Below are 144,179 nucleotides of genomic sequence, written 5' to 3'. Positions count from 1 at the left end.
GGGGAAATCCTGGAACTAACATGTGCAATTTGAGCCATCCTCCATACAGAAATGAGGGAATTGCTGTCACCACTACTTAAAAGCAGAGGCTTGTAGACTTACATCAGTCACTATCAACCTCTACCAATGTTCTTTATATTATAATTTAACAGTATTTTACTTTCTCACAAACATTTATTAAACAAACGTGGGATGGATAAGAAAGAAAGAATTTGTGGTCATTTCTAGCAATTATGTAAACGCTTGGGCCACATTGGATAAAAGAAAATTGAGGTCTTTATTTGAAGTAGTTATTTTTAAAATATAATTAGTAAGAGGACAATCTTATTAGAGATTCAACCCTTTGTTTCCGGACCAGTATAGAGAAGTGATGAAAAGCAATTAGGGTGCTCACCTGTCTGAAGCATTGTATATTATATTAATCAAAGAAAATTATTTCATTACATTACACACTGGGAGAATATTTCTGGTGCTCGTTGCCACTCTAGGAACACCACCAACAACAAAATAAGTCAGAGAAGCAAATGTATTTAGGGGGTGGTCATATAGAACAGATTGTTTTTTTAGGTAGTCACCTTTCCGTAAAACAGAGAAAATTTGGAAAAAATATATTTCTAATATTTACCCAGTTATTTGCAGTGCTATTAGAACTCCAGACCCCTTATATCCAGACCTCCTACCCCAGTGAAGGTAATAAATGTTAGATTGAAGAAATAAACCAAGGAAGTGCATGTTGGGAAGATCAGAACCAAGAGGAAAACCTCTAAGTTAGAAGATAAGGAAAGGAAGAAAAAGGAGAAAAGAAAAAAATCTATTGAGCACATATTTTGTTACATGATACTTGTATATATTATCTCTATAATTCACATAGCATCTCTGAATAACAGACACAACTGTGGTGTTTATCTTTCTAGAAATCTCTCTCATTTGGCAGTCCACCTTTTAATGTTGATGACAGCTTTTCCTGTATGAAGAGAAGGTCAAGGGATTTTGACTGATTCTATGACAGCAAGAAAATTTGTTTATTTTGAAAGAGATCTACATTTTGAGCTTATTGGCTTAGAAGGACAGTAATTTATATTTTTATTGGTCTGTCATTTAACATGACAGTCTGGGTTCAAAGAGTTAAGAATTTTGTTTTATTTATTTTTGCTGTTGTTAATATTGTTAATATTGCTGCTAACAATAAACTGAACCCTTATGTAAAGGGATACCACTCCATACCTATTGTTTACTAGTTCGCTTAAACTTCCCAACTGAAGAAACTGAGCCACAGAGAAATTAACTTATTTGCCCAAGTAACACGGCTAATAAGTATCAGAAGCAGGATGTGAAACTGGAAAATTTGGCTCCAGAGCCCTTTTAGTCACTTCTCTATACTATCGTCATGAAATGAATAACTATTGGTCTGTTTAGGGCCAGATGCCCACCTTGGACTGGTAATTTGCTTGAAAAGTAGAATCTGTTGAATAAAGAAGAGAAAGAAGAGTTGCTAGGAAACCAAACACAAGAAATTACACAGAGGTTTCATGTCTAATTGGTGCCATGATTGGATCACAAACTTCCACATTCTTAGTCTATGACTAAACTATAGACTAATGCCTCCTGCATTCCTTGCAGCACATTTTTCTCCTATAATTTAGTGTCTTTAATTTCCTCTTCAATTTATCAGTGCATTAACTTCTAACACAAATTTTTATAATCTTATCCATGTGTGTCTGATATCACTAAACTGTTTTAGATTAAAAGTAGCTGTATTCTACTCTACTATTTTCTTTAAAGTTTTTTAGCTCAATTTTCAAAACTGAAGAGGAGTAGAGAGAACATTTAAACATTTGGAAGACCACTTTGAGTTTCACCAGTGATGACATCTTTCTATTACAGCTACTTGTTTATGGAACCAGCTGTCAGTATTCCAGTATTGTGTCTTAGTTATTACACAGTGTTATTTGTAACAAATGCTAAACGTTTAATTCCTTTTGCAGATAACTGGCTTTACTTGTCTTCATAGTTTATTTTCCGAACTTAATTATATAGATTTATTTTTGATGCAAATTCTTTATTACTTTTTCTTAATAATTATGCTTAAATTAACTTTAACATTTCCTTAAAGATCCAACATCACTCACATATGCCCTTCATTGAGTACCTACTTTGTTAAGTACTGTGTTGTGTTTTAGGATAAAGGGAAAGAAGGCATATGTCCTTCATGAAAGCTAACACTACTTTGATTATTTATTTCTTTTGGCCCAGCTGCTAGAGTCTCAGCTCTAGTCCTCATAGCTACACCATCAGCAGGAGAGGTTGATATGGTGAGAGAGCCAGGATGTATGAATATTGCAGACCCAGAACTCACATAACATAGTCCTTTCATCTTGCTTGCATCCGGTTCTGAATGTGTTAAGTAATCCCACCTCGCTCCCTTGCTTTTCATTATGCTTAACTTGATTTTGATAATCTCTATGATTTGAACATTTTAATTTGGTTTGTGAACCTTTCTGTTCCATGTCTTCTGGGATAGACTGGCATGCTTATAGGACATGTGGAAGCTACTATTGTGTCAAGGTTATTTCCCACAAGACAACATATAACAAACCAGAGATAGGTCCCGGAGCCATTCTAAGAAGCCAAGGAGATTGGGAAAGTAAAGATCTAGCAAAGGAAACCCATTTGCTAAGACTGGCTTACATTTTGCCAAGGCTTTTCCCTGGCAACTAATCACAAATGTCATGTGACCAAAATATTACAGAAAAAATTGGGGTTCTATTAGCGAGAAATTAGAGTGTGAAATGACTGTTGGTAGTCAGTTTTAATATCTGATATAAAATTCTCCTCTCCATTTATAAATTTGTGCTTTATTTTCTAGTTTACATTTTTGTCCATATGGAGTGACAGGAAAATTGAGTAATAATCTCATGCTTTGGTAGATGAGGAAATATGAGCATGGAGATATATAAATAACTGAAGTCACACAACAGTTATTTCCAAATTAAAACAAAAACAACTTTATTTTGAGTTAGCTTTGCTAACTTTACATTTTATTTTATCTATTTTTTCATAGAAAGTAATTTCCTGAAATATAAACATTTGTGATTAAGAAAATTTTCTGAAATTTAATACTCCTTTTATCCTTGAACGGGGTAGAAATGGTGCAGAGCAAGTAGAATAGACATAGACATGTTCCATGACTCCATGAGTTTATTGTTTACATAAGTTGCGACTTTTGAAAGAAAACCTGTAAAAGTATATTCATGTAGGAGTTGCCTGATTTGTGTATAAGGTCTGAAGCTTAAAAGAGGGATAAAACTAGCTTATAGCCTAGTGCAACACCTGACTCTAGTTTGGGACAAAATGAATGGGTAGTTATTATTATTATTAAAACTACTGTTGACATTAATGACATGAGAAACATGCAATTTAGAAAGACATACCGGTTTACTATAGAAGCAGAAATCTTAAAACTTACTAAATGTCATTTAAGGTACATTTATTAGCCACTTACAAAAATTCACTTTAGCATTCCTTTCAAGTAAGCTACCCTGGTGCGTTTAACATACTATTAATTTGCAAAGCCGATGAGCAAGAGCAAGCGATTTGGGTTGTAAAACTGTAAAAGAAGTGTGTGGACATTTAGTAATTGTGCTGAGGGAATAAGGCAATTACAGAAAAAACTCAGGCTAAAAGTGCCATTGAAGAGGATTTTTTAAACATTTATTATTCAGATGACTCGTCTAAAATGGATAACTGCTCTGACTGATTATTGCTCAAGACTTTAATTTCTTTAAATGACTTAATCACTGAAAACTTCATGTAAAAGTTTAGATTTCAGGTAATTATTGAAGGAGAAAGAAAAGTTGCTTGGCAGTAGATCTCAGTTTGAAATTAGGAATAAAATGAGAACAATAAAACATGCACCATGAAATTTCTCTCAAGGTTAATGATAACTCAGTTTTAAGAACTAAATATTCAGACATGGCTGGCTCTTTGCAAGACTAAAGTAAGGGAAGTTTATCTTTGGTGCATCCAGTCTTTACTTATTACCCTTTGTTTTACTTTGTAGGAAACCTCATACCTTGTCTCTTGTCCCCCTCTGTTTTATATCACAGTGACAGCCTTCCACTATAACCTGGTCTCAGGATGTGTACACTAATCAGTGTGTCCTCTAAGAGTATTTGCATTCTAAGTCTAAACTCCAATAGTGGAATAAAAGTCTGTTTTCATCAAGTGTATTTTAAGGGGACGAAAGAAGATTTTGTTTTGTTTTGGTTTGTTTTTCAGGAGGAGGAAGAAGTGAGAGGGAGTTGAGAGAACTTCAAGAGCTTTGAAATTAAAAGCTTCTAGGTGGGGTGACCCTATGTCCTAGTTTTCCCAGAAGAGTCCTAGTTTACATCTGCTGTTCTGGTGTAATTATTAATTGAGTCCCATTTCACATTCAAAAATGTCATGGTTTGGAGGATAAATTATATGGCCAACTAATTATAGAAACATATCTATTTATTTTTATGACTAAAATTAATGAATCATTCAGACAAAAATTTTTAAACACATTGTATTTAAATATTTAAAATATCATCTAAGTAAGTAGTAGATATGTTTGTAAAGATAATGTCCCAATTAATGTATCATACTTACTCCTTCTGGGCTTATTAGTAGAAGAACTTCATTCCCCTTGACATCTTGTTTCCATACAGCAATATTTCTATAAGAAAACCTCTCCTTACTCTAATTTTTTACTCTGCAAAGAAAAGTGAATCACCCAGTTTATAGATGTTTTCCATTGGTTTAGATATTTTTGTATGTATAAGCATAATTTTGTTTATATTATGTATGTGATATATAGATATATCAGAAAAAAGTTACAACTACAGTAACAAAAATTAAATCACCAAATTTCAAGCATTTAACTTAACAGAGGTTTGTGTTCCATTCGAGGAAGTTCTGAAGCAGTTTGGGAAATACTCTAGGATAGCTGCTTGCAAGTGGCAGTTCTAGAATCTTTGTCTCTATCTGCTGCCTCGACAATCTCAATGTGAGTGGTCCACATTTGCTTCAGGAGAGGAAGAGAGAACATGAAATGTTGTGAAACATCTTTTCATTGCTTTAGCCCAGAATTGACACTTATCATTTCCACCCATGATCCACTGGCCAGAACTAGTCACAATTCAGTTCATAAAAAATCCCTTTTCTACCTTATTACTATCAAAGAAAACACTCATCTCCTTTCCATGAGAGATAGCTCCAAGTTCTATCCTATCATTGCATCCAGCTCAAAAGTCCAGAATCTCTGGTGATACACAGCAGTCTCTACACCAAGTCAGATGTGTCTCCATTAAGTTATCTGCTTCTGTACATTAAGTATTCAGTGGTGAAAAAGGATGGGATAATTGCAGCGGACACTTCCCTTCAGAAAGGTGAAGAATGGAAACCCTTCCACAGTTATTTATCTGTAGTAAATTTTACATCCTACTGGAGAGGTATTATATTATACATTATATCTCTGATCAGGAGATGTGATAGGTACTTTGATTAATCCCCAATTCTGATCTCTAGGAGGTACCCTCTTGCCCACTGTTCTCTGTGACCCCTGGCCCCAGGCTCTGGGAGATTCTTTCTCGTCTATTATCTCTCTTGATAATTACTGAAATGAGCTTTTGGAAATACTAAGCCTTTCTTGGGGCTATACAGCTTTCTAGGCCTGCTTTGTATTGGTCTAAATGTCTTGATTTAAAGGAATTAACCTATTAAAGATAGTTAGCAGATAGGGTAGATTAATGGAAAAGAGTGTTTTCTGTAGAATTTGTTTGTGTTATCAAGCCATTTGAGCAACAGTTCTAAAGCCACACTTCCAAATCTACTTGTCAGTTGAAAGCTGACATTTTGATCTCTGTTTGTGGGTCTCTTATATGTCTTATTTTTCACTTAGTTCTAAAATGAGAATGAAAGAAATATTAATTATTCATTTCCTAAAAGTTCACCAACATTAATTATTTATATTGTATTCTAAAGATATTAAATTTTACTTATGTATCTAATAAAGATGGTTTTGGATACCATGTCTCCTCAAGGCTAGATAAACTACTCTAAAGCACGTCTATTTCACTGGAAATCCTTTGAAAGGTAGGAATTTTTTTTTATTAGATTTTTAATTTTTTTTTCCTTTTTCTCCCCAAAGTCCCCTGGTAAATAGTTCTATATTCTTCGTTGTGGGTCCTTCCAGTTGTGGCATGTGGGACACTGCCTCAGCATGGTTTGATGAGCACTGCCATGTCTGTGCCCAGGATTTGAACCAACGAAACACTGGGTCGCCTGCAGTGGAGCATGCAAACTTAACCACTTGGCCATGGGGCCAGCCCCGAAAGGTAGGAAGTTTTGAATGTTACAGTAGATTAGCCTGGTTACTTTCATCATTCACTGGGGTATTAAAAAAGTAAACATATTTTGTACATGTTAAAGCAATTATTTTGTAGATTTCTGTTAAATTACTGTTATTAAATATAATTCGGACTAAAAATTTATATGTATGTAGATATTAAATAAATTTGGAAGGAAATAACACTTCAAACAAAATTTAAAGAAATTAACATATAGGCGCCAAATAGTATCTTTTTTGTTAAGAGCTTTACTTTATTGATGACGCAAACTAGCTTTTGGCGATAGCTTTCTTCCAGTTTCATGACTCTTAATAATTATGATCCTTTGTCATCACTCTCTCCCTTTCTAGTTTATATCATGAATGAGAATTATCGTGTTTTTTTTTTTTTTAATATTTTTCTCCCAGAAAGGAAAGGCCTAATCTCAGAGTCTTAAATTTGTATAGTTACCTGTCTCATTCAATTAATTCTGCTTTTAAACATACTTTTCCATAAATGTTTCAATAGCACACAAAATACTGTCTACATAAAGGAATCATACAAAAATATATTTATGAATTCTTTCTCAGTCCAAATTTATAATCTATTTTAATCTTTACTAAGGATGTTTTGTGACATACTTCTCTGGGTTTTTCCTTTTAAATATTTAAGAACCTTTCAGATAAGAAGAAAAGTAACAGCTATATAATGATGTCTTCACAGTTGATACTCAGAGATTTTTGATACTACAATAACAGTAATGACTTGCATTCATTCACTGCTTTTTCTAGAGTGATTATTTGGGTAAGGGGTGAAACCATAAAATAGATTATTTTAATCATCATAAGCGCTCAAGGAATTAAACAGTATACCTCTACCTTATATTAAAGAATCCCTAACTCTTAAGGAGATCATGTAATTTGACAAAGGCAATGCAGACAAAAGGCAAAGACAAGATTCTGTTGTAATTCTTTCTAACTTCAAAGCCATTCCTCTTAAATCCACTTATAAAAATATACAATTGTGTAGACCCATTGGACCAAGCACAGTGCTCAGGTTATGCTGAATGTTGAATAAATGGAGTTTGGTTTACCAGAACTGAGCAAGTCATATATACCAATAAATACGATTTTCAACTTAGAGCTTAGTTGTCTTCTAAATTCTATTAAAAATCAAGGACAAGTTTGCAAAAGTCTTCAGAATGAAAAGAACTGTATAAATGGGAACTAATATTCTGTGTTCTCTAATGTCCTTCCTGTAACAGTCAAGGGAATAATTACTTTTACAGAGTTCCTGTTCTAAGGCTTTCCTCTGTGTGTAGACAGGCATCAACAGATGATTGTCTGCAGGTATTTGCCTGGGGGAAGCTATTGAATGTCAGTGCAAATCAGGGCAGTTTCTTCAGCCGTAGAAAGTTACTGGCAGGAAGCTTGCAGGCATAGGTATATTTTAAGACAGTAGAACTGCACATAGTGTCAATAAGTTTACATCACCAAATAACTAATTTTTGACCTTGGTATCAGTTGTTTTATAATTTCTTTATAATACATTGTATTTTAAAGCATATTACTAAGAAACTAAAAATGTCAATGACTGTGGATATGGTTTAAATTCTACTTACATGATTTTTAAAAACATAACTTTCAAGTAGCTTGTATTATACTTTTTGACTAATGGGAACATAGAAAATTTGACATAATACTCATAATAATAATTACAGATTAACATTGTGCTAAGTGTTTGAATGCTAAATTTAGGCAATCTTTTTTTAAGATTACATTTTACAAGTGCATTTTAATAAAAAGAAAATCCCAGAAACAGAATCTTGAACTGGCATTATCATTTACATATTTTATCAGTTACTTTTTGTTCTTCAAAAGAAATGATATAAATTCCTAATGACTTGGGACCCAGCCACCTGCCATTCTAAAGAGCTTCTCTCTTCACAAGTAACATGATGTGCTAATTAACTGTTAAAATTTGGGGTAGGGGGTTGAGAAATCAAAATGATAATGTGTTGTGGTGAAAAAACAAACAACATTTTTCTATTTAGATGCATTCATTTTACTATTCCTAGTGGGACAAAAATTGATAAAATTGTTATGCCAAGAAGAAACAATGTTACCTTTTAAATTACTATCTGGATGAGTATCTATGAAACACAGGCACTTGCACTAAAATAGACTTTACTATTCTTGAAGAAAACCAATGTTGGTGCCAAAGGAGCAACATCAGAAATAGTAAGATATATGTATATATGGTATATATTTATACCATATATATAAAAATATATATCAGCTATGATAGAGATATTTAGATTTAAGTCTAGAATTTTAATTTAAGATAGTGTCTTACTAGCTCTTAGACTTAGTCTCTTCATGTTAACTAGTTATCAAGGCATAGAAAGAATAAAACTTGCAACGTTGGAAACCAAGAATGGCTGAGAACTTATTGCTGGAACATGAAAAACATTTTGGCTAACAGCATTGCACATGTTTGAAAGCAATCATGAGACATAGACAAAGGGAAAGAGTAGACACAGATCATTCTATTTCCCTGGAGTCATAGAAGGATGCACACAATATGGTCAACGTCTCAGGCACTGAGACATTGCAAAGAAAGAGTAGATTGTCCAGGATGACTGGGCATGATGCAGTGAACCCCAGTATATATAAATTTCACAAGAAAGGATGCTTTGATAAAAGAGGAGGTTTGTAGAGGAAAAATTCACTTTCTAGAAAGGTCGGGGTTTTTTTTCCTTATCATTTTTCAAATTATCATAGAACCAGCCTAGTATTAGAACAGAGAAAACTCACACTAGTTTAATACTGCTAAATACCAGGAGTCACGGCAAAAGGTATGTGCACCAATCAGCTTTCTAGATATGGATACGTGAGAGGATTCAACCAGCAGCTCTATGGGCAGTAAGTACCATAAGGGCAGCCTCCATGCCCTATTGGTTAGCAAAGATCATGCCTGGATATATATCTCTTCATTCAAGAATGATTAACTGTAAAAAACAATATGTGGCATATAAAAAAATTCTTCAAAGTAAGGAAAAAACAATGTCATAATAAAAACTCAGAGGAATAATATACCTCTGAAACAGTTTAATAAATAGAGGTAAATTTTAAAGCAATTATTTAGAATCCTTTAAAAAAACTTCCTCCCTATGAACAGGAACAGAATGTTACCAGAAAGTAAAGCATTGACAACAAATGTAAGTTTATTGAGAGATATATTGCAAGGAATCTAAAAACATAAATTAATAGTTAAAATTTCCAATGGAGGCAGCAAAAAATATAATTGATCTATTGGATCACTGTGTTATTGTAACAGACAAATTTGAGAAAGAAGTGTATAATGCAGAAAAGGAAAAAAAGGGCATTAAAATTATGAGAGTGAAGTTGATGATTATGGGATACAGGGACTACAGATTCAGTTTAAGAGTTCTAGAAACTTAAAGAAATCAAAACCCAATAGATTTAAGTAAAGAAAATTTTCTGGAATAGAAACAGTACCCTATGTCCACTATTTGAATGGTTTTACTGTGAATCAGGAATAATCAATCAATGAAGTCTCATTTTGGCCCAACCATGTAAAATTTTTAATTATAAGCATAAAGAAAGAGTTCTACAGCCAACCAAAAACAAAACAAAATAATATATTTATAAAAGATTAAATTTCATTTTGGCTTCAGATCTTCTTTGGAACACCATACGCTATAAAACAAAAATACAGGGGCTGGTCCCATGGCTGAGTGGCTAAGTTCATGTGCTCTGCTTCAGCGGCCCAGGGTTTTGCAGTTTCAGATCCTGGGCACAGACATGGCAACCACTCACCAAGCCATGCTGAGGCAGCATCCCACATAACACAACCAGAAGGACCTACAGCTAGAATATACAACTATGTACTGGGAAGCTTTGGGAAGAAGGGAAAACAAAAAAGAAGATTGGCAGCAGATGTTAGCTCAGGTACCAATCTTTAAAAAAAATAAAAACAAAACAAAAATACATATATATGTGTATTTATATATATATATATATATTTTATATATATATTAACTTTGAGGTGAATTTTTTCTGTGTGTGAGGAAGATTCTACCTAAGGTAACACCTTTGCCAGTCTTCCTCTATTTTGTATGTGGGATGCCTCCACAGCATGGCTGATGGGTGGAATAGGTCCACACCCAGGATGTGAACCCACAAACCCCAGGCCACCAAAGCAGAGTGCATGGAACTTTAACCACTCAGCCACAGGGCCGACCCTGAGGTAAAAAATTTTTGACTGGAGAGTTTTATACTCAAGCACGTTTTAATTAGTACTTAAAGGCTACATATTAATATTCTCAGAAATACAAAGTGTCAGAACTATATCACATGATTAGCATCCTGAAAAAAATATACTTGAATACATATTTCAGTTCCCTGTTGCACAAATTAATACTAAAAACTCCAAAATTGGGAAACTGCTTTACAAAAGACAAGCATGGAGTTTTGATACTAGTGGGCTGTTGTAAAGCATAAAAAAATAAAATTGTAAGTATGGTTATAAAAGTGAAATCTTCATATAATTGCTGAAATATGGCATAACTCAAAAATAAAGTAATATTATAAAATTAAAAATACGTAGGAACAGGGGCTGGCCCCATGGCCGAGTGGTTAAGTTCGCGCGCTCCGCTGCAGGCGGCCCAGTATTTCGTTGGTTCGAATCCTGGGCGCGGACATGACACTGCTCGTCAAGCCACGCTGAGGCGGCGTCCCGCATGCCACAACTAGAAGGACCCACAACAAAGAATATACAACTATGTACGGGGGGCTTTGGGGAGAAAAAGGAAAAAATAAAATCTTTAAAAAAAAAAAATACGTAGGAACATTTGTACTCTTACCATGCTCTACATATTTCCTCCACATTCTAGCCCCTGGCTACTCTCTGTTTCTATGAATTTGACTTTTTTTAGATTCCACATGTAAGTGATACTATGCAGTATCTGTGTTTGTCTTATTTCATTAAGCATACTGTGCTCAAGTGTATACATATATTATATATGTAATTATATATATAATTTTTAAACACAAAGCACATTTCTATGCATGCACAACAATGAGGATTTGGATGCTAGATGAAAAGGAAAGTAGTCTTCCAGCAAATGGAGCAGACGAAGACTCTGAAGCAGCTACCTTTGGGACCTCCTGCAAAGGGAAGACTTGCTGTGTTGCCTTCAGAAGTTGTCTCTTCACCCGGCATTTCAGCAGGCTTTCAAACAGGCCTTCCCGCTAGGCCAGCTCTTTTTAATTCCTTCTGATAGCCAAGATGGCATTGCAGATAGTCTATGTCCTTTCTCTGTTTATTCAGCAACTCGCCCATGATGTCTAAGAGGTCGGTTCCACTGTTCTCAGAGGATAAAATCTTCAGGTCTTGCAAGACCTTGCTTAACATGTTCTCCACCTGCAGAGCAGACTTTAGAGCTTATATGGCAGTTTCCCAGTGACGAACTTTCAGCTGTAAGATGAAAAAGGTCTGGGGATATAATGTATAACACCCTGGCTAGAGTTGACAACACCATATTGTATTATTGAAATTTGCTGAGAGAGTGGAGCTTAAATGTTCTCATCAAAAAAAAAAAAAGATAAATGTGAAGTGATAGATGTGTTAATTAACTAGATGGGAGGAACCCTTTCACAATGTATATCAAATCATCACAATATGCAGTTTAAATATCTTACAATTTTGTTTGTCAATTGTACGTCAATAAAGCTGAAAAGAATAAATTAAACATGAATAAAAATATAAGAATGATTTTCATATGAACAAAAGAATAATAGTCCAGTCTTGGACAGTGCAGGGTCACAGAATCATGCTAAATTCCTTAGCATGTGTGTGGAGAATTTGATTATAATAACATTACAAAGAATCATATGTATTAATATATGTAAATAAGTTTTAAAATCTCAATGAAGCAGGTGGATCTTGGGGTGGTGGGGTGGGAAATACTGATTCAAAAGGCAAGACATTACTTAATTAGGCAAACAATAGTTGAATAATTGGAAAAAAATAGTCAAAGAATAACCTACTAAAATATTTCAGTGCTAGACAATTTTCAAATATTTCAGAAAAAAACTAATCAGCAAGCAAAACATTCTCTAGCATAAAAAAAGATGGAAAACCACCACATTCATTTCTGCAAAGCACAATCGTCATATCATGATAAAGATTGCAGCCACACAGAAAAGTATAGCTCAAACTGTCTCTGGTAGGCAAAGTCTAAAATGGTCTTCAATGATTGTCATTTCCTGGCATTTATGTCCTTTTGTCCCCTCCTCTTGAGGGTGGGCTGGATTAGTTGATCTGACTCAATTCTAATGGGAAGAACATTGTAGAAGTAACAGCATGTCACTTCTGAGATTGGGTTATGAAAATGCTAGGACTTCTTTCTTGGAGTCTCTCTCACCCCTCACTCTGGGGAACACATGCAAGCCTGTGGGGAGGCTCATGTCGTAAGGAAATGGCATCTTCAGCCAACAGCCAGCAAGGTCCTGAGTCCTGCCAAGAACCACATGAAAGAGCCTGGCAGTGAATTCTCCTCCAGGTGAGCTCGGAGATGTCTGCACCTGCTGCTGACACCTTGACAGCAACCTCCTGAGAACTACAGAGTCAGAGGCACCCAGATAAGCTGCTCCTGGATTCCCGACCCACAAAACTGGTGAGATTGTATATATTTAGGTACTAAATTTGGGGTAATTTGTTACACAGCAATAGATAACTATTATACATAGTTAGAAAGTACTTCACTAAATGGAACAGTAGGTTTTTCAAAAATCCGTGTTATATACAGAAGCCACAAGAGGAAAAGAAAGGTAAAAAAATAATCATAAGTAGATGAAAACTTCAAAAAATATAATTAGTATCCTTAGAGCATAAGAGTGATGCCATGCAAAACAAACAGAAGAATATCAAAAACAAGTATTCATTAAAGCAACTATATTAAACATTAACAAATAATATATATCACATATGCATAGTGTATGATATATACTGTACGTATACTGTATGTGTTTATATATACGTATATGTATAATATGTGTGTGTGTGTTTGTATAAGGAATGGAGGATTGGAAATTAAGGTTGAAGCACTATCCCAGAGACAACAAAAAGATAAAGAAATGGATAATAGGAGATAAATGATAAAATAGGATATAAAAGAAAAGGATAAGCCCAGAAGGCCCAATTTCTGAATAAAAGGAGTTGCAGTAAGGGAGAACTGAGGAAATGTAAGGAAGAAAATTCTCCAAGGAATATTTCAGAGAAGGGTCCCAGAATTGAAGAACATATATTGCCAGGTTGAAAAAAAAATCCAGTGAGATCTCAGTAAAATAAATTAAGAACATCCACAGCAAGACACACCATTTTGAAATTTCAGAGCTCTTGAGAAGGTATAATACCTTAAGAACTTGTATAGAGGAAAAATAACAAGGAGAGAGAGTTAAAATGTTATTAGACCTCTCAGTAGCAGCCCTGGATACTAGAAAAGAATGGGTAATACTTTCAAAATTTGAGGAAATGTGATTTCTAACCTAAAAATACATATTTAGTTAAACCATAAATTAGGTGTGAGGTTAGAATAAAGACATATTCAATTGCAAAATTTTCAGAATGATTCCATCTCTTGCCCTCCTCTTCGATGGTTGTTGTAGTCAACAAACTTTTTCTGTAAGATCCAGGTTGTAAATATTTTAGTCTTTGTGGACCATAAGGTCTGTGTTGCAACCACTCGGTTCTGCCCTTGTAATGTGAAAACAGCTACAGACAATACATAAGTGAATGAGTGTGACCGTATTCCAATTGAGTTTTATTTATGGACATTGAAATTTCATTTCATAAAAAGCCATATGTCACGAACTCTTCTTTTTATTCCAACCATTTTTACATCAGTCTTAGCTTCTGAATTGCACAAAAATAGATGGCAGGCCAGACTTGGCCTTCAGGCCCATAGTTTGCTGACCCCTGGACTATTGCAAGCTAAACTTCTGCCAGACAATAAACCAAGAGAAAGTTATGAAGTCAAGGATAAAGAGGATCCAATACAGGAAAGAGCAAAGGGAATCCCCAGGATGAAGGTGAAAGCCAGAGCATAGGGATTTCACGAAGGAAAACAAAATGAAGCGAGGCAAAATAAAGCAACAAAACTGATAGGGTTCCCAATGTGATCATTGTACTGAGAACTCGCCAGGTTTGTTGGAGCCTTGGAGAGAAGAAATCATGATGAATATAGGAAAAAAAAGAGAACAAACAAATAAATTCGGTAACTATTCACAGGTTAAAACAACAAAAAAGAAAAGTCAATCAGGAAAGAAAATTTAAGCATTATAACTAAGTTGTACAGATTTGAAAAATCGTTATAACTACAGAATATTGGCTTAATAAAAACTGTACTATAATTGTACTGGAGACATTATTAGAAGTATGTGTGAGGATGGTGATGGGAGAAGGTGGTTAAGTAGCTAAAACCGAAAATTCAATAAATTGTACTAAGAACATATTATTTAGAAATATGGATGCAACCACTAGCAGAAATAGATAACAGTAGTAAGTTCCTACTTCTGGGGTGCAGGAACAGAGGGTAAGGAGGGCTGGGCAAGACCACTGTTTTTACTTACAAGTCATGCAAATCTATTTGAAATACTATTTTAATACCAAAAAGATTAATAGTAGGAAAAAAAGCAGTAAATAGCAGTAACCTAGGTGATATAATAATGATATAATTATACAAGTATGTTATTTTTCTTAGCAATAAAAAATATAAAATGCATTAAATTAACTCAGCAAGAAAGGGCTGGAATCTACCTAAAGACAAAACATGAAGGAATCTTACATTAAAAAAACAAACATCTTTTGACCAGGCTGTTCCCTCTGCCTAGAATGCTCTTCCCCCAGGTCTCAGCCTGGCTTGTGCCTTTCCCAGGTTTGGTCCCCTGCTAGAATATCACTTTCTGACTGAGGTCGTCCCCGGTCACCCAGCATGCACACAGACTCCCTGTCCTCCCACCCTGCTTTGTTTTCTTCCGTGGGTTTTATAAATGTCTGACATAGTATTTAATTTTTGTTCTCAATGTCGCTTGTTTGTTTTTCTGTTGTCACTCTTTCCCTTTAGAATGTAAACTACATAATGGCAGGGATTTTATCTGTTTTGCCACTTCTTTGTTCCCGAAACGTAGAGCATCATCTGGCACATAGTAGGTACTCAATGGATATATGTTCGAACAAATGAAAATGGTGTTTTAATAAATTATACACAATAAGAAAAAGTGGATAGTGTAAGAATTTCAAAGTTTTTCAAATTAACTTATAGATGGAACAAAATATATATCACTTGTCCACAGAAATGATTATTGGAACTTGGTAAAATAATTCCTGACTTCAGTGTAATTGAGAAGCCTTGTAGTGGAGGTAGCAGGGAACCGTCAGGTCTGTGGTGGCTGTTATTAAGTCAGTGACAATAAAGATACTTTGAAAGATAATGAAATAAGATTTCCCTAGAAAATGCTAAAACATGTTACAAAATAGAATACTGTAAAAAAGTTAGTTTGCATAAAAATCAACAGGTAGGTAAAGAGAACATAATATTCAGTCTTGAAAATGACTGCAGTATGCGCAGTGCTGATGGTTGAGTCATAAAACGGTGTGGGAAATAGTGAATATTAGGGGAAAAAGTTTGTTAGATTATTTGCTTTCAATCTGTATCCAAATAAATTCCAGAAGTTTACAAGAAGTTAAATAACAGTTTTCATATAAAACAAAATAATGTAAACAGTATAAAAATATAGGTAAATGTCCCACACACATAGAACTAATTTGAATAATCTTTTACCTGGTCTTTAAAACTCATAAACAAAAGTCATGACAAATAAAACCAATTGACACATGATAAAGGAAAATACTTTTGAACTTGAATTTTGCTCCAAAGTTTGAAGAATTTTTAAAAATATAAAGTATAGTGACATTCAAAATTTTAAAAAGAGAGCAAAGGACTAAAACAGAAAAAGTTGTTCAGCTTCATTGATCATTTTTAAAATGAAAATTAAAATAACAATAAGACAGCATTTCTCCCTTTCTAATCAGCTAAGTCTAAAATTAGTAATTAATGCAATTAGCTATGTTCATATACTTGTGGTGAAAGTAGAAATTAGCTCAAGCTTTTTGGAGAGAAATTTGGCTCTCTGATCAATATTTTTACTTGCAAGAATAACTCCTAAGGAAATAATCAAGAATCAAACTATATTTATTTTCTAGAAAGTTCTTCAAAGCATAATTAAGATTAAAAGATAATAGAAACAACCTAACATTCAGCAATAGAGAAATAGCTTAATAAATTAAATAATTTAATACATGTCAAGTTAAGTGATGGTATACTGATATGATAATATTTTCTGCAGTCATTAAAAAATCTTGTGTTCAAAGCATGTCTAAAGACATGGAAAAGTCCTCATGATATAATGTTAATGAATATCAAGTCAATGATACCAGCATGGTTTTTAGAATGATTCTAATTGCTTCTTCCTCATTTATATTACATGTATAACGCATTCTATTTATCTATTGATTTATCTAAATGTAAAGTGTGAAATTAGTTTTCTCTCTGTCTCTCTTTCACACACACATACACAATCTTTTAAGGTGGTTGCATCTGGTTACTGGATTGCGGACGACTTTTAATTCTTCTTTCCACTCTTCTGCATTTCACATTTTCTACAGTGAAGATAAAACATTTTATTATCCAATAAAAGAGCCGAACAGAGTTACTCATAAACTTTTCCTGAAACCTATGGAAATAATATTACCAACTCTCACAATTTAAATCATGGCATTTTCATGACTGTCTCAAACAAGGGAGTCAGAAAATAGAATGTGGCACCTAAGGGTTGGATGTCACTGTTTCCCTTTGCTGAAAAGCTCTTCCTTCATAGCTCTTCACTGTTTATAAATGACAGCGCAATCGAGTAACTGGAAAGAGTTGCCTGATACAAAGAACAAGGTAAAAGTCCCTGGAAGGCTTCTGCCGGAGAGTTATTTTCGGAGATCCTCAGTGGGCAGAACAGCCCTTCTGCAAGGCCTGAGCTACCAAATGCATTTGTGTCTCTGTCAGTTTTCTCAGAAAGGCTGCAATATCCGCTCCCCACCAAACAGAGCAAAACACAGACAAGATATAGCATTTTATACTTTTGCTGTGCAGCAATTTTAGTTTTAAAATGCCACAATTTACCATTGTCCTTGAAAGCATGGAGAATTAGAAACAGTGTTTTAGTGAAAAATGCTTTTTATGACCCAAAAGTGCCAGGTTTAGGCAAAGACTATCTTGGGAATAGTGTCAAGCCTTTCTCTGTTCTTTTTGGTTGTTTTCTTTTTGGCATAAGCAGTCTACTCTCTTCTTCCTCTTTTGTTGCTTCCTGTGATATGATCTTTTATGGTGGATACTATTACAAGGTGTCCACAGATATAATTGACCACTACAGACTTGTAAAATAAACCTATGCTAGAGTAAAAAAAACTATTTATAGAGCACTTACTATATGCAGGCACTGTTTTTTACATCTTTAACAGGTTATTTTATCTTCACACCAGCCCTGTGCTATACTGTTCATATCCCTTTTGTTCTCAGATTAAGCTACCCAGGAACAGAGAAGGCAAGTATCATGCCCAGGGTGACACAGCTGATAGATGATGAGATGAGATATAGACCAGGGAGTCTGGCTCTTAACCACTATCGTAACATTTTTGCAATAACCTATTGAGCCCCTGTGTGAGAAACTACGTCTAATGTGCAGAGAGTCGAGTTTTTACTTTAAAATGAATATGAATTCCTATTGTCAATCAATCTTAGAGATGGTTTATCTTGAGGCAAGAATGTGGCTTCAGTCTGGAAGAGAGAGGTTCTTTCTTTCCTAAGACCTCATTCTGAAGGATGAGGAGTTTTAGCAGGAGTTTGACGGTGAGGGTGGCTTCGGGTCACACAGAGTCAGCAAGAGAACCATGGGCCACCAAATTCTGTTTTTTCTTTTTTGACCATGATGTTTTCAGTTGCAGTAATGGCAGCACTTTTAATCAGTTGTCTAGAAAAGCACTGATTCCTGGGAAGGTAGCATCCAGCTCTGCTTTAAAACCTGCATCTGAGTTCTAGACCCCCTGGCAAGTGAGATGAATTCTTTCTGACATTTTGGATGTAAGGAAATTATTATACCTTAACTGAGGTCTGAGAGGACAATCGATCCTGGGCATGCCGTCCAAATTTTCTCATTATTCTCGATTATTCCCCTTGCCCCTGTCACTGTTGCTCTGCCTTTGGGAAAATGGCTGTGTGTACATTCTGAGTTATTTCCTACAACTTGGTCTCTTTACAGTCCTGAACCTTTTGCTCTGGTTTTTCATAGACTGGGCTCAACACTGAAGGTTTATCCACTCTTTGGTGAGGAAGAAGCCACTCAGGCATGGGTCAGTCAGAAAGAAACCTGCATGGCTCTCTCTGAAAGCAGTGGACCAGGGGACTGCTGGAATTCTTGCCAGCAGCAGTTTCTTATTCAAGTCCAACGGCATAAGCTGGCCTCCGTGTTACTGATGGCACCATGGCTGCTGTGGATGCCGCCTAGACAGTGGGCTTTCCAGAGGCCAGCCTTTACAAAATTAGAAGCAAGTGGTCACATCAGAATTTCTGCTTTCTTGGCACAACAAGGCAAGCTGTTTAATGGGCCAATGTAAACATCCCCAGGAATTCTTCAGACTATGTAAGGAGAGAGATGTAGTAACAAACTGGATTTCTTATTCATCAGTCATCATGATTGGAATATCTTTATGATGTAAGAATGATCTTATTGTAAGATCACAGGCTGGGAACATCTCTGAGTGGACACTGACAGCTAATCTAGAATTACTTTGCACCACGATGTCCTTATTGTAAAGTCATCATATGTATTTTTATATAAAACTCCTAGTGCCCTCAGGGGTCTGACTCCCCATTTTTTCCTGCTATGATTACGATCTTTCTCTCTTTAAGAGCTACTGATTGATGAGTTTTACTTCATGCTTTCCACTGTTGAAATTACTTTCCTAATTTCCACTAGCGGGGACCTTTTGTAAGGATGGAGTTGATGACGGAAATGCCAAGAATACGCTTCTAACAGAGAGGGAACAATAGAGAAGAGTCTCCAGTGGTCTGGTTGTAGCCTTGACCCACTCAGACCTGCCCAAGTGTAAGACAGTCTTGAATAAAGTCAAGTCAGCTTGAGATCCACAGGTATTTTTCATTTTTAAGATCTATATAAAATTGCACACTCTGCCCATCTGTATTCTCCCTTGCTAATCTTTATACAATGGAATTCCACAAATAACACTTGATAGTAGGTGGCAAGTAAAGCTATAGCTTTAGCACTGTACTAATTTGCTTTTACTTAAAATCTGCTTTTTGGAATGATACTAACGCCCACAAGGGCTGCAGGCAAAAATATCCAAGAGAAAGGAATTATTCCTCCTCCTCCTTCCTTTCTTACTTTGTATTAAAGAAATGAGCTTTTCTGGAGTACTGCCTTGTTATTTGCAAAACAATAGGCAAGGTACTTTCACACATATATTATTACCCATGTACGAAAATTTTAAGGCAAGAATTACAATAAATATTTAAGTGGCAGCATCATCTTGTCTAAAATCACACAGCTGGTATCTCTATAAGAGATAGCTAAAACTTGAAATTCTGACCCTAAATTTAGAAAGTTTTGTTTGCTCTGCTTTGTTTGCATATAAAAATATTCTAAAATATGAATAATAGTTATAAATAACTCAAGTAATATTAAAGTATTTGAAGTTAAAAAAATATTTTTCTTCCTCCCAAACCCATGACTCATAACAGTGAGATATTTATACTTACAGTAATTTTTAGTGAATATATAAAATGTATGAGAAGACTCACATGCATAAGAGTATCCACATATAGTCTTTTTTCCCAAAATTTAGTATGTGCTAAATCTATTGGTTTATAATTTGCTTTTTTTACTTAGTGTCTTGAGACCCTGAAGTTGTAGGTATAATGCTATTTTTGATAGTTGCGTAGTTTTCATTAAAGTAATGCATAGATATGCACACACATACTTGTGTACTACTCATAATACACATACGTGTGTGCATACATATGTATGTTTCTAAGTCAAATAATTGCTTAGTATGAGATACCATAAAGTACAAGACTGTTAAATCAGACTCATAAATTGAAAATAAAATTTTGCTAATGATTTGTAAGGACACAAGTAATGGTGAGGCACAGAGAAACGGTGGAGAAGTTTGAGATGGCCAACACATTTCTCCAAGTCCTCCTTCATTATGTTAGAACACACTGTAGCCCCGATTCCACAAACATGCATGCTGGCAATGCATCACTTCAATTTCCCTTCTAAACACAAATTTATTCTTCAACTGTGTCCTTCCACTATTTATTCTAACAAATGTGTCCTTTGATTCAACCATTATATTTTTCAGCTTCGTAGTTTGCTTGTTTTTTTTCTGTTTTCTTTTTCTAGTTTCATATTGCTGATATCTTTCTTTCTTTCTTTCTTTTGTATGTTTATTTCACTTACTTTTGAATTCTTGGTCCCTCTGATTAAATACTTGTATTTCTGATGCAATCAAAACATAGTTTGTTGTCTCTCATTTGAAATACTTATGCTCTTCAAATGCCTAGTTCTTTTGACTTGTGAGATTTTCCCCCACTTGTTAAATGCTTATCTACTACTGAGTCAGACAATGCACAATTGGCAAGGCCAGAACCCAAGCTGTGCCAGTTCCAATGAGCACAAAGTGTAGCGTGATGGTTTGTATTCTGTCCATTTTGTTAAGTGAGACTTACGTTTCCCTCAATCTGCCGCTCTCTATGATTCTAGGTTAGACTTAGTCAAAAGAGGAATTTATGCAAAACTGGGAAGGTGGTCATGAAGCAGCAATCACCACTCGCTGGACATCCTTATGGATAGATAAGATGAGAGACAGACACAAGGTAACCAAGGTGTCCAGCTTGCCCTTGCTCTCCCCAACTCTATCCTTAGATCTTCTTTCAACGTGCTGGTTTTGTTGAGCAACGATATCTCTAGGCCCACTTGATTGAGACTGAGGACCCTCAGAGACAGCAGCTCCCTATTTATTTCTGTATGAACTTCCTCCTTTGTAGTCCCACTGCAGTGTGACAGTCAGTAACTCTGATTCTCCAGTGCCTCTTTTCAGATCTTAATTTCTCCAGCTCCTCCCACACCAGTTCTAGGTATCCTTCCTACAATGATTGCCTTATGCCATAACTAGCACTGTTCTTTCTTACTTGAACCCTGACTGATACAAGTTGAGGCTGAATAAGCTGAAGCATGGGGAGCACCAACACCAGAAAACCACAGTTACTCATTTCTTAACAACTCTTCCGATCAGGAGGCCATTCCTAGCTAAGCAGAGAGATGTGGAAAGGAAAGGAGGAACTGCTTACTCCTGTTCACCAGCCTTCCAGTTGTATAGGAGAGAGGTGGCCCCGTACTTGTCCAAGGCACCTTAGACCCCCCACACACACCTGCTTTCTCAGCTTTTCATCCATCCCTGTGTTTTGGGTTGTTGTGATTTTTACTCCAGAGAAAACCTGCACCAGAGATCTGAGTCACTGCTGGTGTGGATTCTGGCACTGTTGGTCCCACGCAGAGTGGGAGGAAGCAAGAGCAAAATTCCAACAACTTTCCTATTTTATTCTCTCACAATGGGGCAGGGCTGCTTTCTGTCCCAGTCAAATACCTCCTCCCTTCTACACACATCTGCTTAAAACAGGCTCCTCAAGGGGTCTCGCAGTTCTTTCACTGTCTGCGTGTTTTCCCTCCTTGTTCCTCTGGGGTATAGTTTTTGAGATGTAGCCAGCACTTGTGCTTCTGCAACCAGTTTTGATATTTCTTGTTTTTTTGTTCCTTGTGAATGTATCCATTTTGGAAGGGCATTGAGGTAAATACATGTGTTTAATCTGATATGTTTAACTTTAAATATCTTTGGCTTTGTTTATACTTTGTCTTAGTTACCTCTGGCTGCCATAACGAAATATCATAGACAAAGTGGCTTTAGCATCAGAAATTTCTTTTCACACAGCTCTGGAGGCTGGAAGTCCGAGATTTGGATGCCCGTATGTTTGGGTTTTTGTGAGAGCCCTCTTCCAGGATTGTAGATGGCTACCTGCTCACTGTGTCCTCACCTGCCAGAGACATAGAAAGTCTCTGGTGTCTCCTCTTATAAGGACATTAATCCTATCAGATCAGAGGCCTACCCTCAGGACCTCATCTAATCTTAATTACTTCTATAAAGGCACTATTTCCAAATATTGGGGATTAGGGCTTCATAGTAAGAGTTTTGGGTGGACACAATTCAGTCCATAGCACAATTATAATTTTCTTTTCCCCTTTTACTCTCCATCTTCAATACAGGAATTCATTGACTTCCTGCTGTATCAAGGCTACTCATGTCCTTCTCAGTCCCGCTTGCTTTGCTTTAAAATCCCCTCTCCCAAATTACAACCTTCTGGAAGTTGCCCTACTGTAGATCTCTCTCTTCTTTTAACTTTCATAAACAATTAACTACTTTCTTTCCCTGTACCCCGGGCTAGGGAGGGTATATTAGTCTCAAGTTTTACTCATTTAGGCAATAATGACTAAATCTAATTGAAATGCACATGCAGATTAAAAACATCTTAGGAGACTTTTACCAACAAATATGCGTTGGCTAAGTGCTATATGATAAGTGCCGTGCACGATCTGAGAGTGTATAAATAAGCAAACTAAGATTCCAGCTCACAATAAGTTTATGCTGATGAAGGGAATTGGAAACTCTTCAGTGGGAAGACCTGGGATGAGACACTCATCAAACACATCACAGAGTCTGAGACTCCTTAGTTTTTGGCAAGCGAGCCATGTAGTTTCCAATTACAATAAAGACTCTGAGCTCAGACTGTGTGTTGTTGAGTGTGGATTTGATCCCAATATCTGGGGCAGACAATAAAGAGATCAAATACTTTCACTCATAAGCAATCTGTCTAGTAAATATGCTAATAGCATTGGTAGTAGGCAAGCATAATTGAGTAACTAGGTTATATTCATTGGAGAAATGACCCAGAAAGGCAAAAATCATTTTTTCTGCACAATTGTTTCACATTTCCAGTGGATATTCATGGAAAAATGACCTGTTAGGTTTTGTAAAAAATATGATTTGGTTAGAACTATTTCTGACTGTTTATTCTTCATCTCTTTTTTTCTCCATTGAGTCCAGTATGCAAGCTGAGACAGAATAACTGACTTTTTAGTTCATTTTCATTTAATTCAAAGATATTAAATATCTTTTTTATTTTATAGCTTACATTTTCTCACTAAATTATTCTCTAATGTTACTGCTAGGAATAAGAATTATTTAAAAACAAGATAATGAAAGTTAATTTCAAGCAAAAAGAAAAAAAGGTAATTAATTTGTTTATAGTTCTTTTTCTACTAAGAGGAGGACCGGCGTCTACATGGTCCACCACCGTATCTCCTGCATTTCATTCCTCCGTTCCTCTACTAGGCACAGAGTTGCTAATTTACTAATAATTTGATTAATGAATAAATGTATTAGTGACAGGCATGGAACATAACCTTCCCCCTGAAAACTAATGATATTTATAAGATTTCTCTCAAAATATGACTTGTTATAAAAGTTATTTCTCTTTTACAAATTTTCCATTAATAATGTTTTCCAATTACATAAAAATATAAATTTATTATAGACAGCTATGTTTGTGAATATTTTTATGCAAATATAGAATTACACAGTGCATACTAATTGGTGACCTGCTCCTTTTATTATCAGTATATTTTATTTTTTATTTCTGGTCATTTAATATTCTTCCACAATCTTATTTTCTATTGGTTTTATACTCTTCCTCTATATGACTGTTAAACAATTTTCTTAACAGTTACCTCTAATGATGAACAATTCAATGCGAATGATTTTCATTTTAAATTACTAAAAAAGATCTTTTTTTTTTGAGGAAGATTAGCCCTGAGCTAATCTGTCACCCATCTTCCTCTATTTTATATGTGGGACGCCTGCCACAGCATGACTTGTTAAGCAATGTGTAGGTCTGAGCCTGGGATCCGAACCGGCGAACCCTGGGCCACCAAAGAGGAGAGTGCAAACTTAACTGCTACACCCCCAGGCTGTCCCCCAAAATATTTTTGCTTAGGTTGACTTAAGAGGTGAAGGTAACACAGTACTTTTAAACTTGGTGAAATTTTAAGAAAAGGATATACTATGAAAAAGATAAAACTTTGTCTTACTGTCTATAAAAGAATCACAAAATTTTTTATCTGAAACGCACATTTTTGAGAAAGCAAGATGACCAGATGATTTTCCTAGTAGAGTGTAAGGGACTGAGTGTTGGAACATTAGTTGGAGTCTGATTGTAGGAAGTCTTGGACTCTTAAGAGTTTACTTTGACTTATAAGAAAGTTTTCTCTGGTATAAAACCATCAAAAGTTTTTGAGCAAGGATTAACATAAGTAAAGGTTTTTGTTTATTTGTTTGTGTTTTAGAGTACTTTGCTGACAAGGTTAATTTAATCTTGATAATTTTGTATATATAAATACATATATGAAGTCAGATAAGAGTCTATTACAGGTGATCTAAATTAATAAGAAACTGAGAATTTCAGTAGGAGGAAAAAATCTCAAATAAAACAAGGACTCTGAAAAAGTTCAATAAAATATCATAGAGTGTTGGTTGTCAATTTAGAAGTTCTAGAAGACTAAATAATTTACAGAACTAGTTAAGACAGAAACTTAGGTAGCCCAATTTTTTTTTTAGTAGTTTGTATGATGTATTTTTTTAAAAAAGACATTTTACCTATAGAAAATATTAATATAGGAATTCTGATTATTTTTAAACAAGCCAAAAATGCCACTGCACAGTTTCAAAAGTTGCTGCTATCAAATGACCCACAAGAAAAGGTAGGTCATATTTATGTAAGTACATAGAAAATAGAGGGAGTTGCCTAAAGTGTCATGACAGCAAGAATTGACTTAATCACTCCACTTCTGTTCAGTTATTTTGCTTACAAGGTTAGAAGAAGGTAGCTCTCAATAAGTGTTACACTCTAATGTATTGGTAAAGTATGAGAAGTGTCAGTCTTTTGTATTCCAATACCATGTAAATTTATTTATTCAATTTTAAAGAATGTCCTGCATGGTATTAAAGAATAGTTCTGGGTATTTGTCTGCTGAAGTTCATAGGCACAATCTTAGTGTAGATAAATTTGATGCAAGGGGAAAGAGGAAGAGAGAAGGTTAAAAGAGAAGGGAGGAGGGAGATGGAAAGTGAGAGAGTCTTGGTTTTCTTAAAAAAGAGAAATTTCCTATCAAATGATGTACCATTGCAAACTCAAATTGCAAACTCTAAAGTACTATAAAAATAAAATGATGGTAATTAGTTTTTCGGTGGTGCCCATGATGTGGTCTATACAGAAATCAAAATATAATGATGTACATATGAAATTTATATAATGCTATAAATTAATGTCACCTCAATAAAAAATAATAAATAAAATAAAAAAGAAGATATTTCATTCTGGGAAAAAAAAGACTATAAACAACCAAAAATGCAAATAAATGCATTTCACTGCAATTTTTATTATGCAAGTTGATGACAATCTAGAAGACATTTCAATAGTTACCTTCAATGAATATGTCATATTTTTGCTGACTATTTATATTTTTATTATAAAATATATATGAAACAACAATAAAATATTATTTATATCATATTTATTTCAAATATGCATTTTGATATGTAAATAATAAAAGTTTTTAATATGTTACAAATAAAATTTACTATTGTACTATGTCAATGCTAGAAGGACATTTCTGTCACAAGAAACTGAATATATTGAATAAGATGAATGACAACTTGTGTCACTGACTGGTGGCTGTAGCTTTTGTTTAGAGATTGACAATGTCTCTACTGCTAACAAAGAATTTTAAAAGTATATTGATTGTATGAAAAAAATTGTGAGTACAGATAAAATATTTTTATTTTGCTAAATCTCATTTAGATTATTCAGGAATGTCATATACACAAAATAATAACAAAGGAGAGGTCATCCAGGGTCCTCTAAGTATATACCACTTTCAATAAATTTTACAGCTGCCAGTCAGTGACACCAAAAATATGACATACTCATTGAAGGTAACTACTGAAATGTCTTCTAGATTGTCATCAATTTGCATAAGAAAAATTGCAGTCGAATGCAGTTATTTGCATTTTTGGTTGTCATTTGTGTGACTGAGGGGGAGCTTGTAAGCTCCTAGTTAACTCAATATGAGCTTCTGAGATCGCTGTGGAAGGAGGAAAATAGCTCTGAACAATTCATACTTACAATTAAATATTGCATCCCAAAAGTGACACAAAGGTATTCCACTCACAATCTATCTCAGCTAGAGTTAGGGCAGAAAGGAAAGAAAAGCCAAATAATTGATGTCACACTAATGACTGCTACACTTAGCAAGCAAAGTCTACAAAATGCAAAGTTTTGTGGGATAGAGGAAGGGAATTTTCCTCACGAGGTATCAAATTTCACTACCAGGGCTGGTCCAGTGGAGTAGTTAAGTTCACATGTTTTGCTTTGTCCAGGGTTCATCGGTTCGTCTCCTGGGTGCAGACCTACACACCACTCATCAAGCCATGCTGAGGTGGCATCCCACACACAAAATAGAGCAAACAGATGTTATCTCAGGGACAATCTTCCTCATCAAAAAAGAATTCCCCCCAAAACAAAACTTACTACAGAGCTACAGTGAATAAGATAATTTGATATTGGCACAGTGACATATAAACTGACACATTGATCAAACTGCACAATGCAGGACTGGACATATGTGTGTATGGATGCTTGATGTATGATAGAATGGGATCACAGATCATTTGGGAAAGGATGAGGTTTTCAATACGTTATAATTGTCTATCCTTAGGGGAAAAATGAATAAGTATTTGCATGAATAAAAAAAATCAATTCCTGGCATATAAAGTACCAAAATGCTATAAGCAAAATTTAAAACTTTAGAAGACAGTACAGAATAATATATTAAGACAATAGTGTAGGAAGATTTTTTAAAAAACAAATACAGAGTACTGACAAAATAAAAGATTGATAAATTAGGCTACCTTAAACTTTAGAAGTTCTGTTCATCAAAAGATACCAAAAGAAAAGAGAAAAGGCAGGCCACGAACTGGGAGTTGATGTTAAAACACACATAACCAAATAATAAAGCACTTATATAAATTAATATGAAAAGATAAATAGTCTAATGAAACACAGTGAAAAGATAGAAACAGGCATTTCCTCAAAGAAAAAGCACATTTGAGGAATGCATGTCTGAAAAGATGCTCAGGTTTGTTATTCATTAAGGAAATGCAATGAAAAGTGTTTTACCTCCCCTGTAGATTGCCAAAAATTAAGGTGCTGGGGAATACCAAGTGTTAAGAGAAGATGTATATCTAGGAAATGCGTAAACATTATTGTTTGAAATGTGAATTGGTATGAGCACTTTAGAAAATAATTTGGTGTTACTTACTTTATAATTATATAAAGTTGACTTTATTGTATAAAGCTGACTTGTTGTGTACTCTACATTCCAGAAATTTTACTCCAAAATATTTACCTGAGACAAAATTTTGCACATGTTCACCAGGACACATACACAAGAATATTTATAGGATCATAGTTTGTAATAGCAAAAATACAAACAAAAAAATGGAACAACCAAACTGAAAAAGAATGGGTGAATGAATAAATCATACTATAGTCAATTTTACAAGAATGGATTGGGAAAGTGATGTCATCAATATGATGACATACGTCATTCCCGACTTCAGTCCGCCTCACAAGAAGACCAGCTAGTAACTATCCATAGATAAAACATCACTGAGGAAATCCCAGAACCTGAGGATGAGGATGAAGCACCCCACTACTCAAGAGAGACTGAGAAAGACTGGAAGGGTAAGAGGAGCAGCTATGCTTTGACAGCATTGCCCCTCCCCCGGCCTGCAAAGCACCCCACCAAAAGGCCCCTCTGGGCCTATGATTTCTCCAGTGGGAAAAAGAGAACCCAAAGTGGACATCAGCATTCCCCTCCACTCCCCCCAGAATTACTGCATGCTTTGGGAGGCCCACTTGGGTCTCACCTCATGGAGAATGCAGGGGGAATCTGTGGGCCTCAACCTGAGGATCAGATAGACAGGAGAGAAGGACAGGGCTTCCTCAACCAGCTCTCAGATTTTGGTGGACTGCATTCCTGCTTGCAATGGTGCCCCAGCAGATATCTCAGCCACTGGCTAAGCCCAGCTGCAACACTGAGCCAGTGACCTGTCTGGCCAGGGAGCTCAGTTGGCAGTTCTGCCTAATTTGGATCCCCAGTCAATGGGCTGGGCTGTACCATCCATGGACCCCATTCTATAGTCCAATTCACTGCTGAGCATAGCATCCAATCTCATCCTTACAAGAAGTGTGGCCATAGATGACCATCAGCCCCAAATTATATCCTATGGTCTGCTCAGACAGGCAGCCAAACCAGCAACCCTGCAAACTGTTGAGCATAGCCTCTGGCCCTACATAACCAGCAATCCTGAGTAGTGACCCTGAACAACTTCTGAGCCCAGCTTACAGCCCTACCATATTGTTAAACACAGCCTGTGGCCTCATCCAGGTAGGGAGCCCAGCTAGTCAACCCAATCATGGAGCATAGCCTTCAGCTCAACAGGAAGCCTGGACTGTGGCCCAACCTGACTGCACAGCACAGTCTCTAGCTCTACCCAATTGAGAAGTATAGTTGGAGGCCCCACTTGACCAGAGACCCTGACCAATGATCTCCCTCAAAAATGAAGCAGAGACAATAACCAACAGGGTCATGAAGCCCAGCCTGTAGCCCCACCAAAGTTTGGGGCACATCCGGAACCCCAGCCTGATCATAGAGGACAGTCTGAGGCCCCTTGCAATCATGATCCCTGGCCTTGGGCCCTGACTGAACATGGAGCCCAGGCTGTAGGATCATGTTCATCAGGGATATGATCAGGGAGCTCAGCCCCACCCAATCAGGAATGAGTAAAGAACACAGCCTGCAGCCCTGCCAAATAGCAGCATCCAACCAGTGGCATCACCTTACCAAGGAACATAGCATGTAACCCCACCTGACCAGAGGTGATTGCAGAGCCCAATTAGTGGCCCCACTGGATTGCAGAACACAGCCAGCAGCCCTGCCAGACCAGGGAGCTGTTGATCAAGGAAATATACCAATTGTAAATACACATACTCAACATAAGATAAGTTAAATAAATAAAGCAAATACTAGCAGAGCTAAAAGAAGAAATAAATAGCATTATAATAATAGTTGGGGACTTTAATATCCAATTCTAAAAATTGGATAGCTCATCCAGACAGAGAATCAATAAGGAAACATGGGATTTGAACATGGTATAAACCAAATGGACCTAACAGACATATACAAAGAATTACATCCAAGAGAATCAGAATATACACTCTTCTTGAGTGCATGGGGAACATTTTCCAAGATACATCATATGAAAAGCCACAAAACAAGTCTCAAAAAATTAAAGAAGATAGAAATTACATAAAATACCTTTTCTGACCACAACGATATGAAACAAGAAATCAATAACAGGAGAAAAGCTGGAAAATTCACAGATACATGGAAATTAAAACATGCTATTGAAAAAACGAATGGATCAAAGAAGAAATCAAGAAGGAAGTAAAAAAATATCTTGAGACAAACAAAAGTGGAAACACAACATACCAAGATTGATGGGATGCAGCAAAAACAGTTCTTGGAGAGACGTTTATACCAATAAAGGCTGATGTTAATAAAAAAGAAAGGTCACAAATAACCTAACTTTACACCTCAAGGAACTAAAAAAGAAAGCATAAACTAAGCCCCAAAATATCAGAAGGAAGGAAATAACAAAGGTCAGAAAAAATTAAATGAAATAGAGACCAGAAAAACAATAGAAAAGATTAACAACACTAAGAGCTGGTTTTTTGAAAAGATAAAGAAAATTGACGAACCCTTTGCTTGACTACCTAAGGAAAAAAAGAGAGAAGAATCAAATAAATAAAATCAGAAATGAAAGAGGAGACATTAAAACCCATGGAACAGAAATACAAAGGATCATAAGAGGCTACCATGATCAATTATATGCCAACAAATTGGATAACCTAGAAGAAATGGATAAATTCCTAGAAACACACAACTTACCAAGACTGCATCAGGAAGAAATAGAACATGTGAACAGACCAATAACAAGTGAAGAGATTGTATCAGTACTCAAAAACTTGCCAAAAAAGAAAAATCCAGGGACAGATGTTTTCACTGGGGGATTCTACCAAACATTTAAAGAATTAACTCCAATCCTTCTCAAACTCTTCCAAAAAATAGAATAGGATGGAACACTCTCAAACTCATTTTATGAAGCCAGCATTACCCTAATACCAAAACCAGACAAGACACTAAAATAAAAGAAAAGTACAGAGCAATATCCCTGATGAATATAGATGCAAAATTTCCCAACAATATGTTAGTAAAGTGAAGTCAACAGTACATTAAAAGAATTGTTTGCCGTTATCAAGTGGGATTTATCCCTGGAATGCATGGATGGTTCAACATAGGCAAAGCAATAAATGTGATACACCACATTAATAGAATAAAAGAAAAATCATATGATCATCTCAATAGATGCAGAAAAAGCATTTGACACAATTCAACATCTTTCGTGATAAAAACATTCAACAAATTGGGGATATAAGGAACATACCTCAACACAATTAAGCCTGTGTATAACAAGCCCAAAGCTAACATCATACTCACCAATGAAAGGTTGAAAGTTTTTCTTCTAAGATCAGGAACAAGAAAAGGTTGCCCACTCTCACCACTCCTGTTCAACATAGTAACATAGTACTGAAAGTTCTAGCCAGAGCAATCAGGCAAAAAAAAAAACAAAAAGAAGAAGAAGAAGAAATAAATAACATCCAAATTGTAAAGGACAAGGTAAAATTTGTCCTGTTTGCAGATGACTTCATTTTACATATTGAAAACCCTGAATATTACATTAAAAATCTGTTAGAACTAATAAATGAACTTAAAGTTGAAGGATACGAAATCAACATGCAAAATCAGTTGTGTTTCTACACACTAACCACAAATCTGAAAAAAAATAATAAAGAAAACAATCCCATTCACGATAGATCAAAAACAATAATATACTTAGGAATAAATTTAACCAGGGAAGTGAAAAACCTGTACACTGAAAACTATGTGACGTTGATGACAGAAATTGAAGAAGACACAAATAAATGAAAAGATATCCTGTTGCTCATGGACTGGAAGAATTAATATTGCTAAAATATCTATGTTACCCAAAGCCATCTATAAATTCAATGTAAAATATCAAAATTTTAATGGCAGTTTTTACAGAAATAGAAAAACCCTCCTAAAATTTATATGGAACCGCAAAAGTGCCCAAATAACCAAAGCAATCATGAGAAAGAATAACAAAGCTGGACGCATCACACTTCCTGATTTCGAACTATACCACAAACTTACAGCAACTCAAACATTATGACATTGGCATCAAAATAGACTCACATACCAATGGAACAGAACTGAAAGCCCAGAAGTAAACTTACTCATATACAGTCAACTAATATTTGAAAAAGGAGTCAAGAATACTCAATAGGAAAAAGATCGTCTCTTCAATAAATGCAGTTGGGAAAACTGGATATTCACATGCAAAAGAATTAAAACCCTATATTACACTACTCACAAAAATTAACTTGAAATAGATTAAACACTTAAATGAAAGGACTGAAACTGTAAGATTTCTGGAAGAAAATATGGGGAAAAATCTCTTTGACATTGGTCTGGGCAATGATTTTTTGGATATGACACCACAGGTACAAGCAACAAAGGAAATAAAACAGGTGCGATGGTTTATTAATGGATGTTTATTAAAGATAATAATCTCTGTAAATGTTACATATATTTTAGAGTGCAACAAATATTTGAAAAACGAAATTAAAAACAAAAAAAAACAATTTGAGAGCAAATCATATGAATATGTGAGCATTCAATGAATGTTCCATGACGAGGGAACAGCAAGTGCAAAGGCTCTCAGAGGGGCTTGGGGTGTTCAAGAAACCCATTTAGTGCAGCATAAATTATTCAATCCTATACAGTAATAATCATATATTGCATATAATATACTCAGTATTAATAATATGTACAAAATAAGCGTAAAATAAAAGTAGTTCAAAAAATGTAAATAGTACTATGTTTTTATTCTTGTTTTGCCCCTAATATAAGTCAAGGATATTGTTTTTGTGTTCCATTGTCCTAATTTCCCCATAACAATAGTATAAGGGAGTAATATAGGATGATATCTAAGTCTTATCTATCTAACATAATTTTTCTTTAAATATCCTTTCTTTGTTCTCCATAAAAAACCACTTTGTTCACATTAAATTGTTTTTGGTATGGAGTAGGTAAGAATCAATATGGACTGATTCATTATTTAAAACATTTACTGCTACATGATAGATAATACTCTATATTCTAAATTTGCATAATTTCTTCTCTAACAGACAAAATAACCAACAACTGACTTTCATAAAATAGTGAATCTATTCATTTTCTATTGTTTTCCCCCAGATATGGTGATGACTTTATTAGTTATTTCAGGCTATTCTACTCAAAATATTTTACCATGATTCTAAGTTGGTAAATATTTATTACATTAAAATTTTGTTAAGGTCCTTGTTGCAATAGTGGAGCCTGGAGGCATTTTATTGCAATGACTAATTACAGTATTTAATTGGGTCCTATGGTGATTTCTCATCTGTTCCTACACTTGAGAAAAAAGTCAGGATTTAATTTTCTTTTGACTATGTTATACAGTTGTAAAACAAGTACAAAATAATGATAAAAATGGTAAAATTTTTACTCAATTCAAAATTTGTTGGAACAATTTAATGTTCTTGTTAAAGAGTCAGTAATAGTTCTAGCACTGAGAGGAAAAGCAACTATTTTGCCATATTTTAAAGATAAAAAAGGAGAAAGGCAGAAAGTAAAATACTGAAAGAACAAAGAAAAACAGTAGAAGGAAGAGAATTTTAAAAATGAAAGTTATATGAGGGGGAAAGTAACATACAAAATATTTCCATAGTAGTAAATTATTAATGCATTTAAACCACAAATTGTCTTTCATTCCCTTATTGCAGTTAAATCTACTTTGCTAAGAAATTTTAGAGCTGGGAACAAGAATATTTATTTCTCTGTATTTTCAAAATCTTGCCTAGGAAATTCCATGTGGAGTTTTTTCTCAATGTAATTTATTTGTATCTCTATTTTAGCATATCACATTATGTTCAAATTGTCTTTTTACTTTTGGTACCTTCTAATTTGTGAACTTTTTAGGGAGAAGAAATATTTTATATTTTTTTCTGCCTAGCACATTGCGTTAATACTAGGTACTAATAAATGGTAATTTACGGAATGATTTACAATACCAGTTGCAACATTTAAAACAGGTAGTACGATTGAAATGTAATCAGTTTCAGTTTTTTATCCCTAGATATGGACAATGACTTAAGAGATCATATTATCCAATAATCTTAATTTTAGCAGCAAGTAAACAGGTACGGAGAGGTAAAATATCATGTCTATAGTCTCACATTAGGTGAAACACAAAAGCTAGAATTACAGTGATCTCCTGAAGCAAAAAATTGAAAACTTCGAAGTGTTTTCATAGAAATGTTTTGCCATAATATTATCAATTAATTAAATAAGCATAACATTTATTTAAGGAAAGTATGTGTTATTGGAGAGATCCCAATAATAATTCCAAGATAATTATTCTTAGCCCATGCATAAATCACAGTTAGAGTTTTATAGCGAAAATGCAAAATAAATGGAAAATTCAAGAATCATTAATTTATATAAAGCAACTTATTATTTAAAACATTTACTGCTACATGGTAGATAATACTCTATATTCTAAGTCTGCATAGAAAGTAGTAGTATTATGCAGTGAGTGATAGTTTGGAGTTCCATTTTATAAAACTGATGATAGCTGTATTATCCGTGTAGATATATCGTCGATTTTCCTATTTCTATGTTTACCTCAAATAATCATATTTCATACACTCAGATTTTATTTTTGTTGTTGTTGCTAGTTTAAGACTTCCATTGCTGAGCACCTCAGACATTCAGTTGAGATCCCAGAAAGGTCGTATTTAGGTCATAGAACTAAGCACAAAATAATTCCCTTCTAGCCGAGCCTCAATATCGTAAAAGTAACCCCCAGGCAATAACTGCCCACCAGAACAAAAGTCTATACTTTTTAATGGAAGGAAACACAAACCAAACCGTCCATAATATAATTTTTTTAAATGTCCAGCATAAATTTAAAAAACAAAATAAAATAGGTAAATATTAAAAAAAACTGTGTCTTGTAATCAAGAGAAAAAAGAGTAAATATTAAGGAGATCCCACTGGGGCCAGTCTGGTGGCACAGTGGTTAAGTGCACACATTCCACTTTGGTGGCCCAGGGTTCACCGGTTCAGATCCTGGGTGCGGAAATGGCACTGCTTTGCAAGCCATGCTGTGGTAGGCGTTCCACGTATAAAGTAGAGGAAGATGGGCATGGATGTTAGCTCCAGGCCAGTCTTCCTCAGCAAAAAGAGGAGGATTAGCAGCAGATGTTAGCTCTGGGATAACGTTCCTCAAAAAAAAAAAAAAAAAAATGAAAAAAATAAAGGAGACCCCATAGATAATCATATCATAATATTAATAGATAAGAACATTAAAATAGCTATTATAAGTATATTAAAAAAATTTCCAGAAAAAGTAGAAAATGATAGAAAAGATGGACAATTTTGGCAAGAAAATAGAAAACTTGAAGAGGAATCAACTGAATATTTTATAGCTGAAAAATGAAATATCTCAAATGAAGGATTCATTGATAGCTTAACAGCAGGCAAGAAAAAAAGAAATTCTTCAAATTAGAAATTATAAAATTTAGGCATATGGAGAAAAAGAGAATTAAAACTAATAGAGAGTCTAAGGCCAATGGGACAAGATCAAATGGTTTACCACATGTATCATTAGATTCCCAGAAGGAAATGAGAGAGAGAAAGATGGAGAAGTTAATCAAAGAGACAATGGTTTTTTTTTTCAAAACTGATTAAAGATACCAACCCATCTGCTCAAGAAGCCCAGCAAACCCAAGAAACACAGGCACATCATTGTCAAACTGCTGAAATCAAAGATTAAAAAGTAATTATAAAAACCATGAGAGGGAAATAAATAAATCCCACACTTAGTATAACAAAAAATAATGATGATGCCTCTTGTCAGGACAATAGAATACAGAGCACTATGAGGTTACATTTTAAAGTGCTTTGAGGGAAAAAAAAAAGGCCCTGTCAAACTAGAAGTCTATATCCAGTGAAAATTTACCCTTAAAAAGTAAAGTTAGAGACATTTTCAGCAAACAAAAGCTGAGTTGTATGCCACCAGTAGATGTTGATTACAAAAAATGCAAAAGAGAATTTCTTCTGGCTGAAGGTAAATAATCACAGATAAATGCCTATCTCTGCATAAAGGAATGAGAATCAATCCAAATGGTAAAGATGTGAGTAAATATAAAAGCACCATATCAAAAATTATTAGATGACTTTTAACTATTTAAATAAAATATAATATATATGGTGGGGTTTATATCATATGCAGTAGTCAAATATATAACAATCGCATGATGGGGAAAATTGAATTATGCTGTTATAAAGTTATTTTATTGTATATGAACTGGTATATTAATTTGAAGTAGACTGTGATAAGTTAAGGATACACATTTTAATCCTTAGAGAACCTAGTAAAAATAATAATAATACAAAAAAATGTAGCTAAAGCCAACAGTGAAGAAAATATGAAAAACTGAAAAAGAAAAATTTAAAAAATGTAGTGAATTAAGAAGAAACAAATAGCAAATGGAAAATAAATAGTAAAATTGTATACTTGTACCCAACTATATCACAAATTCCATTAAATATAAATGAACTTAATCCAATTAAAAGGCAGGAATTGACTGAATGGATAAAAACAAAACAAAAAAGCTGAGACCAAATTTAAATGTAAGAATACAGAGAGGTTAAAAATAATATGTTAGAGAAAATATACTAAGCAAATACTAACCATAAGAAAGTAAGTGTGTTTATATGAATATCATAAAAATAGAATTCAAAACAAAATCTATTGCTGGAGAGAAAGAGGGAGATCATAGTGATGAAATAATTCCTCAGAAAGTTGTAAATTTACCCAATAACATCACTTCAACATAAATATAGCAAATATTGACAAAGTGGAAAAAAGAATAGTTGTTACTTGAGCTTCATTCAGCCGCTTCTCACAGGCTATAACTGCCTATGTATTCATTTTGCTGAAATGTTGAGTCTTTGGAGAAAAATTTTAATATTTTTTATTATCAAATTCCAGCAATATTTCAATGGTAAATACTGATTTTAGCTACTAGCTGTTCTCTTTAAAAGAATAGATATACTTCTAACAAGCCAGTATTAATATGTCAGTAAAATAGACTTCAAAGTTTTAAATATTAGAAATTTATTTTAGGAAGAAAAAGACAAAAATTGTTAAGAAGTTCTGTATTATTAATGTGCCTTTGATGGAACAGAGAAATGATTATAAGCTGCATGAGGGCAGGGGCCATTTTGCATTAATTTCTTGGTGTATTCCTAGTGCTGATGAAGCACTTAGCACATGGTAGAAAAATCAGTAAATAATTCCAGAATAAATGAATAAATCAATGCACTAGTTTCCTAGGCTTGTTAACTTCTCCAACAATCAGATCTCTTTTTAGCGTGTAAGTGTAGCTATAAATATATAACATGCAAATGTAACAAATCACAAGAATATAAATGATCTACTAAAGGCAATAGACAAAAGTGTATTTCTGGCCTGAATTGATGCTGAAAGATAAGCTTAATAACTAGACAAAAATAGAATAGTTAATAGGAATATGTGTAAAACTGATGCATAATTGAGTTGTATTCCACAGAGAGTCATATACTTCAAATTTAGCTCTTGAAAAGATGAAGTGCTTACTATGTAATTATTATGCTGCTATTTACACCATGATATTTAATTTTGTGGCAGCACTAAGATAATGTATATGAATATATGCATATATATTCATCTGTCTATCTGTGTATATATACATAACATATAAAATAGTTAATCGTATGTGACTATAGACGAAGTTGCGCTATGAAATTATTTCAAACTTTACAAGGTCATCGGTGCCGAGAATTTACCTCTGGTAAGAGAGAAGTAGAGTGCTTCAAAATTTGGACTAAAAAGAGACAGACAAAATAAAATATAATAAACCAAAAAAATACAATTTAATATGAAATGTTCTTCTACTCTCTTGCCGTAAGAGAGAGAGGGTATCCAATATCCTGTTCTTATTTATTTTTTCCCCATAGCTGATCGAGATGCTTTGGAAAAATAAGCAAACAAAATAATCAAACCAAGAATACCTTGCCCATCTTTGTCTTACATATTCACTGCTTCAGAATAGGATAACAAAATAGAATTAGGACTTTTTAGGACACTATCTGAATATTTCCCCTAGGATGTCCAGTAAGGCTTAAAGAAATGGAATACTTGGGCAAAATGGAGATTAGAAACGCAGAGTGTAGAGACAAATGAAGAACTTTAGTAGCCAATAAAATAGACACTAAATAATGTTCATTGAATAGACTGTTACCGCAACTGGATATTGTGACCTTTGTATGGAGTCATCTCAGGTGATGATCAAATTTCGGAAGAGGGAGAATGCACTCTGAAAGCAGAATGCTGTGTTTCAAATCCTGGTTCCTTTATTAATTTGCTCTGTGACCTTGGGCAACTCAAATAATACATATGTAACAGTAATGGCACCTACTTCATGTGTTAGTTTTGAGAGTTAAATGAGTGAGTCCACATCCAAAATCACTTACCTAAGTCCCTCAGGCCCATAGGTGTTTTAGAATTCAGAATTTTTCCAATTTTAGAAAGATGAAATGGTATTTACACTGAGATAGTCCCAGTGGATTGTAAGGCACCTTGACGTTTTTGGTGAAAGCTGCTTAAATTCACATCAAGAGGGACTCATAAAGACTATGAATTATCTCTTGATGGGTCAAATCAGGTATCGCAGAAAACAAGTTTCTACCAAGCACGAAAAAGCTTTTGGTTTTCAGAGCTTTACAGGTTGCAGAACTGGAGAAAAGGAATCTGTATACAGAAAGCACACAGAATCATGTCTAGACAATGAATATGTTTACTAGTAAAAAGAAATATGTTAATTTCACTGTACTGTGCACAGATCAAGTCATATTTGGAGTATTATGTCTGGTTCTAGATGCTTCATTTTCTGTATGGCATGACACACTAGCAAATGCCACATGGGATATTTTTATAATAACTGGAGATCGTAGCTGAACTGGGGAAAGCAGAGGTGTATTCATTCTACCCCTGTCTCCTCAAGCTAGGCTAACCCACATTCATATTTCAACCTGCCTCTCTAAGAAAAATGAGTCAAACTGTGTGTTGAGTTCTGTGGAAAACTAACAAGAAGCATGCTTTCTACCTTTGATCCAGACTTTCTTGGGCTTGCTCCCGATATAACTACCAACTCTGGCTCGGCACTCCACTTTATTACCTCCATCTAGCACTCTGAATTAGTATTGTTCTGATCTTTTCCTGCCTAATTTTTAGCCTTGCCTTCTACTATTGCCTCAGTTTCTATATCCACGGAGGTAAAGAGTCCCTTGAAAACTACCGCCCCCCACTTCTTCCTGTGTCTTTCCATAAGAATTGTCACTTAGAACATGGAGTAGCTCAAATTGTGTGCTCATGAACCAGCACCACAGTTGGCATAATAGTAATGAACAACGTAGATTTGAGTTAGTATAACTAAGAATGTAAAGCTGTTAACAGTATAGACTGTTTCACCAACTGATGTGCCTCTTTCAACGGCTGAATGACCATCAGAGATTTGAGATTACTAGCAAGGTGCTTGAATACTGGAAAGGATTTTACCTCTTAGATTCCATACACCGAATATTCTATAGTTCTAGTAATAAACTACAGCATTGTATAATTTTTTTATTAAGAATCTAAGATATATTTCATTGAAACACTTTGTAAATACGTACAGTTGAAATGTGCACAATTTTCATATTTGCATAAAGACAATTTCAAGCTAAGTCAATTTCTAAAATTTAGGCTAACCCTAGTTTTCATGTTTTTTGAGGGGGGAACAAGAGAAAGCGTAGATTAATAGTTGTAAAATATGGGATGATGCTGTTTTGGCATAACTTCTCTACATGTTCTGCTATTTGGGGCCAGTATTGATTTATTAGAGCAATAAATACCTAAAACAATTATTTTGACCCCGCTGAGAATATTAAGATTCCAGAGAAATGTAAATGCTGAACCTCTAGTGAGATCTCTGTGGGAGAAATAAAGTGAATTTCCTTCACTGAAGTGAGGCACTGCTGTGAACTTCTTTTCTGTCAACTTGGCTAAATGTGTTAAATAAAATTTAGTGAATAAGGTACAAAAAAATCACAGGTGGTTGAAAATTGATTCACATAATGAATTGCATTTAATACTTGAAACAGGTTAAGGTAATTAAAGTAAATTTTGTTAATATTTGTAACCATTCAAATACGAGATTCTTGCCAAATATAGCTTGCCCTTTTTTACTATTGAAACAACTCAGAAAATACAGTAGAAAATTCTTAAAGAGGAGTCTAAATCAATGTTAATTTTTTGTAACATAGGACTCAATGAAATTCTACGACTCAACGAAATTCTACAAAGTGTATACTCATTATGCGTATCATGAAATTTTGTGCCTAATTATTTGAAACCTGTTTTTGAGAGAAGAGGTAAAATGTCTGTTGCTGTTTTTCTTGTTATTATTTCTCAAAAGAACAATGATGATTGCCTTTTCTTTACTCATCAAATAACATGACACCAGTAGGTACGAATTTTTGGAAAAGTACGTCCTGCCTTCTACATTCTTCATGAAGAAGAGGCATGCTGATTGCCAAGCCCACTAAGAGATTCAAATATGTAATGATACTTTCCCTCTAAATTTACATTTAAAATCAGCCGTTCAATTCATGTTCCCCTTTTTCTTCATGAGATGAAGGAGGAATAGTGAGCTGCCCTGAATCTGACTACAAACCAACGTGTTATTTTTGTGGGGCTCGTGCTGCCAACCCTGTCCTGAATATTGCAGATTCCTCTAGAACCTCATTTATAGTAGTCATCAGTTTCCAGGTAAACAAAACTCACCTAAAATGCCGTGGAATTTCATGTTCAAATCAAATTGTATAACATTTGCTTGTTTTCATTTTATCTCTATATAGGAAAATTAATTGGAGTGTTGTCAGATGGTTTGGATAAGTCAGTAAGAAATCTTTTCATGCTTGTTTTGGGAACAATGGAAAGCCAGTCCTTTTACAGTTTAGACCCCTAGGGAAATGTCAGAAGAGAGAAAGCAGAAGATTTAGAATGGACTAATCTGTCCAAATAAAGAGGAAAGAATAGGGGAATAAGCCATTTCCACAGCAAGAGGGAACCTTATTTTTGTTGGACAGCATCTTTGTTACTTCTCTCAAAAAAATTGGAATGATGAAAACAATATAATAGCATCACTTTGTACCTGATGATATTTTAAAAAAAAAATGGAATTACAGTTTAGAGTAAGAAGATGGTCAACATGAGTTTGTTTTTTAAAAGTATTGCAACCACTATGATATGAAATTAAACTATATATATACATATATATTTAATATTTCTTAACTATGAAAATAATACTTCATAGGGTTTTTGAAGTTAAACATCAAAAGTCTAATAAATTCCTTATTATGAAGTTGGTTTAAAACTAAATGTATGTATATGTTAACAAAACCAATGTTGATAAAGGCAACATCCACCATTTTCCCATTTGTATAATAAATGAACGTATTGTAAATTCCACAGGTTCAAGAATTATTTCCTATTTCAGTTGCGTCACAAGCCTAGTATAATACTATACATAGAATGACTACTACTAACTTAAGCTATCTTATCCTTGGGACTTTTTTCCTTGCATTTTGATTTAAAACCAAATTAAGAATATTTCCATTAAAAATCTTATAATAAAGTGGTTACCTTCTTCACTGCATATACCATGTGTAAGGAGGGCAATTGGTGGTCTTCCTTCACTCTGTGATTGGAATGTTACATTGTCAATTATCTGCAAAGCTCAGTAAGCTTCATTTTATATATCTAACAAATAGTAAGTAGAGGGACAGTAAAAGAAAGCATAATTTTATTTAGTTTATGCTGATCAACTCTGTGTTAGCAAATATTATGGTGCTCAACATTTTATTGCCAAGAGATTTGACCATGTTATTATAAATCAATTCTAGGAGTCCCAGTGCTTGTGTATATTATGGGAATAACACAGTTTGGGGCCAAACTAACTTTTAAACAAGTCAATAAAACACATGGGATTTTATGACTTATCAAGATAGCCAGCTAGGCTAAATATTGACTAGAATAAACGGGGAATAACTCTCAGTAAAGTACTTTCTTTCTCATTCATAACCTCTTTTTTGCATGCTCTTTCTCTCTTGTTTTCTTCTCTGTAATAATTATTTCAGTCAAAAAAGGATTTGTGACTACACAGATAAATACACAAGACAGAGAGACATTTGGGGTATGATTATGCTTTTCTTTTCTCCTTCTGGTTACCAGATTACCAGAGAAGAGTACCTGAGCATACTGGTTTTAATACTATTTCCGTTTTCCTTAAACTTTTTGTTACACATTTTCATGGCTTTGTTGATGTGGTATCAGGCAAGGCTTTATTTTTGTATTTATCCGGGAAATTCTTGTTCACCCATTATCACTCCCTCTGACCTGTCTCCTCTAGGAAGTCTCTCCTGAAAGCCAAGCTGAGTTGAATGACTTGCTTGCACATCCCGCTACATATACATCAGTCCTATCACTGCCTCTCCAAATGACGTTATCTCTAAGGAAAAGGACTGTCTCTTCTTCATCTTTGAGACACAGGTCCCAAGCAGCACTTGAACATAGAAGGCACTTAATATACACACTGATTTTGATCTCACTCTGTTGCAATTTACAAATATTTATTTAAAAAGATTGATAGATTTTGAAGTTCCTTGTGTTATTTTGTTAGGCAATTTAGTGTTCAATCATGGGATTTCAGTAATGTATTTATAAAAGTTTTGATGCTAATAAATTTATAAATCATTAAAATGACTCAAAAAGAATGATAAAGTGTGAAAGTACTAATAAACACAGCAAATGGAAAACTAGAGACAAGAAGAAAGAATAATGTAAATGGCATTAAAAATGATTATGACACTTCTGAAAAAAATAAATCAAGTACTGATTCATTGCACAAAAATGAATTCTAAATAAATTGAATTCTTTTTTAGTTAGACATCAAATGTATTAAGAATAGAAGAAAATATGGATGAATATTTATCTTTTTTCTATACCAGAATGATATTTCTAAATATAAAATTCATATAAAGTTATATGGACAAAGAAGAGGAAAGATTTGTCAATAGAAACTATTATATGTCCCAAATTACCATAAGCAAAACTAAAAATCAGATTGCCTGGAATAAAATTTTGAATCATACATAACTGAGAATTGCTATCCTTATTTTATTAAATTTGTACAAACAAAAATATATAAACATCTTAAAAAGAGAAAGATCATGTAAAAGTACAAGTCACCAAAGATAGACATTCTAATAGCAATAAAAAAGGATTGGCTAAACCACGTATGTTACAAAAAATTGACAGAAATCTATGTAAACAGCAGAAGAAATATTACTTATCTTTTAAAATGCTAATGATAAAATAAATGAGCAGACAGTTAAACAAAATGCACAGGATATTTCTAATTTGTATCTGTGTAAATTTAGGTATTTACATAATTAAATTGATAATAGTAACTGATGAGGATGGTGGAGTTAGAGAAGATTTTAGTTTTCAATTTTTGTAATATCTTTAGTTTTAAATTTTTCACAATAAACACTGATAATGAGAAAAATACAGAATTAAGAGCACATTTCAAAATTCCTCTTCTCTATAAACCTTATTTTCATCGAAATGTCATTAGACACTTAATTGATGCATTAAATTTTACTTTCTAATAATAATCGTTGTTTTTGTATGCTGTTTAAGCAATTGAAACACTCGGGTAAAAATATTACTTTTCTCTGTCTACTTAACTCACTATTTTTACTATTTTAATATGATCTTATTCATTTTAATGAAGTATACAAAAGCTGGAAACTTCCCCACGTAAAGACGGCAATATCTCCAGAACAAGAAAGATCAAATCCAGAATTTGTCATTTCATTTCAGGATTGAATATCATAGAGAGTCAGAGATAAAATGCCTGCTACAAGAGTGTGAAATGCAGTTTTGGTAAACAAAATATCTTTCAGGTCATTTTAAAATTCAGCATTCGTTATATTACTTTCTTGCTAGTGTGACATTTTCAATGTCCCCTTTCACTAACCAGTTTTTGAAAACTTGTTTCAACAATGTTCAGCTAGATAATAGGTCCCTTAGCAAGTAAAAATGAACTGGTGCAAATATTAAAAGCATCCTGTGCCCTTTGAAAATATTATAAAAGTTACTGCACAGATGGGCTGAAAGTTTAATTACCTCAAAAGAAGAGTGTCAGAGTCATCAATGCTCCTGCAACAACTGGAAATTTAGCAACCAAAATATCCATCAGGAAATTACTCAGAGTATATATCAAATACACTGAAGAAACAGCTGCCATTCCATTTATGTCACCCAGACATGAAAATTGCAGGGACTGGAATAACATGGAGATGCCGCATTGGCTTTTTTTTAATTTGACATTTTCTAGGCATTTCTAAAATGTGCCAGACTGGGAGAAATGTATGAAATAGTGCACCAAGCAAAATAACACAAGTTTGATTTCATGTATTTTTGGTATGCATTTTGTGTAAAAGTTTATAGTTCTATTACAGTATGTAAAATTTTATTTTTGGCACATTTTTATTACAGAGATAGGACAACTAATCTTATATAGAATTACTAAACATTCTTTAACTGAAAATATTATGCTATTCGGGTCTTTATAAATAGTCTCTGATAATGTTGTGTACTGTAATACATCATTATATGAATGGTGATATGAAATCCTATTTCAGCATCATAGCTGTATGGAAAGATGTCAGAAACTGACAAAAAACTACTCAACAAAGAGTAACATTTCAGAGTTAGTATTTCAACAAAGATTAATTTTTCAAGTTAACATTTATTCCTCTGCATCAAAGGAGAGTAAGTGCATAAAGGAATAGTAAGAACATTTAAAAACTGCTCTTAAAATGACTTACTATAGGTCATATGGCTTACTGTGGCATCTTGCCATTCTCTGTGTTCTGTTTCTGGCAAGGTTTTGGCCAGAATTCTTTGAGCCTGACTTATTATTACATATAATGGTAAACTATGTACTTAAGGAAGCACAGTATAGTCTAAAGCTATAAAAGAGATGTGTGTTTATTAATATATAGCAGAGCAAGTTTTAAAAATACAAGAAACAATACCACATATTCTGGAAAACACTAAGAAACCAGTGACATCATAAAAAGATGTATATCATTAATATCATCAATTTCTGAGAAGCATTAAAATCTGTGGTTACTCAAACTAAACGATACCGAATCTCAACTAATAAGTGATAACTCATTTTCACCTCCCAAACATGCTTTTAAGATAAACCAAATTTTACTAGAGGTCTTGGGAAATGAGAATACCACTGGGAACACAGTTACATATAGAGCAGTAGCTAATAAATAATTGGTATCTTCTGTAATTTAAGCATGTATATGAGCCCCTATGACCAAGAAGTTTCGGAAACTTTATACTCAAGAGAACATTCAGAAAATCATAAAGTACTTTCCAAGGCAATGAAAGATCTTGAAGATGTTATAATTATGAATTTCTTGAAATAATTATTATGTCCTAAAATCTTAGCATGACCCAGTGGAATCTCATCTCAATGGATGAAGAAACTTAGATTTTAGAAAGTCATTCCTTCAACCAACACACTTAGATCTGAGACTTATAAGGAAGATACTATGTTAGATATGTGGATCAGAGAGTAGCAAGTGAATAGATTTAGGATGCTAAAAGACACCAACTTTTATAAACTTCAGTTAAATGAAGAATAAGTCAATTGGTATCTTACATGACATAGCACCCCATTATTTGTCTCACCTCATGATCTATCATCTGACTCCACTCTAGGCACACTGGCCTGGTGTTCCTCCAACACACCACAGGTGCTCCTGCCTCTGACTTTGTACATGCTGATCCCTGCCTGGGATTCTTTTCCTCAATTCCCTATTCCTTCAGTTCTTGACTCCCTATCATCTTCTCAAAGAGGTCATCCCTTGTCAATGCACCTAAATTTCACCTCCCCATCCTGACCCCTGCCAACTCACTCTCTACTTTTCTTGCTTTGTGTTCTCCTTATCACTTTGTATCGAACATCCTATCGTATGTATAGATGTTGCCTTACTCTAGTTTTTATCTGTGTTTATCACTGGAATATGTTTCTTGAGAGTACGGTTTTTGTTGGTCTTGTTTGCTATATTACATGTCCACAGTAATATTTGTTGCATGAATAAATGAATGATCTGATTGCGAGACAAAGCAAAGTGAATGAAGTACTGAAAAATTTGATCCAAAGAGTAAATATTCCAATGATCTCAAAACAATAAAATGAGAGGGGAGATCAGCTAATGTTCCTTTTGACTTAGAATTCTTTGATTCTGTAAGGCACAGATTTAATAAAGCTATCCTATGCACACACACACACATTTTGTATCATTTCACTATAAGGAAATTAACATTCTCAATAATATAGCCTGTGGGAGGGTAAAAGCAAACATATACATCTGGAATGAAATGAATTAAAGGGCTAGGCTTTGATCTATTTCTTTCCCCATTACTGGTGAGATGGTCCTGAGGAAAAAAAGAAGACAAATCATCTTGTCTTATTAGACAAGCATGCTGGCAACTGGACCTTCTTGTAAACAGACTAATTCTATTTGCTGGGAGGTGAGCCCTTACATATGAAATGCACTTAGCATGATGTCCCTGGTTTAGAATTATTTATGATAACCCAACCTAGAATCTATGGATTTATGAGTTATGGCTCCCCAGAAAATGTCTCATATGTTTTACAACTATCTAGGTTATAAAATGGAAATACTGATAATGTAAACACTCGCTGCTGTATGAGGTGACCACAAACTTCACTTCGAGATACCATCTATTACTTGGCCCAGAGAAAGAATGTCAGGTGCAGGAAGGAAGAACCTGGGCAGCCAAGAGGAGTGTCCCCAGTTCTCGCTACTTTTTTTGGACCTCTTGTCTGCCGTTTCCTTGGAGTTATTAACAATGCCCGATAGCTCAGAATCAAACAGCTAAAATGTCTTTGAGAGACTGATTCTGGAACATAGTTCAAACGGACTTTTTTAATTATAAAAAACGTGAAATTAGGACAATTGGAGTTCAGGTTATTCCTTACCAGGATATCATGAGAAATTTATGTAACATCTCTCAGCCTAGGATTCTTTATTTGTAAAGGGCAGAGAGATGAGACATCAAAAATGCAACACATTTGAAATATCAGTCACCAAGTAAATAATGGATGCATATTTTTATGTTTATATTTATTAGACTCCTGCCTTTTATAGGACCAAAAGATATCAGAGATCTTATTTCATATCTTGAGCTTTTTATTTATCGTCAATAAAAACCAGTTACTGGACAAATCTGATCCATGGGTGAAATAAGGTGGAACCAAGAGGTTGTGATTTCATTCATTCATAATGGTTTGGAGATAAAGATGTTCAATTTATTAATCTTCAACTCTGTGACTAGCAATGGAACTAGGTGCTTTCCAAACACTATTTCATCAAAATCTCAGACAAATTTTATGATGTATCTTGATCCTCATTTTATAGAAGAGGAAATGGAGGTTCAAGGAAGTTACACATTGGAAGTAGAGGATTAATTTGTTTTGTGCATTTATCTCTGCCTTCCACGACCAACCCAGTGACTTGAACTTACCAATTAGATTTAATACATCATACAAGCAAACAACTGCTTATGATAAGACAGGAAAGAATACATGTATATGAAGCTGGAGATTGAAGGAAGACAGCGGAAGTGGTAAATCATTGCATCAGGCTAAACTCCTAAAGGGTGTGATTGATTCTAAGTTAGGATTTGTGGAATATTTCAAAGTAAAGCAAACACCATAAATAACAAGCCTAGCAAATATCAGTTAAACTTGCACCGAAAATGTCAGCATTTCTCAATTTGCAAAGGGAAGAAGACCAGTCAGGACATTTTCCTGTGAATAGAAAGACTTCCGGAAGTTCGAGATATAAAGTGTAATGCTACGCATATAATATACTTAGAGAACTTAGACCATACACAATGTATACCTGGAAATTTAAAGAATAAAATAAAAACAAAGAATAGTTTTTCACCATTTTATTCTTAACTTAATTATTTGCAAAAGTTTCACAATTCTGCTATATTTTGTCTCCTTATTTCTTACATCTTTGAGGACTCCAGATGATAAAAATTATTTTAAAATTATTTTTGTTTCCAAAAGATGTAGAGCAATGACAAATGGTATGTGTTGTCACTGGGCCTCTATTGGTTTTTTCTGATAGTTTACTTATTAACAATTTAATTGTTCTTATGTAAACGATTACATTCAGTGCAATATAGTTTTAAGGAATAATCATTCTAGATGAACCTCTCTAGAGTTCACCTTCTCAAAATGATCTATTCTGCAGCGACTTAGACAGCAACTTTCTGCCTTAAATATTGTCAGTGAGAGGAGAAAAAAATGTCTTGAACAAATGTCTTTCCTCAAATGGGAGAAAGTGACATTGCCGGTGAATAGAGGTGCTTGCCTCTTATCTGTGCTTAATAACCTCTCTCACTGGCACCCATTCAGCTGCCACTTAGCACAAAGACAAGTCTGCATGTCATTTAACAGGTCTGCATTAATACACCTAACCAATCAATGGCTTCTACCCATTCCACAAGGACACCAGTCTGTTACTATTACTAGACACTGTCAACAGAAAATGACACCAGAGTCACAAAAGGCAAAATGATGTCAGTTTAATCAGAGAGCAGACAAAAAGGCAAACAATGCTACCCAGGATAGAAGTGTAACAAGGAGACTCAGAGGTTGGCATAAGCCACTCTTGGCAGGTCCCAGTGAAACTGGCTTGAAATTCAATGATATAGAATCCAATAGAATGACATAGACAATCAGAACTGTTTTTCCCCATTCAATTAAAATTGGTGACTGCTGTTGGTAGAAGGAAAATCTGTAACAAAATATTGGAAGAAGGTGCAACTTGAATAGTCTTTATGGGAAATCAAACTATTTTTCCATTCTAAGAAAAGCCCCAGCAACCTTAATTACATTATTTTAAAATTTGTTTAAGCAATTACTTCAGTTTTCTTTCTGTGGAAAATTAAGTAGACGTTTAAACAAGTCTTATTGTATTAAGCCAACAGCTTTGAATTGGTATATGTATACACTGACAAGATAGCTGTTCACATTAAGTAGTGATAATAATGATGGATTTGTACAATTATGCATGTGGAATAGGCCTCAGAGATTATCTGGCCCAACCTGCTCATTTTACAGATGAGAGAACTGAATCTAAGACAGAATGAGTGAAATGCCCTGGAGCACAATGGCATAGCCAGGGTTCCTGGCTCTCCGTCCAGTTTTATTTTCATAATACTGTTTGAGGTTCATGTTTTACAATAACAATGCAGTTTTTATCTAGAAAAAAATAACGTCATTAATTTTCCATATACATATAAACACGTTATTGTGAAACAGTGAAAACGGAATTATTGTAATTAAGTTACTTCAAATAGGACATTCATAAATAATGAAGTATCATTTTACTGACCCTATAAACTTAGTAAAATTCCTCTTCCACTCTCCTCAAAATACTTAAGGATGTACAGTGCCTTTAAAATACACTAGAGATAAGCGCCAAAAGTAGGCCAATAAAAGCTGGCTGAAAGCAGCATATACTTTGGCAAAATGTCAGAGGTGTCATCTCCTACCTCCCTGCGCTAATCTGTGTTATTTGGCTGGCTCATCATCTAGTATTCACAGGGGTCAATATTTTGGGCTCATCCCTGACATTGTCCTCGGTACATATTTGTGTGGAAGTCCAGTGCTGACGGCACTGCCCACTTCAGACACCACTTTCAGCCAAGTCTGGCTCATCCTTTCTTCCAACTCCAGTTCAATTTTTGCTAAGTCCTGTAGCTCTGGGATTATACATATGGAGAGCCAGGTGGATAGGACTTTTTCCCCGGGTACAATCCAGACAGCTCCCTGCCTTGTGTTGACAGCTTTTCCTGCTGGCTGAAATTGAAATTTGGTTTCAAAGCCTGCTCTTCCTTTATTATCTAAAGAGGTCATCTCAATTTTTGAAGATTCCTCTTCCTTTTGAATGACTAAAAAACATCTCAAGGATCCTCTGCTTCTGCCTCCAATACTGATAGAAGCATTTAAGCATGAGAGAAGCATTTGTGGCACTAAGAATTAGCATTGCCACCACCCATGAATAGTGTGCTAGATGTTGATATCTGGAGTTCTGTTACAGAAAACTATTTCTTTACATTTTCAAAATTTAAAACTATAAACGTTTAATATGTTTATTCAACCTTCACCTTCCTTCCCCTAAGATTCTGATAAGGGCTGCCCTCATTTGCTTCTCCCCATGACTCAATATGGTTCTTACTGGGTAGCGGGGTGCCTTTTACCTCTCCCAGATCAGGTAATTTCACCATGAAGCAATTTCTTTCTCACATATTCTTGTGTATTTTTCCTCCCAACTTCCTCTATCAACACCCGTCCTTTGCACCATTGCTTGAGAAAAGTCTGCCTTTTATTTGACTTCTTAATTTCATGATTAAACACACACATACACAGAAAGAGAAAAAGAGAGAGAGGATTATAATTATCACAGATAATTACCATAAGGATAGTTCCAGTAAAACAAAGATATTATCCTTTCCTTGATATTAGGAGGACTAATCACTGAGTGGTGTCAACTTCTGGGCTTCTTTAACATTTCTAGAAATTGTAGCAAAGTCTCTCCCTATTTTTTTTTTTTTTTAAAGATTGGCACCTGGGCTAACAACTCTTACCAATCTTTTTTTTTTTTTTTTCTGCTTTATCTCCCCAAACCCCCCCTGTACACAGCTGTATATCTTAGTTGCAGGTCCTTCTAGTTGTGGGATGTGGGATGCCGCCTCAACGTGGCCTGACGAGCCATGCCATGTTCGCGCCCAGGATCCGAACCCTGGGCTGCCGCAGCGGAGAGAGCGAACTTAACCACTCGGCCACGCAGCTGGCCCTCTCCCTATTTTTGCTTTAATTCCATAATCATGTAGATTTTAAGGTTTTATTACCCATATAAATTGTAATTCTGCTCTGTTTAGTTATAATATTGAAATATTGATAACCTTTTTACTAAAAGTATACAATTATACATTTTGGGTTAAATGTAAACCTCATATGAAAAGTAAACGCATTCTAAAGTCTAAATAGTCATCTTAGAACAGTTTCCAGACTGCACAATTTTGTAAATTGAAGATAGTTTGTATGGGGCAATTTTTAGAATTTCCAAAACAACGTAGAAGAATGGCATTTCAGGATATTGCCTGTGGAAACAACTCAATGTTCATTGACAAAAGGATGAAGAAAATGTATAGATTCATACAATGGAATATTATTCAGCTTTAAAAAAGAAGGTAATGCTACCGTTTGCAGCAATATGGATGGACCTAGAAGACATTGTGCTAAGTGAGATAAGCCAGTCACAGAAGGGCAAATGTTGCATTTTTTTCACTTGAGGTATTTAAAATAGTCAAACTTATAGAAAGAAATATAATGATGATTGCAGGGAATGAGGGGAGGGTTCAATGGATATAAAATTACAATTATATAAGGTGAATCAGTTCTAGAGATTTGCTGTAAAACATAGCACCTCTGGTTAACAATATAGTATTTTGCACTTAAAAATTTGTTAAGAGGTAGATATTATGTTAAAGAATTCTTATCACCAAAAAAAAAAGCGCAAAAAAACACCAAGAAACTTTTGGAGGTGATGGATATGTTTATTACCTTGATTGCGGTGATGGTGTCAAGGATGTGTGCACATGTTCAAACTAATCAAACTGTATTTAACAGATACACTCTGTTAAACAGTCAGGCTATGGATGGTAACTGTGAGTCAAATTCCAATCAGTGTATAAATAAGGCATATAATGATGATTTTTCCAATATGTTTTATAGTCGAGTAGAAGTTAAGAGTGTGGGGTCTAAAGTCAGACTTTCAAAGCCTGGTTCTACTATTAACTATCATGAACAAATTGCTTATCTTTTCTCCTCCTCTCTTTCTTAATCTATAAAATGAAGACAATAATAATACCTTCTTCCTAAGGTTGTTAGAAACGATAAATGAGATAATACACATTAAGCATTTGGAACCATGCCTGGTATCCACTAAGAGTTAGCAAATATAATTATAATAATAAATAGTGATACTACCTAGCTTTTGAAAGGCTGTTCTGATTTTAGCGATGTCTCCTTTTTTCTTCTGCACTCTTGGTGCCATTCTACATAAGGAATTGGAGGTAATCATTCAATTCCTGATATGTGAAAAGACATACTCTGGTTACTTGATTCCTCTACCGGCTAAGAGAATACCACTTTCAACTCTTGCAAGGAGTTATGGTCTTTCATATCAGTTAAGCATTTGAATCTGAAAGGATGTATACTTACCATAAAGTATGCAGTAAATTATTTCTGTTAAGACCTCATTAATAATTTAAATCCTCCAGGTTTCAGTTTTGTCAATTCGGCTTATCTCTGGGTCATTCTATAATCTCAACTCATCCATCCATTATAGATGTATCATTTCCATGATTTAAAAATCATACCATACCTGATGGCCACAGGAAAACAGTAGTCTTCTACAAATACAACAACACTTAATTTTGTAGGTAAGCACATTGGATTATAGCAGTGCATTTCAAAATTTGATCCGCCTGTGAATAATCTGGCTACCTTATTGATATACAGATTCTAGTTCCGTGTATTTTGGGTGAGGCCTAAGAGTCTCCATTTATAATAAGCTCCCAGATGATGCTAATTGTGCTGGTCAATGTCACCACACTTTGCTCCACACAAGGAGCTATAGAACATTATTATTATCTTCAGTACATAAACAAATTAAAATAACAGATCTAATTTTATTTTTCAGACTTTAAGTTTTGGGTTCTGGAATCAATATTACTTAAATCCTGGTTTGCAGTTATTTGATGCTATAGGATTCTGAGTTGATGTTGCATTTGTCTGCATGTATATTGCATTTTTAAAATAATTATAGTTTTAGTGTGATTATTCTAGTTCTTTGCTTGGATTCATCAATCTGGAAGATATTTTCCAAAAGAGAAGATGAGAAATGATGTGACAATAAAATCGAAACGTGGATTTTAAACCAATGTCACCAAGCCTTGTCTTCTCTGACAAGCTTTCAGATTTAAAGTACAGCAAGGTTTAAAAAAAAATACCTTTGGTTCTTCTAGTAGTACACACTTCAGTTCAGGAGCAGTCAAACTGGTACTTCACTGCAAATCTTCTCCTTTAAATAGCGCTGGTATAGAGGCTGGAAAAAGCATGCAATATTAAAAATATGACAAGAAGAGAAAAGTAGAGAGGAAAGAGAAATGTCAAATTGTAAAAATACATTTGAGTGGAAAAGAAACGTGTTCTTGGTAAGGGTACATCTTGTTGGGCTTATATAGTGCAATACGGATGAGTGAGGTCTGAGAAAGAAAGATCCTACTCATAAGTAATTGAGCTTATAAACTCTTGTTTTGTTTTTTTTTTTCTGATTCAGCACATTGATACATTTTTAAAATGTAGCAGTCTCAAAGGAAAGAAAAAGGACACTCATAATTATCATCATTCCTTCTATCTGTAATTCTAAGCAAGACATGAGAGAAATAGAAATGCAAGCAAATTTTTATAAGATTCCGTTAGATATGACAGTGGAGGAATTAAGTGATTACCTCTCTTCTTTAACATTTTTCATTTTGACATAGTTTTAGATTTCTGGAAGACTTGCAAGGATAGTACAGAGTTTTTATACATCTTTACTCAGTTTCCCCTGAAGTTAACCCCTTCAAAACATGGTGCATTTGTGAAAACTAAGAAATTAACATTGATACAATACTATGAACTAAACAGACTTTATTTAGTGTTCATCAGTTTTTCCAATAATGTCACTTTGTGTTCCAGAATCCAGTCTAGTTTACCACATTGCATTTATTCAATATGTTTCTTTAGTCTCCTCCAATGTGTGACAGTTTCTTAAATCTTTCTCCGTTTTTCATGTCATTGACAATTTTGAAAAGTACTGGTGAGGCGTTTTATAGATTGGACCTTGATTTGGATTTTCTCATCATTAGATTGGGGTTATGGATTTTTTAAGTGAATACCACAGAAGTGAAGTTACTCTCTTGTTACATCACGTCAGAGGGTACACGATAGCAACACGACTTATTACTCTTGATGTTAAAACTGATCAGTTGGTTAAGATGGTTTCTGTATGATTTCTTCACTGTCAAGTCACTGCTTTTCCATTTCCACACTATAAACATAAATGAGTCACTGAATCTAGCCCACTCTTAAAGGGGGGAGCAGATTAATTAAGATCTACCTCCTGGAGGGAGGACTATCTTCATGGGCAGAATACCCCCTCAAAGATGTCCCTTTCCCACTGTCCAGAACCTGTGACTGTGTTCTTCTGTGGCTGTCTTCAAGATTTTCTCCATCTTCGTTTTCAGCAGTTTGAAATGATATTCCTAGATGTGCATTTGGCGTTGATCCTGCTTGGTTTTATCTGAGCTTCTCGGATCTGTGGTTTGATGCTATCACTAACTTTGGAAATTATCAGCCATTATTTCTTCAAGTAATTCTTCTGTTTTGTTGTGTGTTTTTTCTCTTTCTAGAATTCCAATAATGTGTATTTTAGATAATTTGATATTGTGCCACAGATCATGGATGCTCTGTTGTGTTTTGTTTTGTTTCCGCTAATTTTTCCTCATTGGTTTTCCATTTGAGTAATATCTATTGAACTATCTTCATTTTCACTGATTCTCTTCTTGGTTGTGTTTGCAGATGGGCCCTTCAAAGACAGTTTTTTACCTCTATTTCTATGTTATTGATTTCTAGGGTTCCCAATTGAATTTTTCTTACAGTTTCCACCTCTGCTAAAATTATCTACCTGAGCTTACATGTGTTAACATTTTTCATTAAAACCTTCAACTATTAATTGCGGTGTTTTAACTTCCTTACCTGAAACTTCTAAGATTTCTGTCCTGTATGCATCTTGATCTAATAGTTGATTTTTCCTTCAGACTATGTTTTATCTTGCCTTTTGTATGCACTGTATTTTTTTTTTTTTTGGATGACAGACATGTTGTATAGGTGAATAAATACTGATTTATATCATTTTTATGTGTGGAGTTGAGCACGCCTTTCTTTCTGGTAGGCCTTTAATTTGGAGTGACAAATAAAAATGGCAAGTAATAGAATATATTGGAGTATATGAGGAAGCCATTTGGTATAAACCTAATTCGACCTGACCTTGTCTTTCGAAAAGGGCCTGACCGAGGCTGTTGAGCATACATTCTATATCTGCTTTAGATATTCCCTATGGTGAGAACAGAGGCCCTTGAGATAAAGGCGAAACTTCCCTCCCCCTCCCAACTTTGGGATTTCCTTAAGGATTAAGCATCTTTCCTTAGGCTAGGAACTGATTGCTGCATTCACCTATGACCACCCAGCTGGAGACAGTAGACTTGCCTCCTGCTACGCCCTCTGAGATAGCAGACCACTACCTGCTGTGTCCATCAAGCACTGTGCCCACAGGGCAATCTTGTGACTATTGTGGGAGGGGCATTTCAATCATATGTGAAACAGCCTGTTTGGGGGTATATAACCACTCTGTATACCTCACTTCTTTGGTGCCCTTTCTTCCTTCAGGAAGAAAGGCCCTGGGCCATGGTCCTCAGATTTCAGCTCAGAATAAACTCTCCCAAATTTTCATTTATAGATTGTTTATGGATTATTTTCATCCACAGGGGTAACTATGTTTAATCTGATCAGGAATTGGCCTGGATTTGGAGTGTGCTGTTGCTAGGCTTAACCTCAGAGCACCAAAAGCTTCACACTCTTCTCGTGGTACCTTGTGTTTGTGGTACTGACTTATTTGCCAGATGGTTTTTCCCTCTGTGCCCCACTTGGTTTTAAGTCTTCCTTTGCTCCTTGGGGAGATACTATGCTCTGCAGCCCTTTCAGCTCTAATCTATCATCATTACCTGATAATTTTCAGTGTGGTGGGGGTGGGAAATGCATTCTCTTACTTTGGTTAAGCTTCAGTATTATAAAATCTATGGAGCCAATTAACTTTGATCTTGAACCTGGATCTCTAGAGATAGCCTACGCAACTGTCCTTAGTTCTCTTCCACTGTAGGCCTGGACCCAGGATGGATTACTTCCCTTCCCTCTGGATATAGCTGTTTTGTTCATGTTCCTGTCCTTCAGTCCTTCAGCTGCTAAGTGTTCACAGGGCCTTCACCGTTCATTTCCCTGCCTCTTATAGATTAAGGCTTTTGTTCCTTAGATGACATAGGGGAGGTGCGTCTGGGTGGGGTTTCTCTCCCCTCCTTCAACTGTGGAAGATTTCTCCCAGAGCCCTCAGGCCACAGTTTTTGTTTCTCTTCTTAAGGCTTTTTTCTTTTTTCCTTGGGGGAGATTAAGACTGGATCTGGGCAGAGTTTCTACAGTGGCTGCTTTTCTCCTTGCCCAGCTAGCACCAGGAGGAAAGCTTTCTCAGAATTCTCCCTGATTTTCCCATTGAGCAACTAGGGGAGTTCTTGGGAAGGGAAACCTGCAAGTGGATGGAAATCCTGCCTGTGTCTGAGGCCCTTAGGTGCCTTACATGCTTATGAGAGCCTGCACTCGGGGGTTTAGCAATTTAATACAAATTTCTCACTGAATCTTCTTCCCTACTTACATGACATCCAGTGGCATCTGGCCCATTTAAGGAATTGCTTGGGTTTCTTTCTACCTCCTGGAACCCTCTCCAGATTTCAGGTTAGTTTGCTCTGTGCCCTCAGTTCTTTGATATGTTTATGAAAGTCATTAATTTGAAGTTTGTCTTATGTTTTCACTTGTAAGGGTGGAAGTGATGTTCTTTTCAGTTCTTTGTATCTGTGAACTAAAATTGGAAATGGATTATCTCTTTTAAATTTGAGAAAGTATTAGCTGGCAAGCATTCTTTGATGTAGTCTGGTCCCTGTGTAATAAGTCTTGGAGATAGAGTGATTCCAAAAGTTAGGCATAAGTCAGGAATAAATTTTTCTAAATTTCCCCAGCTCCTGCCCTATGGGACAGAAAACAATAGGATGCCCATAAGTATTGTTTGAAAAATGCAAATATATGCATTTATCAAATGCATTTGGAAAGATTATTGCTTTAACCCTATTACACAACTTTTCTAACAGTGAATTTTCCAAAGTCTTTAATATGTAAATGTGATAAATCAAAAACAGTATGACTGTTTTCAAACTTATTTCAACAAGGAATGCTTTCCTCCCCTCTGGAAATGCCTAGAAAGTTATTTGTAGGCAGAATATACTTTTTAACCCCTGCCTATTTAGTTAAATTAAATATACAAAGTACACTTGGCAGTGTGTTCACACGTTGTGAAGTTTCATATCCACTCCTGCTGTGATGGGCCTTCCTTCATCCTCTGAATAGACACCTGAGGTTCCAGGCAGGCCTCAGAGACATGAGACACCTGACACAATACCTCTTTGGTTGGCACTAACAGTGGGGGCTTTCCTAAAAACCTAGTGGTTAGACAACATAATCACTAATTACTCTGGCTATGCCAAATTTGACTCTGAAGAGAATGGCCAAGTTATTGTATGTTATGTGAGAAATGGATAGAAAATGTGGCATCAAAAATTGGAAGGAAGGAAGTTTTTCTGCCTCACATTGAGCCATTTCATCATCCTAGCCAGAACATCTGGGACTATGCATAAATGCTGTGGCTCCCTTTTGAAAAAAGCCAATAATGTAGGTTTTTATGTTGACCACGTTCCTTAACATTTCTTAGCTGCTTAGTTGCAGGGAAGCCAATTCTTCCTAGGTTTTGATATTTGAAATATGAGAAAAAACACTTTTTGGGGGTTGGTAGCTAGGGTAGACATACTTTCATTTCACTTTCATGAGAAATTCATAGATGAAACTGGATTTAAAAGCTGATCAACAATGTTAAGAAATCCACCAATGTTATGATAGCTAAAAGAATCATTTCAAAAGGCAAATTTTTTTCTGGACATTGAGAAGACTTACTGTTAGGAGTTCCCATCTCAGGGACCCCAGGACATGAGGAGATGCTTCACCAATGGTTAAGTGCTGATTGTTCAAAGTTAAAAATTACTTTTTATAGTCATCAGTTTATTTCACATTGGTTTTCTGCAAATGTTTGAGTCAGCTGGCCAGGACCAAGAAAAAAATCCAAAATCCAGATGATCATACTCTCCTTGTTTTATTAAATCTGCTGTTTTCTGCAGAAGAAAAATTATAGGTTTTATTTTATGGTCGCTTCTGAAGCATTTTAGAGATGTCACGTAGACATGGTCTCAGGAGAATTTCTTTCCTTGTGCAGGCCATCTCTGTAGTTGGCTGTGCAGTCTTCTGTTACTTTAAGAGTGTGTAACTTTTGAGGCAGAGGTTCCTATGGCATAAAAAGCCTGGGTTGCCCTCAGGGGATTTGTCACACTTTATTTAGCTCAAGCATGGACTCAGAAACCTGGAAAATGTACTCTACTTGGCAGCCCAGCACTTCTTGCAAGTCGCAAAGTTCAAACTATCAAAGAACTTTTCAAGGTGACAATTATATAACATAGTATGTGACCTTTACAACAGGACTTGGGCTGGGAAATCTATGCTGAGGAGCTTTCCTCCTGCTGGCATGTACCCTGCCTCCTCTCTTAAACATAGTTTGGACAGAAAGCAGTCTGGCTATATGTCAACCAGTTGTTCTATGCCATACTAAGGGAAGCGTTTTAATACTGCAAAGAGAGTAACATGTGTGTTGTTACCTTCCTGCCACCCTATCCAATAATTTGAAATAATTACAACATCCAAATTCCTCCCTTCTGGTTTGTAAGAGATGATTCTGGTCTCAGATTTACTCACAAAGAGAGTCCTTCAAATGAATTACACTGACAAACATAGTAATTGGACTGTTATAGAGGCCATAAACTGGCTTCATCCAAAAGGTATAAGAATCTAAGAAGGACTAGGACAAATAGAGTCTCTGCTTAATAGTGAGGTGAACTGGGAGAATGACATACAGTCGTAAGTAGAGACGAATTAATCTTTTATAGACAATTTTTTTCAGTGGGATTTCATGATTTTAAATTGTTTATCAAATCAAATGAAAATATATCTCATATATAGAAATATTGTGTTGATTTTTTGGCTGATTTATGTTTGATTTTGTATTTAGTTTTTAACATCTTCTTTGATATGAAAAAATAGAGTATTTGATGTTAAGGTGATGTCAGGCTTAGAGTGGCAATCATTTGTGATCTATCTTTTAATGAAGGCTGGGAGAACCAGGGACGTGTATTCTTTCCCTAAATATGTATTTATTGAGCATCTCTTATCTCCAAGAAATGTTTCCTGGACCACAGTGTAGCAATGGGGGGAAGACAAAGGATAAAAAACCCTTTACCTTCTCTTTTCTCTTGTCTTTTTCAGGTAACGTTATATAACATATTGTCTCCTTTTTTTTTCCTAAGGAAACCCACAGAAACTTCACACTCTTGCCAAGAAACCACAGCAGAATCTGCAAACTACAACCAGAAGTGGCAAGAGAGAAAGGAGAGGCCACAGGAGTTGACAGTAGTGTAAAGGAAGTTACAGAGTGCTTCCAGAACTCTTTCCTTCAGTGCAGTCAAAGGTGACCCCCAAGAAGTGGGAAGGGAAGGACTAAAGAGAATGCTTTCTGTTAAACAATCCCAGGGGACCGTGGTTCAGCCCTACAATTTGAGTTCCATTTGTACTGCATACAGTAGTACTTTACAGGATCAGGGGTTAGAACACAGTCGTTACTTAACAGAAAACGCTCTATTTTTGAAGAAAGCCCTATTTTTCTCTTTTCTCTTCTTTACTCTTTTCCCCTATCAACCAGCATATCGCTTTTCCTTGTAATGCCATTTTTATTCTGTTATATTGTAAAACAAAACCAGCAAACAATCAAAAATCAAATGAAATATAGCAAAACTACTCTTAGGAACTGCTTTAATAAATTGAATCGAGTTTCTGTTCTAATTTTTGACATTACTTTGTCTTTAAAAATTATTTCTTTAGCAATGTTGAAGTCTTGGATATCGCAGGTGATTTAGCTGAAACGTACTGATATAAGAGGCATTCATCTCTGTTTCAGTTAACTGAATAGAATTTAAATTTCTCACTTTGAATCAATATCCTACAAAAAATTGTTTTGTTTCTAATATAAATGTTTGCTTCTTATCTCAACATTACAATTTTGGGATATTTCTTCATAATATATTTCAAAGAACTCTTGTGTGTGGAGTTTATAATAAAAACGTAATAAGATTCTTCTTGTGAGAGCAAAAATCTGACATTTTTATAGGCCCAAGAAAAAAATCCTACATGGTACATTCAATGAAAATAAAATTAAAGGAAGCTATTTTATTATTGATATTTCTAACAAATAAGGAAACACTCTTATCATTGGGTCCTGATGGTGTACAAAATGCATATATTCTAGATTAGTTTTGACATCCAAACCTTCAAGCTACACAGGCTTCATTTTCTTAGAAACTGATTGATCTTCTGAAGGCTTTTCAAAGTCTAGTACCTTAAAAAAATAAGTCCTTTGAATTAGTGGAGATCTTCTCAGCCATGGAAATCTGGGATATAATTGTGAATGAGTATGTCCTTGAGATTTAAGACCACAGCATTTGAGTACACAAGCCTGAGAATTTTAAACCTCCAGCTTTCCTGATCCCATGCAATAACTTAACCAAAATAGTTACCCCAAAAATGATGCTAATTTTCCTTAATACCTGCCTTTACCACTTCTAATCAACTCTATATGTATTACGATGGTTGTATCTCAGCTTAATGAGTAGGGGGACAGAGTCCTTGGCTAGGAGAAAATAGTGTATGCCAAAAAATTGCAGTTTCTGGATAAGCATCAGTGGGAATCATGAGGACATGTGTGGTTCTATATATACATAAGGACATTTTGAAGATATTGAGGCAACTATTCTTTACCCAGATTCACTATTCTAGCTAGGGTACTTGAAGCTGGTTCTAATAATTTGTCTACATTTTTTTATTAAGGCATATAAATAATGATGGCTCTATATCAATGCGATGGAATTGCTGAAACTTCTTCGGCATTTTATTTAGGAAGGGGTAGAAGGCTAAAGGAGGTGGATATATCAAAACAGATTAATATATAAGACCTGAGAATCCATCATTTGCCTATTTGCTACTGAAGGGCCCATCTTTAAGACAATAAAAAATGTACCAATGAGGGGAACATCATTCTTTTATTAGATAAAATCAAACCAGCCTCTGTCAATTGTCACGAAACTGTTGATTTGGTATATGTGCTCTTTTGAATTTCACTAATAGGTAGGATCAAAATCTGTTTATTCTCATGACAGTGACAGAAATACACATTCATTGTTTTGCCCGTTGGTCACATTTACTCTCCTGATCTGCCGATACTTTAATTATATGAATAATCAGTAAAATATCAACTGACCCAGTATATTTTTGACATCACACTAATTGGACCTGCCAAACAGGAAGCAATAAGTAAGCTAGGTACCCTAGTAACAAACACACATGCCAGAATCTGTGAAATAAATCCTTCAATGATTCAGGGATCTGCTAAGTAAGGAAAATCCAGTGATATAGGTCCTGCTGAGACATATCCTCTAGTGTAAAGAAAAATTACTTGAATCTTGAAATTTGTATGACTAAAAAAACTTCTTTGGTTTTGGTCCTTTGGGTGGAACTCTTTGGATTGCAGTGGTGGTATTCATCTAATTTGGAAATCTTGCTCAACTCAATTAATTAATACAGACTTGTCCTGGGGATGACAGCTAGTTTCTCTCCTTGATCACACCAGTCTTAGTACCATAGGTACATGAATGCGTCTACAGCATTGAGACAGGGATAGAGATTATGTATCGGCTCAGAAATATGGAGTTAACCTCACTAAGAATCTTCTAACTACTGTCACTTATGGCTATCCAAACATCAGTAGCAGAGAATGTGGCTGAGCTTTGATCTGATACCATTACTTAATGAGATCTGATAGCAGATTACAGATTGATTACATAGATTCCTTCTCCCTTTGGAGGGACAAGAATATTGTCTCTACTGAAATTGACTCTGGATATAGATTTGCATTTCCTGCTTGCAATACGTTAGACTATAGTACCATTCAAGGGCTTATAGAACAATGAAGATATCCTGCACAGCAAATATATATCCTAGTGAAGATCCCCCTTGTGGAAAAATAAACGTGTACAATGATTTTATTGTACAAGCCAATGTTTACCTGTTGGGAATGTGTAAAAAAATTATGGCATATTAATGCAATGGAGTACTACAATTTATTTAAAACAAATATATTAGATCCATGTCTATCAATAAAGAGTTGTGGTAAATATATTATCCTTTGCACATTTCAGCATTCTTTTGTTTAATGTTTTGAAAATTAGTATATGTGTATATTTTTTCCTAAAATTAATCTGAAATAATTACTGTTGTTAAGCCAAACTTGGATATTCCCTAGGACCAAAAAATGTGAAAAACGTAAAAATGTTTCTCTGGTATAGCTTCTGTTGAATTTGAAGCTGACACCCAGTCAGCACTGAGGATAATTACGTTAGTACAGAGGTTGCCACACTTGTCTGATAAGAAGAATTAGGAGAAGAATGTGTTAAATTATAGAATCCCAAGCTCTTCACCTGGATATTGATATTTATTTAGTTATCTGGGATGAAGCTAAAGATTTTGCCTTTGTAACTAAATGAAGGTTGTTCATAACATCAAATCAACTGGAAAGTAATGCACTCAGTTGTAATATTAGGACGGCCTCAACAACAAATTGAGGACATTAATATGACTTTAAGCACGGAATTGAAATTTTTATGGAAGAGATGTTTGATGACGGTGTTCACTGCCTTGTCTTTTTGTTCTTTGGTTCTCACTTTTCAGACCTCATTTTTATAATTAAGTGTAAGGTCAATTTGTATTTTATTTCTCAACAATTGAACACTGTCCTATATAAAATTTGAAACTTGAATACCTGTTTATGCCTGAACTCTAACGTGTACTATGCAAATAATAGGAGAGCGTTACCAAATTACTTACCTGGCAAAAAGGTATGGTATGAAAGGTGAAATATTTCTGTTTAGATATTAAAAATAATTTCAGCTACAGATAAATTGTCTCATCCTTCCTTAACATGAAGAGTAGATATAGTCATTTTTAAAACCGGAATGTATGGTTGACTTATAATACCTCGTTTCATATAACTGAAAGTGAAATGGAGAAAATAGATATATTCCTCCTTACGTGATATTTTCAAAGCAGAAAATAATTTCCCTGGGCACTTGGGAGCTGTTAGGGTAGTTAGCACTAAATTTCAAAGTGAGAAACCAGCTATATTGCTGTGCAATGAAGTAATAGATTGTGTCAAATAAACACAGGGAAAAAATAGATATTAGATGATATTTAGCTCTCCTTTGAATGAGCAGCTTCAGAGTTTTCTGGCTCTTGAGAATGAGGGTATATATTTCATAGCAATTTAAAGCTATATCTTTTAGCACTATTTCTTTTTAGGGATATAAATTAATATCTCTTGATGATCCAGCATACAAAATATTCTACAATACACAAAATTTGAACCTGACAAATGTCTTCTATGTATAATGAATTTATATTCTGTGATTTCAAGTTGTAAATTTTATGGAAAATGAAATCTTGGTTGTTGTTTAAATAGAAGTTAAATAATCATTGAAACAAGGTTAGTAACAAACTGAAGGCCGCCAAATATTTTTGACTATTTTATTTGCTAATAAAAGATTTTTGCAAAACTGTAGTACTAGAATTTATTTTTATGTGAGCAAAAAAATGTTATCCTTCTACTCTGGCATAGGAATCTCAAAGCAATCAAATTTTGCTCACTATTTGACCAAAAGGTTGCATGTCTCTTCAATAAGGTTTTCTCTAGACAGTTAAGGAATGCTAATTATGTACACAATAGATAGTTTTAGCGTGACTTACTTTAATATCTGGAGTGTAAAACAATTAATACTGTATATTTATTAAATTAAAAGTTTAGATAAATGTTCAGGGTTATAGGTCCTCATATTGAACCCCCATGATGCTTTAAGCAAATGAAAATACCCTTTTGCTATCGTTGTAACTAGATAGGTCCTGAGTATATTTCATGAAAAATTGTAATTCAGAACTCTGATCCTTGTTGCATGTACCTTTCCAATTCTACCTTTCTCTTTCGTGTATCATTTTCCATTTCTTATATAATTTTCCATTTTTGAGATATTATCTGCCTTAGGATACAAAGAAGAATTTGTTTTATATTCAAAGGATTTTGAAATGCTACAACACCCATAAATACTTGCAAGTTGTTAATCAAATCTTAAAGGACTTTTTGGCAAAGTGAAGTGGAAAACTGGTTATCAGGTGGAAAAAGATGAAATGAGATCCCTGCCTCAGACCATATTTGGCTCCAGATAGGGTAAAGACTAAATGTCAAAATACAACACTGTAAATTTGTCAGTAAAAGTAAAAGTTTCTAAATATATTTTGGATATTGTGTGGGAAAATATTTATTAAATAAGATACCAAAAATCTTTTTTCTTATTAAAAAGTTTAACAAATTTGGCTTTATTAATAATGCTTGCTTATTTAAAGACATATTGAAAGTGAAAAAGCATCTTTGATAGAATATATCTATAATTGCTTTCTATCAAAAATGTAAAAAGAATACCTAGGAAGCAATGAAAAGAACACACACACACACCCAGTTTTTAAGAAAATGGGCAGAGACGTGAACAGGCTCTTTCCATAAGCCCAATAAACAAAGCAAGATGATTAACCTCATCTTGTGATCAGTGAAATACACGTCAACAGTTCTATGATGTTCTGTCTTATTCCTATTACAATGACAAAATTTAGATCTGACAATACCAAGTGTTAGAGACTATGCGGATCTAAAGAATCCCTTATATATTCCCAGTTAGAGAGTTAACTGATTTACCACTGAAACAGTTGGCACTATTTTTCTTAAGTTGATTAGTCCCATATCCTCTGACACAGAAAATCCATTTCTAAATATGTACACGGAAAAGTCTCTTACACCTGTACCTCAAAGACAGGTTCAGAAGTATTATATCACTAATATTCACAATAATAAAAGCTTGGAAACAACGCAAATGCCCATCAATGGACCCAACATTGAAGGAATAAATTATGATAGTATACTCGGAAAATGGCAACAGTTAAAGATGAATCCAAGACTATAGATGAATCTCAGCCACGTAATATAAAGTGGAAAATTAGGTTTTAAAAGTTGTGTGTGCTTGATACCCTTTTTTTAGTCAAAGAAAACTAAAAATACACTGTTTAGAAATATATGTAGCTGAAGACTTAGAATTAATAGTTGGGGGAGGAAGTGATATAAGAAGAGCAAGAAACCATTTGGTCAGATGTAATTTATTTTTAAGGTATTAGATTTTATTTTGGATGATGTTTAAGGTTATTTACTACACAATTAGAGTACATAAGTATGTAAATAAGTACACAGAAGCCAGCCATACATAAACTGTTAATGAAAATAATTCATAAAGATTGTGATTAACCAATTTTAAATAATTGACATCCATTGAAAATTAATAACTGTAAGGAGTAGCTGGCTCATCCCATGTCTCAATAAGATTTTTAAAATTATTTTTGATTCCACATCATTATCATATTCATGGCATTACATGTACAAAATGGGCATCCTCATTTTACATGGGCTTTAAAACTATTTCTCTGTCCCTTTTCTCTCTATTTTGATGGTTTTATTCTATGCTTTTATGTTGATATTGCACACTTGAAGATGAAATGAAAGAATATAAGTAATACCTAGTGAGCTCTCTTTCTCCCTAAAAGGCTTCTACACAGGGTAGTGCATGCAGGAGTGCCACTTGCTGTAACAGCCTTGTCTCCCTCTGTGTTGTGGATATGAGAGGCTTGATGAGGGCTGATGAAATTGTTTTCTGGCTTAGGTGTAATAAATCATTCTGTAAGTTTATGAGCCATATATTTATTAGCACTGATATACCACTTTTTATTTAATGAGCAGACTATTTTTTAGAACAGTTTTAGATTCATAGCAAAATTGAGCAGAAAGTATAGAGAGTTCCCATATATGCCCTGCCCTGCCCCTACACACACACAGCTTCCGCCACTATCAACATCTCCCAACGGACTACTATATTTGTTACAACCAGTGAAGCAGCATTGACACATCATTCTCACCCAAAGTCCATAGTTTACATTAAGGTTCGTTCTTGGTGTTGTACAGTCTATGGGTTTTGACAAACGTATACTGACATGCATCTACCATTTGTTGGTATATTTTAACTATGTTTTTTAAAGTGTTTTGGATTCTAACATGTTAGGTTACATTCTCTACTCTTATCATATCTACAGCATTATCATACTGTCTTCATTTTTTTTTGTTATACATTTGTCTTCCCTACTACTATGTTGATAAATACAGGGGAAGGCCTATTCTTTACACTTTTTCATAGCCCCAGAATCTATCTGACTGCCTTAAAAATAGCAGAAACCCTATTAATGTTCATTGAATAAATGAGGCCTGGATATGTAATTTACATTATGCTTATCCTTTTTGCTCCACTTTATCAGAGTCCTGATTTAAAAAAAAAAAAGTGAGGCCAGGATAGATTCATCAGAAACAATGAGTTGTTTTTGATGTCAAAATACAAGTGATTTTACACATAACAAAGCAGTAAGGACACCACTATGAAAATACTGTTCTTTGAAAGAAAAAAATTTCCATAGTTGAGTGTAAAGAGTATTGAGAACAACTTGTTCTCACAACCGTGGGATGGTGAAATGAAGGGAGATGGAGGAAGGCAGAAGACAGACATGCTCTGAAAAGAATTTCCAATACTTTGTCAGGAGTCAACTCTGAGAAAACCTCAGACAGAGCAGGCTGGCTTGTTGCAATCAGGAACTGCAGAGCTTTTAGAGAGGAGGATTTGGGCCTAAGGTGAGCCCAAGAAGCAGTGTGGCAAACAGTGACAAGCTCTGCAAACAGCAGCTGCAAATCAAACAGCAATCTCCATGTGTGCACAGTGTGGAAGGGACCGGAGGTTACAGATTGGTCTTTTCCGCTTCATCCACACACACAAATAGCAATCACTGACAGCAATATCATCTTTGAATAAGAAGGGCACAGGGAAGTTCTATTTATTTATTTATATCCCTTGTGCTTACTGGGAGGCAGTTTTATTATGAAGGATCCAGTTTAATAAATCTCATCCATAAAAGTTAAAAGAAGATTATTTATGTTGTAAGAATGAATTTCTGTAGCTGATTTTGACCTCTACTATAGACAGTTTAATCTGATCCTTTTCAAAGTGGTAGCTCTTCCCAGCATATGGGTCCTATAGCATATTATAATTATAGCTGTATTTGTGAAACACTAGGATGCTGAATCAAAATCAGCATCTCTGGGGAACACTCTGGCATGGAACCTGTGTTACACATCACCTTTCCTGAGGGTGTGAGGAAAACTAATTCCATCACTGGAAGGATGGACTGACTCAGATGCAATTCACATTCAGAGTGTCTCTAAAAAGAAGATAATGAAACTATCTATGTGGGATCCAAGCATTTTCAGCGTCTGAAAAATAAAAATAATTAGATATTCTTAATAAGTTGGTACTCTCCATTCTTTTTAGAAATACTAAGGGAAAGTAAAAGAAAGTGAAGGACCCATTTCAGGAAAGTGATTACTCAGAATTGAAATTATTTTTACTCAGATTCAGTTTAAAATTTCCCTTAGGTGCATCCCATTTGTGGGGAAGCCAGAAAGGAGAAAGAAGCACCACTAACTTCAAATTCGTTTTTGGCTTCCATCTCTATGCAAGTGAATTAGTTAAATAGTTTCTTTTATGTAAGCAGAACATGTAACAAGAAAAAATCATTTCATCATCATCAGGCATTTAATAGTCACTCATGTACTGTTCACTGTGTTAGTCATTAAAGACAAAGAGACATGAATAAAGCAACATACCTGCCCTTGTAGAGGTCACAGGCTATTAGGCAAAGGCTGATGGGTTAACGAATAAGTACAGTGTACTAAGGACGCTGTCATACAGAAATGTTCTCTTTTCAAGGGCCACCAAGGAAGCATCCAATGTGTTTGTGTGGGTTGGGCAGAGATAGGGATTGAATAAATAAGGATCCATAGAAGAGGCAATATTAGACCCCATTTTAAAAGATGAATAGGAATTTTCATGGCTGAAAAGGAGGCCAGGAGAAAGGGCAGGAACATTTCAGGCTTTGGGAATATGACTCAAAAGCAAAAGGGAACATTACTCATGTTGAATGTGTGCATTTCCTGGAGACTAAAGCTTAGATCACAAGAATGAACTTTGCCAGTAAACGTATTCTTGAAATATGTGAAACTTTTTTGTTCTAAATAATATATTACTCCCTCAGGTTGTGAAAATATAACTATCCTTGCTCTTTGAACATAAAAGCGTCATGAGTAGTGGAAAGAGCATCAGCTTTGAGGTCTGCTAACCTGAGTTGAGACACTATCTCAACCACTTATGAGCTAAGTTGCCATTGACAGGTACCTGAACTTTCGGCCTGAATTCCCTCTGGTGTAAGGCTGTAATCCAAGTTCTACTTCACACATTTTGGTATGGAATAAAGCAGGCATTTGTCCCAGACGGGGGGACATAGAACACAGGTGAAAAGACACTTGAGTATGGCCACTTGTGTTCCCCATCTGTTTTCTCACTTCTGAAAACATCTCTTCATTGTGGTTACATCATTTTGCTTTAACATTTTAAGTTAAATTAAAATGTGGTTTGCATTTTTTTTTAGCAAAGGTAAGACTTTTAACTGCAATCAGTCATTTTCAATTTATTCTAAATATGCTATATCAACTTCCTTGTCATCAAGTTTATATGGGAAAAGTTCATTGGAACATATAAGAAAGTAAGACCAAGTCAGAGGCAAAGTCACCTTATTTCTCAATCTTATCTGTGTCATTTTAGGTTCCTCAGCTCTGGCTACCACGTTATTCTCTTTTCTCAATCCACTTTATTTTTAGATGCCCTTAAAGGAATTTGTGAGCCAAACAAAGAAATGCAATAAATTGCCCCACATTTGTTATATTTTACTTAAATCTCTAATTATTAGTTTAGAGAGTGAGCAAGAAAGAATTTCATGAAATAATTATGTCATTCAACCTAGAAAATGCACAGGTATCTAGTTAATATTTTTATTGATCTGAAAACTTAAGGTAAGTATTACCATGGTGAGAAGAAATGCCTTAAAACGAACCTTACTGAACAGACCTTGGAGAAGTCGTGTGGCATCCAAACAGTCTGGATGTCCTCTGAAATATGATTTTCTTGTTTAGGACCTGGGGACATTGACTGTTTTACTTCTCATTTTACTAAAGGAAATGATAGCAGTGATATTTGCAGCAGTAGCAATAATTGGATATCTATTTTGTGTTTATATTCTCACATTTAATCATTATAAAAATGTTATGAGGCAGCCATCATCTGCATTTGCAATTACGAACTGAAAGGTTAGTTTCTGAGATCAGATAGGGAGTGAGTGGTGGAACATTAGAAAGCAGGGTTGCCTCTCCCCAGCCCAGAGAATGTCCCCAATGCACCATCACCTCATTCTCTTCCTGGATTGTTATTAAAATGTGAGGAAATAATGTTCCTGAATTCTTCCTTTCTAGTACTCAATATTGTGCAATATTTCCAAAGTTTTCTTGAAACGCCACTTCTACCTGGTGGCTCTGTCTTCATTTTGCCCAGAAAGGCTCACTGCAAATTTCCCAGCCGCTAAGTTTCTGTTCCTTCTCCTGACCATAGACTTTTCTATTATTGTGTTCTTGTCTCTTCTAACCTGTAATCTATAAATTAGCAAGCTCTATAAGCCATGTTGGCAAGCTCCGGGCCCTTCACTGCTCCAATGGTTGCCTCAGATAAGTGCTCCAATATGTGCCCCCTTATATAGCCACTAATGAGCACCAACATTGGCCTTAGGTTCTCGTGTTCTTACATGCGAATCAACTCCTTCCCTAGATGTTTGATTTAGCATGTTTCTTCCTCTCTGTAAAGCTGACTCAGGTTCACCTGAAACCTATTCCAAATAACATGAGAGATTCCACACCATTATACTCTCAAGAACATTCCATCTTATAAATCGTTAATCCTGGATTAAATTCACGCACACTAATTCTCATTCAGTAGAGTAAATTTCTTCTCTGTACTAACCACCTTACTGACTGGGCATTTTTAAGGAGAATACATTTTTATAAACCAGGTGTTTTTAGATTTGCACCCTATAGGCTGACCACTACTTTCAATGTGCCCTTTTATTGCTACTTTATTGGGACTGAGAACTATAAGAAATTTCAATCCCAATCTCACATATTCCTGAATATTTTTATATTCTTTGTATAGGAATCTTATGAGAATTATGTTAAATTCTCTCTTCAGGAGCTCTAGAAGAGGGATTGGGTCTTGGACCGTTTTATCCAACAAAGATGAGATGTAGAGTAATATATATTTCACAGTTTTACAGAATCATTACTCACCTTAAAGTCACTGTAATCTAATTATCACTTTTTAGTAAATGAGGCAACTGATGCCAAGACCATTTAGGGGAATAATCCAAAGAGATGCAGACAATTAATAAGAGAAAGCTGGCAACTACCTCTAGCCTTGTTTTCTTCTTAAACTTGGAGGATGATGGTTTTCTAAGAAGTATCATATATTGATGGACAACATTTGTGGGCCATATTCAACAACATTAGATTCTTCTAACTGATTCAATATCCACCAAAATCAGTAGTTATGTTAATCCTTAATAATTGACTGAAAAACAAAATTAATCAAAGTATGCTTTACCTACTAACTTTTGGAACAATTTTAAGTTCTGCAATTCTACTGTAAGGAGAGTAAAATAACCTTTCAAAGAAATAAAATGAGCAGCTTTATATCCATGCAAAAACAGAAGATTAAATTAATGATTAATTAAAGTTAAATTAATGATGGATTAACACGTGAAACGAGTTGCTTTGTGTTTTTTATACTTTATTATTAGAGAGTTTTAAGTTAGGAAAGAGTTCTTCAGCAAAGTCTTTTTCACCAAGGTCAGATTGCTTTGAAGTTCCCTATCCCAAGGTTTTCCACTCTGTTTCCCATTGTACTATTGCAGACATCTGCTTCTTCACAGTTGTGGTGTTCTAGAGTCAATGTTTATTGATTTGCTTTTTTTAAAATTAACACTTTTAGTTAAACATTAAGTCTACACATCGAAGATGGGTATCATGAAGAAAATGGAACAATATTGCCTCTTGTACTTACTAGTGTATAAAGGGCAGGAAAAATTTAATTTTAATGAAATTTAATAAAACAAATTTTATTTTATTTTTTTGGCATGGGAAACTACATGTAACAGATATGCAAATTACTAAAGATATTTAGACTATCTTTAAGCTCTATTTTGAGTAGAAGATTTTACTAGAACTAGCAATAATTTTTACTTGCCTCTGTTAACCTGTGAAACTTACCTGCACATGAAAGCTAAAGGTACTTTTTTAGCTTACCTTGTTTTTTCTGATGGTAGTAATTTAATGTGACTGATTTTCTGCTCCAGTTTCTTTATGTATTTGTTCTATAAGCAGAAAATACAGCAAACTAACTTAAAGGTGATTCTATTTTGGAACTGTCTTTTAAGTCACATATTGAATTTTATTTAACTTTAAGTAGTATTTTCAAACTGTATCATTCATAAGCCTCAGTAATTTGATAAACCAAAATCTATTAACTAAATTGAGTTTATTGGCAGACAAGGCCATTTCAAACTTCATACATGAATGATATTTTCAAAAAATTTATCACAGGAAAGAAATTTACTCTTACCTGAGTCTGATTTATTTCACGTAACTCTTCTGGATTTGCAAAAGCAATTAAAATGAGAGTGTGTGTCTATGCATTCCATCTGGATACTTGTGTTGCACACAAATGTACGTGAAGGCAAAAATACTTGTTTAAATAACAGGCACAATTGAAAACTAGCAGAGGCAATATTGTTTATCTCTTGAAGATAATATATGCACTGTCTTTAATGTATGAACCTGTGAGTGTTATGTAAGTACTAGACCATCTATTGATAAATTTTACTATTGATTCATTTCTTCTTAAATGTGGCAATATATATTGAGCTCAATTCAAATCAGATATTTATTCAACAACTACTACTTTGCAAAACATTCTTCAAATGCACAAGTTGCTCTTTAAACATGTAATTCCGCAGAGACACCAATTTGGTACAGTTATAGAGCCAACACCTATTTAAAACTTTCTATGTATCAGGCACTATATTTAGCATTGGGAATAGTATTAAGAATAAGATTAATATGATACCTCTCCTTATGAAATTTATAATATGGGAAATTTCTTTCCTTCAAAAAGCTTTTATTTTAATACAGTAAAAGAAAGGAATTTGACAGACTAGAAAATATTAAATGAATATTTAACTATGAAATAAGATAGTTATTATCATTAATTCTTATCATGATTAACTTTTGAATCCTAGTAAATATGGGATGTGGCATGTCTTCATGTTATTTATCAGCTAACAAATTGCATTTGTTATGATGAAAAACCATTTTCTTTTTTACTTCTATCTTGGTCAATAGCACACAGACATAACAAACCATTGACTACATACTTGGACAAGACTTATTTGAATTTTTCCTTTGATTTCAACTGAAATATTATTAGTTACTTACCTGAAGAGCAATTAAGAAGCTTAGAGTTGTAAAGTTCAGATTCACAGATTTAAACCACGGACTTCTTTCTTTTCCAGGACCTCAGAAAGTTAGATTCTTACTAATAAAATGTTACAATTTTTGAGCTTGTGTATTACATATGCTATACAAAGTGTATATGCAGTGTATCCTACATATTATGTATGTATCCTGTATTATGAAACACATAAGGGAACAATTGGAGAGCACAAAACATTTTTATTGTAAAAATATGGGAAATTTATTTAATAATTTAATTTAAAATTCATGACAAGTCCATTAGACTAATACTCCTCAAACATTAAAATGCACATAAATCATCGGGGGCTCTTTTTAAAATGCAGATTTCTGAGCCCAACTCCCAAAGATTTTCATCCAGTAGATTTGGAGGCCTGCCATTAATTTCATTTCTAACTTTCAGGTAATACTGATGCAGAGACTACAGATTGAGGACATTACATTAGATTAAAAACTCTCCATTACATTACAATCTACTTGAGAGTTTCATCCTCTGGCACTTTTTTTTTTCCTAAGTAGTATGCTTTATCAAAGAGGAGCATCTGAGATTCAGGAATACTTACATCAAGATTATGTATGTAGCTACGAGGCCAAACCTGTAGGGTAATGAAACATGTCTTGTTGGTAAAAAAAAAAAAAAAAAAAAAAAAATGGCATAACCAGAGACATTGTATGGTGATTCTACAGAAACTTAAACATGAGTCCATATTTTTAGGCATAGTAATTAAAAAAAAAAAAAGTTACACATACATTTAGAGCTATACCGACCCGACTAGGAGAAGTTCAAAGATGCTGCTCAAGGAGTATTACACAATGCAGGATTACACAAGGCAGGAAAAAGAATTACACAATGCAGGAATTCATCTCTGCCTGTATTTCCGGAACAAAATGCTTCTTGCAAAATATGGACTTAGTGCTGAATCTTACAATCGTTAATGAGAAACCCTTACAAACAGAGGCAGGAAACAGGGAGAGACTGGCAATGTATAGCCCTTCTTGTTATTTTGTAAGGTAAGCAGGGAATATTTTGCAGAGTATTTTGGAGGAAAAAAAGATTTCCATGGAACTCATTTGAAGAAGACTTAGTACTTAAAACATTATTTTTAAAAAACACATTAGTGAAAAGACAAAACACATAACATTCTGGGTATTTATATGATTCTTGACACCAAAAGCCAAATAGACAAAAACAGTTAGTTTCTCAGAAGTTAAATTCTATCAGAACATAGTCTATTATTTTCTAGACCACCAGTATAAAGGTTCTGACTGATTTTTCAGTGAGGAGGAAGTGAATCTTTATAACAGAAGTCATTAAATATGCTTTATACTTAGTTGTAAATTTGTAGAAAATGCATACAGCTGTAGAAAGACTATAAAATTGAAGTGATTTTGAGCCTGGTATTTACTCTGAAATCTGTTTAATAATATATTTCTACTAAAAAACCAAACCACTAATGTTTTTGAATGATATCCAAGTGCTTTTATTTTAAAAAAAGAATAATTATTAGAGAAATATGTAAAAGTTAATGGAAAAAAAAGGGTACAAATATATCAAATGTATCTGTATTATCAAAGTCTTGGATTTGATGTAGAAGTGAAATTTAATATTTGTACCAACAGGAGAGAGCCATTCAGGAAGCTCTGGAAAATTATCCAGTCCATGTTAGTCATATGCCATGACTACAAGATATGAGTACCTAGAGGCTCTGTACCTGATTACAAGTTGAGCTGTTTTCATTCCCTATAACCATCTTTTAGTTTATAACCTCTGAGTGTCAGAAAATTTTTTTGCTATAAATCTATTGAATTATTTCAACAACCCCTGGGTAAAAGCTACACATGTTCCGTATATAAATGGTCTAACAGACTAGTACAATTAATGTATGAACTATACATAGTCAAAACAAATGTTATTATTATGACATCAGAATTTTGTGATGCTAACCACGAACGATGATACATTTTCTTTCATTTTGCCAAAAGGAAAATGAGAGACTGAACAAACCAGTTAAGATGATAGCAAGAGTTCAGTTAGTACTCTTGATATATTCATGCTCCGAAAGACCCCAGACATTTTGGGGGTGGAGAAAATTTTTTATAGAGCAGAGAAAAGGAAAGGGTGTCAATTTCACACATCAATGCCCTCTCTTTTTTCATTCAACTGCTAAAATGAATTCCAGATTTATTTCCTATGTTCATTTTTCATCATTTCTTTTTCTCTCTCAACTCCTATTATGGATTGACAAATTCATCAAACTCCTCTATGGTCAATGTTCAGACGTTGTAACTATGTGTTGCTTAGGTCAAAGCATTAGTCAAAATTATTAGAAGGCTTATAACTTTTCAAATAACTTTCTTTTTCTTAGAGATAATAAAGAAAGAGACAGGTTCTGTGCTGGTCTTTATTTCTTCTCCTTCATCCCTCCTTTTGCACAAACCTCCTCATTAAGCTAGATTTCCATGTTCATGAAGACTGCAATTCTCAAGGATTTACAAAATTCTCTCTTCCTAGGTAAGTGGTATTATTTATATATATATATATATGAGAAATGCTTGGATAAGATTCTATCATAAGCTCTATGATCATTTTAGTAAACTATTAAGAATTATGTGCTACATTTTTATGCCTAATAAATTATTTCTCATTTATAAAATTTCTTTCACTGTGACTTGTCAAGCCAATTATTCTTATTAGTGACTAATGTGTTTGCTTTTGTTTCTGTTTTGCACTTTTCTTTTTTTACAGTTGCTGCCATAATTTTATGCTACAGTAGGCTGGTTATCTTTGTTGCTGATGAAAAATTACATATTATTTCAACTTTGTGAATAATCATGGACCAAGAATTGGAATACATTATAACAAAACCTTAATGTATCAGTCATTAAATGAGTAACATTACCTGAAACATAAAAAGAAGAATTGTACAACTTTGTACATTTTAATATTTCTGATGAAGTTGCAGGAACTATGTGCATGCAATTCACATTTTTTTTAATTGTGGAAAGAATCTCAAAAAATTTTAGAACCTATTTGCAGTGTTTCACTTCTTAAGGTTTTAGAATAGGAAGTTAAACAAGAATAGGAAAATACAGTCAGTGTTTAAAGGGATCTAATTTTTGCTAGTGACTTACTAATAAGCCTTTAGCTTTTAGTCAAATCCATTATTTAATGGAATGTCAAATAAAATTTTTGAATAACAACTGCATGTAAGAATATGTTGTCTCAGAGTATTTACTCCCAAAGGTAATCCTTTTTGACTGAAAAGGTCATTGGGGAATTAGGATCTGAGCTCCTATTACACTAAACACTTTATCTATTTTTGCAGTATGTTTTATTTGTTGTGATCACTGTGACTGCTCAGATAACATGTCTCCATTTTTATGCTCCGCTTAGACATCTATGTGTCACCTTCTCCATAGAATATCAGCGGCTGAGCAATCAGAAATGGAAGGACTAAAATTTTCAGAACGGTCTGATATAGTATTAGTGACTGTAAAAGATTATGTTTGAATTTAGTGATATAAATTCAGGGTAAGCATTAGAAGGCAGAAGAAGCTACATTAGATAGTGTTTATCTATCTTAGGATTTACACACATGGGTGGTCAAGCTGGATGTTAACATCAGACAATCCAAGATTTGGTAGAAGGACACAGGAAATGCTTAGGCTGGTCCTGATAGATAAAGAAAAACAAGGAGAGCAAGGTAGAGGATATGCTATCTCCTCTGTTCCTTCTCCAACTGTTTTTTGCTGTGACTATTTTCACAAAATTTGAAGAACACAATTTAATATTTCCCAAAATACATTGATTTAATGAGTTGACTCCCATTATTGTAAAGGAGAATGATGATCATTTTCCATGCTACTAAATCTGTCATCATGGGTCCTCATTTTCAAAACTCAGAAAACTATCCATGCCTTAATATATTATCACCAGAAGAAAGATTTTTAAATAAGGCTTTCATTTAAAAGAAACACAAAAATCTCATTTTGTTTTCCCAATGATAGTTGAGAAATATTTGTCTGTAAATAGTATGTGATTACAACAATCCACCCTCGGCTTCACCTTGCTTACACCCTACCTGCTTTTGCTATGTGCTGATTTACACATGCTTTGGGGATTATTTTCTTCCCCTTTAAAAATGGCCACTTGGAAGGTTTTCTTCAAACTGATGATAGTGTTCAATATGATATCATTATTTTCTTAATAACCAAAATCATTTTGACAGTATTGCACTTTTAATAGTTGGTTTGAAAACACATCTCTGTTTCTTTTTTTCTCCTACTTTGAGCAATGAAAAAAATGTATGTAGTGCAACCAAGATTACTTTCAACTTTGTGTTAGACTAGTCTATGCATTAAAAATGTATAAGCTACGTCTTTCCCTTGAGGAAGTGATTATAGATTAGGGTTTAGTTCTGTGTGGCAACTTCACTTCCTCAAGAAATCACTGTGGCTAGATTTTCTTCCAATTTCTGGACTTCTAACCCTGCAGGATGGGGAAGCCAGCTGCCTTGCTCCTCAGATTTTGCTATTTTCCAGCTCCCCCATGCTGTGCACTTCTGTCACTTTGTGCTGTGAGGAAGTGAAAAGAATCAGCCCAACAATGTGCCCGCCTGTCCAGCTGCTTCGAGAAAGAAGGCAGCCCTCCTCCAACTTTCAATCTCCCTTCCCCTTTGCTTCTGTACTTATTAGTAAAGGGGGCAGGGTGCCCTCCAAAAGTTCAGAAAATTGGTTTCTAAGGGAGAGACATAAAGATAAGAAGCTGCCCTGGACTTTTGCTGTTTGGAGAAATAAAAATTTTCAATATTTTCTATTTATAACTACATGAAATAAATAAGCATTATTAGCATAAGAATACATGAAGGGCTTTTTTTTTAATGCAGAAGAGTTATATATTTGTTTATTCAATTAAAAAAACTATTTTCTCAATCACAAGTAATTTATCACCTATCTTTGAATATTGTCGCGTATTGTCACAGGTAGAAAGATTAGAAGAAAATAGAGAAGGAAGGACATGGATATAAAAGACAGCACACGTCAAAGCAGAAAGGTAAAAGTTAGGAGGTCTTGGAAAAGGGAGAACAAGTAAAATCACTATTTAACAAACAAGAATCACTTTCGAATCTTTTTCATACTACTCATTATTTTTCTCTCTTCTTGGTAGATTTTTCAGCTTAGCTCCTGCTCAACTCTTGGTGTGCACTTAAACATGCTAAATTTTGAACTATATAAAGTCCAAACAACTTAGGCTAGCATTATGCTTCTCCATAATATGCCCCTCAGTTTATCACGTATCTTTATTTATACAGAATTCTCTATCTAAAGTTCTTTTTTCTCCATCTTTGCAAATACAACTTCTGAGTTTCAAAGCTCTGATAAAATGCCCCTGTTAACACTGAGATTTCTTTGATCCTTGAGATTTTCTTGGTATTTTCTCTGCCCTACCCATTCTCAACAGAGTGAGAAAGAGAGAGAGAGAAAGTATACAACAGGTTTTACTTCACTGAATATTTATAGGACATTGACTTCATCTGGAACTGAACTGAACTGACCTGTTGAATTACTATTATTGACTTAAGTTCTATAATAGAACCTAAACATTTTAAGATGATGTTCACGTCTGATTAACCTTTGTATTACTCAAGGGTCTTATATTGCATTGCTTATAATAAGTGCCCATTCAATGTATAGTAATTGCATAATGTATTTTTGAAAAATAACAAGCAAATCTTTATGTTTATTATTTAAGTGTTTTCTTTTAATTAATATTCAAAACATTTTTATTCTCTCAGTATTTCTTTTGAATTATGATAAATTCTCAACTTGCCTGAAGAAGGTGAATGAAATATAGTTTCCTCATCTATATAGTTTTCTCCCTTTCTCTTCAACTTGAGGATCATTGTGGTCAATTGTACCATGCTTGTGGTGGGTGGGGTAAAAGTGGAGAATCTTTACGGAAGATTATGAAAGCTATATTTGAGATATTTGGTCAAAAATTTATTATTGTACTTAGGGATTAGTGGAATGGAGTGTTTGTAATTATCATTATCAAAGAAGATCCAGTAAGTATAGTACTATGTTTATGCTAAATGAAAATTCATACCTCAAATCTTCCCTCATCAATAGGGGAGGCTGAGATGGAGACATGGCCACCTGACTTCAAGATCATATGTAGTGACATTAAATGAAAAAAAATGCTTGTAGATTATGACATCAAATATTTTATAAGATTCTAATTTTGACCATGTACTAAGTAGCAGGATTTGAATGGAACTCCAACCGATTCTAATAAAACTAATGCATTTGCCAAATACAATTTCTCTTATGTTTATTAAGGTGGTCTGGGTTTTATCAGGAATTGCAACTGTCCTCTAGTTCTGTCTTTTCCTGGCGTGGTAGCCACTGTTGGTGATCTATCCCTCCTTCTTTCTGGCTAAAAGAATAATGGAGTTTGTTCTGGAGTTTGTCAGATATTGGACAATAATCTCTAGAAAATTAACTCATTCATTGTGCTAATGATTGGTGTAGGGATGGTTATATGATCAGGTCTGGCAAGGAAATGTAAGGGAAAGTTTTATTGGTAGAGAGAACTTCTGAAAAGTATTTATCATTTTTTTAAAAACGAGAAATGTGGGGCTGGCCCCGTGGAGTAGTGGTTAAGTTTGCATGTTCTGCTTTGGTCGCCTGGGGTTTGCAGATTCGTACTGTGGGCAGGGACCTAACACAACTTGTCAAGCCACTCTGTGGCAGCATCTCACATAAAACAGAGGAAGATTGGCACAGATGTTAGATCACCAACAATCCTCCTCAAGCAAAAAGAGAAAGATTGGCAATAGATGTTAGGTCAGGGCCAATCTTCCTCACACACACACACACACACACACACACACTAAATAAATAAATAAATAAATAAATAAAATAACAGAGAGAAATGCTATAGAAGCTGTCTCACCACCCCCACATCTCACTCTCTTTCTTGGTTTTGGACATTTTTATGCTGCTTAGAGATGCTGTAAGCCATTTTGTAACCCAGATCTCTGACGTTACTGAACCAATGAACAAACTCTGGAACTTCTAACCTATGTATATTTATTATGTTGGAATAGCAAATCTTTTATACATAGAAACTTGAGTATTCTGTCATTTGTATCAAAAAACAATTGACGTGAATGATAACTTTGATATTGGCTACATTGTCATATAGATGATCATTGCATTAAAGGGTATTTAGTACTACTTGAGGTAATCTGTAGCCTTCTGACAATAAGGTGATTAACCTTCAGAATCAGTTTTTACTGCAATTGAAAAAAGATACGATGTCTTTAAAATACCAAAGCCAATTGAAAACTGTGCCAGTTGATAGCTGTGGCAGAGGATACTACTCAACCAGGAGCAGCTACCTCTCACTAACGCTGGCTCTTTACCACCATTTCAATAGAACTTCAAGCTCAGTGGGCATCTGATCTATCTTCCAAGTTACTAATAATGATAAATTACCAAATAATTTGTCATTGCATGATGAAGATCTCTAGCTTTCCAACCTCTGATGAGTTTTCTCACACTGCCTGACCATCATGCTAGTGCCACACTTTAGTTTTATATTATAGAATAACTCTACTTGTGCTATCAGGATTGATGACTGAAGACTGAAGAGGGCTTGGGTGAGGAAAGTCTTGCTAGACTTTTCATTTAAGCAAGTGACTCAGCATCACAGAAAAGATTAAACCTATTGTTACTGGTTAGAGTTTGTCATTAAAGACAATTTTGTTTCAGATTGCCTTAAGGTAGCCATCACAACATTAAAAGGGGTAGGGAATGTGCATATAAGGAAGCCCAAAATAATAAAATGGACATAAAAAGTATGTACAGGAAAAGACTTTGAGTATGGTTGCTATCCACAGAACAGACATGAAGAAAATACATCGCATACACCAATTTAAAAGTTTTCAATTTTGAAATTATTATGGAAGCATGGGAAGTTGCAAAGACAGTGAAATGAGTCATATGTATTCTTCACCCAGTTTTTCTCAATGGTAACATCTCGCATAATTGTAGTACAGTATCAAAAGCAGGAATCTGACATGGGCACAATATGTGATGTTGGTACAATTATATATCACTTTATCACATATGTAGATTTGGATAATCGCTACAGCAATCAAGATAACAAACTATTCTATCACCATAAAGATTTCCGTCAGGTTGCCCCTTTATAAAATTACGCTCACACTCCACTCCTCACTATCGCAAACTCTTGACAAACACTGATCTGTTTTCCATCTCTGTAATTTTGTAATTTCAAGAATCTTACAGAAATAGAATCCTCCAGTATGTAACCTTTCTGGACTGGCTTTTTTCACTTAGTATGCTTCTCTGGAGATTCATCCAGGTTGTTGAGTATATTAATAGTTCATTTTTATTGCTCAATATCATTTCATGTTATGGATGTACCACCATTTGTCTAACCATTTGCTCACTGTAGAACATTTGAGTTTCTTCCAGCTTTTGGAAAAACTATTTTGGCGATTATGAATAAAGCTGCTATAATCATTCGTGTACAGATTTTCCTGTGAACATAAGTTTTAATTCATCTGGAATAAATGTCCAGGAATGCAAGTGCTGGGCCAAATGGAAGTTGTGTGTTTCATTTTCAAAGAAAGTGACAATCTGTTTTTCAGAATGGCTGTACAACTTTACATTCTGACCTGTAATGTGTTGAGAGATACAGGTCACATCTTTGCCGGAATTTAGTGTTGCCACTATATATTTTTCTTAATTTATTTTAGCTATTCTAATAAGTGTGTAGTGATATCTCGTTGTATTTAATTTGCATGTTCCTAATGGTTAATAATGTTGAACATTTTTTCGTGTGATTATTTGCCATCTGTATATACTCTTTCATAAAATATCTCTTTATGTCTTTTGCCCATTTTCTAATTGGATTTTTTTTTGACTGTTGAGTTCTGAAATTCCATATATATTCTAGATCTTAGTCTTTTGTTTGATTTGTGCTTGTGGTTTGCAAATATTTTTTTTCCTGTGTGTGGCTTGAGTTTTCATCCTCCTAACAGACTTCTTCATAGACCTCAAGTTTCTAATTTTGATAAAGTGAAATTTGTTGATTTCTCTTTGTGGTTATTGCACTTTCAGTATTAAAATTCACTATCATGTTGTTCTCGGGACCTGAGGTCCCCAGCCAGTCTTCTTTTTTCTCCCTATGGTTCAGAGTCATTTACTGTCTATTTATGCATAATGGAAAAGGTTTTGTGTTGTGCTTCACTAGCAGGAGGAGTAGACAAAAGTATGTCTACTGTACTGTCCAGGAAGCAGAAATCAGTCTATTCTCTTTCTGAGACAATTTCTCATGAAAGAAACCATCTGTGTGGTCTTTGGAAAAAAAAAGTCTTCAATGCTTTGGTAAATGTTAAAAACAACTATCGTTGGAAGTTGGCTAAGAACCTGCTCATTCTTCCCTATGTTCAATTCAGATATGTCCATAAAAGATAATACATACTCAAGCTGTCAACACAAGGGTTACTAGAACTATGAAGGAGATATTTTTTGTCCAACTTTATTGAGATATAACTGACATATAACCTTGGGTAAATTTAAGGTGTATAATGTGATGGTTTGATACACATATATATTGTGAATACCACAATAAGGCTAGTTAACACATCCTGTACCTCACATAATACCATTCTGTTGTTGTTGTTGTTGTTGTTGTCCTTATGGTGAGAAAATTAAAGCTCTAACATCAGAACAGTTTTCAATACAATACAATACAATTTCAATACTATCATCACCATGTTGTACATTAAATCCCTGGAATTTATTCACCTCTAACAGGAAATTTGTAACCTTACCAACATCTCCCCATTTCTCCCTCTCCTCAGCCTCCAGCAGCCACCATTCTACTATCTGTTTCTATGAGTTCACTGTTTTTTGATTCCACATATAAGGAGAACATATAGTATTTGTCTTTCTCTTTCTGACTTATTTCACTTACCACAATGTCCTCAAGGTCCATTCATGTTGTCACACGTGGAGTGATTTCCTTCTTTTTCATGATTGAATATATTTCATTATGTGTATGTGTGTGTATGTGTATATCTCACATTTTCTTTATCCCTCCATCTGTCATTGGACACTTAGGTTATTTCCATGTCTTGGCTATTGTGAATAATGCTGAAATGAATGTGGGAATGCAAATGTCTCTTTGAGATAATGATTTCATCTTCTTCAGATATATACCCAGAAGTGGGATTGCTGGGTCATATGGTAGTTTTATTTTTCGAGGAACTTCCATTCTGTTTTCCATAGTGGCTATACCAGTGTACACTCCTACAAAAGTGCACAGCATTTCCTTTTCTTCACATCTCACCAAGATTGTTATCTCTTGTCTTTTTGATGATAGCCATTCTAACAGGTGTGAGGTGATATCTCATTGTGGTTTTGATTTGCATTTCCCTGATGATTAGTGATGTTGAGCATCTTTTCATGTACATGTGGGTCATTTGTATATCTTCTTTGGAAAAAAGTTTATTAAAGTCCTCTGATGATGTTTTAATTGGTTCTTATTTTGCTATTGAGTTGCATGAGTTCCTATATAATTTGGATATCAACCCCTTATCAGATATAAAGTTTGCAAATATTTTCTCCCATTTCCATAGGTTGTCTTTTTATATTTTATTTTTTGATTGTTTCAATTGTTGTATAGAAGCTGTTTAGTTGGATATAGTCCCACTTTTGTTATTTGTTTGTTTTCTTTTTGTTGCTCATGCTTTTGGTGTCACATTTAAAAATTCATTGCAAAGATCCAAGTCAAGGAGCTTTTTCCCTATGTGTTCTTCTAGGAGTATTATGGTTTCGGGTCTTAGGTTTAAGTCTTTAATCCATTTCAAGTTAATTTTTGTGAGTGGTGTACGATAGGAGTTTAATTCTTTTGCACGTGAGTATCCAGTTTTCCCAGCTCCATTTATTGAAGAGACTATCTTTTCCCGATTGAATACAGTCATGCATCACTTAACGACGGGACGTGTTCTGAGAAATGCGTCATTTGGCAATTTCATCCTTGTGTGAACATAAGAGAGTGTTTATAACTCCACACTCTCATGTTTTTTTGAGGAATTTGAATCTCCAAGAAGTAGATAGGCATAGCAAAATAGGTAGTTTTCATAAAGTCCAAAGTTTTCTCTTTCTATTACCTTAAATTCTCTTATGTCATGCTTCTATTTCTTTTATAAAGTTAAATAGGCTTTCTTCCTCAAAATATATAACAGAGTACTGTAGGTACTAAGAGCATTCAACACATTTTTATTGACCAAGTGAGGTAGGGTGTAAGTAAATTTGCATGAATAGTACATAAACAGTAGTAGCTAAATAAATACAGTAGATCTTTCTTGGACACGGCTACAAATTGTGTTATCTTACTCTCTAGAAAAGAAAGCCAATCACTATTAGTTTCCATCTAAATGTTGTAGTCCATAACAACTGGTGAAACTGCAGTGAAGGGAGACCTCAGCTGCCCTCTTCTATGGAGAGTTATCCATGTCTGTTACAGGAAGAATAGAGCCTGATGGTGAAATAGTGTATCTCTTTCCCACTCTTTAAATATGTATGAAGGGAAGGTGTTTGTTTTGATATACTGGATTAATAGAGCTAATATTTAAATGGCTCTTCTTTTATTCCTAAAGTAACATTTCATTAATATGTGAAACATAACCACCTTTGGTCATATTGTTTTAGTCGGTTTGGCTGCAGGCTTAGTGTGACAGTCTTGCATTGATTTACATAGTGAAGACTATTTTTCGCTGCTGAAGGGAACTAAAACTTCATGTTTAAACATAGGATTTTTATAAGGAATAAGAGAAAATTAATAGTTAGCATCCATGGATTTCAGCCGACTACTGAATATGAAATATGTTAGTATGTCTAAAGACTCTTTTCTTTGATTAAGCAATATACAGTAGCTTCTTCTTAATTGTCAGAAACATCATTAAACTGACAGAGATTGAAAATTAATGTTTTCAAACTCTTTTAGGATTAGTAATATTTAACAACTTGCTATCAGAAAGTCAAACCCAGTAGTATTATGAATATACCTTTTATTAATCTTTTTTTTAATGAGTAAGACTTCTGAATTTAAATTTTTATTGTGGAAAATTTCAAACTTATATTAAAGTATAAGGAATATAGTGTAACTAATCCCCATTTACCAATTCAAGGCCAATATTGTTTCACTTATATCCCCACACATTTCTCCTCCCCCTGAATTAATTCGAAGTAAATCTCAGATATTATAAAATTTCCTTAAATCAATATCTTATGCAGAATTAGAATTATAGTGAACAAGAAAGACTGTCATTCAGAAAAAAGTTAGAAGAAATATATACATTCCACAATAACATCAAGTTTGAATGTATATGCTGCTTCCCTTCCTTAGAATCATTCATTACTTGGAAATAATTATCACCTTGTCAATGTGCTACAATTCATTATAATTATTAACTTTACCTCAGTAAATTACTACTATCAATAGTGGAGAAATACATTGCAAGACAACTCTTGTTATCCTGGAGCATACAGTATAGAAAGATAGGTAGACACAGATAGGAAAACAGCAGTGATAATAAGCCATATAACACACACTGTGACTTTTTGTGTATGTGTGTGAGGAAGATTGGCCCTGAGTTAACTGTTGCCCATCTTCCTCTTTTTGCTGAGGAAGATTAGCCCTGAGCCGACATCTGTTCCCATCCTCCTCCACTTTGTATATGAGATGCCACCACAGCATGGCCTAATGAGCAGTGTGTAGGTCTGCTCATGGGACCTGAACACGCGAACCCCAGGGCCACTGAAGCAGAGTGCAAGAAACCAACCACTACACCACCAGGTGGGCCCCCACTGTGACTTTTAAAAATACTGATGCAAGAGAAATGGAATAGAAAAATTCCAACTCATTTATTGTCAAGTCTTCTTATGCATCTGTGTGTAGATGTATTGGGAGTTACTGGCTCAGGATGTGGCAGCAAATGCTCATGCCCATTTTTGGAAGGACTGCCCATGGGTATATCTTTAATGTGCCTTTTAAAATGAATTATGCAACCTCTGGATATAATTTTTAAGTATGAGCTGTTCTTGATCTTTCAACGTAGACGTTTTTAAACTGATTACCTGAATATATGCTAACATAAGTAAGAGATACATACAAATATTACAGAATGAATATATGGTACATTCAGGATGACTTCACATTCTGTGAAAATCCCCTCACTGAAAAGTGGGGTCTGTGGTCCCTCCCTTAGAACCTATGAGGACTTTATGACTAATTAACCAAAAAGTATGCAAAAGTGGACTGTGCATGTTTCTGAATCAATGCCTTTCAGCAAAGAATGTGGCTTCTACTTCATGTCTTTTAGGACACTCATTCTTGAAAGTCAGCCACCATCTTGTGAGGAAGTTCAAGCTTCCCCATAAGAAGGCACCCGCGTGAAAGGGAACCCAGGTCCTGCTGCTGATCTTTGCTTAGCTTCCAGCTGCCTGCCTGCCTAATTTACCTGCCATATGAATGAATGATCTTAGAAGTTGTCCTGCAACCCAAGTAGAGACGCTGCATCTCAGATTGATTAAAGCAGAGATGAAGGGTCTTAAATTGCAGATTCAGGAGCAAAATAATTGATTATTGTTGTAAGCCACTGTTTTGTTTGTTATGAAGCATTAGATCATCCTAGAATAAATCTCCACATAAACTACTTTAGGTAGTGAGTTTTGTGAGGAAGGACTATTTCGATGTTTACTGTGTACTCTCAGACAATTACTATCAACATTAAAACATCAAAGTGTTTGTTCATTGATCTGTGTCCTCTTGGATGCCTCCACTAATGCTGTATACTATTCTTCAAATTCCTTTAATTTTTTCCCCTGTATGTCTTATATTCTTCTTGCCTTAGTATTTAAAAAAAGTTATAGTGTGTGTTTGATATATTTTCAATGTCATTGTATCTGGTGTCAAGCTCCTCTCTACATGGGATATAAAATCTTTGAAAATAAGAACCGTGTTCTTCATCCCTCTAAGGCTCATATTTGTCACATAATCAATATTTACTTTTGAATGAATGAATGACTTAAACATTGCCTTGCTTAAGGTTCTTATTCAGTGAGTCTGTATAAATTTTTCCTACCTAAGCTCCTAATGTAGCTCGCTGTAGTAAATTTAATCCATCTTTTCCCAAATACAATTACTTGAAGTAGATTATAATGAAAATTATCCTTTTTTTTTTTTTTTTACAACAATGATATATCTTGAATAAAAACAAGTAGGGTACCTGCAAGATGCTGCTTTTTTACCTTAGGAAAATACTATAAATCAGTTCTATGACCCAGAGTTCTCTAAGGGAAACTGTACACGCAGGGGAGTTGAGGAGAGAAATAAACTTCTGGCTTTTATCTCTTTAGTTACTTCCACTTAACTGGATATAGCTAGGAGGTAACAGCCTGAAATAAGAAAGAATATATCAGGCAAGGTCCAGGCAGCAGATCAGAAACATTATTATTTTAACAAAGAGAATTTAATGTAAGGAATTATTAACCAAGTATTATAGAAATGAAGAGACAAAAAGGGGACACCAAGATGGTAACTGTAAGAAGTAGATGCCATCACTAGGGTGGAAGAGGTTTGAATTATTAAGCCTTACACCGTTGGAGGAGAGGCCCCGTGGAGCTGGACACTAGATTTCTGAGAAAGATGCTCAACAGGCTGTGACTTGTTCTTCTGAAGGGGGATAAAGGGGCTTATTCTGAGAATACAAGAAAAACTCAAACTGGAGGCAATTGCTGGTGGAGGAGCAAACCACCACTGTCAGGGTCAAGAACCGCTGCGGGAGTTTCGTAGAAAGCAGTGTCCCTTTCTCCTCTAGCATTTGGTTTCGTTCAAGTGCCCTCTGAACAGAGTCTAGCAAGGAGTCTACCTGAAAAACTGGAATCTGTTTTCCAGAGTCCCAGCCTGAGCCTTACACAGCTGAGGATAAAAGTTGTTTTGAAGCTAAGGGAAAATTGTTTAAAAATCAACCTGTATGGATTATTAATAAAACCATTGTACAATTTTGGCCCTTGTATGTTCTCAGTTTCCAGCCTCTCTGTTTTACTATTCTAGTCACTTGATGCTCCTCTCTCAACAGGATTCTCATACAGGAAGGATATTGAATATTTTTTCCATAAGTAAAGGAAAAAATGTGGACTACAGATATAATGAGTGAATACACAAGTATTGAATCTGGATTTGTCAGGATTCAATAAGCTTGGACTAAATTAACAAAACATTTGGATGCAGATATAGACAGACGTGTGGTTTCCTGTGCATATACGCCTATTTGCATTGCTTTGCAATTACAGATGGAGGAGCAATGCACGGAAAAAGACAAAGGTAAAGGATGAAAACATAGAAACAAGGGTCAAGTAGGAAGAAGAAGCAGACAAGAGAATGAACAAGAAAATTTTGATATTGGCAGATCAGTTGAAAGGAAACCAAGAAAACTAGTGTAGAACTAATCTTTTATAATCTGTAAAGCATATTCTCAGCCTAATGTAAATATATCTTAAGAAGTGAGAAGGTCAGAAAGAAGCAGAATCACTTTGACTTCTTCGGAATACTAGATTACCTCTGCTTCTCTAATCCTTGACGCTCACTAAACTATTCTTGTACTTAGAGGGCTGTAGATTTGTATTCCTTCAGTTTTGGCATCCTTAAGAATGAGCATATATTCAGCATTTTTGCTTCACAGCAAAAACAATGTTACTAGTTTAGTAGAATTTGTGTTTATTACTTATAGAATTTCATTCAGTAAGAGACACGGTGCATTCATCAATCCATTAGGTACTGGGATATTAATTAAGAAAGAGAAAAGTAAGAACTGAAAATGGCATAAGTTTTACAAATTTGTGACTCAGAGGAAATGTCCATTCTCTTATTCATTATTTACCTATCATCTATCTGTCTATCATGTCTATCCATGTATCTTTATGTTTATTTGTGTTAAATTTAGGTACAATAGCTCTTCACATACTTTGAAGAAAGTTTCTGCAAATATAACAGACTATCACACATACAGCAGATATTGTTCATATTGCCTAAGTACATTTTCTAGGACGAGATGACCATGTGACACAATATGACCTTTGGTGCTCTGTCCATTCCAGGCTGGATGGTAGCTCAATAGATAAGGATTTTCACTGGCAACCAGTGCTGCAGCAACCTAGATTTAATTTGATACATAATCTGCTCTATAACATACATAATCCGCAATATTTGTGTTTGCCTCTATGTTTCTACCACCATCCATGAGTTTATGTCATCACTAGATAACATTTTTGCCTTCCTTACTGACATTTTCCTTGTCTTACATTAATAATTTCTTTACTTTAATTTTTCTGTACCAAAATATCAAAAGAAGAATAATCCTGCATCCCACTTAGTTATTTTCCTCGGCCATTATACTTTGAAGGCTGGGGTCTATCCTAAATATGTAAAACAAACACAATCTCCGTTTTCTACTACATATTATGATTTTAGTCTATAAAGAACCCAAATACTGTTTATATTCTTTTCCACTTTGATAATTCAATTGTTGTGGTACTTTTGACAAGAGAGAGTAATTAATGTACCAAAAGAGTGTTCCTTTACAGCTTCAATATTTATCGTTTAACATAAAAAGACCAAACTTCATATTTATGATAATTTAGAGGACTTTATTCAGTTAAAATATAGACTAGAATCTATAAATTCAAATCAATTTGGCCTGTTAGTTTGGTATATGCAAAAAATGCATAGGTCAAGATATGTATATAATGCCCAGGAAGCTCCATTGCTTATCTTGATTGCATCTGAAATATTAAGATGTTTCAGAAATATAAAACTCCAAAATATTAACTACTCCAATGAGAGAGATAAGAGAGAGTGTGAACAGGCTCTTATTATCAAGTTCCTTTTTTTTAAGATAGCACAGCGATACAATTAAAATATTTGAAATTAAAAAAGGTAAGAGACAGAAAAAGAGGGACAATAGAGAGAAAAAGAGGAAAGGAAAATAATAGAATGAAAGGAGAATTGAAGAGACTAGAGGAGAAACAGGAAGTAGAGAATGGGAAGGGAAAGTGAGAGCGAGAGCAAGCAGGTCAGAGAGAGAAAGGTGCTATCAAGTATTGCTAAATTATGTCTAAGATTATAGCTGCTTCGTTACTGAATAGAAATTCTGCAGAGTCATAGAAAATCCACTAGTTTAGAGGTTGATACCCTTTTTTATTACTGAATTTTCTAATGATCTTGATCAGGGTGGTATTTTAAAAAGCTTTACATAAGTATTTCTATTTTCTTCAGATTCTAAAATTTCATAAAAGCCTAGATTTTGCCACTTTCAAAATACTCAACACATTGTAAATTAATGCACCATTTTCTTGTTAAAATCACCCTTGCATAAAATGATCTGTAGCTGAACAGGAGCAATAGCAAAGGTGTGAACTACTTCAGGGAAGTGCTAACTTCAGAGCCCAAATGAGAACATTTAAATGCTAAAATTTCTCGGCAACAGCAAACAGATGTTTCTGCAAAACATCATTTTTTTTTCATGTTTTCCAAACTGCTTTTTCTATGTACATTCACTTCTTCATTCTTCAAACTCGGACTTTCCTGCCACTTTACCAATTTTCAGTGCCCATTCATCCTTGAAATGTTTCATTTTTACTTCTCAATCTCTCTTCCTCTGCAGTAATTGCAATGGAAGATGGGTATATGGTTCTGCTCTGAAAAACGAATTCAGTATTAGTGACATGTACCAGGCTGATGGCACTGAAACTGAAGGCCATTGTTTTAATCACAGTTACCCAGGCACTAAACAACATATCTCCCAGTTGCCTGAACAACTATTCTCAATTCTGTTCTGAAAGAAGGACAATGATTAACCCTTTGGCTTAAAACCTAATCTGTGTTAATTTTTAAAATGGCTGTGCATGATATAGATTTCTGCTTGAAAAGACATATCATATTGATGATGCCAATCAAATAGCCATTAGATGCTATTGAATTTGAATGGCTCACTAAGGCAGACACCTGCCTACCAATTGTAAGTTCCAATTAAACCTGTTATTGCATAGAAATTAACTCTCAAAAAAAGGATAAACACATATTTCAAAGGTAACTTGGATGGTTCTAATGTCATCATTAGCAAATTTTGTATTCCACGGGACATATACATTTCTAGTAATGTATCTTTTAAAATATGAAGGGAATAAAACTACTCTCTCCATGCATAAGTACATAACCACTATGGACAACATGCTAATTCCAGAATAAGTTTACTGCTGTCTAAAACAACGCCCTCTCCTCCACAAACATCAATTGATGGTGGTTTCATGGAGTTAAGAGAACAAAAATAGGGGTAAGACTCAGGATAACTAGACTCAAGTAAGACGCATCTTCACAGTGAACTAATGGCATAACCTTGTGCAAACTTCTCAATTTCTCTGGGCATTGCTTTTGTCAGCTGTAGAAGGACAAGGTAGAGTAGATGGTCACAAAGGTCTCATGCAGTCTAATATTCTCTGACTGAAGTGGCCATGGGTTTTTGAATCTAACAAAAATCCAATGGAAAAGGGGAGAAATCTAGAGAATTTGTCTCATGACTTTTTTTGTGTGGGATACATTGAATGTAATTGATCAACCGATATTGATGCATTATTACTAACTGGAATCCATAGTTTATATTAGGGGGTTGTACAGTTCTACGGGTTTTGACAAATGCATAAGGTCTTATATCCACCATGACAGTATCACACAGGTGAATTTCACTGCCCTAAAAATCCTCTGTGCTCCACCTGTTTATCCTTCTTTTCCTCCCTCCCCGAAACCCCTGGAAAATATTGATCTTTTTGTTGCCTCTATAGTTTTGCCTTTTCCAGAATGCCCTATAGTTGGAATCATACGGTATTTAACTTTTTCAGACAGGCTTCTTTCTCTTAGCAATATGCTATTAAGGATCCTCCCTATCTTCTCCTGCCTTGATAGCTTCTTTTTCTGTTTTTTCTTAGTGAGTTTTAAAAATTTAATTTTTAATTTTTTTCAGGGGTACATGATAATTTATTTCAAATTCTGTGTAAATTACATCATGCTCACCATCCAAAGACTAATTGCATTCCATCACCACACGCATGTGAACCTAATCACCCCTTTGGCCGCCTTCCTCTCCCTTTCCCCTCTGGCAACCACTAATCGAATTTCCGTTGCTACGCATTTGCTTGTCATTGTTTTTATCTTCTACTTATGAATGATATCACATGGTATTTGACTTCAATGAATCTTCAAAAGAATATGACCCTTTGTGGGTAGATGGAAGCTTTCTCAATGTTATGATTTGATATACCCTTAAAATGAGTCTCTTTGTAAAATATAACCCTACCATGTAACTTCACCCCACCATTAGAGCTTAATTACTTTCTACTTTAATGGATTTTGCTCAAGATTCCCCTTAAAAAGCAAATAACCTTTAAGACACATCAGATTTTATGTTTGTCTTTAGCTAGTATAATAACTCACATTGGTTTATAGCCCACACCTGCACGATAGGACATGAACAAGGCACATTGACTAGAACCTTGCCTTTGAGGAAGGGCATCAGAGAAGGAAACACTTCCGAGCTACCAATGCAAGTGGTTGGTGGACTACCGAGATTACATTTCAAGGATTAATGTGATTTCCAGATGACTTGAATTCTAATTAGGAGAAATACAAATGACTGAATTAGAAAGATTTAGTTTGAAGGAAAAAAAATTGCTAGAGAGTGAAGCTTGATAACATCTTCAAATATTAGACTGACTATCAGGGGATCTAGGGATTAAAATCTAGGGTCATAACCAGCACAAGTGAGTAGAAATTATAAGAAGTAAGTTACAATTAAATATCAGCATAAACTTCTTAATATTTATAGTTGTGTAAAAACAGAATCATGTGTTTATGGGGGTAATACATTCTTTATCCTTGGAAATTTTAAATAGAGTTTAGACAGCCATTGTCAAAAAAATTTGTAGTGGTTATGTTTGTGTGCTCTGCTTTGGCAACCCAGGGTTTGCGGGTTTGGATCCTGGGCACAGACCTACACACTGCTCATCAAGCCATGCTGTGGCAGCATCCCACGTACGAAATAGAGGAAGATTGGCCCAGATGTTAGCTCTGGGTCAATCTTCCTCACCAAAAAAAATAAATAAATGAGCATTTAGATTAGCATTTTGTAAAAGGTATTCTACAAAATGATGATTCCAAAGGATGCTAATTGTTATCTCCAAAGGGGAAAAAGATTCTATTGTCAGATAAATATTGTAAATGCCATTTGAGTAAGGTTAATCATGCAAGTTTAATGCACATCTTCTCCCAATCTTTAGAACATGCTATTCAAATCCCCAGTGTAAAAAGCACTTCAAATAGTGCATATTAAAACAGCTGCCCATGGAATCCTTTTTGCATGAATGATCATATGACATAATGTTTTATACAGCATATTTTGAGAAGTGTAATCTATATCACAAATTAGACAAGATCTTATGTTCTTTCAAAATTTAATCTGATTCAAACTATTAATAGCCTCTATTGGAGTATGATGTGGTAATTATGATTTAAGTATGAAATACTTTTAAGTCATACCATTTTTTCCCCTAAATTACATCTCATAGATAAATGTCCAGCTTACCTACACAACAGATTAACTTCACATCTTTAGAAAGTTAAATTTAGTGCAATCTTTGTAAGGAAAGCAATGGCAATGTTGTAAATTTACATTATACATTTTTAAGAACTCAACATGAATTATGCCAGTTAATTTTTGCAATCAACACATGAGGATGTACTGTTAGTCACTTTACAAACGAGAAAACTGAGTATCAGATAATTGAAATAACTTGTCCAAGACCATAAATTTAAAAAATAGATGTGAATCAGTCTTTTTCCACTTCAGAATCTTTGTCCTAAAATTTCTACTACTTTCCTATGATATCAAATATGCCTGGTGTTTCTTCAGCAAGCTTTCAAGCAAAGATCTTTAAAAATAGAATAGACAACCAGTGATCTTAATGATTCAGTTACTTTCTTATGTGAAAACAGTGGGATGGATAAATTATCCTTGGAATTTCTTTCTGACTTTGTGATGGTAGAGATAAATGAAAAATAATTCCCATACAATGAAGGAATTTGCACACTGTTATTACGCAAAAAGAACTCACAGTTACTTGTTACAGACTTCTGTGAAAAACGAGATTGATTTTTATCAATCTGAAATTGCTCAGTGGAAATCGTCATTGCTTAACACAGAAGAATGGACCAAATTGCCTCTAAGCTGCCTTCATCTACATGAACATAGGAGCCAAATTTTAACTACTTTTCCTGGAAAAGATATATATGATGAACATTAAAAGAAAGACACATGGTCTTTTCAGAAATTTAACAATTTTCTTTAAGCCAGTAGTACTGCCAACTTGCTAAGAAACATAAAGAATTTTAAGAAAATTAAGCTCTAAATTGAAGGCTATGAGGAAAAGTCTAGCATTACCATACATATCCCAAGATGACTTTAAATTTTTTGGATTGAGTATTTTAATTTTTTGAAATTGCCAACAGTTTGTTAAGAGATAATCTAAATTAGCAGCTACTGCCAAAAAAAAGAAGATTGTATTTTCCCATTCATTGACATTGTGGAACATTAAATCTGCACTCATTATGGATCCATGAGATGTGTAGTTTTAGTTTTTTTTTTTTCTATTGTGGAAAAATAATAGAAACTGTGAAATATCAGCAGAGAAATTCTATCCTCAAAAGAATGAAGTACTAATAAATCAGAGATAAACAGTTTAGACCTAATCTTGTCCACTTTTTAGACTTTTGCTATTTTGTGGTAGTTATATAATGTACACCTTATTCTGAATCTTATAATAGATTAATAGAGCTTTCAGGACTGATTACATCAACTCAAGCTGTCTTTTCCAGAAACAATACGCTATCCATGATTCTTAATGCTTACGTGGTCAGAATCCATAAATAAGAAGTGCAGTAGATTAATCTATTAGTGGTTATTTAATTTTCTTTGATTTTCCTTTATTTTATTGGGGGATAGTTTCTATTGACTTGTAAATAGGTCTTCCAGGCGCTGTAAAGCTCAGTACCTTGGGTTTGTCGAAGATCGCCTGGAAAAACACTCATGACTGAAACATTGAAACCCATTACTTTGCTTCCTCCTGCTGCCTTAGTTCATGAAGATATCCTGAGAGCGTGTCATATGCTCTCTGAACATTCCCAAATGAAAGCTGCCTAGTTAATCAGGGAGCAGACCTCTAAAATTACTGTTTTTGTCTGCTATCCTTTTCTTGACTACTCCTTTTCACATCTCAGACATAGAACAAATTGGAAGAGTAGAAAAAAATCCTATCACTCCTCCCTAATCTATGTATATGGAAAATATTTATTCTTTCAATAATCTTTTAAGTTATAAAAAATTAACTAGGAAATTATACTGCTGATAACTCAGATAACTTCTCCCATCCTGCTTTAATCTATATTCAGTAAGAACTAAACACTTTCTTTTCCAAAACCCATAGTTTGATTGGAGAAATTAGTTCATTAAAAGATGAACATTTTTTTCAAATTTGACAGATATTTGAAAATAATATTTTAGTATTTTCCTTATACATAATCTATAAATATATGACATAAGGATTGTGGGTAGTGATAATAATATCTTGCTGGAACAAGAATCAGATTTTCACCAAGCTTAAATTTAAAAACACACTGTTGACCAAAAATGTAGAGAAAATACAAAGTCTGGTCAAATTTTATGCCATCTGGAAGGTATAATCACTCTCTGAGTATTTAGAATGATACTCAGTAGATTCCAGTTGCTGGACACACGTCAGCAGTGGCAAGGTACAGCTGATAATAGATGAGTCTATTTCTACCCAGTTCTTCAGCATGTTATATGGGAGTCATTTAATGTTTGAGATAACATCTTTTGTTTCTGCCCTTCCTTCTTCCTCCCTTCTTTCCTTCCTTTCTTCCTTCTTCCTCTCTTTCAATGATTACTCTTTTATCACTAGGCCCTGTGTTAAGACGTGAGATGCGGTAGACAATGCAATAATTGTGGCCCTTTACTTCACATTGCTTAGAGTCTAAGGGGGAGACAGAAAGCTATGAAAATTGTATACAGATAAGTATAAATATAAAATTTTGTATATTATATATTGTATAAGTACAATGAAATCAATGGGTAAAGCTTTTGAAATAGATTAATAGGATAGGAAGTGTAGCTATGACAATAGATTGAATAGTTAACAAAGGCTTCTGTGAGAAAACAGCACTTCAACTAATACCTGAACAATGAAGAGAAGACATCCATTAAAAAGAATGTGTGTTTATGGGAGAGAATGATTCAGACAAGAGACCGGCATAAACAGAGTCAGACTTTGATATGTGAAAGATGAGCAATGTGGATAGACGGTTTTGAGTAAGGAGAACAGTGATTTGGCTTGAAGTTGGAGAAATAAGCCCAGGCTGTATCAGACAGGTTTTGCAATACACATTAAGGAGTTTGAATTCTTGTCTAAGTTCAATGGAGAAACATTGAAAATGTTAAGCAAAGGTGTTATAAGATCTATTTTATATGTATAAAAATATCTCTGTTATTTGTGTGGAAATATGGCGAGAGTGAAAGGGAGAGACAAATTAGTGGTCTGTTAAACTTATCCAGGTTAGTGTTGGTGGTGGTGAGGACTAGTGCAATAGAGAGGTAGGAAACTGGGAAGAATATAAGTTCAATTTTGGAGGCAAAATTTGGCAGAATTAGTGATGATATGGGAATTCTGTGAAAGTAGGCGTGGAATCCAGTGTAATTCCTCAGTTTTTGACTTGAATGATTCAGCAAATAGTAACATCATTCACTGAAATGTGTATACCTGGTGGGGTTCTTTTGGGGGGTGAGGAGAAGGAGTTAAGAGGGGAAAATTAGGAATTTGATACTAGGCATGTTCAATTTGAAAGCAGTTTTTTGGCTGTTTATTTTATCTATAGAAATTTGAATGGAATATAATCTTGGGAAGAGAATAGATCACTCTGCTTGTTTCCTTGGGCTGCCATTAACAAAGTACAACAAATTGGGTGACTTTACAGAAATTTATTCTCTCACAGTTCTGGAGGTTTGGAGAAATAAATCAAGGAGTCTGCAGGGCCATGCTCCCTCTGAAGCCTCGAGGAGGGGATCTCTGCTTTTCTCTTCCAGCTTCTGGTAGCACCAGGCATTCCTTGTTGTGTGGCTGCATAACTCCATCTATGCCCCCATCTTCACATGGCTGTCTTCCTGTGTGTCTCTGTGTCTTCACATGATGCTTCTGCTTTTTGGGTCAATCTCTCTCTTCTTCTTGTAAGGACACCAGTTATACTGGGTTAAGGTCACAGACTACTCCTGTATGACTTCATCTTAACTAGCTACATCTGCAATGACATTATGTCCAAATAAGGTTGCTCGCTGAGTACTGGGGGCCAGGGTTCCAGCATATCTTCCTGTAGAACGTAATTCAACCCATGACTATCACCTCTCAAGAGAGTGTAGAGAAAGAAGAAACAAGCTTAGTAATGAATATTTGAGGGATTTCAGTACTTAGATTTCTCATGGTGAAGGCACTGATGGAAGTCCTGGAGTGTTAGCTGGGAGGAAGTCAGGAGTCTGTTTTCACTACAGTGAGTGAAGAAAGCATTTAAGGCAGGAGTGGTAAAAAGTGTTCATGTCTATCGAGACGAGTAGGAAATGCAGGAAAGGCAGGAAATGGCTAATGTCATCAATGAGCAATGGAGTTGCTGATGTTTTTAATGATAATCTTTGTCATCAACAGAATATTAAATTATGTCGTCAACATTATTAACAAAGCAGGAAAATGTAAAGTGTCTTTTAGAAGGAGTTCCATAGAAGTTATTGCTAATATTATTATGTGATTTAGGTGTTGATGTTCTCTGAAAACTCAAGGGTAAATAGCAGCTAGTTTCTAAGATTAAAAGGATTCCATATGGCTAATTAGCTCTATGTTCTTTATGCATGTTCTTTTTTTTTTTTTTAGGAAGATTAGCCCTGAGATAACTGCTGCCAATCCTCCTCTTTTTGATGAGGAAGGCTGGCCCTGAGCTCACATCCATGCTCATCTTCCTCCACTTTATATGTGGGACGCCTACCACAGCATGGCTTGCCAAGTGGTGCCATGTCTGCACCTGGGATCCGAACCAGTGAACTCTGGGCCGCCGAAGCAAAACGTGCACACTTAACTGCTGCTCCACTGGGCAGGCCCTGCACGTTCTTTATGTATATGATGGAATAGGGGAACTCTCTTTCCCTTCACATCACTATGGAAGTAAATAAATTTGGACTCTGATTTTACACTGAACAAAAAGAAATTCTATCCTTACAAGTGATATAAATGTAGAACATAAACGAAAATTTGAAAAAGAGGGTATAAAAACATCTAAGTCTAATACAGAATTGGAGACTTAAAAAATACTGGAAAACTAAGTTATAGAAGAAAAGATAGATTATATTTAAAAAATCCAAAATATAGCATGAGATATTATCAGCCAAATCATGAGACAAAAACTAAACTACTTACGATTTCTAATGCTAAAATTTAACATATGACTCACTTATACGTTAATTTTACCAGCAGCGAAAGTGAAAGCTGTAGAGTAGGAGTGGTTAAGATAAAGAAAAAAATTGCAAACAAACATATATATGATAAAAATCAACACTATGTTGTCTTATTTAAGTAAAACTATGTGTGTATATGTACATATGCATAACATATATATCTGCATGAGAAGATGCATGAAATTATAGTCCCTGAACAGCACTTAATTTAGGGAGATGAGAATTCAGGTGATTTTTACCTTTGCTCGTCTACTAATATTTGCAAATTTAATATAAAGCAGAGAAAAGCAACAAATATCTTCTCATTGTGAATAAATGAGTTGATTCAACTTTCTTAGATAATTTTTATTGTCTACGATTGACTCAATCTTGCACATGTTTTTTAATCTGCTGGACAGACATTTATGATTATCTTCCCTGAGTAAGGAATTAGGAATGAAAACTGTATACATACATGCCTTCATGGGCCTAATATTCTAATGGATAAAACAGATCTCAAAACAAGTGTATTCTTTTTGACTTTCATATTTTTTGCCTCATAGGCACCATAACATGGACCAAAAATTTGATATATAAAAGTTTATTTTGTATAACTTTCTCTTCCTCCTTTTGCCAGTTCTCAAATATCTCAGCCCTAGATAATTTTTATTCCTGGACTGCTTATCTTAATTTGTCTTAAAGTTAATGAAAAATGGCAATATGCAGGACATTTAAAGGTTGGCTAAATAGATCAAAGTAGTAATAAAAACTAACTTTGATAAAGATGTGAATAAAAAATGGAAATCACAAGAATATATGTACTTTAATTAACGTGTGCATTTCATTGTATTAAAAAAGTACCTTCATGTTTCTCATGATAATGCATAAAGGTGACTCAATTCAATAATGATAAGATATAATTCATTATGAGACAGGTTAATGCAATGTTCTATTGAGCCCAAAGTTTCAGCATATGAATTTATGTGCCATTGTTTAGGAGAGGAAAAGGTCAAATTAGTCCCATAAGCAAATTGGGGAATTCACTTAGTCCCCAAAAACTATCAAATGAAGAAGCAACATCCTGCAACATTGGTTTCTCTGAAGCAATGAAATAAGCAGAAAAGTTATGAAAACCTAGGGAAATATGGGTTCACATTTATCCAGTATGGTTCTGAAATACTACACGAGAAGATCTCTAGAACTGAGGAAGCAGGAAATATTCTCCCGTCATTTCTTGTACACTATCCATAAAGCTGATTTGAAGGAGGAATAGCTCAGTTAATGGTTTCTATAGAAGCAGTTTAACCTGTTTCCTAGGGAGCATAGTTGCTTAGGAAACTCAACTATATTGGAGCGCAGGGGCTGGGACTAGACACCTGCTGGTGTACACTATTTCATCCTGCCATTTTTTACCCACTTCTTCTCTCTTTCCTGGCTGCACTGTCATATGGCAGAAGGGCAAAGTTGGAAAACCAGTGTGGTTCTTGGCACAGAGTGGGGATCATTGCTTGTGGGCTTACCATAAAGGCCATCTTTGGTAGACAAGCTATTTTTGAGGGCAGATTGGGTGATATTTTCCTACCTTGTAAACACCTTCCATTGGCCAACAGGATAATCTCTGAGGATTTACTATAATCATATTCTTTGGAAAGCCTGGTGCATTAAGAAATGGTAATTAAATTTTATGAGAGCCATTTTCCAAAATCTGCCCAATTAAGAAAAAAATTAAGGGCATAGGTATATAAGACACATTCTAAATCTTAGGCTGGTTTCCTGAAAATAGCAATGACATTCCCCCTTTGAAATGTATAATGCTATATAAAAATAGAGTGCATGTTATATAACCACTTTGGGATTTTAGAATCAATGAATAATTCTGGTGTTAATTAGTTGTTTTTATTTTTTATATAAATTAAAGATTGGGTAGATATTAAACTGTATACATTATCTATCTGTCGTCATCATCATCATCACCTATCTATCTAAACGAGTTTTGTAATGCCTTTTGAAAGCTGACCACTTGTTTTCAGTTGCTAGCCTTTAAAAATGTGAAATGATGATGGCAATGTGGGAACAAGCTGCAAATGTGCCTTGTGTTCTCAGCACACCAGGCTGCCACATTTCGCAGCTGTTCAGTAGACGTGAGGAACTAAGCAACAGAACCCATGCCAGCGGACTGGGAACCCCTAGATGACACAGCATTACAAAAAGAGAAAAAAATAAGCTTTGCAATTAACCAAAAGCAGTCCCTGAGGTTTGAGGCTCAGCGTTCCCCCTGCCTTCTGCATTCTGTCTATGAGGCTTTGAGAGACAAGCAGTCACAACTTTTACTCAAAAATGTTCGGTTGCAACAGATTACACAAAGTTACTCATATTTTGGCAGTCAACAACCCCAGACATTCAGAGAGAGAGAGAAAAGAGAAGAGAGAAGGGTTGCCTAAAACCTAATTCATTTTACCCTAGAGTTAAAGTGAACTTTAAATTGTTTTACACAATGTTTAACTTTCCAATTAACTCTGTGTGCTTTGATAGGTAATGGAACCCTGAGACTCTATTTTTCAGACACTACCTGCTTAGGGTCACGATCACACTTCTGATTTTCATCTTCCTTTTGTGTCAAGGTTTTCCTGAGCATAAAAGACATAAAGGCCAAATGTTTTTATCCGTGAATAACAGGCAATGGTACGATCTTCTAAAATAATCCTCTAATTTGGGCAGCCCTCCACGATCACTGACTCTCCACATTGGAATGAATTCCCAGCTTCACTACTAGCTCATGCTCCATCTTGGACTTCTAGGAGCATATGCCTGTCAGTGACCTATTAAGTACTGTGCTGGTCTTTCTGGAGCAAAGATAAATGGCACAATCTGTGCCCTCTCACCAGTGAAACAGCAGCTCAAACAGAGATCCCAAAATTTCTCTTTTACTTTTTGTAATTTTAGTCGCATTCAGTATTTATTAGGCACTAATTTGGTGCTTAATTCTGCTAGATCCTATATATACACAGATAAAACTACGAATCACTATTTCGTGGAACTCACTTTCTCCCCTCACTAATTTCAGGACTTCACCCTCTTGAGGGATGTTGGCTGCCTCCAGGGCAATCAGTTTATGCTGAGCTGACTTGTTCCCTAGATATTCTTAGTTTCTGTGGCTGTTTGACAATATTGTTGGGGCCTCTCTTTAAGTAGAAGCAAATAGCTTCTATGGGTAGCATCTGTTCCTTCTATGTCTCTTGGTGTCTTCCTTCTAAAACATAAGATCGTAGTGGAGGGTTAATGTGGATGAGGGAAAGAGCAACAAAAGCATAATAAATCATTTTAAAAAATAATAAATATTTATGTGTCTAAACTAACTAAATAACACTAGATCTATGAACGTTTCCTACAGGTTAATGCAGTCACTTTAATTTATCTTTGTTTCCCATTTTCTTTGCAAGACTTCAGATTTTCTTTCAAAACACAATTTTACTTGCTTCAATAAAAAGGTATTTTCCACAGAGCAGCCAAAGGGAGCCCTTTAAAACTTTTTTTCAAATCCTGTTATTCCCCTGCTCAAAACAACCCAGAAAAAACTCAAAAATCATACAGCAGCCTCCAAGCGCCTGTGTGATCTGCCCCCTGGTTACTGCCTCCCCTTTGCACCGTGTGCTGGCCTCTGCACTCTTCTCCATGTTCTCTGCATGCTCCTGCCTTAGATCTTTTTCCTTTTAATTCCTTCCGTCCTGAAAACTTTATGTTTTCAAGATGCTTCTAGATGCTTCTAGAAAGATGCTTCTAGAAAGCCCAAATAGTAGATGGTCAGTTCCTTCAGGACTCTGTCAATGTGTTCCCTTCTCAGGATGCCTTTTTCTGTCTCCATATCTAAATGTCAATACTTATCCCTCTTTATTCTTTTACCCTCCTAATCATTTTCTTCTTAGCATGCATTACTACATGACATACTATATAGCTATTATTTCATTCTGTTAACCAAATAGAGTGTAAGTGCCAAGAAAGCAGAGATTCTATCATGTTCACTGTTGCATTCGTAGCATCTAGAAAAGTACTTGGAAAATAGCAGACATCAAAATATTAGTGATTTGAATGGAAAAAAGAATGGATGAATGAAGAGACCTCCATAAGTAACAAGTGGGATGTTGTTCATGGTTCTTTTGAGTTACCTCAGAAAATCTCTTCAGAGTGCCACTTTCCCAGATTCTTCTGGCTGTCTCCTTTCATGAGAAAAAACAGAGAATATGTTTTGAAATATTTATTTCAGTAAGGCGTATGCATCTTTCAGGTGACCCCTTGTTTTATAAAGGACAGTTTATCAACTTCCTTCTTTAGAACTTCAAAATAAAACATACGCAATTATATGTCTTATTACTTAAAATTGATGTAATGAGAAAAAAAATGCTGAAAATAACTAAAGCATGTTAGACTATAGGTTAATAGCTTGTTATAGGACATATTCTGCTTTTATTGCATTTTAAAATTAGACATTATAAATGGACACATCTTTGCTGTAATGATTCAAACAATACCAAAATGAAGAGGAAAAATTAAGTCTCTTGTGTCAGCTTGGGTGCCCTCAAAAACAGAGTTGAGACAATGACTTGTGTGCAGATAGTTTGAGAAGTGATGCCAGAGAGTAGGAGGGAAGGATCAGAAAGAATGAGACCGAGAGGGAGGAAAAAAACCCATGTATAGGTGCAGAATTGATTTCATTGCTATAAGCAATAGATGCTTGTAGAAAGCATATGGTATGCCTTCCAGGAGTGTCTAATCAAAGCATTTGTCCATCAATTCTCATGCCAATTGATCAAAAATTGCTGCTTCAGAGTATTTATGGCTATATTTCTGAGCTGCCCATGCTGTGAGTGCTTCTTTCTTCTACCTTGCAGAAATCATGGGAGAGGGCTAGAGGATGTGAGGCTGGGGCATTAGTGACAAAGGGATGAAAAGTCTACACTCAATCCACATGTGCCCTACATGAAGTCTACTCTGTTACTGGGTCTTCAAGGTCTCTACAGATGACTTAATATGCAAGGGTCAATGGAATAAGCTACAGTCCTCCTTACTGAAACTGGCCCTAAGACTGTTAACGATATTTATCATCTCCCTTTCCATCACCACTTCTAGACATGCCACCCATTCCAGCAGTATTTCATCCAATCTCAGTTGCTTGCTTGATGCAGTGACCTAGGCATTAATGTCTGAGAAGCCTAAGCCTTGAGATCCTTGACCCTAATTGTAATTGCTGCCACTGTCCTTTCACCATAGTACCGAGCTTGGGAGCTCCAAGAGAGGCCCAGGTGGATCTCCTGATTTCCACATATACTCCCTTTACCCAGAAAACCTAGTTTTACTATGTTCCTTACTACAAATAATCTCATCCCTCTACCCTCAGGAACCAGAACATCTAATCCTGCAGAGGCTTAGGTTTTGGGTAAGGAAGCATAAATTTCTCATAGTTGACTGCCAGTGATGGTGAGCAAGGCCATTTCTACTTGATCCTTGCACTGTTTATTACAGTTATTGGGTGCAAGCTTCATATTTCAAGAAATAAGTTCAATGCATACACTGCATCCTGATAGACAACATCTCAACCTTGAGGAGTTTTGTTTTTTGTTTTTTTTTGGTCAAAAATGGTGCCTTAGTTGAGTCTTTAATAAGACATTCCACTACTCTGTTATGGCTATCCATTCTGGGTAGTGCCATATAGAGTAGAGTCAGTGGATCTCATAATCATGTGCTTATTGCCACACTAACTTCTCTGTAAAATGAATCTTTTTGACTGAGGTGGTGCCACATGCTATAAGTCTTGCATTTTGGTGCTGGCAAAAACTATGGGCAGGGAAGGCAAACCAGTACTAAAGTAAGACTCAATTCTCTTTAAGATGAAATACTACCCTCCAGGATGGACAGGGCTGATGTAATTACTTTCCCGTAAAGTGACTGGACCAGTCTCCTTGAAGGAGAGTATCCATTTCATGGGCTCAACATTGGTCTCTGCTATGAGAGTTTCAGACTTTTAAGCATCAGTAGAAGGTAGATCTGGGAGCTTTTTGAGAAGAAGCTCAAACCATTGGATCCATACATATGTAGCCCTCATCCCTGCTACCACAGGTAGTTTATTCATGACTTCTTCCACAAACACATATGGTCAAAAGAATAAGGTGGCTGAGGTCCACTAGTTGGCTCATGCTGTCTGTCTGTTTTTTGAATGTATCCTTTGTGCTGTATCAACTTTAGTGGGCATTAGTTTGAGATGCAAAGATCTTGACTACTTGGCAGTCTGTCTGTGCACCCTTTCCTCAGACTTCTTCGACTCTAAACTTCTAATCTCACTCCTTTCAGGCCCTTCATCAACTGGCCAGACAGTCATCATTTCCCAGAAAACATGTGTATCCTGACCTCAGGTCAGGTCTTCCTTTGTGGGAAGTGACTGACCAAGTATACTCCTCCCAGTTCTGTCCACAGTGAGGATTTCCCTTGTCACTGCCCTTCACTGACACTCCTTGTTGTATGTGGAATTGTGTCCCCCAAAGTTATATGTTGAAATTCTAATCCCTGGTACCTGTGAATGTAACCATTTTTGGAAACAGTGTCTTTGCAGATATAATCAAGTTAGGATGAGGTCATAATGGATTAGAGTGGGCCCTAATCCAATGACTGGTATCTTTATAAGAGAAAGAAGAGGAAGATTTGGACACAGAGACACGAACAGGGTGAGGGTCATGTGACAATGAAGGCAGAGATTGGAGTGATGCAGCTGAAAGGCAAGGAACACTAAGGATTTCTGGCAACAATCAAAAGCTAAGAAGAGTCAAGAAAGGATTCTTCCCCAGAGCCTTCAGAGGGAACACGGACCTGTGGATACCTTGAGTTCAGACATCCAGCTTCTGGAACTGTGAGAGAGTAAATTTCTGTTGTATGAAGCCACCCAGCCTGTGGCACATGGTTATGACAGCCCAAAGAAACTAATGAACTCCTCATTGTTCTGTCCTGCAGTGACTTTATATTTTCGCCTGGCATCAGATTTTCAAGCCAACTCATCTGTGAATTGTGGTTCTGTCAGCCGTGAGGCCAGAGTTGGGAGCTGAGGAAGACACATTTGTAAAACAGAGTCTAGGCTCCCTGCCTGTGTAACTTACTTGTTCCCTTCAGATCAGTTCAAGCCAGTTCGAGAATGTACCCTTTCCAGTGCACAACAGATTACTTCTGCCACCACTTGACCTTATGATTTGGTAACCCAACAATACCAGGATGATGTTGGGCAGCTCTGATCGCACAGCCACTTGCACTCCTTGGTCAGGCATTCATCCACATCACGGGAGCTATTTTTCACACACACAGTAGTTCTTTGCTGCTGAAGACACGGCTCTGCTACAGAACACTAGCATCTGTGCTGAGACACTCCAATTAGAGCTTTCCAGAGACCTCATACAGCTTCTCTATCTCATACGGACGCCTTTAGTATTATTGCATTCACTGAGTCATACAACCAAGCTGCAGGGCATTTTGCACAACAGCTTGGACCAGCTTGCAAAGCCTTTTCTTTGCCCCTCGAGCTAAATTTTGCTAGAGAGGACAGGTTTTATGCTTTAAAGTCAGGAATTCACTTTTTTTCTTCAGCTGTATGCCTCTATGTAGTAAGTAAACCTACAAAAAGCTTTCTTTCTTGGGCTGACTGGTTTTTCAGGGTCAGGTTTCTTTCTCTTATTTTCAAAATCCTTGAAGCATATTGTTATGTGGTTCTAATCAAGCCAGGGCCTTCATTGCAGATTTCTCTCTCTCTCTCTGATCACTAGTTGCGTGATAACAGGTGTGCGAAAATACTGCTGAGAGAGGGAAAACATTGAGCTGCTTAGGGGTCTCCTTCAGCCTTCAGTTCTAACTCAGTGCACCAATGCTGGCTTTTCTTGAGGTCCTTGGTGTGTAGGATGGAGAAGCACTATTTATAAAGTGGTAGCTTGATTGACTCTCTGCAAATATTTCTTTTGAATGAACCTCCATCTAGGGCAAGATCTGAGTATTCTTGCGTCTCCAGACATAAAATCCATCAAATTCCATTAGAAAGTTAACCATTGTCTACAGCAGTGCTGTTCTTTTCCATCTTCTCCTTTCAGATAAGTAAATGTCTAAAGTATCTTAAAGAGACGTATATGGTTTCCTCCAAGCATTAGGTCTGTATCAGGTATGTATCTCCCAGTAGTCTCTATATTTGACTTTTAATGTCCCAGGGGATTAGTGTAAATGCTGTAGCCCCAAGCAAATTTTCAGAAAAGACCTTTTGACCTATTGCTAAGTAAAGGCACACAAAAAAAGATTTCCTTTTAGTCCTGAGGTCTTGCACTCTTGTATTACATTCTCCCAGCAAAATCCAGTCTCCAGGCCATACACACTTGGCTGTTCAGTGTGGAATTATGCCAATATATGTGTATATGGACTTAATTTTTCACCATCACTTCAGAGTTTTACAGGGAACATGCCCAAGGAATGAACACATTTAGTATACTGCAAATTTGAAGCTAATTAGAAAAAAAATCTTTCCTCAAGTCTTTCTTCTGTGAAAAAATATCCAAAAAATGCAAAATTTAGCCCAAATCTATTCCTGTATACCAAAAAAAGAAAAAAAGAAAGCAAAACAAATGTGTCTGTTGGTTAAGAAATCCCTGTTTGCTTCTAGAATATGTGGGCAGCAGTTGGCCAAGGTGTGATGTTTCTGAAGTTTAAAAATAATGTTGAACTAATTTCATGATACAACCTTTTTGTTTTAAAAAATTTGTCTTATAAATCAGTAATAAATTATAACTAAAATATAATTTATTTCTGAATAATTTCCTATGTAATTGTTTGGATATCTTTTGAAGTTTTGGTTTTAGGTCACTTTCCTGATGCTCATTTTCATTTATTTTTGTCTTTGCTGTGGTGAAGGGAACAGAATGGGGTACTATTCTTTTCCTCATTCTCATCTCTGTCTCTCAATCTTTCTATTGCCCCCTCTCCTTCTCTCCCCCCTCTTCCTTTCCCTCCCTTTTCCACTCTCCCTCCCTCTCTCCCTGCAGCTCTCTCTTTAATTCTCTTGAAAAAACTCATTTATTGATTATCCTGTTTGTGCTATCCAAAGACCTCTCAAAGACCAAAAGCCTTCTTACCCAAATTGAACACTTTTTCTTACTGTATTCTATATTTTTGATCAGAATCTTCTTTCCTCACTAATTAAAAAGTAGAACATTAGCTCAACTTTATCCTGAAGATAGATGCTGTATATACATACTACCTATTTTAGTGATAATATTGAATTTTTGGAAATAATATAAATATGCTCTATTTTACACAAGTTTCTGATTCTCAGTGCTTGAGATACAACTTGTTCATCTATATGAACTCATTAGGATCTTCATAGTAATTCACTTAGTGTATTCCAAGGCAATTGCTGAAACCACATGTTCATCCACACTTATGAGGACGTTGCTATAATGGATAACTGCAAATGTGAATTTTCTAGCTTAATTGTGGTAGGCAATCTAAGCTGATCCCCCAAATTTCCATTCCTGGGTATACACATCCTGTATAATGCCCTCCCCTTGAATGTATACTCAGCATGTGGATATGCTGGACTTTCATTCGGTGATAAGTTTAGCAATTAGCTGACTTCGAATTAATCAAAAGAACAAATATCTTGAGTGGGCCTGACATAGCAGTCAAGATGTTAAAAAAGGTGAAACAGGGTCTGGCCCAGTGGCATAGTGGTTAAGTTCACTCACTCTGCTTCGGCAGCCCAGGGTTCGCAGGTTTAGATCCTAGATGCGAACATACACACTGCTCATCAGGCCATGCTGTGGCGGTGTTCCACATACAAAATAGACGAAGATCGCCATAGACGTTAGCTCAGAAACAATCATCCTCACCAACAAAAAAATTAAAAAAGGAGAAACATTAGAGAGAGGTTCTCCTGCTGGCCTTGAATACACAGCCTCTGTTCATTCTACAGCTGTAAGGAAGTGAATTCTTCCAACAACCAGCAAGGTTAGAAGAGGCCCTGAACCTCAAATGAGACCCTAAATCTGGCTGACACTTGATGCAACCTTACAAGAACCAGAGTAGAAAATCCTGCTAAGCCTTGCCAGGACTCCTCATCTACAGAACTATGAGACAATGAAACAGTGTTATTTTAAGCCACTAAGTTTGTGGCAGTTGGTTACACAGCAATAGAAAATGAACACACTGAATCAGAATTTGAAGGAAAAGCTCACAGTTGCATATGACTTTATTGTCCAACATTCTAACTAAGTTGATTTTCATGAAAAAGAGCAATTATTAACGTATTAATAATAACACTTGTAACATATGGAATAACTTAGTTCTTTATATATGTTAGCTCATGCAATTATTATGAAAACTGTATGCATTAAAGTTCTGAATTCATAAGCAGTAAGGGAGTCTTAGGGAACTGAGCTCTCTTATCAGAAGTGGCAGAGCCGGTGTGTGATGTGCTGACTGGGAGGGATGTGGAAAAGCCCTCTGGCGGACAGGACCCTCTGTGTGGTTTCCAAGCCCACACCTTTCCACCTCAGTGTACTGTGTTTCATTATTTATACAAAATTACATACAAGATATCTCTTTGGAACCACATTGCTAAGATCAATAAAATGTGTGCCTATAATGAAGAACTTTAAAATCTAATAAGAAAAACAGATAGGAATTACCCAATATCTTCCCAGTTCTAACGAAGTACTTGCACATGAAGGTTATAGTCTAATGGGATTAAAAACTACTTAGAGAAGCCATAGTAACAGAGCTAAGCCTTAAATACTCTAAATGATCTTTCTGGTGGAACAATTGGGGCAGCAATCATTTGAGGTGAAGAAATAAAATGCTGCGTTTGGAATTGTGGATGTACACAACAGATTCACAGACTGTTGAGTCGACAGGAGCACAGGGGAGTCAAAGCTCTAACTGAGTTTTATATCCTAAATGTACGCCTCCAACACTGTTTACATGTTTTCTCTGTCAGCCTCTGTCTGTTTCCCTCTTTCTCTCAGTCTCTACACTCCATAATCTAATTGGTTTTTGCATACTAAACTGAAAATTTTGGGATCATGATGTCAGCATCACATTTTGGAAAATTCCTCAGTCAAAACATCACTTTAAGGTCCAGATACTTACAGACACAGATATACACACACACACCTTTCTGCTTATAGTTTATTGTCAAACTTACGGTTGATGCTTAAAATATGTATTGTATGTATGATTTAGTTTCCCTTTGTCCTTGATATTTAAAAGTATTTTTTGAGTGCTATTCTTGATTCCTACTGGTGTATGGCAAAAATTCTGTTTACTAAGGACAAAGAAATGACCAATTTGGAAAGAACACTGATATTTTAGTGTGGGGGAATGATGGTGGTTGGAAAAAAGCTGGGGTAAAATAGACCCAGGAAAAAATAAATGAAGATGCATCAGAGAATAGTAAATCTTAGAGAATGAAACCATATAATATGCTAGGAAGTGACTAAGGAAATTAGGTTAGAACAGGTGGTCAGAGAAGGGATTTCTAAAGACATAACATCTGAGCCTATATAAGTTCTCTGACTCATCAAATAGTCTAGAATGAGCTGTCTCTGGCTACAAAGACATTTTGTTTAATTAAGTATAGCTCCTAATGGAAAGAAAATATTGTAGAAAAACCTACTTCTGTACAAGGAAAATATACAGGTCTAAAACTAAGAGAAAAATGATGGTACAATGCTGTAGAAGTCCTTATTAATGCATTATAAAAAGAAAACCTGCCTAAAATAACTATGTGATCCTGGACCATTTTAACGAGCAAAGCAAATTTATCGAATTCATTTCCCTGTTGTATTCTTATTATCAATGACAAATAAATTAGATGAACTGAACTGAACTGAAAAGCACCTATCAAATTTTCCAAAATTCTGATTCAAGGATTCTTATAAATCAAACATTTTATATGGAGGAGGTGTCATTTTTGCACACACTTTAATTTTACAAACTCAGTCGTGTATCCTCTTTATGAGCTTTTTCTTTTTTATCCTTAGAAGAAAAAAATGAAAGAGTAAAAAGCCCCTCATAAAATAGTTCATCACTTCACTTGTGGGAAAAGTCAGAGTAATACACAGCTTGTGGCGACTGAGAAGAAGGCAGGATAGGCTATTTTTGTGCTCACCGGAGAAGTATAAATCTTCTGAAATTTTTCCACTTATCATTTCTTGTATTCTATCTATTTGGTATATTAAATACATATATAATAAACTTGAAAACCAGTCATTTTACATGAAACTAATTACATTGGGTAGGGACCCAGAGGACAGATTCATCCTGACAGAGTACTTTCAACACCATTTCTTTGTAGCTTGCTGCACTGCAACACCATGGTGCGAGTCCACGTAGAGCTGGCGACTTACGCTTCCTAACTCACCAGCAGTTATTTTTTATATTGTTGTTTATTTAATTCTTTTTGAAGAATTTAGGAAAAATGTTTCCCAGACTTGTATGGGTTAAGGTAAGCATTGATTTCGAAATTATAATTTATAGACACACAGAATAATAACTGATTTCACAGCTCATTAATTCAATTGATGAGCAACAATAAAAGAGAAGTACTGCAAAATACAGCCATGTGATAAGGTGGGAGAGGAAGAGGATAATTTTCCCCTCACTATTCAAAAGAAATAAATGGTCAAATGTACTTTATAGTAGAGGGTAAATTCATTCTGGAAAAGGATTAACTTTAAGACACCATTTTAAAAGCTGTACTTCAACTAAGAAATTGGAGAGGCAACGAATGACACAAAATGTCCATTTTCCTTCGAAGTTAATTTATGTTTGATAGTTGCAGAAAATATAACTTTTGTAGTCACAATAGCCCTATAATTTTTAATGCTAAAGAGGTGTTTCTCTATTTTCCCCTCAATGAAAATGGACAGCTTTTTTTTTTTTCAAATCTCGATCATATTAATGGGAAGATATGGCATATTTTCCCAAAACTCTGTTTTCCAAATGAAAATAACTTTCACAATGTATAAACCTTCATTCTTGTGAATAAAAACACATATAGTGAAAAATATATATACAGAGAGAGATGGGTGTGATAATTAGAATAGGGAAACCCTAAGGTAGATAATTTCTGTGTTTTATTAATTTACCGTCGTCATGTAAGTCTTCACTAGTTTAAATAATCTCAATAGTATGGATGGACTTAAATGTACATATACGTCCTTTGGTAAATATCGTAACTTTTGCATGTTGATAGGGTATAAAAATGTTAATATTGTATGGGGTTATGTAGATAAAATCCCTACTCTAACGGACCTGGAGAGAAGAAATAATGGAACATTTTCTTTTTCTTGTCATGGGAAAAAAGTAAGTACATTTCTTTTCAAATGTCAGCATAAAGTAGCCACACATAAGCTACTCCAATGTATCATTATATTAACATTATTCTACAATTAGAAATGCTATCTCATAGCCAGACCTTTATTATTTCACAATGAATGTTTAAAAGCATAAAATAAGTTTATTTTGAGGGTTAAGTGTATTCAAGTCTGAGCTCTTGTGGTACACAAATAAGGATTAAAGATAGAGGCTCCGCAGCATCCAGGCTTAGAATTAATATAACACGACCAAGGCAGTGACAGAGGCGATGAGTCACTGCCCGCTCTGAATAAATACTAGAAGCAGCGAAAGAGAAACTGTCAAGGTCAAAGCTCAGTGCTCTTTCAGACCGACGTGATTCTCTGTACAGCAGTCACTCCTTCTGCTTCCAGCTTTCCAAAAGGAGCTGGTGCACTGCAGGCACTCAGGATGAATCTGCCAGATTTAATAATAATCAAGAACACTCTTAAATAAATGTCTCCAGAAAGAGAAGCAATTGGAAACCTAAAAGTAAGAACTGCTTGAACTGTGGCTCATCTCAGAAAGCACAATCTTGTCTCGTTTCAGAACAAAGGTACTAAAGAATAGGGAAGAAGCACGTGGACAGTCACTCCTTGCAGCCGAAAAGATTGTCACACACCTGGCAGATGCCTCGGTCATTCTAGTAACCGTACAGCAAAGATTCCAGGGAAATACAAACGTGGATAGGAGCAACTAACAGAATCAATATTCATCGATGGAGATTCATTTCCGTTTAAAGCAACTATAAGGCACATAGTTCAGCTTTCTACAATTTAGAGTGAAACAGCTAGCAAAACATGATGTTGAAAGGAAGGAAAGTCGGAGACAAGTATATTCTGTGAGCTATTTCAGGGCTTCATAGTATCAGTGTTCAGGTAACTTTTTTCCTTGCTACTATTTTCTTTTCTTCTTTTGAGATTGTAAATGTATTCCTAACTTTGTCTGTCGCTTATCCTTTCACATAAAATGTTTCAGTGCAAAAACTGTGACACCTTGTGCATATTTTGGCTATCAATACAATTTTGACATTGCAGCAGAATAAACAGAATTTTTGAAACTTCCAAACAGTGAATGGTAATCAGAAAATGCCCTAAGCCTCATCACCTTTCATTTTCGTGATAGTCACCATTTCACAGAGTAATATTTATCCAACACTATTATTCATTTAATAGAGCGTGCATGAGTGACACAAATATTTTATTTAGGTGCACTATTTTAATTGCATTAGCCATTTGTAGTTTATGAGAGATTAGAGAACTAAAAGTAAAATCACAGATGTCTGAAACAATGATCATGTTCTAGTTCCTATTTACATGTAATGAATACCTCAGAATTGTCTAACTCTGCGTCGACAGTTCATCGGATGTAAGTTTCCACAGGAATGGGTGATGACTTTGCGTGAAGTGGCTCTCTTCTGGGAGGCAATTTCCAGGTAGGCAAGCAGTTGAGAGCTGTCAGCTTCCAACACCCCCAGAAGCTGTGGGATTGCTTCATTTCTAAGAGGGGTAGGGCTGCATCCGGCTCTTGCACAACAGCATCTTCTTTCACTTCTTTCTAAATTTATTTCAAATCCTTCTACTTCTCTCCAGTCTCACTGCCACTAACCTAATCAAGGCTACACCTACCTCTCCTCTGGGTTATTGCCGTGGCTCTTTATTGTTCTCAGCCTATTCTTTTTGCTATACTGAATAGAGAGTTGATGTTACAAATAACAAATCTCTTCTTATCAGGCACTTTTTAATACCCTTTACTGTTTTCTCATTGCTCTGTGTAAAGTAAAATATTCTGAGCACGGTTTACAAGGCCCATCATGGCATTGCTATTTGTTTACGTTTGTATACTCATGCTCTCCCACACCTTTACTGAGTCTTTGTCTCCAGTTGAGAAGGCCTTTTAAAGATCTTCTATCAGGCCTTCTGATTTCTATATCAGGGCTTTCTGACATGCTATTTCTTCAGCCTAAAACACTCTCCAACTTCACTTTCCTCCCTTCCCCTTGGCTTAGCAAATGCTGACCAATCTTTGGGAATCCACTTAAACAAGGCTCCAAGATTTGCTTAGGAACCTATAACATCTTTATCTACAGCCAGATCATCAGTGAAATGTACTAAAGATAGAAACAAGAGAAACTTCCTGAAAGTTGATTTTGATATATTGACTCACATTGTTTTTGATCCCAACATCAGATACTCTATCTATGAGTAGATTTTCATTAAGTATTTTGTGAAAAAGTAAATAAGCCAGATACTAATACACTGAATTATTAGAAGTCTTCCATTTATATCTGTTCATTTTATCCAAAATAATATCATGAAAGACTTTGTAAAATGCCTGGAAAATTTTCAGATGCATTATATCTTTGACAATTGTTCTCAACCACGTGAAATTTCGCCTCCCAGAGAATAAATAGGTTCTCACAAACCCAGGAAGAGGAGAGGGAGAGAAAAATCCTTCAGGCATATAGTTGGCTGAAGCCGAGAATGCTCCTAAACATCCTACAATAAGAAGGTAGCCCCCACACAACAAAATATTATCAGGTTGAAGATATGGACAACACCAAAACTGAGAAACCTTAATCTATATCATTTCCTCAATTAGCTTTAACAAGTACATACAAAAAAGAGAGAAAGAATGAAAGAACAAAGGAAGGAAGGAAAGAAGGCCAGAAAGAAGGAAGAAAGGAAGGAAATGGAAAAAAAGTAAGAAGAAAGAAAGAAAGAAAAGAGGAAAGGAGGCATCTAGCTGATAAAACCTTCTTAAACTATGCCATTTTCCACAAATTAGCCAGTCTGACAGCTCTTAGGGCTGTGTTACTTTCAACATAGTTCCTTAGTGATCATTAACGACAGTTCAGTGATATCAATGCAAGTCTTACTGTACCTCAGAAAGTAATTTATCAAACTCAGGACACCCAAAGTTATTTAGAGTACCAAGGTGCTCACTTGTTATCTCCTAATCTATTTTGGACTTCGATAATCTTCTATCAAAGATGGTTCTGCCTTCTCCCATCTGATAATCATCGGACTTGAAATGGAAGTTGAAAGTGGTGAATTTCTCATAGGTTTATAAATTCGGTGGACACTTTCAAACCTCTATACCTTTTTGCATGTTGTTTCTTCAGATTTTATAGTCATTTCTCCTTCTTAACATATTGAAAAGTCACCCTCTTACTATAAGTTCTTGCTTAACCATAAATGAATCATTCTCAAATCCATATTACAGCACCATATACCATTCTATTTTTTTGAATCATTCTCAAATCCATATTACAGCACCATATACCATTCTATTTTTTTTATCTCTCACATAGACAAACAGTATCTTGAACAAGTGTTTAGTAGTATTTCTAGGACCAAAGAAATAAAGAATTATAGAAATAAAGGAAATTAACCTGTGTATATTTTGAGTTTGATAATGTGTCTACTCACACTCAATTTGTATCTTGCCATTTCTAACTTTGTTAGGTCACTTTAAAAGAATAAAACATAAAATTTAATTACATTCTTATGATTATTTTATTCAGTAAATTGTTTGACTATCCATATTCTATTAATGTGAAATATTTCATAAGTTGGGATTTATTTCTGCTTCTTAAATGTATCATTCTCCTTTCATCTTCAAAAAAATTTCCTTTATTCTCTTGAAATTTTACTTTCTGCTTTAGATAGTATCTCTTGTGATTCCATGTAACCTTATCCCACAGAATGGCACATTAAACACTTGTTTTGATGTAATTGATGTATAGGTCATTTTTTAACCTTCATTGTAAACATAAATTTATTTGCCATGTATTTGTATCTTTGATTTTTTTTTTTGCTGAGGAAGATTATCACTGCACTAACATCTGTGCCTGTCTTCCTCTATTTTCTATGTGGGTTGCCACTACAGTATGAGTGATGACTGGCGTATATTAGCACCTTGGATCTGAATCCATCAATCTGGACCACTGAAGTAGAGCACACCGAACTTAACCACTTGGCCATGGGGCTGGCCTGATCATTGAACATTTTTGAAGATTTATATTTTAGTCAAGTTTTCTTACTCTACTTTCAGAAATATTCTGTATATCATCCTGAGTATATCACCACATGCCCTATGGAACAGATGCTAAAAGGTCTTCTAGTGACATTCTTCCTGGAAAATATCTTTTTTATTTGAATACTCAGAACACAGATGGAATGAGAAAGTGAATAAACCAAAATGTTAGCATCTACAACTTAGAGGCTTACAGCTTGTAATCACACTGCATTTCATACTAAATCAGAATGACTTATACAATCTGTTAGGATGGAGAGATTTAGTGGTCAGTGTGGAACCAGTCTTGACCACTACAGTAAAATCTGGGCAGTCAAAGACAGGATCACTTTGCTTTGAAGACGGCAGTGGTGGGAGGCAAAGAGCGATGGTATGCCACAATGACAAGAGCACCTGGAACCCTATTAGAACAAATGACAGTCACCAAAAAATGTGTGATCTTACGAGTTATGGTAACGAGATGGCAATAGAAGGTACAGCTTTTAAGTTGATCCCTCACATGATTGTTCAGGAGCCAAGAGAAGGCAGTGTAAAATTGACAGCAGCCACGAGGCCAACTGTAGCAGCAGCTGAGAGGAATTTTAATAAGGGTAGAAAACCCTTACTGTAGTTATGGAGGCCATGCTTAGCAAAATAGAAGTCATTACCAAAGATCTAACAAAGGATTATTTTTATTTTTAACCTTTGAAATAATTTATATGAACAGTCTTGCAAATAATTTAAGAAATTATGTCAAGTAATTTTTAAAAATTGCATAAAATTGAGCTGACTAGTATGGTCCTGACAGCATGGTTATTTTAACTACAGCAGACAGACATTGAGAATCTGCAAAGGAAATCTTTGAGACATTGGTTTAATGGGTGAGTAATCCACCATCATGTGGTGGAATAAGGAACAACATTTCAGAAATAAATGGAACTTAGTTGCAAACAAAGAATTCTTCATTAAAATTAGCCATTGGTAGTGGTTTCCTTTGTGCTATTTTTAAAAATTAAGTCTTGCATAAATTTAGGGAATGGACAAATCAATAATGACAAAAACCAGTAGTAATATGAAATAATATGACGTTCAAGGTTTGAGAAGCTAATCTCTGCTAGATCCCCACCTACCACCACTCTTTCACATTTGAGTAAAGCCTGGTATTTATCATTATTAGATACAATCATTCACTGAAACATTTTCAAGTTGATGAAACTGACCTGATTAAAAAAGAACAACTTTCTAAAAACTAGTCAATGTATTTTATCAATTTCTCATGACTGATCCTAATAGAAGTAAATTTAAGAAACAAACCAAACAAAAGGAATAAAATAGGAATAAATTTAACGAAGGAGGTGAAAGACCACTACACAGAAAACTGTAAAAAATTGTTGAAAGAAATCAAAGAAGGCAGAAATAAATGGAAAGCTACTCTGTGCTCGTGGATTAGAAGAATTAACATAGTTAAAATACCCATATGACCTAAAGCAATCTACAAATTCAATCCAATCCCTATCAAAGTCCCAATGACATTTTTCACAAACATAGAACAAAGAATCCTAAACTTTATATGGAACAAAAAAAAAGACCCCAAATAGCCAAAGTAAGTCTAAGAAAAAAGGACAAAGCTGGAAGCATCACACTCCCTGATTCCAAAGTATGCTATAAAACTATAGTAACCAAAATTGCATGATACTGGTAAAAAGCAGACACACAGATTAATGAAACAGAATTGAGAGTCCAGAAATAAACTTACACGTTTGTAGATAGCTAATTTTTGACAAAGGAGCCAAAAACATGCAATGGAGAAGGGAAAGTCTCTTCAATAAATGACGTTGAGAAAACTGGACAGCTACATGCAAAAGAATAAAAGTAGACCACTATCTTATATAATAGACAAAAATAACTCAAAATGGATTAAAGACTTGAATATAAAACCTGAAACCATAAAACTCCTAGAAGAAAACATAGGTAGTATGCTCTTTCACATTTGTCTTAGCTGTATATTTTGAATGTGTCTCCTAAGGTAAGGGAAACAAAAGAAAAAATAAACAAATAGGATTACATCAAACTCCAAAGCTTCTGCAAGGCAAAACAAATTATCAACAAATGAAAAGAAAACCTACCAACTGGGAGAATATATTTGAAGATCATATATCCACTAAGGGGATAATATCCAAAATATGTAAAGAACTCATACACCTCAACAACAAAGAAACAAACAACCCAATTAGAAAATGGGCAGAGGATCTGAACATACATTTTTCCAAAGAAGATATATAGATGGCCAATAGAAACATGAAAAGATGTTCAACATCAATAATTATTAGTGAAATGCAAATCAAAACCACAATGAGCTATCACCTCATGCCTGTCAGAATGGCTATTATTAAAAAGACAATAAATAAGTGTGGGAGAGATGTGGAGAAAAGGGAACACTTGTACACTGCTGGTGGGAATGTAAATTGGTGTAGCCACTATGGAAAACACTATGGAGATTCCTCAAAAAATTAAAAATAGATCTACCATATGACCCAGTAACTCCACACCTGGATGTTTATCCAAAGAACAGGAAAACATTAGTTCGAAAAGATATACGCACTTTTATGCTCATTGCAGCATTATTCGCAATAGCCAAGGCTTGGAAACAACCTCAGTGCCCATCAACAGATGAATGGATAAAGAAGATGTGGTATATATATATATATATACAATGGAATACTACTCAGCCATTAACTTGACTTTACAACAGCATGGATGGACACTGAGGGTATTATGTTAAGCAATGTTAGACAGAGAAAGCCAAATACTGTATGATTTCACTCATATGTGGAAGATAAAACAACAGCAACAAAGCAAACACTAGATACAGAGAACACATTGGTGGTTCCCAGGGGAAAAGGAGAACGGAGGGGAGCAAAACGGGTAAAGGAGCACATCTGTACAGTGATGGATGACAACTAGACTTTTGGCAGTGAATACGACTTAGTCAACATGGAAGTTGAAATATAATGATATACATCTGGAATTCACGTAATGTTATAAACCTGTGTTACCTCAATAAAAATAAAACAATCTAGGTAATCTGGATAGATCTAATCATCATTTTATGAAGTAGACAATACCATGTTTCATTCTGCATGTCAGTGAACAAGAACTTAAATTTAAACAAACACAGAATATTAAAAAAGTCTTTGTGTCCTATTGAGTGGCATTGACCCTAAACCCTGAGATCCCTAAATAGGATACTAACTGAAAAGAATTAACTCTCTGTTTTAAATAATAAAATGCACTCATCGTTAGATAAGTGATAGATTAACTTGTTAAGCATAGTGAATGTAAGATTCTTATAGGAGATTTTACAGCCCTTTTTAGCCATCCGTTTGCAATTTTTGACTAACAATTTAGTGGAGTATTCACCTCAGTGAATTATTTGAGCATATGCCCAACTCGGTCTCAATATATTATCAAGGCCAGAATTTCCATCACTAAACATTTATTTATTATGAATCCTGAAAGTTTCAATCTCCAAAAATCTCCTTGCTAAAATACAAGTATAAATTAAATGGGAAAACCTTTGTCATCTCTTAACCCATTAAATTTATTGAAGAATAGCCAGTAAGTTGAGGAAGGAAGAGCATGTATACTAGGAAGTTTCTGTGAGAAAACAGAAATGAGAGAATCAAAGTGTAACTAAACAAATTTATCTGCTTAATTATTTTGCCAAAGGCTTATTTTTTTTAGACAGTCCCATCTTAGTTAACAAAAAATTTGTGTGTGTGAGTGTGTGTGTATGTTTAGGGAAGGGTAAAAGATGTGTGTTGATGGAAACCACAGGGTGGGGGGCTTTGAATAAACTTTCTTCCCTGTCATCCTAGGGCAGTACTTCTCTTAATAAGAATTTTTGAGCGTTTTTAAACGTAACTGTCCCATTCTCAAAAAAAAATTTTAAAAATGATATATTTTTTAAAGTGGTAGGAAAAACTGTAGGAAATTCAATTGGAATAATTCTCCATATTACTACAGTGAACACCTAGATTTTAAAATATCCTTTACAAATATGTAAGAAAACAAAGACCTATCAAAGATGGCTGCCACTTCTGACCTGCCACACTGTCTCTGTAGATTGAATTTCACTTTGCCCTTGGAGCCATGTTTTTCACTTTATAAAGGAGGAAGAGGAGAGAAATGAATATACTAAATAGAACAGAAAAACAGTATAATTTCACATTGCAAATTTGTATATTCTTGTTCCTAACTTATTCAGAGGACCCAGTTACTAATCTTATTCACCTATTGCTTTGCAATATGTATACTGTATCTTAAAGAGCTGGTTCAACTTCCCTGATTTATTTTCTGGTTTCTTCTTTTCTAACTTGCTGTCTGTTTCTATGCCATCTTAAAATTCACCCCCAACATGGTAGACATTTTGACTTATTCATGATCAAGGCTAAGAAGAGCCAATTCCATTTGGCAGCCACCTGTGGCTTTTGCTCTCAATTCTGGTTTTAGTTTGGAATTCAAGCCTTTAAAAATAGAGTTTAGACAACAAGAATGATTTAACTTCTATGTGAGCTCTCATTACCTTAACACAAAGGATGTTCTTGTTCCAAGGAATGGGTTTAACAGTATGACATGCCAATACAATATAATAAAATGATATTTGTATTACTTAGGACATCTTAGGTTGCAAGTGACAGGAAATGAACTCAATCAAGCTTAATCAAAAGTTATTATATTGGCTTAGAGTATATCCTCCAATTAGATCAATTAATATATATATTTACATACATATGTCTATTTATATTTTTAAAACATAGATGGAAAGGGTAAGAATGAAGGTTGACTTCAAAAGAGCTGTAAGGAGAATCTTAAACTTTACCTTTCACATTTCTGCTTCTCTTTGAATATTGGTTCATCACTTCACTCCTGGTTTTCTTCGTAAGGCAGGAACCACAGTCAACCAAACATAGTCAGAGTAATCCTAAACCAAACTCCTAGAAAATGTAATTATTTCTTTCTTCCTTCTTCGCCTCTATCTCCTTCTTCTCCTCTCCTCATCCTTCTCCTTTTTTATTTGCCTAGCTTGGACCAATCAAATATGGGGGATAGAATTTGTGGGAAAAAACCAGCAACTCCAGTAAGAATAATATGGAAAAGGTTGGAAGAAGACAATGCCAAGAAAACTCGTTTGCTTTCTGGAAAGAGGAACAATAGAGATTTTTCTAAAATGTGTCGAGTAAGTGTTACCCATACAGGAATAAGAAAGCCTTCTCTTCATTAAAGCTGATGAGCACTATGAAATAATTTTGTTGAAACAATTTATAGAACATTTATATAAATATCCAACTTAAGATTTGGGAATGGAAAAGAACGTAAGGATATGTATATATGACCAGATTTATGAGAAGACTATATTTCAGTATAGACATATTAACATTTTAATATGGCACATATGTATGGAATGAATCAAACAGTGCTTGTATGCTTCAAGTTTTAACTAGGAAAATGAAACCACATGAAAAATTTAAAGCAGAGAGAACTTAATAAAGAGAACTGGTTGAAGTGGCAGTGGGAAAGACGAGCAACAAGAGAAGACAATGATGTAATGCAGATATCAACAACAGTGGGGAGCCACCAGTTCTTTTTGGCTAGAGGTAAAGAGGAAAGAGGTCATGTTACCTGCACTAAGAGGAAAGCTTTATCTGCAACAACTGGCTTCAAGCAGTCCTATCTAGGGGGAGTTAGGGCCACAGAGGACATGTAGACATTGCTGGAGATATCACCGGCAGAGTGATAAAAATGCTGGCAAAGGGGAAGAAAACTCTAGCTTCTTCCTTTCTCCTATTCCCGTCTCCCACCAGGGCCTCCCATTGGCCAGAGTCGGAGGTCGGCTGACATGAGAGGTTGGGAAATAAGCCCCTAGGGTCAAGAACAGTATCATATAAGCAGAGAAGGCAAATAGTGAGAAATGTATCTTAAGGGAGTATATTTCCGTTTTTCTTCTCAGAGAGAATTTGTAATAGAATGACTTTTTTTCCATTTAGCTTGTTTTCACTGAGAGATTACTGTCCTAGGTACACTAAATATTGTCTATTTCTGATTTCCAAGAAAGCAAAATCTAGTTTTTAAACGTAAGCATTTCAAACAGTCTACTTATATAAATTTACTTCAGATTTGTTCAAATCGTATTTACTTTTAGTTCTTTCATGATAATACTATTTCAGGAAAAGCAGTTGTCCTTGGTATGCTTAAGATTCGAGAAATTCACAATGGCAACAATCAAAACATGAACAGACTGAGTGCGCACAAGACATAAAGACTTGTACTGAAAGGCGACATACAAAGAAATGAGTACTGAAAACATGACAGTCCTTGAGGATTGCAGAGGGATCCAAACAGCAACCCTGTTGTACTTGATGATATTTGTTTCCTCTGCCTGGGGCTGAATAATTTTCCTGCTGATGTGTTCAGTGAAAAGATAACAATAATCCTTTCAGGATTTTTTCATTTATAATACAGAAGGTTTGCTTACCGGTTATTTCCTATCTAAATTGTTCTGATATGAGAAATACATGTCATAGCAATCATTTCACTTTAAACATGGGCTCAGTTTAACACTCTGTCTTTTCCAGCAAAATATTTTGTACTAACCTTGGTTGCTTAAAAACAGAAGGTTCTGTTTCTTTTCTTTCTTTTCTTAAATTTTTGTGGATTTCTTACGTCATGGAAGGTGAATGACCAGCAATAGTGAAAGCTTTCTACTCCTTCAAACTTTGAACAGTGCAAGTGTGTATCCTTCTGAACTGAGAAAGGAGAGGATAGCTTTGTGCTTTTTCCTGCTACAGTTTCCTTAATAGTTCAGTTTCCCATTGCCTTCTAGAAGTTTTTAGAAGCTGTGCTAAGGTAGAACTCTCCTAACCTAACCTCCTTCCAGATCATTCCCTATCTGTTCTCCGTGTTCTACTTCTTCATAGTGTCTAATACTATCTACTTATTTGTTTCTTTGTTTATACTGAGGTCCTTGAAGGTAGGGAATTTTTCTTGTTCACCCTTCTGTCTCCCGGGCCTGGAATAGTGCCTGACACATTACAGGTGCTCTTTAAATATTTCTTGACTGATTGACAAGCAGAAAAGTAATATACATGTCATATGTGAGCTTCTTGTATAGCAAGGATAGCTATTAATCTATTATTAATGTCCTTTAATGCTCAGAAACATATGGAAGATATATTCCTGTTAGTTCAGGAGATTCTTAAAAATAAGGACTTTTTTTTAAATCAACCGTATAACATAATCGGGCACAGTGACTAACACATAATGGGTACTCGTCAGATGCTTATTGAATGAGAGAATGCATGAATGAGCAACAATGTACTAAGCCTCCTCCAAACATTCATTGATTCATTGATTGAGTGATTGAACAAATATTTGAGTGTCCACTATGTGCCAGCAACTGTCTAGCTACAAGGGCTATATCAGTTAATAAAACACATTATCTGGTCTCATGTATTTTACAAATAGATTTTAGAAAAAAGCCACTACTAGAAGATTTTTTAATAGTGTCATAATTATGCTGTGACTTGATGACCAAATGGTAATAGTTCATGTATTTTTAACCTCTGCTGGAAGGTAGGGAAATTTTTTTAAAACTTGGTCAACAGTTTCTAAATTTGAAACCAAAGACTTTGACAGCCTAGTGAACAGGAGCTATTATCTTTCATGTAAATATTTTCCTAAGTGGAACATTACTAGCAAGGTACAACATTGTCTTATCAAATTATGTGCTAACCCATTTAGCAAGTTATAAATTCATTTTATTTTATTTTCATCAGTATTTTTTAGATGAATTAAGAGAAAAGACTGGAATAAAACATAACATAAGAGTGGAATAAAATAGAGCAAAATAGAAAATTCAGAATACTGACACTTGCCAATTCACTTGCCAAGGTATTACTTCATAAAACTTGTCTTTAAGTGTGTGTGTGGGGGGGGGGTATGAATTTCTGTATTGGCTTATTAAGTCATAAATTATATTTATTGTAGGCTGAAATAAAAAAGAAAAAAAATGATTGAAGTTATTAGATGCTAGAGAAACAAGAACAGGGTCCAGACCCTGGGATAAAGAACGGGCCAAAGCAAGGCTAGAGCTCAGGGAAGGATTGCTGGTCCTGGAGGTGGGAATGGCTTAAGTGAATCTCCCACCCACCACACACAAAAAATTCACAGGTAAGGCACTGAAGGCAGTGCTGATGAAGACGTGGGCAGTCCTATGGAAGGGAAAATAAAGGTGATGCCTAAATGTTATATGTGTGTGTGGGCAAGTGATGGACTTGGGTGTGATGGGGTGGAGTAGACAGTGAGAGTTGTGGTTTACAAAGGAGAAAAAGGAGATGGGTAATTACTTAATAAGGTAGGAACTATGAGAGTATTCAGATCTCGCACCAGACATGCTGAATTGCAGTTCCAAGCACATAAAACAGGGGATGCTCGATAGAATAAGAAAGCATAGGGGGCTTATTAGAAAAAAGAGCAAACCAAAAGTTTGTTATATTTGTTCTGAAATGGGGGTAAGAAAATGCTGAGGTTATGAGAATAGCTGCTGTTCTCATCAGTTTCAATTGGCTCAGAACCTGGCTGAGGTTAGGACAGAGCTGAGGTTTCTGCATTTGTAGAAGATTCTCTGTGTATTTATTGGGAAAGGCATGACAAGCCTGAGATGCTGGACATAAATTAAGAATTGGCAATTCACACACTGTGTTATCAGAGTTTACTAACGTTTCAAACGAAGACAAGAATGCTTGACTTATCTACCTCCAGGACAACTGAGAGCAGCAAATGAGATAGCATATGTACAAAGAAGCACAGGCTGTTTTAGGAGTAGCTATTATTATTATTATTATTATTATTTCTTCTTAATGAGGGGAAGGGGTGAACCAACTTACAGCAGAGATTGTGGAAATAGCTTTATGCAGGGGAGTAGAGCCCTGACTCTTGGCAAGATGAAAGAGTGGAAGGTTGTAACACAATAATCCTTCAGGCATGAAGACTGTTAGAAGGGACCACAATAATAGCAACCGCAGAGGAAAAGAATATTTAGTTGAAGGGAATTCTTTTCTTTTTTGTAATTGCTTCAGGTTCTCAAAGATAAATATACATAAGTGATCTGTGTGAACATTTTCTTGTACTTGGGGATTACATTATAATTCATGTTCTTTCTTCTACTCATTTAAATATACCAGCACAGTTTCTTGACTCTCACTTATTTCTTCTAAACTTGGTTACTTTGATGCTGATCTTAGAATTTTTAATTCTCTTTATTTTTATTTTGAATTATCTTCACTGTGTGGAGAAACCATTTTTAGCCTTATGGAAGATGCAGTGACTTTTCTTAAAAACTTGCGATAAGTATTTTCTCTTAAAAAGGGCGTTGATGGATATGTTAAAGCTGAAACGAAGACGACCGTAACTTTTTCTTTGGATGTTTAAAGGAATCAGTGTATACTATCAAAAATGTAAAACTAAAATGTTGTCCTTGTCTTTTCTTTGCTCTAAGCTACTTCAGGATGAGCATTCCATTTTAGTCATCTTTTTACGTTATGTGCCCTGACTGAGGGAGTGGATTGCACTTAATAAATATCTGTTGAATTGAATTATGTGGATGTGACAAAATTGTCTTACAAAGCTTTACCGTTTGTGTTTCTTTCTAAAAAAATCAAAATCAGAAACATACCTTTAGGTATTTATGCTTAATAAATGAAACTATGGCTTCCTTGCTCCATATTCCATAGACATGAATCAAATATTTCTAAACTGAATGTTGGACCACAAAGTCAGCATCTGTTTAGCAAGTAAATATTTGGTAAGTATGACTTTCAACCATGCAGAAAAAGAGTCATGCTGCCTTTTTCAAGGTGCTCCTTCTTCCAAAGGTAGTTCATATGCTGCCAAAGCAAGCTAAATTTTACACCCAATTGGATGAAGTTCACAACTGTTGGAATAAATTAGGTTAAATAGCCCCTTACCTTTATCTGCAATCTAATGAAATTAAAAAGAAAATCCTGCTATATTTTTCTTCACCTTTTACATTCAAAGTTAGTAAAGTTTGTTACCTTTGTGGATTGCTAAGAGTAACCTTCTAAAATTGGCTTTCTTAGACCTCAAAACTTCTATTGCTATGTCTAATATATATGTTTGAGCTATTTCTTTGGGAATAGTCCTGTCCTATTTAAATTCTATTAAGAGTCTTAAATATAAGCTTGTAGTTTTATCATATTAGCAATGTATTCTCATTAAACAAAAACCTTCAAAGATTTAAAGTCAACTCAAACTTTGAAATTCCCAATTAGTAGAAGAGATCATCTTAGGTTATCTTCAGGTCCTCAATGGAGCACATTTGTTCAATTTATTATACAGAGCATCTATCATCCAGAATAGTAGTTCTCTCATAATCGCAGTGACACAAAAAAGAACTTAATTTTGAAGAGTCATGAGACCTTCTTGGAGTCGCATCACATTTTTGAACTCCTGACAGAGATCTAGAGAAAATTTCCTCTCTGGGACGCTGCATTTAGCAGCCTGTAGCAGCCGCACACTTGTGTGGCTCTCTTAGACTGTCATCATCTAGTGAACTCTGAAGAAATTTAAGTCTCAGCAGTGATCTCATTAAAAGTCCTTTTTCCTCCTGAAGATTTACAGTTTGGGTATAAATAAAATAATGCCCCATGAATTTGCATGCCGGAAAGCAACCTGAGGAAAACATAATTTAAACCATTTCCATGAGGTTCTACACACAAAGTTTGGTTATTTATATCTTACAAGAAGTCAAAATAAAACTTTCATATATCTTTGGTTTCTTTATTTCAATATATGGGAAATCTTGCTGTTGTGTAATTACTGCTGCAGAATATAATCTAGTAAATGTCTTACTCTTCCTTAAATTACATATATATTCTACAGCTAATAATAAAACCAAAGAGTATTTTAACAATTGGATATTGTCAGGTTTAAAATCTCACACTTTAAAATACAATGATGTTTTATTATATTGAAATACAATTTATATTTTCAAAATTGTATATATCTGTGCATTTCTTAGTAAACAAGATATACGTACATATTAGAATAACTAAAAACAAAGTTGAATGGCTGATAATTTTCCTACATTCAAAAATATATCTGACAGAATAATACTTTGGGATACTAAACTAGGTAATTTGCCATATATTACCCTGTATCCTTTGGCCTTCCCCAGAATAGCTCATTTCAAATGCCAAGTCTAGAAAGTTGGATTCAAGAAATATCACTAATTTTATAAACCATAGATTTAGAGGGATATATTGAGCCAAGACTAGACTGAACTAGATAAAGGTACTATGGATTGAGAAAAAGAAAATGGTTGAACTGGAAGCTAAGAAAGAACCCTGTTTCTACTTGACACCCCAGAAAGAGTGGCATTAGAATACCCAGATAATTTGGGCATATGAGAGCGGAGGATCCTCTCACTGAGCCCTCCACCCACAAGTACCCGAGTTCCCTTGCACCACTGAGGTAGGAAATGAGCAGAAACGTCTACACAAAGTGTCTATACAGGTGTTTCTGAGGCAGCCTACAAAGTTTTTCTGACTCCAGTGTGCTTTCCATGTACCTAAGAGTATCATGGACATGATGCCAAAAGCCAATGAACGTGACATGTTTTGCAATCTGGATGAAGAGGAAAGAGCTGTGAAATTCATGGGCTTCTAAAGATCAGCTACAAAGCAGGTATCTCTGTGAAAATCAGTGGGATTAGATGGTAATATATCAAGAAATACAATAGTCTTCTAATGTCTTAGGCCCTTACAAATTTGACTCAACCACAGGAAACTGAAGCAAGGGGCTACAGAAGGGTTAGGAAGAAACTGAATTAACTAAAAATAAATGTTTTCTGATTGCATGTTAGAAGTTCATAAAACAAAACACTTTACGTGTTTTGAAAGGTGATAATAAATTTCTTGTACAATTGAATTTATGGAATTAGACGCTTACCAGTTACATATGTGTAACCTATACTCTAACACTATTAATTTTAAACTACATGTTAAGTGCATAATTTTTTGTCATTTATGCTATCGACATCAAATATTGGCATGCAGCATTCTGGAATTGCAGCGTGACAAGAGATAGAGTTGGATGGGTTAGAAGCAGGGAAAGTGCTCGAGCAGAATATAGGATGATACTGTGGTACAGTGCACAAAGCAACGGACTGGGATCCTTGTTTTATCATTATCTAGGTGTCTGAAAATGTTCTCTGTTATGTGCCTTAGTTTCCTTAGACTATTAGCTTTGACAAAGCGAAAAGTAGCCACTGAAAGCTGGGGAAATGGTCTGACACCATCATTTATGCTTGGTCTTGCTAGGAGCTGGCTTGGCACTCCCAGCCAGGCCATGGTACTCTACTATTTGACATAAACAACTTCCCAGCACAATCAAATCAGACAGGGCAACTGGGAGCATGAAAGGTAAGATAAAAACAAAGCTACTCCATTACCATATCTGAGCGCAGAATAAGCCAGGAACTGTTTCCGAAACTCAAAAAAAAGAGTGAGCACCCTTCCATCCTGGCTAATATGTGTAGCTGCTGCTCCTTTATCAATTACAACTTTAGCCTTTATTTGTCCCTCCCATCTTCTAGGTAAGAGTTATTAACATAACCAATCATGAAATTAGGTAGTACCAATGATATATGAAGATTAGCTTTTAGTCAAAGAAGCTACATAATTTACCATAATTAAATGGTCTATTGCATACCAATATGGTCTGTCTAATACCCTCTTAATCAATCAATCTGTAACTAAATTTTATTTCCTTGGTACTTTTTCCTTCTGGTAGTACTTCTTCCTATTGTACTCTCCGCTTAAGTTTCTAACAAAAATTTCAGTCATATTCTGTTTTCGTTATGATAACTTTCTATATAAGAAAACTAATAAACATTATCACATACTGAATACGAACGGAAAATGTTAATGATCTCGCTTTTATTTGGCCATTTCATGTTACCTATAATTTATGAGTATTTTATGTAGAAGTGTGTGGAACCGATATCAACTCAGCTGTGGACTCATTTATGCATCAGGGGAGTTTAAAGAGTAACAATTTTTAGGTCTTTTGCTATGTTTGGAGCTCAAAATAGTACATAGGCCAGTATCTTAAACATATTAGTGACTAGATACATATTTTTTATTAATACCAGGTTTCTTATGGGTAGCTTTTCAAAATATATGCTGATGTTCTGAATATTTTTCCATAACCTAAGGGAAGCTTACAAGAATGTTTGTGGTTCCACATGTAGTTTTCCTGGTGAAACCTTAATATTTTCTATGGATAGTTGATTCTCATTTTTTTGCACAATTGCACATTACAAAATTTCTGAATAATTCCCCAGAGGTCATTGATTAATATATAACCTATCATATAGGCTGTAAGGCGAAGGGAACTGCATCTGTTGTTCAATTTTCGAATGCATTAATAATGTTGTATTTAATTCATGCTAAAAGGAATATTTTATCAAGCTAAATATTTGAATAATTTGGCTAATGAGAAATTATGTAGAGTGTAAAAGTATATAGATGTTTACTAATATGTCATAATTAAAAAATGAGCAGAATATTGGTCACAACGTTTAACATTGATTTTAGTTAACATCGCAAGTAGGGACACAAATCCACTGACACAAAGTCCTGGAATACAGCCAAGCCAACAGCAGTGAAGTTAGACTTGCTACACTGCGGCTCCACTGGACTGCACAAGTGTGAAAAAGGAATGACAGCAGGATACCTGGCCAGTTGTTGTATGGTGAGCTGAAGTGGGAAGATCTCAAATAGGACAAGCTGAGGGAACATGCTGCAGCCACATTGAAGAACAATTTCAACTAACGAAGCATGGCTGCCGAATCCTGGGAGATAATATCAGGGGGAAGACCAACCCAGTGTGGAACAATCAGAGCGGTAAAGGGATTGTGCAGCCAGGTGGAGAAGCAGCATTTCAGACTGCCACACCTCTTGTAAAGAGCAGTCACTCTCCCAAAGAGCACTCTCCGTCCGTGTTCATTGAGCATATATGGCTGATCTCTTACCATACATTTTAGTAGCATGAAGAACGAAAAAATATTATATTGCCATAAAAAAAAAAGTCCTGTCAATGCTGTTTTCCCAATTAAGCATAATGGTGTCCAGTTTACAAATGTTCTGGCATAACGACTAGTAAAACATACAATCTAAAGATATACCATGTTTATATGTTTTCAGGTGTCTGATTATAAGCAATCCAATACAGAAAGTGATTGTATTAGGGAATTTTCATGTATTAGGAGATATTTGCTTTGGGAGCTTTCCTGAAAGATCAGTTAATCTGTGACTGGCAGAATATGGTGAAGTAGTTAAGCTCAGTCTTAGGAGTCATGCCATCCAAGAGTTGAAATCCAGTCCCTGACAATTTATACATTTTTAGCTCTGGGCAAGTTGCAAACCCTTCTTAGCTTCAGAAGTTACCATATCTATAAAAAGAGGCACTCATCAGGCTATTGGGAGTACATGGTACAGGAAACGCTCAGCACTGAGCCTGACCATGTAGTTATTACCAGAAGATGTATAAATTTTTTCGAATGATGTGTATAAAACTGATGAGAATTCAGTAGTTCGCATACACAGTGTTGATACCTGAAGGATATGTGTATAATCCACGCAAAATGTGGCGTGTGTTCCAATCAATATTACTGTACATTTTTTTGTGAAAAGAAACTATAAATGGTAAAAAAAAAAATGGTTTCTGAGGCATGCTTAAAAATGGATAAAATTTCCTTAGGTGTTATACTTGAAACTGACTTACAAATGAATCCTATCTTATGTTTTCCATCTATAGATATCTGGTACCGAGCATAATATCTGAGAAAACAACTTAGTAAGCAAGTAGCTGTAAACAGAATGCATATAGTGTGCATATAAATCATGACAATTTTAGTAAATCTTTGGCAGGAGATTATATCTTCTTGTCTTCAAATATCAGAAGATGTGCTGTTTTTAAAAAAAGTGCTTTTTATTTGTCTCCAGATAATTGAGGGAAATTGAGCTTTCCTTTTTGAATTATATATCTAAAGCACGACACTATTTAAAATAGTTGAATAATGCCTAATTTTTCTTGTACTTTGGGAGGAATAGAACCATAGTATTTGCTTATCATTTCTCTATTTTTGTGAATTTCTTAATGTCCTTGAAGGACCCATCTTTGATCTGATTAATTTCTTCTTATTTTTATCCCTTCACATTTGCATTATTAAAATGTCTAAATCACATTTTTCCCCAAACCTATGACTTACAGATTACATAATACATGATTTAATACATAATACATAATTTTCTACATTGGTATAACAGTAATCTATGACTATTTAGCTGCTAAATTTTTTACAAAATACAGGAGAAGTTTATAACTTGATCCTATTACATAGCAAATAATGATCACACTGCTGGAAAGCAATTTATTATATAACTTGATCCTATTACATGGCAAATAATGATCACTCTGCTGGAAAGCAATTTTTTAAAAAAGGATATATTTTGGGTTGTGCCTATATGCTGTATAATACTTTCTACGAGATATTTGGAAGCTTTGAGAAATTTGTTCATGGAGATTAAATAATTTACTTTAAATTTTACTTTGGTTTGTTTTGTGTGCCTAATTTACCATATTAAACTTTGTGCTTATTGCAAACCAAGACGTTGGATCTTTGACTTCTGGATTTCCATTGTTAACAGGGGCTTCTGATGCCTGAGGTAGACAGAAAGATTAAGGACTGTCATTGAAAATGCCAGTTATCTGGAGACTGATAGCCTGTAGAAAATTTTAGGTGATAAGATTGGAAGCAAATGCAATGATTGGAAGAAATGTCTAGTCCAAATAAGAGCTCTCCTACCATTTCCATTAATGTGGCTAAACTCTATTTAAAGACATTTAGTGACTTACCATATCTACTTCATTATGAGAACTTTTGTACGGTTTGATTGACCTTACTGTCAAAAGTTTTCCAAATATCTGAGATAAATATAACTTCCTTCAATTTCAGTCCAGCATGGCTAGTTTTAATATTAGCATCTGTTAATATTTCTTTCTAATCTTTGTCAGATGCTTGTAATGTCACCAGAAATCTTACCTATCATGTTTTATTTCTGAATTTTTCTTGATTTTTTAAAATGAGAAATCATTGTCACTTTATGATTTTCATAGCCACCCTTTAATTGATTTCTGTCTTTTGATTCAACTTTGTAATGACATAACCATTCAAAATTCACAATTGTTTTGCCTTTCGAAGAGTTGAACGCTTGTTAACAGAAATATCCCCATAGACCTTTACTACTTTCCCATGAAGTAAAATGAAGCACTATGCCATGTAGGAACATATCTTAAAATTCTGATTACAAACTACTTAAACAGAACAGATTTACCACTCTACCATACAAGTCTCAGGGTTGCGCCTTCATTTATCAATCTACATATCCTTTAAAATTTACCTTCTCTGTTAAAATATGGCATTTATTTGAATAGTTGCCTGAATTGTTGTCTTTCAAATACTATATAATCTTTACAAATTATGTTCTTAATATCAACAATAACTTTTTATCTCAGATTAAAATTACCTAGAAAATAAATCTTTAATATTTCTTCTAAGCGATTTAGATTTCCAATGTACCTTTGGAAGTGACCTAAGAATGATGGTTAAGTAGGATTACTAGGAAGAATATTTACTGTCATTTTGAAATGCTACTGAAATGTACAAACTGTACACATTTGGTAATAAAATTATATTAATCTACTCTCTAGAATAAAACATTCAAATAATTTAATTTAATATATATCAGGAGATTCCTAATTTTTTTTAACAAAGTAGATAGATGACAACTTTTTTCCATTAGCAAAATAAAATTTACAAATCTAGTAACAGCAATTACATTAACCAACCAAAAATTATAATTCTGCATCCATGTTAATAAATTAGTTTTGCTGTCTTAATATTAGAATTAGTCAATCATTATGCACTAAACTCTTTCAGCATTTGCTCACATGCTGTAAGAAAAACTAGGGGGGTAGGAAATGAAGACATCCAAATATGTCCTCCCAAAATGGTTTCTCATAATTTTTTAATAATTCTTATTTAAATGGGAAATAATAATTCTTAAATTCTTTAAAAAGAATCTAATGATAGAAGTGTTGTTCACTGATTGCTTCTTCTCAGTTTCAGCTTAAACTTCCTCTGTTCTCTTAATTATAGTCATTTTGGAGATTCTGCCTTGTTCTTAGTTCCCTTGTCTAATATCCATATTGCTGACAAATTCCTTCTAAATATCCATCCCCAACCTTGATTGATTTCCTGAGTTCTAGTCTTCAGTTTTCAATAGTCTACTAGAGAGCTTCACATTAATGCCTGGTTTAACGTTAATTCAACAAATACTTATTTAGGATGTAGGATGCAACAGGACTGTTTAGGCAAGGAAGATGGTTAGGAATTGAAGAAAAGAATCACTCCCTATGAAGATAATATTCTCATGAGGGGACTGAAAAAATATAATCAGCAGATAATCTATATGTTACAAAGTCATAATTACTATTGGGAAAAGATCAAACACTATAAGGCATGTGGGGAGTGTTACGACATTGCAGTGAAGCCTCACTGAGAATTTTACATTTGAATAAAAACTAAAAGAGATGAGGAAGCAACCTGTGCATATATCCGAGAAGTGAAACTTCCAGGCACACAAAACAGCTAATGCAAAAAAGGTGCTACAGGAGTATTCTTGGAATAATTAATGAACAGCAGAGAGGTCACTGTGACTGCTGTAATATAGGGGATTAGTAGAAGAGGATATAAATAATAGAAGGTCAGATCCTATAGGTCATCAGAGGCTATTGTAAAGATTTTAGCTTTCACTGCTAGAGAAAAATGAGACCATTAGAGGATTGTGAAAAAAATGTTATATAATTCACTTCATGTTTTAAAACAATCACTCTGACTTTATTAATAAGAGAGATATACATGCAAACATAAAATAGTGGGGACTTATACAGATGCTAGGGAGCATTGGTGATGGGGGACATTTTAGTCATTATTTCTTTGAACAAGTGTGTTGTGCTTTTCTCTCTTTCTTCTCCTCTTGGACACTATAATGCATATATTGGTCTGTTTGATGTTATCCCATAAGTCCCTTAGGTTACCTTCATTCTTTTTTCATTCTTTTTCCCTCTTTTCTCATCTGATTTATTGATTTCCACTGCATTGTATGAGAGTTTGCTTATTTTTCTTTTTCTTGATCTAGTCAAATGTTGAAACTCTCTATTGAATTTTTTAGTTCAGTTATTGTATTCTTCATCTCTGTCATTTGTCTTTGGTATTTTTATTATGTTATTTTTGTTAAAATTCTCACTTTGTTCATGTTTTGCTCTCCTCACCTCAGTGAGCATCTTTATGACCATTATTTTGAACTCTCTGTCAGGTAAATCACTTATCTCTGTTTCATTAGGTCAGTTTCTGGAGATTTATCTTGTTCTCTTATTTGGAACTTACTCTCTTGTTTCTGCGTTTTCCTTGACTTTCTGTGTTGGTTTCTGCACATTAGATAAAACAGCCACCTCTCCCTGTCTTGACAGATTTGCCTCATGTAGATGAACCTTGTCATTCAGCCTGCTCTAAGCTCCTGGTTGCCTCTCAAATCCTTGTGATTGTTCAAACTGCCATCTTTGTTCTCAGTAGTTGAGAGTGTGCCAAGACCTGTTGGTGTCCCAAAGACTTTGGAAATGCCCACAAGCCTGTTCTGGCTCCTGGAGGACTACTAATTGCCTGCTCCTTCAGCCTCCCACTGCACACTAATTGGAAGCCCCATTTTCAGACAGCAACTGGGAAAATCAGGATGTTAGATATGCAGTCCAGCCCCTATCAGGGAGAAACTGAGAAGTGGATGTTTTTGCTTACTCACTCTGTACTGAGCCAGCAGAAATAGTCATTGGGGATGCCTGTGTGTCCAAATAGAACTGCCTCTTAGCTGTGTTTGGTGCAGGGGGAACCTGTGAATGCCAATCCCTCTCAGTTCTCAGAGCTAGTTGATTTTGGAGCAGGTCCCTCAGGTGGCAGCAATAAACAGTTCATGTGCTAGATGTATGGACATGTTCCTTCCAGGGAGACGCTGGAGACTTGGTTTTCCTGTTGGAGGCATCTGGGAGGAGACTGCGGGACATTGCCACCAGCTCCCTGGAGGTCCTAGTCATGTGGCACATGCAGTCTAATTAGAAGCTGGAACCTCAAGCAGCAGCTGGGAAAGGATGCACTCAAAACTTTTCCAAGGAGAAACTGGAAGATGGGTGTTTTTGCATGCTCCCTCTGCATTGAACCTGGAGAGGATAGCTGTAGGAAGTGTTTGTGTGCCCACTTGGAAATAGTTTTTTGGTTTAATATGTTCCTGTGGGACTTATGAATGCAAAACTCCATTGGTTCTCAGAGGTAGGTGATTTGAGGATCTTTCTCTCCAGTGGCAGCCACAAAAGTTGGGCAACAGGCAAGTTGCTTCCAGGGAGAAGCTGAAGACCTGGTTTTATCATTGTAGTGAGTGGGAGGGAGAAGGAAAGGGAAGTGCCCACTGGCTCTTTCAGGCTCCAGAGAGGGTCACAGTCAGCACCTGGATGCAGGCTAATTAGGAGCCAGACCCTCAGGCAGCATCTGAGAAAGTGTGTGATGAAACCCCTTCCAGAGAAAATCCAGCAGATGTGTCTTTTCGGTCTCCTGCCTCTGTGCTGAGCCTGAAGGGGGATGGCCACGGAGCATGCTCACACACCCACTGAACAACTGCTTCTTTGTTTGCTGTGGTCCTGTGGGACTCAGAAACACAAGCCCCATGTTTCAGAGCTAGAAATTTAGGGCTCATTCCTCGGTTGGCAGCCTTAAAAGTAGGGGTGCTAGATGTGTCATCCAAACCCTTTAATCCTCACAGAGAAGCTGGGAGTTGGAAGTTCCCTTTAGATTGTAAAGTACTATGCCAGAGATGGACTTACTGTGAGAGTGCGTCCCACTCAGGCTCTCCTATCCATTTCGATGTGGGTATTTTCTCAGTTGTTCAATGTGTAAGAGTCACTCAGCTAGTTTCTCGATTTCTCTCAGAGGGAATAGATCTACACGTAGTTGTATATTCAATGCATCCATGGGAGGAGAGATTCAGGAGCATCCCGGGTCACGGTCTTGGTGATATCCCCTGCAGTTTTAATTTCTTTTAAGTAAAGATACTCTTACACATTTCTTAACAGGATTGCATATACTGGGCTCTCAATAAATTTTCTAAAATAAATTTATAAATGCATGCATCCATTTTATTTGGATTCATCATACAGCACAAAGAAAACTGAAAACTAAGAGCTGTTTTTGCATGACTCATGAACTAAGCTGTCTGCTAATGCAGAGGCAATAGATAAGGAAGATTAAGTAAAAACTGAGGTTAGATTAGATCTTAAATATGAGGATTATAACATAATGTTAAATGATACAAATTATTTCATCAATTTTTTAAAGAATTGTTAATATGTATGTGTGTTTACTTCTGTTTATGGGAATGCTAAAGCAATATACATGTTCATTTTACCAGGAAGAAAATTATTATAATACTTACCCTTTACATAATTTATCTCTCATTGTTACTAGCACAAAATCAGTACTTAATAAAGTTCCTGATTTTCACTTTTGCAAATTCTCTCTCTATTTTTTATAAGGCAGTAAAGGATAATTTCACACATATGGTAAAATATCCTTGATAATATGTTTCATTGAATCAGAGATGTCCATTGCTTTGTTATTCTAGTTTTTAAGAGAGGGAGCCTAGATATAAAAATAAATTTTCTTTGGTATTGTTTCTTCCTCTGCTTGCTTCTTTGGATCTATAAAAGCCTTCAGTAAATATTAAAATCCTTTTGCTTTTCAGTGTAAGCACTTGTCATTGTATCATTTTTGATAACAATTCTCTATATAAATACAATAAAATTGCACTTTACCATTTATACTTAAAATCATGTGCAAGTTAGACTCCACCTGAGATAATCTAATAAAATCAAAATTTATGTGACCAAAGAAATGCTAACAAACCATCTCTGCTTAGTTGCTGACAGCTGAGCATGCTACTCATTTTCAATGCAATCAGTAGTCTATCTTTTTTTCTATTTATTCCTACTATGAGACACACTAATTAAATTCCCCTTTGCCCGATTCTTTTCATATACCACATGAATAGCAGGTAAAGTCAATTTGTGAGCTTATTGTCCTTGACATACTGTAGAAGTGTTTCCAGCTGGAACTGATTATGTTTATTCTTCTGTGTTACCCAGGTAAAAAATAATCCAAAAGATAACAATAAATAATTACAGCTCTAACTTTATTTAAATTTGTTCTGCTACTGTTATGGAACAATGCAGATAAATAGTAAACCATATTTCACATTGTCCGAAGAATGTTGCCACGGCCGTAATTATCTTCTTGCACGTGACCACGTGCCCTCTGCAGCAAGTGACAGGTAAATGATTTTAAAATATAAGAAAATCGAATTGAGATACTCATTATCCTTTGAAGAAATAGATTTAGGACTAAGTGTGCCAGCCTTCTACTCCATCTTCCTCAGCAAGGTGATAGTACATATATTTTAGAAGCTAAACTTTTTATTTTATTTTACTATGTTTTTTTTATTATGGTAGTAAGAACAGATAATGCGAGATCTACCCTCTTGACAAATTTTAAGTTTACAGCGTAGTACTGTGAACTATAAGCACAATGTTGTACAGCAGATCTCCAACACTTATTCATCTTGCACAACTGAAACTTCATACCCATGAAACAGCAAATCTTCATTTCTCCCTCTCCACAGCCCTGGCAACCACCCTTCTACTTTCTATTTCTATGAGTTTGACCATGTTAGAGACCTCCTGTAAGTGGAATCACACAGTATTTGTCCTTCTGTGTTTGGCTTTTTCACTTTGAGTAATGTTCTCGAATTTCATCCATGTTGTCATATATGCTGGGATCTCCTTTTTTATGGCTAAATAGTATTCCATTGTATGCATATACCACGTTTTCTTTGACCATTCACCTATTAGTGGACATTTAGATTGTTTCTACTGCTTGGCTAATTGTGATTAATGCTGCAATGAACATGGAGGTACATATATCTCTTAGAGATCTTGATTTTTAATTCTTTTGGATAAATGCCCAAAAATGGGATTCCTGGATCATATAGTAATTCTATTTTTAATTTTTTGAGGTAAGTTTTTAAGTTTATCTAAAAGAAGCATTTGGGCTTTGTCCTATAATATACTCTTAAAGATGTGATTCTTGCAGGCTTGTCACTGCAATTATTTTCAACATGGAAAAATGTTGGTTTACAAACATGACAGAATGTTTTTAAACTGTATTTTGGACAATGTAAGAGCATATGTACATATTATATAAATATTAATCAAATAAGATAAATACATTTTATGTAACATGTTATGTATTAATACATAAAATATATATAATATTTATACACTATATATACTTTGTGATTTTATATACATTTTAAAAACCTAACAAAAGTACTTTACAAGTGCCAAATTTCGTGAACTAAATTTTTAAAGGGAAATGAGCTAGATAAATCTACTTACATGATATTTTAAATTTCAGACAAATGTTTGAATATCTAAGGAGCCAATTCATTTTACTGAGACAGAAGAGTGCATTATGATGTTTAACTCATATGGGCTTGTGAATTTTCAACACTGAAAGATAGAATAATAAACAAAAACCTCTTACGTGGGTTAAGTGATATTAATTTGGAATATGCACATTACGACTTAAATAAAGCTACTTTGAGTATTTAGTGCCTCTTACTGAATGTTTTTCATTCTGTAAAAAATACGTTGTAAGTAGAAAGTAGTATCTTTCAATCTCTAATTATTGGAGGCTTGTAAACTTTCATCCATAAAAAATTTCTTTTTCATAATACACCTATATTAATTTCCTTTACAAAAAAAAGATGAAATTATACATGGCATATTAAAACACTATCATTTGTAATTTATTTCATCATGTAATAACTAACTCCTCTTATGAAAATCTTAATCAAATCTGTTTTACTTGTTTTCATTTGAAGCTAATTTACATTTCCTGGAAAACTCTATATACAATGTCAGGGAGGGAAAGATACTTTATGAAAAAACAGGTAATTATAAAAAGATATTTTAGCATTTTATCAAATAAAGTGAAGATACATTAATGGGAAAAATAAATGTATCCAATTTATTTAAAATTAAATTTATCCAATTAGTTATATCAAAGATATAATACACTAACACGAGAAGGGTTCTGTGTAAGCCAAATCTCTCAATAATCTGAAGATCTGGCATGGATCACAGTTAATGTGTTAACTCAAATTCATCTTCATAGAGAATCTCATTTTGTGTTTAATTCTCTTAATCGTACTTGATAAGTTTCTCGGTGTACAATGCTTACTTGTAGAATCACAAACTTTATAATACCTTGCATCTCCCTCTTACTTTGCCATGCACAATCTTGTTTTGTTCTTCCTAAATTTATGAAGGAAGCAGAGACAGTACTGCTGTGCTAACTAATGAATGAATGTGTGGGCTGGAGACATTAGGCAGTTTGTGGCATGTCATACAGCAAGTTTGTTGCATAGTTAGCTCTATAAACAATTTCTTCTGAGCCTTGTAGCCAATCATAGTGTGGATTTCTTACCCTTGGCTCTTTTTATGAGGAACCAAAATATAAAATACACACACACGTCCCTCATTAAAATAGATATTAGCAATAATCCTAAAAAAGAAAATGGTCAAAAAATTCAGAATAAAATTCCAAGATGCATCATGAGAGATTTGTGGAAGGAAAGAGGAATACCACAAGCCCCACTCTTTTTACCTTATAGCCAATGGATATAATGGATTGAGATTAGATGGTTAAATGTGAATTTATATGCAGAAACATCTCAGGGTTTTGCGTCACAGGGCAAAAGCATTTTTCCTGGTGCTGCTTCTCCTAACTTACAGTCACTAACGCCTGAAACCATGTAATTTGCCATATTGTGTTTTCTAACTTCTTCAACTACTATCCACTGATATACTCTCCTTCACTTTTGGACTCAAGGCACTGCCCTGGACTTTGCCATTACCTGTATCTTAATCCTTGAAATAACTTTGTTCAATATCCCAGGCTCAAACGATAGCCTTTCCTTTCCTTGCTGCAGGTATAACCAAGTTTGAGTCTCACTATCTTCTGACCCTGGCATTCTCATCCTATTGTTCTGTGGCTCCTGTGTTTATATCCTTCCCCCTTCAATCTGGAAGTCAGGATTCCCTTACTTTCATCATTTTCTTCTCAGTGACCTGAAACCCTGTGCTCCACCTTCTATGTAAAGACAGCAGCCCTTCATCTATCAATTTATTTGTCATTTCTGCACTGCAGTTCCTGAGTATTAATGAAGAAAATCATGCAATTGTGTAGATTGGTAATAATATACATTTACTAAAACTTGTCTTTATCTTCAGTAATGCCTGCATATGATTCTGTTTCCATTATCTGTTTCTTTTCCAGTTTTTGCCCGCAGTAATTTCAAATTTTTTCAAATGACTTCAACTCCCTATTTCTGCCTTCATTATCTTTTGAAAATTTCAATGTCATTTCCCATGGAAAATAGAAAAAAAGGCAACAACACCTTATTGTTCTATATGACCCTGCCTCACCTGTAAATATATTTATATCCACTATCTTTACTTTCTTCCTCCTATAGCATTGGGAAAATGTTTCTCCTCTTACCTCAGACTTCTAGTTCCATCTGTGTGCCAGTTGCCTTTTGCTTCCTCATAGAACTGGCTCTATTCTATTTCTTTATTTTGAAACCCTAACTCTTATTTCTGTTTCTCCAACATCTGAATGTGACCACGTCTCTTCTCTTATAGCCAAAGAGAGAAGATCTTCCTCCAGCAGTTTGCACTCACTGCCTTTAGTGTAGTACACCCTATTTATACATTGTACACAGTAAAGTCTATACAGTAGATTTGTATAGCTTAAAGAATAATAAAGAAATAAACACTCACTTCTCATTACCTAGCTTAGGACATGGAAAATCACCAAGAAATACGAAGTCTCTTGTGTGCTCCTCCACAATTGTATCATTTTACATTCCCCAGGAAGCAAAAACTATCCTGCATTTTATATGCTTTTTCAAGGTTTTATCACCTCTGCACTCATTTGTATTTTATTTGAATCATTTTATATTATATACTTTGTTTCATGATTTTTTTCTTCCTATTGTTGCTTGGAGATGTTTCAATACTGATATGTTTCATTATCTTATTCATTTTAACAACTGTATAAGATTCCATTTAATAAAAATGCCCTAAATTATTTAGCCATTCCACTGTTGGTGGACATTTCGATTATTTCCAAATTGTTGCCATGATGAACAATACAACCAAATACATTCATGACCACGTCTCCTGGCGACATTAGCTAGGAGATGTGTGTGCATGTGTGTGAGTGTGTGTGTGTACATGATTTGTGTATACATAACTGGAATAGAATTTCAGATCATAAAGGGCATGTATGATAACGGTAAATTTTTTTTCAAAGTTATACCAATTTATACCCTACTAGCAATGTATAAGAAATTCTATTGATTTGCACCCTTGGCAGCACATAATTCCCCTTTATATTTTAACTTGAATTGCCCTGATTACTAAAATGAAGTTAAGTACCTTTTCATATAGTCATGTGCTATTTGTGCTTTGTTTATTGGGAAGTGTTTGTGGATGATTTTTAGTCATGTTCTCTTGCGTTGTAGGCGTTATTGATTTTTAGATGTCATTTATATTCTTCATATGAATATTATGCTATACATGTTGAAAGTATTTACTTCCAATTTGAGGCTTATATTTTTACTTTTTTGTGGTATATTTTAGCAAATATAATTTTAATTCTAATGTGCTTGAAATCATCACTCATCATACATAGTTTGATTTTTGTCTTGCTTATGAAATTCTTATCTACTGCAAATTTATAAAAATCTTATCCCATATTTTCTTCTAAAGATTTTAAAAGTCCTAAAATGTTGAATTTTTGTGTAAGCCCTGACATGCCAGCAATTGTTTTAATGCTTGGTGTAGATAGAGATAAATATATATTTTTGAATATTAGATTATTTCAACACTGGTCTAGAATACCAGCTCCTTTATATATCAGATTATCAGTTAAGGTCCTGGATATACTTTGCAAATTCTATATTAGTACCACATGAATATACATGCAAAAACATGCACACACACACACATATACACATATACACAGACAACCAGATTATATACTTTTTCTTATTATTAGTTTTCATTTTATGAACAAAATTTATGACTTTTTGTTTTCATCATTATGGAGCTAATTTGAACATTTGATATTATTACAACATTTTATATTCTGTATGATTGTTATAAAACTAATAGTGATATACACATAGTAGTTAACTCCTTATTGACATAGCCTTATGAAAATCAGTGCAATGAAGTATTTCTCCATTATCAAAAACTTTTATGTATAATATCCAGAGGAAAGATAAGTGCAGTAGCTCATTGTAATAAAAAAGTAAATGTGGATTGGATTTTGAACCATCTGCAATGCAGTATTGAGAGACTGCAAATTATTTCATTCCAAGGAGAGTTTACACTTCAAAGCTCTGAAAAGTGTGTGAATAACATACATAGACTTGAAGGAATTTCTTATTGCCCTACCCTCCTCACCAACTTTAGTCAGAGACTGCCGTCTTTAGGAATATGTGTGTGGTCCTAACTCAAATGATAACAGAATGGCCCTGCTGGGAATCCTTGCTATAAGCAAGTGTTTACATGAAAATGAAACAGAAACCATATCCACATCTCCAACCAAGGTTGTTGAACACAGTTTAAGATGAGATCCTTTCTGAGTTCCTGTTTTACAGTATCACTGAGAGGAGAAACAACAATTTAACAACTCAGATTCTTGCTCCTGTAGCCTGCTATTCAGAGTAAGTAATATTTTTCATAAAGAGTAAGATAAAAAGAAATTCAATTAAGGGCTGGCCCCGTGGCCGAGTGGTTAAGTTTGCGCGCTCTGCTGCAGGCGGCCCAGTGTTTCGTTGGTTCGAGTCCTGGGCACAGACATAGCACTGCTCATCAGACCACACTGAGGCAGCGTCCCACATGCCACAACTAGAAGGACCCACAACAAAATATACAACTATGTACCGGGGGGCTTTGGGGAGAAAAATAAAATCTTTAAAAAAAAAAAGAGAAATTCAATTAGTATTAACAAGTAGAATTTTATAATATTTATATTTTTTATTCAACTTAGATAAGAATCTACGCCTTCGTAGAATGGCTTAGGGACCTACAGGAAAGGATTCCTATATTGTTACTGCATTTTACTGATTTCCAAGAGAAGCTTGTACAAAGTTCAAAATTCATTTATTTCAGGAGCCTTATCAAGATCAAGGAGCCAATAATATTAATGGCTTTCCTGGGATATTGTATAGATTATGAAATACTTTGAGGATATGTCATGCTACATGATGCCATAAATATATCTGTTAAAATTTTCATATATTTGGGGCTTTAAGGAAGATATCTTTAAAAAGTTACAGCCTATGATTTATGCAAATTGTCATCATGATTTTTAAAGTTACTGACTTTAAACTACTAAAATTTTATTTTACTAAAATTTTCTTTTACATATGTGTAAGTTTCACAAGTTTTCCAAAAATCATTAGGAAAGTTTCTTCACCTATTTCATGACAGTGAGTTTATGTATCAGAAATCAAGAAGTGTCAAAAGTTATTTAGGATCATCAGTAATATGGTACACTGTAGGTTTATGAAGTAATTATGGTACCCGGTTTAGTTGAACTTTTGGGTATTGTCTGGAATGGTCTAATACATGCTAGTGTGAAATAAATTTATTTTCATTTCTTATTATGAATAACAAGGAATCAATTTAGTGTATTCAGT

Source organism: Equus przewalskii, chromosome 16 (assembly GCF_037783145.1).
Source record: "Equus przewalskii isolate Varuska chromosome 16, EquPr2, whole genome shotgun sequence".
Classification (NCBI taxonomy): domain Eukaryota; kingdom Metazoa; phylum Chordata; class Mammalia; order Perissodactyla; family Equidae; genus Equus; species Equus przewalskii.
Note: the sequence above shows the minus strand (reverse complement) of the source record.